This window comes from Pituophis catenifer, unplaced genomic scaffold, assembly GCF_029215685.1.
Source record: "Pituophis catenifer annectens isolate HBS135680 unplaced genomic scaffold, rPitCat1.0.hap2 SCAF_1, whole genome shotgun sequence".
Classification (NCBI taxonomy): domain Eukaryota; kingdom Metazoa; phylum Chordata; class Lepidosauria; order Squamata; family Colubridae; genus Pituophis; species Pituophis catenifer.
The window spans coordinates 163,549,162-163,693,340 of NW_027256881.1; the positions used below are offsets into that span (position 1 = coordinate 163,549,162).

Here is a 144,179-nt window from a genome sequence, read left to right on the forward strand (position 1 = left end):
TCGTATGGCTCTTCTCTGAACTGCCAGGGAATCTGACTCTCTTTGCATAGCCTACACATTTAAGCTTTGTGTAGGAAATGAGATAAATGCACCACTGTCACCATCCACAAACACAATATTTACCTAATGCATTAATTCTTCCAATACTTGAGGGGCTGCCACAGAGAGGAGGGGGTCAAGCTGTTTTCCAAAGCACCTGTAGGCCAGACAAGGAATAATGGATGGAAACTGACCAAGAAGAGATTTAACCTAGAAATGAGGAGGAACTTTCTGACAGTGAGAACAATCAAACTATGGAACAGCTTGCCTTCAGTAGTGTGGGAGCTTCATTACTAAAGATTGGACTGCCATTTGTCAGAAATGGTGTAGGGTCTCCTGCTTGAGTGGGCAGTTGGACTAGATGACCTATAAGGTCCCTTCTAATTCTGTTAAACTGTTAATTCTAGGAAAGGTGTCCCTATTATGTACAGAAGGAAGAGCAGGACTGTGCCCCCTCAATCTGTTGGCAATATCTAGCCATCTTTATACAATGAGTAGCAAGGAGAGTCTTCGTGTAATTCAAGAAGTCTTATCATGTTAAGTGCAGGATGGGTTTTTCTTGCTGCATTTTGCCAAATACTTCAGAGTTGGAGCCTGCACAATATTATGTAGAATTGGAATTCTCTGGTGCAATCCTATTGCCTCTTCTATGTATTAGCTTACAAGGCCAGAAAGTGTTTGTAAATAGTAAGAACAGTAGTCTATAATTTGGTAGTTCAAGATTCTTAATTATCTAGATGAGTACTTTATTTTCAGAAACTGCTTATGTGATTCCATAAATTGTTTTAAATCTAGAAAACTTGTTCTATCCAAAACTGCCCAAAAGCTAAATTAATTTCTTATCTAAAATCATATTTCATTTAAAAAATGTTTTTCTAAGGAAAAAATCATGAAGCAACACTGAGATCCATGCATTTTAAGAGGGTAAAGATAGATAAAACTGTCTAGAGAAGGAAACATGCCATTCATGAAAAGTGTGTCCATCACTTCTCAGCATGTAATGTTGGGATCTTGGTGGGATCTAAAGGAGCATATACAGAAGTGCTGTCAAGCATAGAATAAATGAGGAAAGGCAAAGAGTTTCATTTTTTCAGGGCAGTAATTGTCCAATTCATAGCATCCTGTGCAGCACAGTTAACACAGAAATACTTTTTAAGGTTTTCTTCTCCACTGGAGCCCCATTTGACACTTGCAGTGAGCTTTAATTGAAGAATATCAGAAGTTTGGTAGCATCTTTTCCAACAAATTTTATAAAAAGATACAAACTTAATTAATTTTAGAAATTAAACTTAAAGTTAGAAAAGGTGTTCATTGGATTTTTTTTGCCACCATACAGTAACACGGTTCTCTTCCTATAACAAGCGGAATGTTTTTGAACACAGAAATATTATAGAATAATCACCATGAATACACTGAACCCAGGTAATGGTTGTGACAGGAATAACAAGTTCTTCTTTCAAATACTTTAAACTTCAATTAGGATTCAAAATATCCACAGCAACCAGCAGAAAATATTGAAAGGTTCTCAGAAAATGCTTCTGATTCAGGAAGCTGTCTTAAAAATTATGTGGCTGTTGTTTCAGACGAAGCCTCTGTAATGATTGGCAAGCACAATGGAATTCTGAAACTTCTACAAAAGAATCAAAGTAGGACATTTGTTGGTGTTGGCTGTATTTGCCAGTTAGCACATCCAGCAATAAAATAGGTCCAAAAGCTGCATGAATCTCTGCTGGTTCCGAATGATCATTTTGAAAAACATCCCCAAAGAGATACTTTATTTAATAATAAAACAGTCAGAAAAAGTCCTCAGTCATACTGCAAGAATGTATCATATCCTTAAATATTTTGGATAGCCTTACACAGAAGTTATCACTCATTATAGTGATTATGAGCCTGTTCTACTGAAATTACACAGAATAGATTAGCAGATCCTGCACAGTTCATAAACTCTATTTCTTCATGCAATTATTCCTTGATTTAAAAATTTTAATAGGTTGCTTCAGCATGAAATATGTGCTAGTATATGGAAGCTACATGTGGGCTTGTTAAGATATTTTATTAAACCATAGATGTGTGAACAAATTTAGAGTACTATTTCTTAAAATCATCAAGAGGTTTCAGACAATAAATTCTTAATTAACTTTTGTTGTAAATCAAAAAGTTGGATCTTGATAGATCATCTGAAAATTGGCAAGTAAATAGATATGCTTATAAAATAGTTGTGTTCAATTTATGAAAAGAAAATCGGAGAATGTCCTAAGGTTTTATGGCAGAACACAAACATGATCATCGTGTGGCATTTGCTTTTAACATTTCACAATATTTCAATATTTTCTTTTTTTCTGTAAAACATGTTTTTAATATCCCACAAAAATATTTTCTGCAATGGTACCTTCAACTTGTTTAAAGAAAAACAAAAAAGGACACAGAAACTCTTTAAGGAAATTAGGGATATGGCATGTATTTCTGGAGTTTATGGACTGTTCAGGGAGATCTTTCTCCATGTGATAGTTGGAAAGAGTCATTAGAGCAGACTTCTTGGGCAAGAAACCAGGAGCCCTAGCAGTCTGAGCTGAAAGCAGTGTCTATTGGGATTTAAGGGAAACAGGAAGAAGTGCTGGGATTAGGGCTTTAAAGCAAGGGTCCCCAATCTTTTGGACCTCAGGGACCAAGTTCATAATTTTAAATCCCACGGACCACTAATACGAATTCAGCATGCCGCTTACTGAAGTGCCTAGACTCCCAGTGACGGGATGAAGTTCTTCAGGCACTCTCCCTCCTCTCTCTTTCTCTCTCTCTCTCTCTCTCTCCCCTCTCTTTCTCTCTCTCATTCTGATTATCTCATTCTGATTCTCTCTCTCTCTCTCTCTGATTCTCTCTTTGATTCTCTCCGTCTCTCTCTCTCTCTCTCATTCTCTCTCTTTCATTCTGTCTCTTTCTCTTTCTCTCCCTCTTTCTCGCTCTCCCACTCATTCTCTCTTATTCTGTCTCTAATCTCTTTCTCTCTCCCCCACTCTCTCTCTCTCATTCTGATTCTCTCTCTCTCTGATTCTCTCTTTGATTCTCTCCGTCTCTCTCTCTCATTCTCTCTCATTCTCTCTTTCTCTCTCTCTCCCACTCGTTCTCTTTCATTCTCTCTCTAATCTCTTTCTCTACCCACTTTCTCTCTCTCTCATTCTGATTCTCTCTCTCTCTCTGATTCTCTTTCATTTTTTCTCTCTCATTCTCTGATTCTGTCTCTCTGTCTTTCTCTCTCTCATTCTCTCTCATTCTGCCTCTTTCTCTCTTTCATTCTCTGCCTTTCTCTCTCTCTCTCTCTGTCTCATTCTGATTCTCTCTCTCTTTCTCTCTGTCTCTTTCTCTCATTCTTTCATTCTCTCTTATTCTCTCTCTGATTCTTTTTCTCTCTGTCCCATCTCTGACCCCTTTCTTCTCTCTCTCTCCCTGTCAGATCCCTAAAAGTGATACTGCCATTCAAGTGGAGGAAGGGGGGACTTGGATTCGATTTACTAGCATGGCCCGTGTCATCAGATATTTTACAACCTATATCCTGGCGCCAAGGAAGCCTGAGATTCCCTTTACCTGCAGGAATTTTTATGATAGCCATGTGGGTTGTCTCACTTTAAAGGGTAGTGGTGGGAATGCATGTGTGTTCGGGTTCTCAAAGGAAATAGTAAAGAAAATATCTTCACACTTGTGTATTGGCTGAAATCTGCATTCTGACTTAAAGGGAGGGGTTTAATTAAAGTGGTTAAAAACCACTTTAATCCTACTGCTTTGCCTAAGGGCATTCAGATTGTGCTTTAGCTGGATGGTTTTCACTTCTGCTTAATAAAAGAATCCTTTTGAACAACTACGTTTCAAGAGTTCATACTTTCTTAAGTTGGAAGGAGAGGCGATCCTTACAGAAAGCACAATCTGCAAAACGGTCAACCCAGAGAAGCAATCTTCGCTCTACTGAGGGGACCTTGCAAACCATGTCTGAACTAAGCAGAGAACTGGGAGAAACCGATTGCTGGGGAGAGACAGCAACCGCCACCCAGTCGGATGCCTGTCTCGTGTAACCCATCAGAGAGGATGAGGTAACCCTGGGGAATCCGGAAAAACCCCGCTGGTCGATTGGCATTGGGAAGAAAGATGGCTGGGATGAGAGAACCAAAGGAGTCACCCTCAACCGTGGCAACCGAAAACCGGGGTGGAAACTGGAACTAGAAACCCTTACTGACCAGGGGAGACTGACCAAAGCACCCCTGAGGGAGGACTATCTGAAGAGGCATATAACCCAATTGGTGATGGAGACTTTGGAAAATCTTAACATCCGAAGGGAGCCAGGACAACAACCAAAGAGCACTGAAAGGGCAGCAGTCGTTGATGATGCCAGGGGAGGCACCCCCCTCCTGGAGCCCGCCTATCGAGCAGATGGTGCAGCAGCAGCAGAAGACCCAGCAAACCCTCCCCCCAGGCAGCACGCACACCGGCGCCCATTCCCAACCAACCCCGGGCTCCTCAACTGGAAAGAGAAACTCCCCCCCTTGGGGTGAAGTTTGATGGGAATCCGCAACAATTAGGATTCTTTGTGGCACATGTGCTCACCTACATGTAAGAGTATGGGCGTGATTTCCAAACCCAAGGCTCCCGAGTGCAAGTTGTGACCTTAGCTCTAGAGGGTGCCACAGCCAGATGGATGGTGACCCTACATAATGCCAACGCACCAGAACTGCGGAATTTCGACCGTTTCATGATGGCCCTGCGACGTTGGTTCAAGGACCCACTGGCAGATTGCAAAGCACGCGACTGCATTAAGGTGGTGAGGCAGGGGCGACGACCAGTAGCAGAGTATACTGAAGAATTCCGGGACCTCGCGTGTTGTGTGCACTGGCCGGAAGATATTTTGGTGAGCTGTCAAGGACGGACTGAGTGATGATCTATACAATGCCTGCATGGCCCGAGGGGCACCGAATGACCTACATGAATGGTATGTCACCGCCGAAGAAGCTGAGATCGATATGGCCAGAAACCAGTATTGAGCGGGGCGAGCATGGAAGAAATCCCCACCTCAATGGAAACAGGAGCCCCATAAACCACAAACTGCATTCTCCCCGAGATCTTCAGCCTGTTTCAAGTGTGGAAAAGAAGGGCACTGAGCTGCAGAGTGTCGTTCGCAAACACCCGCCCGGAACCACCCACCGGGGGAGGGTTCTGAAAAACCGGGTCGGCGTGGGAAGGAGACTGCTCTGAGGAGCAGGGAGACCGTAGAAGTCCCATCCCCTCCCCTCTTTGGAGAAGAAACCCTGGCATCTGAACAGGAGGAATCACACTCGTTCGGAAGCGATTCAGATGATGAGCTACTGGTAAGCAAACCAATTAAACCGCTTACCCTCCCCTTAAGACTATTTATCCCAAACCAGGACAGGGAGATAAGTATCCCCACCCTAGTGGATTCAGGGTGCACCCGTTGTTTGATCAGCCCAACCTTAGTAGGGAAGTTAGGGATTAACGTCAGAAAGCTGAAAAGCCCCATTGCTTTCTGCCAACTAGATGGGCAATAGCAGGAGGGGAGCCAGCTTCTCTGGCCACAGTGCCTCTACATATAGGCATCAGAAGCCACGAGGAAAGGCTTACCTTTATAGTGGCACCTGGCATGGAATGGCCGTTGGTTCTGGGCCTTGCATGGCTAAAAAGATGGAACCCACAAATCAATTGGAAACAAGGCATCATAAAATTTCAGAGGAAGGTGACTTTTGCTGAGTATCCACATAAAGGACTTGAGGGGGCAGAGAATCGAGAAACAGCCATGCCTGGTCACGCCACACCAACTGAGGGCATACCCATAGAATACAAGGATTTAGCTGAGGTTTTTAGTGAAAAAGCCTCAGATGAGCTCCCCCCTCCCCCACCACGCCACTGACTGTGCAATAGAAATCTTACCTGGCGCGAAACTCCCTAAACCCAAGATGTACAGCATGTCACCGAGGGAGTTGGAAGAGCTGAGAACATTTATTGAGAAAAACCTAGCAAGGGGTTTCATCGAGCCAGCCGGACCAAAAATTGCAGCTCCAGAGAGAAAAAAGATGGCTCAAAACGCCTATGTGTTGACTTTCGAAACCTTAATACTATCAGTGTGCAGAACATGTATCCTCTCCCCCTTATGAAAGATAGGTTAGCACACCTCGCTAAAGGGAAAAATTTTTCAAAGCTGGACTTAAGGGAGGCTTACTACCATGTCAGAATTAAGGAAGGGGATGAGTGGAAAACGGCATATAACACCCCCCTTGGCTGCTACCAATTTAAGGTGCTCCCCTTTGTGTTGCAAGGAGCTCCTGCAGTGTTTATGCAGTTAATAAATGAAGTGCTGCATCAGCATTTATATAAGGGGGTTCTGGTCTATTTGGACGACATTTTAATCTATACCGAGACCAAAGCAGAACATGTAAAACTAGTCAGGGCAGTTTTAAACAAACTCTGTGCTGCCAAACTTTATGCCAAACTTTCCAAATGTGAATTCCATCAAGAGAAGATTGACTATTTGGGATACCACATTTCACACTAGGGGATTGAGATGGATCCTCTAAAAGTGCAGGCTGTACTTGTTTGGGACCCTCCACGCACACGTAAACAGTGCTTCCTGGGGTTTGCCAACTTTTACCGCCAGTTTATCCCTGTGTTCGCTCAGATTGCCCTCCCCATCACCAAGCTCTTAAAAACAAAGGGGGAGGATAACCCTAAACCAAAGCAACCATTGAACCGGACTATGGAATGCCAGGCAGCATTTGAAAAACTTAAACGGCTGTTCCCGGCAGTACCAATTCTACAACACCCGGACATGGAGAAACCATTTGTCATACAAGCAGATGCCAGCGATGTGGCAATAGGAGCGGCCCTGCTTCAGAAGAATGAGCAAGACCAACTACAACCCTGCGCTTACACATCCAAAAAGTTGAATGAGACTGAGCAAAGGTGGGCTATTTGGGAGAAAGAGGCGTATGCAGTTCGTTGGGCACTGTTAACCTGGCGGCACTTCCTAGAAGGCAGTAAGACCCCTTTTGAAGTCTGGACTGATCATAAAAATCTAGAAGCCCTAAAGACCCCATGTTGTGGCTCCGTTGCCTGAGCCTGGGTTATCGACAGATGCAGACTCTGAGAGTGAGGGAGAGGAGTTGGCAAGGCCTCCCTCTCCAGGACCCTCCTCTCTGGCAATGCCTCCAGAGGACACTGAAGGCCAAACGATAGGCTCAGAGCCAAGCACGTCCCCGCAGCCACAGGTGGACAGCGATGAAGAAGATAAGTGCTGGCTGGACCCGCGACAGAGGTGCAGGGAGAAGTGTGCACAGCAGAAGGGAAGGCATGCCAGAGATTAGCTGAGTCACTGGACCATACCCCACAGGGTATAAATGTGGGTGTGGTGGCCGGTTCAGTTTGTGACGAGCAAAAACTGGAAATACTCCATGATCTCTGTGTTACTGGACTTTGCCTGCTTTATCGGACTGCATTTGGATTAATCCTTGTATTGTTGACATTCTGCCTGTTTTATCGGAATGCTAGCAGTCTAATCTTTGTTTTGTGTGAGTAAAGTGTGAATTGGCAGCTAGCCACTGGGTTGCTGCCAGCTTTATCTTCAAAGAGTTTTGTTGAGTGGCTTATTAACTCCGGGCCGTCTGTGGGGGTGCGTATGGGGTACGGGGACAGAACACCCCAAGGAAACTCTCCCCAAAACAAGTACGATGGGCTCAGTACTTTAAACGGTTTGATTTTACTCTAAAATACCTCCAGGGGGGGAAAAACTTTCTGGCGGATGTGCTATCCAGAAAACCGCAATACATTAGTGCAAAGTCAGACGTAATCAAACCTATAGTACAAAACAATCAACTAGCCGCTAAAGTAGTCACCAGATTCCAGGAAAAACAAGAAACAGTGATGGACAATGACATCACCCAAAATTTTAAACAAGCATTGGCCACTGATGAATGGTTTTTGAACAACAAATCCAGCTGTCTGATGAAAGAAGACTTGGCTTGGGTGGGGGGGGGGAAGTTGTATGTCCCTGCAAGCCAAAGACTATGCTTAATAGTATGGTGCCATGACTCCAAATTAGCTGGACATTTTGGGTTTGTGAAAACTTTACACCTGATTAAAAGACAATTTTGGTGGCCATTACTAAAAAAAGACATAGAAAGCTATGTAGCTAGCTGCCCCATTTGTGCAGCAGAAAAAAGACATCAGGGGAAAACACCAGGTCTATTGCAGAAGGTAGCTGAACCTTCAGGGCCTTGGAGAGAGATCGCTATGGATTTCATTGTGGAATTGCCAAACAGTGAGGGAAATGCTGTTATTTGGGTTGTGACAGACCTATTTTCAAATCAGGCACATTTTATACCCTGCCAAAAGATCCCAACTGCTAAAAGTTTAGCCAAATTATTCCTAATACACATTTATCGACTTCATGGTGCTCCACAAAGAATCATCTCTGACAGAGGGGCTCAATTCACCTCCAACTTTTGGAGGGCGTTTTTGGGTTTACTTGGTACTGGCCAGGGGTTGAGCACATCTTTTCATCCTTGTACTAATGGTGATTCTGAAATTTTGAACTCGGTACTAGAACAATATTTAAGATGTTTCATTAATTTTCAACAGGATAACTGGACCGAACTTTTGCCTTTTGCTGAAGTTGCGTTTAATAATGCTGTACATTCAAGCACTGGTTTTACCCCTTTTAGAGTAGCAACAGGCCAGGATTTCAGCCCCATGCCTGAACTACCCACAGAAGAACCCACCATCCCCTCACTTAAGGAGTGGATGGATAATTTGCAAAAGACGTGGCCAGTGGTTAGATTAGCCTTACAGGAAGCTAGAGAAGCTTTTAAGATTCAAGCTGACAAGAAAAGGATGGAACCCAAACCCTTTCATATTGGAGACAGAGTATACTTATCTACAAAATTCTTGAAATCATTACAACCATCAAAGAAACTAGGGCCAAAGTTCATTGGACCTTTCCCCATCACTAGAATCATCAATCCAGTAGCAGTTGAACTACTTCTTCCCAAAACACTCAGGCAGATCCACCCAGTATTCCAAATCAGTTTACTCAAACGAGAAGTAATCTCATCCCTCAGACCACCTGCATCTACACCACCTGTTCCCATCATGATTGAAGGTGAACAACACTTTGAAATCAAGGAAATCCTTGATTCTAGGATCCACAGAGGGAAAGTCCAAACTTAGTTGCTTGGAAACATTTACCATCAGCACACAATGAATGGGTCGCTAAACACCACGTTAGGGCTCCAATCTTACTGAGAAAATTTCACTCCCAATACCCTAACAAACCTTGTTGATCTACTGTCATGAAATCTTGAAATCTTGTGTATATTTGTTTTTTTTTTTACAGGTGGACCCTTTTGTTTTCTAAGGAGGGTAGCATGTCAGATCCCTAAAAGTGATACTGCCATTCAAGTGGAGGAAGGGGGGACTTGGATTCGATTTACTAGCATGGCCTGTGTCATCAGATATTTTACAACCTATATCCTGGCCCAAGGAAGCCTGAGATTCCCTTTACCTGCAGGAATTTTTATGATAGCCATGTGGGTTGTCTCACTTTAAAGGGAAGTGGTGGGAATGCATGTGTGTTCGGGTTCTCAAAGGAAATAGTAAAGAAAACATCTTCACACTTGTGTATTGGCTGAAATCTGCATTCTGACTTAAAGGGAGGGGTCTCTACCACTTTAATCCTACTGCTTTGCCTAAGGGCATTCAGATGGTGCTTTAGCTGGATGGTTTTCACTTCTGCTTAATAATAGAATCCTTTTGAACAACTACGTTTCAAGAGTTTGTACTTTCTTAAGTTGGAAGGAGAGGCGATCCTTACACTCCCACTCTTTCTCATTCTCTCTCTTCCATTCTCTCTCTCATTCTCTCTCTCTTTCTTTCTCTCTCTTTCTCATCTCATGGGCCAGCCAGTGTCTTGGGGCTGAGAGGAAGTCAAGCATCTCCCTGAGAGACAGAAGTGCGTGGAGCACCAACAAGAGCTGGAAGAAGTGCAGGAGCGAAGCACTATTTGAACTTGCACAACATCAGCATTCCGCCTCGGAACATTTGTGCCAGCCGGTGGCGCAAAGCAGCCCTTGTCTCCTCCCGTTTGGGACTCGGAGCGGTAAACAGCATCTGGTCCAGGGAGCAGCCGGATTTTGCTCTCCATTGCGGATGCCAGATCGGCCTCCTGCAAGCTCTTGTCTCTCAAGGAGCCAGGCTGAAGTTTCCCGCGCCACTTCAGCAAGCGCTCCTCGAGAGATGAGAGCTTGCGGGGGGCCGATCTGGCATCCACAATGGAGAGCAAAATCCGGCTTCTTCTCTCTGCTGTAGTGCGGCATCAGGATTTGCGCGGCATCAGCATTCCGCCTCGGTATATTTGCGCCAGATGGTGACACAAAGCAGCCCTCGTCTCCTCCCGTTTGGGACTCGGAGTGGTAAACAGCATCTGGTCCAGGGAGCAGCCGGATTTTGCTCTCCATTGTGGACGCCAGATCGGGCCCCTGCAAGTTCTTGTCTCTTAAGGAGCGCTTGCTGAAGCAACGCAGGAAACTTTGGCCGGGCTCCTTGAGAGACGAGAGCTTGCAGGGGGCCTATCTGATGTCCGTAATGGAGAGCAAAATCTGGCTGCTCCCCGGACCAGTCGCTGTTTACCGCTCTGAGTCCCAAGCGGCAGGAGACATGGGCTGCTTTGCACCACTGGCTGGTGCAAATATACTGAGGCGGAATGATGATGCCACGCAAGTGCAAGTAGTGCTTCGCTCCTGCAGCTTCCAGCCATTCTAATCGCTGCTTTGGCCTGCTTGCACAGCCCCCTCCCCCGCCACAGCAAGAGCACCATTATTTCATTCCGGACCGAGAGGGCTGCGCGCCTTTTTGCATATTGCACCACCTGCAAAGTTGTGCATTGCACGTGCCACCCCAGGGCAGAGATTTCCAGCCCCACTATGGCCGGTCCCATATTCCAGAGCTGTAATAGTCACACTCACAGGATTGGCCCATTGGTCATCTGCATTACCACTGAATTTTCAACTGAAAACCGGAAGCAACTTCCTTAAATGGTTTAGGGACAATTATGACTATTTCTCAGGACTATTTGATTATCCAATACAAAAAAAATGTGGATGAAATGAATTACTGGGTGATGATGAGGCTTATCCATTTCCTTCATGGCAAACCTTCAGAAAAGAACTTTTTCCCAAATAGGTTCATTAGACTGCTCTGGTTTGAGCTAAACCTGTGTTTTAGTTTTTCATTAATTGCTTCAAAACATTTTAAAATTTGAGATTTGTGAAATTGTGATAGCTTAACGATGTTGGTCTAACATTTATTACAAAGATTGTCATTAGGAAGGAGGTAAAAACCAAGCTTTTGATATTGTTATGCTATTACAGAAATCTGTGTGGCCACTCTTGGAATAAAATATTGTTTTCTGTTCTGATATTTGTATCTTAGAAAAGATATTGCCAGGAAAGATTGCTGGGGGAAAAAAATCAACCCAATCTCTTTAACACAATAAGATTTTGTGGGCATATAGATTCTTTTGAGGGCATGTAATCCACTATTAAAATAAGAACATACTTCTTTTTAATTTGGGGGGGGGTATTTGAACAGTAATTTGTGGGCATATTTGGCCCTTGTTTAGGAATGTATCCTGCCAAATACAGGCAGTAGGCCTAAAGGAATTTTGCTAAGGAAATATTTACAAACTTGGGAACATTGAAACCAACTGTTAATATAATCTACTATTCCTGGCCTTTTTTAATTATCAAGTCATTGTTGACTCTCTGCATCACAAAGGTTTTCTCCATAACAACCTGGTCTTTCAAGTCTTCTAATGGTGCACTCATAGCCATTGTAACTGAGCCCATCCACCTTATTATTAATAGCTAATGGTTGTGAAAACCCTCAATACTGTAAAGATACAAATAGTCCTCGACTTACGACCACAATAGAGCCCAAAATTTCTGTTGCTAAGTGAAACATTTGTTAACTGATTTTTGCCCCATTTTACGAGCTTTTGTGCCACAGGTATTATGTGAATCACTGCAATTGTTAAGCTACTAACATGGCTGTTAAGTGAATCTAATTTCTCCATTGACTTTGCTTGCCAGGTTGCAAAAGGTGATCATATGACCGTGGGACACTGCAGCTGTTATAAATACATGCCAGTTGCCAAGTATCTGAATTTTGATCACATAACTATGGGGATGATCATGTCTGTAGTGATGGTGCTTCGAGAGACTGGTTCTTCAACACCTTACGTCATGCCTCCCACCAAATTTCGACCAATACCAGTTTGCCTACAGGGGGAATAGGTCAACAGGTGATGCCATAGCTACTGCCCTACATTCTGTAGTGAGTCATCTAGAAAAACCTGGGAACTAAGTCAGAATGCTTTTCTTAGATTTCACAGCTTGGCCTTTAACACCATTCTGCCAAGCATCCACATTGAAAGGCTGACTGACTTGAATTTTCCTTCTCTCACCTGTGACTGGATTAAAGACTTCCTTCCCCACAAACAGTGAGGGCTGGGTCTTTCATATCCTCCTCCCTGAAGCTCAGCACTGGCTCTCCTCAGGGCTGTGTGCTCAGTCCCTACCTGTACTCATTGTACACATACAATTGTGTATCTTCTGACCCATCTAATGTGATCATCAAGTTTGCAGATGATACAACCGTACTGGGTCTTATTACAGGAGGCGACAAACTAGCATACAGGGAAGAGATCCAGAAGTTATCCACATGGTGCTCAGGAAGCAACTTGCACCTAAACATCAACAAGATTAAGGAGATGGTGCTAAACCTCCGGGAGAGAGGAACCTGCCTCACTTTACATCAAGGGGGGCTATGTGGAGAGGGTCTCCTCTTTCAAATTCCTGGGAATCCATCTTAGTGAAGATCTCACCTGGAAAAATAATATGATACAGGTAGTCAGGAAGGCTCAACAGAGACTCCATTTCCATAGGATCTTGCAGAAAAACAAGGTGGGACAATGGCTGATGACCTCCTACTACCGGTCTATGATAGAAAGCATCCCCACATATTGTGTTACAGTATGGTATGCTGGCTTGACAGCCAGAGATAGAAAGACATTACCAAAAGTGATGAGCATAGCACAAAATATCATGGGCTGTCCCCTGACCTCACTAGATGAAATTGCTAGGACTTGATATCTTAGCAGGGTGAGGAAAATCCTTAGGGATGATTCACACCCTGGTCAGCACTTCTTTACTCTCCTACAATTGGGCAGGAGATATAGAAGCATAGCCAGTTGAATGAACAGGCTGAAAAATAGCTTCTATCTGTGGGCTGTCAGACTTCTGAATGCAACATAACACCATAACTATTTCATATGTGTTCTGACCTAGGCTTCCTGAGTCAGTAAAACACATGAGTAGTCCCAAAAACCTCTTTTATTGCAACAGCTGTGAATTCTGATGAGTCCCAAATAGTTGTAAAGAGTTCTTCGGGATAAGGCTGATAATCACCCACCTTTATCTCCCTTGACACGCTGCCAAAGACCTAATTGGCAAAGCCACACGGAGTCCAGAATCAAACAGAGCTTCAGACTTTAAACTGAACAGAATTAACAACGTTGCTTTCTGCAAAGCCCATGTGTCTTTTCTCCTCTTTTAAGTCTTATGGGAGGGGCCAATCATCTCCAAGCCCTACTCCCGAGTAGTCCCTTTTGTTTTAACTGTTCTTGCCTTCTGGCAGCTCTGCTCATGTGCGCACTGGGTCCCCCTGTTCCTCTGCCTCGCTGAGGTCCGACTCTGGAGGCCCGGAGGCAGCACGTACCTTCCAGATAGCCCTTTCTCTGCCCCCGACACAGAGCCCTCATCCGAGCCTTCCCCAGACTCCAGGACTGGCCCATGTTCCTCCCCAACCTCCTCACTGTCCGACTCTGCTGCCAGCTCTGTAGGCTGCTGGTGGACCACAACAGTATGATAGACTTTCAGGGCCAGCACAACGTGCAACATGTCTACATGGTGCAATATAATATAATATTTCTTGCCTCCCGCCTTGAAAGAGGCGGTGGTGAGGCCCCTCCTCAAGAAGACTTCTCTGGACCCGGCCGTTTTGGCAAACTATCGTCCGGTCTCCAACCTTCGCTTTGTTGCGAAGGTTGTGGAGAGTGTGGTTGCGCGACAGCTCCCACAGTTCCTGGATGAAACCGTCTATCTAGATCCGTGCCAGTCCAGCTTCAGGCCTGGGTACAGCACGGAGACGGCATTGGTCGCATTGGTGGATGATCTCTGGAGGGCTCGGGACAGGGGTTGTTCCTCTGTTCTGGTCCTGTTAGACCTCTCAGCGGCTTTTGATACCATCGACCATGGTATCATGCTGCGCCGGCTGGAGGGACTGGGGGTGGGAGGCACCGTGTTGCGGTGGTTCTCCTCCTATCTCGCTGACCGGTCGCAGTCTGTGTTGGCAGGGGGGCAGAGGTCGACCTCGAGGCGCCTTGCTTGCGGGGTGCCGCAAGGGTCGGTCCTCTCGCCGCTCCTGTTCAACATTTATGTGAAGCCGCTGGGTGAGATCATCCGTGGTTTTGGGGTGCGATGCCATCTGTACGCTGATGACACTCAGCTGTACATTTCCACCCCAGACCACCCCAATGATGCCCTCGAAGTGATGTCCCAGTGTCTGGAGGCCGTGCGGGTCTGGATGGGGAGGAACAGGCTTCGGCTTAACCCTTCCAAGACCGAGTGGCTGTGGATGCCGGCGTCCCGGTATAGCCAGCTGGTGCCATCTCTGGCTATTGGGGGCGAGTCACTGACCCCCACAGAGGGGGCTCGCAACTTGGGCGTCCTCCTGGACACACGGCTGTCTTTAGAAGAGCATATGACGGCCGTGGCCAGGGGGGCTTTTTATCAGGTTCGCCTGATACGCCAGTTGCGCCCCTTTCTGGATCGGGACTCCTTGTGCACAGTCACTCATGCCTTGGTTACGTCACGCCTGGACTACTGTAACGCTCTCTACATGGGGCTCCCCCTGAGGAGCACCCGGAGGCTCCAGCTGGTGCAGAATGCGGCCGCGCGGGTGATTATGGGAGCAACGTGGCGCTCCCACGTAACACCTCTCCTGCGCGAGCTGCATTGGCTCCCGGTGGTCTTCCGGGTGCGCTTTAAGGTGTTGGTTCTCATCTTTAAAGCGCTCCATGGCTTAGGGCCAGGGTATTTGCGAGACCACCTGCTGCTACCGATAACCTCCCACCGGCCAATACGCTCTCACAGAGAGGGCCTCCTCGGGGTGCCGTCGGTCAGGCAATGTCGGCTGGCGGCCCCCAGGGGGCGAGCCTTCTCTGTGGGGGCACCCGCCCTGTGGAATGAGCTGCCTCCTGGAATACGATTGATCCCGGACCTCCGGACCTTCCGTAAAGCCCTGAAGACGTTTTTATTTCATCAAGCCGGCCTAGCCTAAATGGTTTTTTAATTGGGATTTTAAATTTTATGGATTTGGGGTTTTAAATTTGGGTAGCCAATGATTTAATTCTTTTAATTATCTTAACTTTTGCATTTGTATGTTTTTTAATTTTGGCTGTTCACCGCCCTGAGTCCCTTCTGGGAGAAGGGCGGTATACAAATTAAATTAATAAATAATAAATAAATAAAAATAAATAATATAATGTTATGTTATGCATATATACGTATATAGGATTGTGTGTCTGTTAGTATGATTAATTGGGTTAGGGTTTTTTTTTTTTTCTTTCACTTATGAGTAATTGAGATGTATTTTGCACTAAGGGGGCTCATCCAATCTCATTGTACACATGTTGTGCATTGACAATAAAGGTTTGAATTGAATTTGAAACTGCAACAGTTTTAAGTGTGAAAAATGGTCATAAATCCCTTTCTGGTCTCTCTAAGCAGTTTATACCTAAACTAATGCTCTGTTATATGTTGAAATTCTAGAATTCTGTTACAGGTAGTCCTCGAATTACAAACGTAATGTAACTGTTGTAAGTCAAGGACTATGTGTACTGGGAAATCAGACAAGGATAAGTACGTTTAGAATTGTGCTTCTTGAATTTCTGGTTTTTTGTTCGTTTGCTTGCTTAAATAGTGCCTGAAACATTTGGAGGGGGGAGGGATGTCTTCATTAGATGACATTTACTATACACAAAGCCCCTGAATTCAGTGTAACTTGAACTCTACCATTATAAAAAATCACTCCAATGGCTATATCTTAAGTTCTCTCTTTCCCAATCAAAGTGTGAAATAAATTGAGAAGATAAATGATACACAAACCCCATCAACAAAAAAACACTGAAATCAACATTAGGACTTATTACTAGCAAAGCTGCACAGACTTTATTGGATTTAAACAATGGCAAACACAGCTGGCTCACAGAAACTGAAGCTTCCTAACCTAAATCCAAAAGTCTGTGGGTGGCTGTTTTGAGCAGTTCCTGCCACACCTTGAATTTAATTTAGTTTCATGCTCTCTGTTTTCCACATTTCAGGAAACTGTCCCCCTCCCCCCCCCCTTTGTTGATTCTTGTAGATTATGAGAAGGGCTTTTTCTAGCTATGCCATTGCAGAGCAGTAGGAACCACGAGGGAACCAATGAGATTTCCTGCTGATGCTCACTGGCTCTTGCCTGCTCTGTTTAATGGGAGAAACCATACCAGATTCAAAGGGTACTTTTAAGGATGAAGCAGGAACCCATAAGTTTTAGAAACCGAGAGAATAATGACATAACTGAATATCTATTTCAAAGCAACTCTTGCTCTAAATGAGGCTCAGTCTCAGAATTACTGCAGGTGCTGAAAAAAAACTGAGAGAATTAAGGTAACAATGTCCAGCTAAACTCTGGCTAAGAGAATGGCTTCTCTGAAGAATTAATCAAAGAAAACCCCAGCAAAATCTATTTAGATCAGTGTGCACTTTACATCTGAAACACAGACTGGCCTGGAGCATAAATTAAATTTTAAGAAGAAAACCAGGAGCACAAAATGGAAAGACACTTATCAACATGAGTGTGTGAGTGTGGACGTGCATGCACACATTCCTTTTTGAAGAAAAATATCCTAAGAGATAAAATAGGTATGTGAAGTAGTAAATATGCAGGCTGTACAAGCTGAATGAAGGATAATTAACTTGATGGAGTCAGGTGATGTAGAATTAAAGATGACAAGAGACAAATTAGAGTGCGCCCATTCCAGTGACCTCAGACGTCAGCCTAGAAGAAATAAAGATACATACAGATGAAAAACAGCAGTTTGTGAGGAAGAAATCAAAGGACTTGTGTATTATTCACCATGCTCCATCCTTCATATAGTGAGTTGTAGCTGTTAATAATGTCCATTCCTATTGTGTCCAAATGCTGGTTCCCTATCAAAAAATCTAGAAATGCTTCTAAGCACAATGGAAATGGGCAGAATCTCAATACTTTAATTACAAATAGCCACAGTACTTGGAACAGTGCATATACAGTAGTCCTCGACTTACAACAGTTCATTTAGTGACCATTTGAAGTTACAACATCCCTGAAAAAAGTGACATGACCATTTTTCACGATTACAATTGTTGTAGTATCCCCTTAGTCATGTGATTAAAATTTGGATGATTGGTAACTGGTTCATATTTATGATGGATGCAGTGTCCTGGGTTCATGTGACCCCCTTTTCACAAGCAAAGTCAATGGGAAAGACAGATTCACTCAACAACCGGGTTGTTAACAGCTGCAGTGATTCACTTAACAGCTGTGGCAAGAAAGGTCATAAAATGGAGCAAAACTCACTTAACAAATGTTTCACTTAGCCACAGAAATTTTGGGCTTTATTGTAGTCATAAATCGAGGACTACCTGTATTACATTACCATCTTCAACTATCCTAGAACCTTTGGAAAAATCCAATAGTCCAAAGTATCAAATCCAGTCAGAACTTTCTGAGAGAGAATGTTTAAAATGATAGTATTAGGCAATAATGATTATTTATATCCCATTTAAAAACTGTAACAAGACCTTTTTTTTGCTGTGGAATAATGCTGGTCAGCATTTTTATTAGTTGCACTAGTGTACGAATAAGTTTAGTTTTCAAAGTTACATTTATGGTACTAATTCCTCAGAAATGCTTATCCTATTCTCTTAATTGCTAAGACTAGAAGCAAAAAACATGTTTAACAGATTTTTCTCTTATCTACGGTATGTAGACTAGTTACTAATACATTTACTAGGAAAAAGAACAGCTGTTTTAACTTTGATGTTAATGAATTTTTTATTTGTGAAAAATTATTGTTAAAATGAAAAGAATTTGACATATCTGGCTAAGTAAAATGATGAATTAAGGAAAAATAATGGCTATAAACTGGAAAATAAGAAAAAGGAGAGAAGTATTTGATTTAATGCAATTAATCTGTTAATTTATTGAATTGTTACACAATATCAATCAAAATGGCGGTGTTACATTAGCCAGGAAACTACAATGCTAATACAGAGTAGTAGTTTGGCTGCCTAAGACTGTTAGCCCATTTGGTTCACACTTGCATCCTTTCCAAGGTGTACCACAGGGGGCAGCTAGCTCTGCATCGTATTCAACAGAAATTTACTTTCTGGAGATTCTGTGATGCAGTGGAAATGAACATGCTATGAGTATTATAGCCACTTTGTTTAACCAATTATGAACAAGTTGATAAAAATAAGAATGAGGGTCTAAGGAGGAAATCTCACCTGGCATTGATGAGGTATTGAGCAAGACTGATATTAGCTGGGGTTCCTGTGATGGTGATCTGACGTTCTGATGAGCCTTCTGTTGCATTGGCGATTTTGATCTGGGCTCCAGACATCTGCCTGATTTCATTAATTTTGGTCCCCTGGCGTCCAATTATGCAGCCTATTAACTAGGAAAAGAGATATTAGGACTTTCTTAAACTAACTCTTATGGTATTAAGAATTGTGAACAACAAATAGCACAAAACTGACCAGAAATCTCAGTATTAGTTTCCCTTTTGTTTTGTTACTAACAATATGCTATAACTATGCTCTTTCCTATAACATTACACAGGGCAATTTCCAAACTACTGTTTTTTAGCACTACCCATTATAACTGTGGAAACATCACTAATGGAAATTGGAGCTGCACTAGCTAGAGAAAACTATGAATTATTAAGGCAGAAATCTTCCTAGATGTTTCCTTATTTAAAATGATAATTCTAACTACGGTATGTACATGAGATTCACCTGGCCAAGTATGCTTTGTAGTGATGGAATATAGCACATGTAGAACATATAGCAAATATAGGCATTCCTATATACAACAGAAAAATTGTATATTATTATTTTTAATAATTATTCAGCCTTTTTATATGTAACTCAAAGCGACGAACACACTATACCTAATATTCCTGTCTCCTACGGCTGATTACGGATTGCATGGCACCACAATGGAGCACTGAATTTATTCCCAGAAGGGGTTAATCCTAGCATTTATAAACCACCACCACCAGAGATGAAATCCAGCAGGTTCTGACAGGTTCTGGAGAACCATTTTGAGCAGTTCGCAGAACCGGTAGCAGAAATTTTGTGTAGTTCAGAGAACTGGTAAATACCACCTCTGGCTGGCCCCAGAGTGGGGTGGGAATGGAGATTTTGCAATATTCTTCCCCCAGGAGTGGGGAGGGAATGGGGATTTTGCAGTATCCTTCCCCTGGAGCGGGGTGGGAATGGAGATTTTGCAGTATCCTTCCCCTGTCACGCCCACCAAGCCACACCACGCCCACCAGGCCACGCCCACAGAACCGGTAGTAAAAAAAATTGGATTTCACCACTGACCACCACCCAACTGCAATGAATCTCATGCTCCATTTTGCCTGTGTTATAACATACAGATGGTTAGGGGCAGCCTTAGGTGAGGCCTGAAGGATCTCCTGTTCTACAACACAATCACAAATAGTGTTTGTTTTGCAGGCCCAGGCTTTATCTAGTTCTCTCCTGGTTTCTGTCACCCACATAAACCAGACAACTCTTTTTTCTCCTCCCTATATGCTCAGAATGGTATGGGGGCTTCTGATCTAAGGAAGCAACTGAGACAGGAGGGCGTATCAATTGCTTAGCCAATGGACTGACTATTGGGCTTCTTTCTCTTCTTGAAGTGTTTGGCCTGGAGCAGAAGTGAGTCAATGGTCACAAGCAAAACTGAGAAGACGAATCATTCTACTATAAAACAGCAAATTGGAATATATATTTAGTAATATAAATAACAACAGTAAACATTCAACCATCCTACATATAATCATAAATATTTAGATGTAAAAACAAGCAGAGAAAGGATGGAAAGTGAAAGCCAAGCCAAAACCTTCTTAATGAACAAATTAAAAAAAAAACACCTGACCAAACAAAAGACTTTTCAAGTTAGGACTCAAATATAGCGACATCCATTAAAATTTCATAAGATATTAAATAGAAATTTTGCTCGTCAGAAATTGTTTTAAACATTTGCTTTCTCTTTAGCTAAAACTTAACTGGATTTATGGATTGTGAGAATTGCCAGTGACAAGGGATTGTGGGGTCTATAGTCCAAAACTATCTATTCACACATCAAAGCCCTGGAGAAGCAATCTTCAGGACCAATATAAACTTATTTATTTTGCAATTTGTAGCATAGATAGATACAAGTGCTCCTCAACTGCTTGCTTAATGACTGATCAATGTTATGATGGACTTGAAAAAAGTTACTTACAACCTGCATCATCCCATGGTTACTTGATTGTATTTTGGCTGCTTGGTAACTAGCTCACATTTATGATCCTGTGATTGTGTTTTGCAAAGGTTTTTTTTTTTTTTCTTTTCCATTTTCTGGCCAAGAGAAGGGCAAAAAATGCCTACCGGATAAAGCAAAAAATGCCTACTGAATAAGCTGGATTCAGATTTAGGACCATTTGATTTGTTAATGACTTGCTTAATGACCATCATAAAAACAGTAATAAAATCAAGTCCAGTCACATGGTCACTCGACTTATGATCGCAATGACTTATGACTGAAATTGTAAGTTGAAGACAACCTGTACATAGTTACAGGAGACAGAAAGATAAAGAGAGAGAGTGGGAGAGACAGACAACCCTGACAGAACAAGTGGATTTTAAGAAAGAGCAAATTACATCTAAATTGTAGATTTTCTTGAGCTGTGTAATATAAGACATACTGAAGAAAAGGCTATTGCTTAACGCATTGTAAGCCGCCCTGAGTCTCCGGAGAAGGGCGGCATATAAATCAAATTTAAAAAAAAATGCACATTTGTACTTCCGCAATTTCAGTGAACATTTAGAATTTCTAATTAGAGTAAATTAAGAACAGAAATAAGCTGTATTTCATGAACATGTTTGCTCATTAGTATCTTAGAATGTGGAAGTTTTGCCATGAAGGAGTTCAGTATCAATTAAATCTTCTGGCTTGACAGGTGCCTTGGAACCTTATGGTCCTACCGATAGCTAGGAAACCCAAACTGTTCTGAGAAAATTGTATTTATGGAACATCATATTTGGATTTAGTCATAACTAGATGGAGGTTCTTTGCTTTCCCAAAAAATTATGTTTGTATATTCTGCCTTTGTACTCTACTTTGGTTTAAATAACATTGATAATCGGGTATAGTGAATGAATCTGCTGACCTTCTTCTTTTGAATAGATGTCTTGATCTAGTACATTTGTGTATTTGAATTATAACTGCAACTTGAGAAACTCTAAGATAGGGAGACTGTTCTTACTACAATAATCTATTCATTCTGGACTTCATCTGAGTAGAATCACAGTGGCACTGTGGCTTGCCATCCTGCATTGAAATATATCATTTTATACGTTTGTAAGACACTTAGTTCAAGTCAAATTTTGTAATCTATGTGTTTTATTTTTTGGCTGTTCACCGCCCTGAGTCCCTCGGGAGTAGGGCAGTATACAAATCTAATAAAATCAAATCAAATCAAAATCAAAAATGACAACTAGAGAAACTGACAACTATTGAGTTTCAAAGTCACAGTCTAGAATACTTTAAATTAGGTCTATTCTGGAAGTTAATTATACTTATTCTGTGGAAATTTTTTCTAACACTTCATTATGATTATCATTAGGAGCTGTGGTGGCGCAATGGTTAGAATGCAGTATTGCAGACTGACTTTGCCCACAGCCTGGAGTTCGATCCTGACAGAGCTCAAGGTTGACTCAGCTTTCCATCCTTCTGAGATTGGTAAAATGAGGACCCAGATTGTTGAGGGCAATATGCTGATTCTGTAAATTGCTTAGAGAGTGCTGTAAAGCACTCTGAAGTGGTATATAAGTCTTAAGTGCTAAGTGATAGTGCTATCAGTGCTTTTACATTGTGAGGGATGGCTATTTCTTTAAATTGCTAATCTTTTCAAACATCCCGAACCTATTGCCTGTCCATATTGATAGCTACTGGCTTTATGCCTAAAGGCATAAGGCAATAAGGCAACTCATTTCATAGATTAATGCAGGATAAATTAAGCTACCGTATTTTTTGGAGTATAAGATGCACTTTTTTCCCTCCTAAAAGAGGCTGAAAATTTGGGTGCGTCTTATACTCCAAATGTAACCCCAGGCGGTGCCCAAATTGGCTACCCAGAACAGCTGCTGCCTTCTCTTACCCCTTCTGCACTTTGCCTGCTTTAGTCACTGGAGCTCCCTCTGAGGGTCAGCTGCTGCTTTTGAAGCTGTTTTGCAGCCCCAATGTGAGCAAAGCGATCTTCCGTGCTTTGCTTGCTTTTCTGATTGCTGCTCCCTCCGACAATCAGCTTTAGAAGCACAGCCCCAACCAGCCCCAACCTCAAAACCAGCAAGCAAACTAATGTGCTGAAGCTGATGGCCCAACCAGCCCCAACCTCAAAACCAGCGAGCGAACTAATGTGCTGGGACTAGCCAGATGAATACCTGGTAGGCAGAATCCCCCTCCCCCATTTTCCTCCCAAAAAACTAAGGTGTGCCTTATACTCCGAAAAATACGGTACTTAAACACTGCAAGAAAATAGCCATGCCATTTCATGTCTATTTCTTCTGATACATATCATTCTAGGCTAAACCTAGAATATATAATTCTATTGTACATGTGATAATATCCATCTTCATTTCTCTATATAGATGCCCTAATTTAGAACATAGAGATTATTTCATTTTGTACATTATTTTGGCTACTGTTAATCGAACAATGGTTTACAACAGTTAAAAGTTTTAACTTTTAAAACAACTTGAAATGCCTATTGGATTTATTATTAATTAATAGAATCTTTTTTACAATCATTTTACATAGAAATAGAAAAGAGCCATTCATTCTAAAACAATAAAAATTATACCTTAGAATGGAGACTTTTTATTTTCATTTCTATCATATAAAAACATTGGCCTGTCCCACCCAATCAGACAGGGAAGATATGTTGCAGACCCAGTCTGCTAAAGAAATCCAACTGGTGGGATCTAGGAAGAGAGCTTCTTTGGCCTTGCCCCCGCCCAATGGAATATTCTCCACACACACACACACACACACACACACACACACACACACACACACTTTCATGGCTTTCTGAAAAGAAGTTAAAATAGGCTCTGCAGCCTCGCATGAGAAGTCCAAAGGAGTGAGCAGCTATGGGGTTGGCTATGCCCTGAGAACCCCCCTTCTATCTTTGAATTAATTTTAACAAAGTTTTATCATCCTTCTCTCTTAAGTTTTTCAACTTAATATATTGTTTTTATATTTTAATACTTCGTTGTATACTGTCTAGACTCTCTACCTGAGAGAAAAGGGCAGTTCAGGAATAAAACAAACAAACAAACAAACAAACAAACAAACAAAATTGAGCTTTTAAACTTAATAAGAGTACAATTTCTTCACTAGTATTTCCAAAAGAAGTACAATATATTTGATTTCTTTTTTAAACAAATGGTTTGAGTTGCTTTGCATGTTGTGTCTGAAATGTGAGACTATGACACTTTTACATGAACACCATTCCAATGAAAAAGAACTATTCTAATATAGGAGTACTCAGACATACAACATATCCTTCCATCACAAAAGAAGGGCCATAATGAAACGGATCAGGATTGGGATGGGTGAGGAAAACAATTCCCTTCTCATATGATAGCATGGTAGGCTTTAGATATCCAGCTGAAAGGGGCAGATCTTTCAAACTGGAGTCCTTGATTCAAGCAAAAAATGCTGTTGTTTATCAGGAATGCTAACCAAGCAAATTTTCCAAGCACCAAGAAAGTTAGCAAAAGCAGACCTCTCAAAATCTTTGCTTTATTTATCAGTTTAATAGCTTTATGCACCCACTAATGAAATTGCATGCCTAAAGTCAATGAAGGGGCTTTTTGGACACCATGTCACAATGAGAAGTCATTGTTGGCTGCATACATTTATCAAATGATAAGCAGAACACGAGATGCAATACTCACATCATTGGGAATGGTGAGTTCATGAGTACTGGCCGGGGGATTGGCATCCAAACCTGAGCATATGTAAGAGAAAATTGTCATTGTTTGAGGAAAAAGTATTGCACTTTTGATGGCATTTCACCAAAATAGCAGATCTTGTGAATTTCCAGACTGCACTAGAGCCAAAGGATAAGGAAGATTGAAGGTTTCAATAAATAACAGATAAAAAATGGAGCTCAGAGAGCAGTTGCTGTAATATTTCACTAGAGGACAATTCAATAGATTCTAATGCAGTGATACTGTGTTCTTTGAATACTGATATCCTCAGCTCATTTTTTTTGCCTTTTGGAATAAACAAGCTGGCCAATACTCCATTTTCAGTTTTTAGTGCTCAAAATGTCACTATTGGTTGATGAAATAAAAGATACAGCTGCTTAGAAATATTAGGGAGTACTTGTGGCTATTTAGGAGGCAAACTATGATAGTTATTTTGAATCCCACCCCCCACCCCACCCCCCTCCCAAGAATGAATTAATATTCTCTGTGCTGCTCACTGTCGTATGGATGCCATTTCAAGGAAGAGGAATACTGTATTTTAAACCCAGTTCTGGTGAAATAATGTAGTTTTATAGCAAAATTACTTTAAATTATATAGCATGAAAATGACAGACATATTTTGCCAGTAGGGAAATGGAATTTCTTATGATCTTGAGAGTTAATAGCAAGGATTATTTATATATATATTTGCAAAGTACGAAAACAAATTATTATAGGCAGTAAATCCACAATAGAATGAATGTTTTTACATATTTAGATAACATATTCTTTGTACTGAAATTACAGAGATCCAAAGAGAAGTGTGGACTTCAGCCAATAAATTGTAGACATCATAATCTGTTTTCTAAAACTATGTTTTTAAAAATGTACAGTAATACTGGAACTGTACTGCTACAGTTAATTCTTTATAATTCCACATAATTCCCACAGGAACATGTTGCAATGTAAATGTTTCAGAATGGAAAGCAATGACCTAATCACTTGTTAATGTAGCCTAAATAGTTAAATGCCCAAAACCCAAGTAATATTTATTTGTAATATTTTTTTTCAAAATCCCACCTTTATTACTTTATAACTAATAGAGTCACCCAGACAAGTTTTCATGCCTACAGTGGGACTAAAATTCACTGTCTAATATCTAATAAAAAGTGGCCATCACGAAAACTAGGAATTCTGCTTTTTAATAAGAGCCACAGAACAACAGTAGTTTGTCCAAGTATAAGAGTGAACACTATTCTAAAAACTTTGTTATGACAATGCATAAAAATTTGTGCAGCCTGTTGGGCAACCTTTAATGGAACAGTATGCACAATATATGGCTTTCTGAAATCAATACAACTCCAAGACAAAGAATGAAAATACTTAAAATCTACATATGAATTAATCACAAGATTTCCAGGGTGTAGGTACATGCAGTAATTTTTTAAAAAATCTAAATGAACAGGCTCTTTGTTATGAATAACTCATAACATGCACAAATACAATATGTGAACAATCTTATAATGTGTACCTTATTAAAAAAACAGTGGATGTGTAAGATATATAGTCTATGAAATATTCTGTAGTTATGAAACTTTCCAGATCAGCTAATGAAGAGTTGCTAGGGAAGACTTGGTATAATTCCAACTTCATGATCTCCATTGATATTCATATTAAATATTTATAAGTGTTGACAATGATAGTTTGCAGACTGCGTCTCACAGAAAGCACAGAAATTTGGAAATATGTTCCATTAAGACTAATAAGATTTACTTCCATGGAACTGTGCTGGGATCAATCTGAATCTGTTTTTGTAATACTGCCCAGTAACGAAATCTGGTTTTGAGCCTCTTTCTGAATTGTTTGAAGGTAAGTTACTCCATGCTAGATGCTGAGAATTTTCAGCATAATACACAGTACTAACCAAAAACCAAAAAGAAAGGGATGGGAGAGAAACCATAGTCTGCTTTCCACTACCTGCGAAGAAATAAGCAGGAATATGAGAGAATAGAGTCAATAAGGATTCATCCAAACACTAGTTCAGTCTGCTCAAACTTAGAAATGAAGCTTAGTAATACTGAAGTCCGCACCCATCAACTTACAGATTTGATTTGTAAAGTTTTTAACAAAGCCAATAAAATATACAGCTGTATAGGATTGTAGCTGTAAGGACAAGGATTTTATGGAGTCTTGCGGCCTGATCTGAATTTATTTTAAATTTATTTATTGATGGCTGAATTTATTTTCAGAGATATTCCTAGTTCCAGTAAAAATTATGTGAATCATCAGATTGACAGAGATTGGGGCGTCACACACTATGCTGTGGTAAATGTGTTATTATAATAGCACAATAATATTAATGTCTTTCATTTGTCTGTCTTTTATATAATTTTATATAATAGTGATATTTTATAGAATGGTACATTAAAAATAAATATTTTTATACAGATGTTTTTAATATGGATATTATTTTTACTTCATTCATTCTTTTCTAATAGTATCTAGTAAATGTCTTTTATGCAGCTACAAAACATACAAAAATCATTTTATGAACCAAAGCCAGGATCTAAGGATGAGCACAATGGTTTTACTTGGATTTTTAATTTGTTATGGCTTCTGCTAAATCACAGTTCCCTTTAGAAAGAGTATGTGGGATGTGCAATGGAAAGTGAAAGAATGCTGTTTACTCCAAGCCAAAATTTGGGGATGAAAGAACAGTTTCAAAAACTGAAGAGAGACATAAAGATGAAAGAGCTAAGGTCTAAAGAGGAGCCATTTTAACAGTGACGTGTCATTCTGCTGGAGAGTTATTCTGAAAAAGGGCCAGGTTGTCTTAACTGCTGCCATTTTCTTATTGTAGTGTCATAACTATTATTGTGCTGTGACTTGCCTCCTGAACATCAGTAAAACTATCCCATCAATATAATCAGAACAACTGCTTTATTTATCACTTTGGCAATGACAAAAAGAATTCTAAGACTCTATTGCCTGTATTTATTTTACCTGAGGATTGGCCCATCAGATTTTGAGCTTCTTCGGAGGAATGTAAGGGCAGCTTTTCTCCTGAAGAGCAAAGAAGAAATACATGTAATTTTTTTTTTTTTTTTTTGCCTTCAAGGAGAGAAGCAATGTCACTTCATCTAGGAAGCTCAAAATATGATGAACAAAATGGCAGAAAAAGTACATTTTCATTCAAATAAAATGCAATGCTATTAAAACATATGTTTAGTAACATGTAAATAATATCTGCCATCCTAGTTTTCTACAGAAAATATTCCCTTTTCCTAACATTTCTGAGTTTTTCAGAAATGATTTTCAGAAATCTAGTTGAGCTAAAAGGCTGGCCTATTCTTAGTTTTCCATAAAAGCAGTGGTTCAAATGCTAAGCATTCAGTAGCCATCCAAATATCTTTGACTCCTAGTAGTATAACTATAGAAAATCACAAACAATCAGGGACAAGTATGAGAAATTAATCTTTGCCTCTCAATGCAGAATGCATCCTTACCCCGACTGAAGGATTGTTGACATAGGTGCTTAGAGCAGATAATAGCAACACATAACTTGCAAATATATGACCTGACCTTTTCTCAACTCTAGTATCTGCCTCTTGTCCTCTCTTAATATTTCCATTGCAATTATACATCCTATTTCTTTTAATCTAACAAACCAAGCTTAGAAAAAGAGAGAACTGCATAGGTAAAAAGAGAAGGAAATCTGTTAAGGGATTTTGGGTACGTACCAGGGAAAGCAGGGGTGGTCTGTCCAAGGGGAGTAAAGGGGGTTTGCTGCATAGCCAACTGGTGGAGCTTGGTCAACTGCTGAGGGGTAGGAGGGATATTAGAACTAAGAAGGTTATTGTTATAGAATACAAGTCACACTGAAAACCAAGAACAAAATTATAATAGTAATGTTTTTAAGAAAGAAATCAGGAAACCATGTGGAATCATGGCAACATACAGGTTTTATAGAAGGACTTGGCCTGGGAAATTATAATTGGTCAAATTTCTGGCAGATGTGCTCAATCAGGATCTGAAACACAGCAGCCTAGTTTTGGTGTTGTGTCTTTCCGGATGAAATTGTACATACGTATGTGTTCATCACAAAACCTGAACCAAGTAGAAGAATATATGGATATGAGATTACCATCTCCCAATGAGATTCTACTGCATAGAGACTATCAGTGCTTCTGGAGCTGTAACCTCCAATATTTGAATTCTTCAAAATATTGAAAGTTTCATAGCTAGGTAAAATAAAAAGTCCCAATAAAAAGTCCAGTATGTGATTTGGCCAAAATAGGTATGTATTTCAGATCCTGTTCATCCCTTATTGTGCTGTTAGCATTAGACTTCTAATAACTCATTCGCAAAGAGGAAGGCAATTCCGATATATTTTATGCCAAATTTATAGTGTTATTCAAACACCAAAATAACTTGAAACCAAATCTGTTTTTAAAGCCATGCTGTGTAACAGCCTGAGGTAGTAGGATGATAATTGAATTCTGATGTCATTACAGAAACTCCCTACAGCATAGTAATTAGTTGTGGGAAGTTCCCCTAAAACCATCCAGGCCAGCCAACTAAACTATGATCTTTTGACTTCAGAAGGGAAAAAATTAAAAAAATAAAATAAAACAAAACCCCAAACTCCCGCTCTTGCAGCATATCTGAGTGAAAGGGTGCAGGGTAGTCTGACATTGGTGTTATAACAGTCAGATGAAGCACTGGAGCCAGAATACCTGAGAGGCTGAAGAAGACAGGAAAGTTACAAGGAGTTTGAAAAGTAGAGCTTTTATTAGTCAACCAAGAAGACAAGCAAAACACAAGAAACAAATGGCATTGTACAACCTATGTTGTCTTGAAATAACTTTACAGATGGGGGCAGGGGAAGGGGCGGGTAGAATCTAAAACAATTAAGTTTCTGTATAAAGTACTCCAAAATAAAATGTTCTGTTCTTCAAAAGTGTGACATTCATTTCTCTCTATGCAACCTTTACTATCCCTAATCACAAATTGGATATTCTTTAGGTTAGTGTACTGTGAGCACCATGGAATTTTGGAACAACTAGTAAGGAAAAACAAACCAATATTTGGTTACTGCTTCTTAACCAGAAGATTGTCTGTAGAATCTTTCTGGCTTAATCAACATTAAGGTTGATTATGGTTTTAATTTATAGCAAAGTGATGGGATATAGAACTTCTTTGCTGGAAAATTAAACTTTACACTAAGTTCACCCATCATGCTAAGTCATAATACAGTTAGTTTACTTTAGTATGAAGTGTAAACAGAGACAGGAAGTAACACAGAGCTCCCTTATGATTTCAGTTATGATTGTGTACGTTGGAGGGAATACACAATTATGATCAAATCCACTGTGGGTAGGATGGGAAGATTTGGCTTTGCAAAAGCCACCATCCGATATATGTAGGAATTTTAAAAGAAAACAAATCCATGGATGGTTCAGTAATGCTTCTTTCTTGTGGGGTTTTTTTTTTTTTTTTTGCCAACAAAATATGTTCTTCATATCTTCTTTACAGAACTGTCTCAAATTTGACATCACCTAATGAATATGAATTTGATTCAGTCTTTTCCTCACCTACAAGAAGCTATATGTTCCACCAGGAAATTTGATATGACCGGATGCAGAGGAAGGTTTAAAGCTTGAAAATCATAGAAACATGGTCATGAAGTTGTTGGTGGTCTAGCTGAATTTTTATTCATTATATTTGAGAAATTGGAACTGGTAAAATACCAGATGACTGGAGAATAGCAGACATTGTCCATGTCTACTAAAATGGACAAAAGGAAAAATCCAGCAAACTATAGACCACTCAATCTGATACTAATACAAGTGAAAATCCCAGAGCAGATGCTAAAGAACTTGAAACATTTTGCCAGACTAATTTTACCTCATGTTTTGAACAAGAAGTTTCCTTAATAGATTGTGAACATGTTGCAGACACAATATATCTTGACTTCAACAAAGCATTGGTTAATTATTCAATGACATGCTAATTTAGTTAAGCATGGACTGAATGGCATGACATTTCATAGCTGGCTCAAACTCAACCATGGCTTAAATTTAACCATGCATGGAGTTAAATTGGTTAACTAGCTAAACTAGTTAAACTTAACCATAGCTTAAAATTGCCAACTTAGCTAAGCATGACAGTTCATAGGTGACTCAAACTTCTTCAAAGACTTTAATGAAAGGGTCCTCATCAAATTGGAGAGAGATATCAAATGGGGTTCATAAGGATTAATTCTCTGTCCTCTATTTTTTGCTAATGATTTCATTAATGGTTTGAGTGCAAAGCTATAAAAAAAAACCCTTATCTAATTTACAGATATAAAACTTGGCTGGGATAGCCAATATCCTAGAAGATTGAAATAAAATTCAAAAATCTTGATACATGGCAGAAATTATCTGAAAGTAACAAAGTGAAAATTAACAGACAAGTGCAAATCTCTTCATTTAGGAAACAAAATTACATACACAGATATACGATGTGGGATACCTACTTGCAAAAAAGATCTTGGATTAGTAATTGATTGCAAACTGAATTCATTGCCAAGAGTGTGATGTGGCTGCAAAGAAGGCAAATGCAATTTTAGGTTGCATCAACAGATACTTAGTTTCCAAATCACAGGAAATAACCCACTCTATTCTATTTGATTATCACCACTTCAAATACTAAGTTTACTTCTGGGCAACATATATTAAGGATTCAGAGAAATTGAACAGACTCCAAAAAGGTCAATGAAGAGGATCAGGGGACTAGACACTAAGGCCTACAAAGAGAAATTGAAGAAGCTGGACATTGCTTGGGGTGGGGGGTTGGACTAGATGACCTATAAGGTCCCTTCTAACTCTGTTAATCTGTATCTATCTTTAGAAAGGATAATTGAGGAGAGATCACCCACTGTTCTCTTGTGTTCCACAGAGCAATAGATTTCATAAGATGGCAGATCCTGATTGAGCTTTTAAAAAAAATTAACAAAGATATCAAAGTATTTGATAATGGAACCAATTATCCAGGAAGTTGATGGGCACCTCTTCATTGGACATTTTAAAGTGAAACCTAGGCAGTCTTCTGTATTGGATATATTAATTTGAATTCCTAAATTAAGTGGCAGTTGGACTCAATGGCTTAAGTGACCTATTTTTTCTTCTTCTGTTCAGTCATGTTCAATTCTCAGAGACTACCTGCTCAAGTCCCTGAGGTTTTCTTGGCAAGGTTTTTCAGAAGTGGTTTGCCTTTGCCTCCTTCCTAGGACTGAGAGAAAATAACCAGCTCAAAATCAGCCAGTTGACTTCATGTCTAAGGCAGGACTAGAACTTACAGTTTCTAGACTGATGCTTTAATCACTAAATCAAACTGGCTCTCAGGTGACCCTTAAAACCAGACAAACAGAAAAGCCTTCTTCATCAACCAAACTAACCTACTGTGACTTTAATGTCATCAGATGCAGTGGCTGTATTTCAGATGGATTTAACAGAAGGTAAAAAAAATCAGATGGAAGAGAGAGAAATAGAACATCTGTGTTTTATCCATTTTCAAAAGGTGAGATGTTGAATACAACATAGACCTGAGAAGTAGACGATCATGACCTCTGGTTACCTACAATTCAAATGCCTGTTTTGCAGTGTTCAACCCCTGTAAATTTGATATCACCAAGTAGAATTCTCTTCCACATATAGATTGCAATCAGAAATCTATTCTGACAATCGCTTCCAATTTACAACTCCTCCATTTTAAAATTCATGTCTATAGATTCTCATGCACTACATTACATACTGTTCAGTATTATAATGTAATCTAATTTTTCCATCAAGAATTTTAGGACTTGGGACCCAATGAAAAAAATTTTAAACCTTAAAACTGTTATTTATTCACCATATACTGTGTGCTGGACCTTCAGAAATTATAAGGGCAGGTTTATCATAGTAATTCCTGATGAGAAGGGCTTGTCCTTTTAAATGCCCAGAACTTCAAAGCTTTTCTACTTCTAAGATTTTATGGAGAAGTATCTGGGTTTCTAAATTCCACCCAATTCCACAAAACATAAATATGTTACAATAATTTAGTGATTTATCCATTATACATAAGAAGAAACAGAAGCTTTGGAAAAATAACACATGGTTCCTCTCTGGATCCAAAGTGAACTGCTCATCTCCTAAAATAAGTTTTAAGTATGCATATTTTTTCATTTAATTCATTTCTTTATTTGTATCCCACCGTTATTATTTTTACAAATAACTCAAGGCAGCAAAAATATCCAACCCACCTTCTCCTCCTATTTTCCCCACAGCACCAACTCTATGTGGTAGGTTGGGCTGAGAGAGAGTGGCTGTCACTCAGCTGGTTTTCATGACTAAGGCAGGACTTGAATTCATGATCTCCCACTTTGTAGCCTGGTGTCTTAACTACCAGACCAAACTGGCTCTAGTGAGTGTGTGTGTGTGTGTGTGTGTGTGTGTAGGTCTTTGGTTATTCGGGTTTTCTCCCGCGTAAAATTGGAGGTTTCTTGGCAATGTTTCGACGAAGTCTCATTCGTCATCTTCAGGCTGGTGTTCTCGGCTTCGTGCTTCTAGGAGCAATGTGTGTGATCGCAGCTGTTTCTTCCTTTTAACTGTCAGTGGAGTTATGTTCTGATTGGTTGGGGGTTTGGCTGTGCTCTGATTGGATGGGGGTTTGGCTGTGCTCTGATTGGATGGGTGTGTGTTCTGTTTAGGTGGGGGCTTGGTTGTGCTCGGGTTAGTCTGAGTAACAGGGGGATTTGAGCTGGTGAGCTGTGTTGCTGTTGTTTGGCTTCGTGTTCGTGGCCGTGCCAACTCTCCATGGTGGGTGTCAGTCTGCTTCATGTATGGATTGGAGGGGTTTAAAGTGGCTAATGATGCAGCTGTGGTCTGGCTTCTGGTCCGGGGTCATGTCTCATCATTAGTGTGGGTTTGAGTCTGCTTTCTGCGTGGATGTGTGGTGGTTGCATCCTGTATGGCTCTCGTGAGTGTGGGTCTGGTGTCATTCTTTGTGTTAGGGACTCGTTTGTCAATAAGGGCGGGTTTCCAAATGGCTGGTAGGTGGAAGGTATCAACTCGTTTATTCATGCTGTGTGGACATTTTTCTATCTCAATGGCTTCTCTGATTATTGTGTTGTTAAAGTGTTCAGTTTTGGCGATAGTTCTGGTCTTTTTAAAGTCAATATCATGTCCTGTGGCTTTGAGGTGTTGGACCAGGGAAGAAGTTGGTTCCTCTTTTCTGACTGAGTTCTTGTGTTCTTCAATGCGTGCACTTATTCTTCTGTTGGTTTGTCTGATGTATGTGGTGGGGCAGGCGGTGCATGGGATTTCATATACTCCTTGATTTTCTAACTTAATTTTGTCTTTGGGGTTTCTTAGGATGGTGGATATTTTTCGGTTTGTGCAGAATGCTGTCTTGATGTTGTGTTTGTGGAGGATCTTGCTGATTTTGTCTGTGGTGCCTTTTATGTATGGGAGGAGGGCTTTGCCGTTTTCTTGTTCTCTGTCTTGGATTTTAGTGGGGGTTTCTTTTTGGATTAGGTTGGTAATCTTATTTCTTTGGAATCCATTGGATGTTAGTACATTAGTGAGACTGTGTAGTTCGGTTTTTAGGTGTTGTTCATCAGCTAAGCGTTTTGTTCTGGAGATGAGTGTCTTGGCTACGGAGTTGATCTGTGCTGGGTGGTGGTGTGAGAGTGCGTGCAGATAGCGGTTTGTGTGTGTTTTCTTCTGGTAGATGGTGTGTCCTAAGGAGCCATTGGATTTTTTGTAGACTAAGACGTCCAGGAAGGGAAGTTGGTTGTTCGCTTCTGTTTCCATGGTGAACTGTATTTTGGGGTGTAGGCTATTGAGGTGTGTGAGGAAGTTGTCCAGTTTTTCTTTCCCATGTGGCCAGATTATGAAGGTGTCGTCTACGTATCTGAGCCAGAGTTTGGGTTTGTGATCAGATTTTTCTAGAGCTTGGGTTTCAAAGTGTTCCATGTAGAGGTTAGCAATGACAGGAGAGAGGGGTGATCCCATGGGTGCTCCTTCTATTTGTTTGTATTTTTGTCCTCAGAAAACAAATATATATATATATATATATATATATATATATATATATATATATATATATATATATATATATATATATATATATATATATCTGTGTGTGTGTGTATAGTTAATATTTCGGATTTCTTCCCGTGTAATTGTGGATATATCCCTAAAAGGGTAGAAGCGACGTTTCGACAGAATCCCATCTGCCATCATCAGGCTTATGTCAGCAGTCTTTTGCAGTAACTGCCGTTGCTATTTCAAATCTGGTGCTGGTATTCTGGGATGGCTCCACCTTTTCATTCTGATTGGTTGGGAGTCCCAGTATGTGTTTATTGGCTTGGCTTCGGGTGTATGGTCGGTTTTTCTCCACTAGGTGGCAGGGCTTCATCTTTGTGGCTGGTTTGAATATGATTTAGTTGGGATTTGTTTTTTGATTAATGTTTGGTCTATGTTTTATATTTGGTGTTAAGATTCGTCTATCTATGAGAGCAGGTTTCCAAATAGTAGGCAGACGTGAAGTGTCATCCCGTTTATTCATGCAATATGGTCTTTTTTCTATTTCAATTGCTTCTCTGATTATCCTGCCATTGAGATGTTCTATTTTTGCAACTGTTTTTGTTTTATTAAAATTAATATTGTGTCCTGTTGTATTTATGTGTTGAACTAATGATGATGTGTGTTCTTGCTTTTGTATTGAGTTTTTGTGTTCCTCGATGTGCACACTACTGTTGCATTGCCTTTATCTGCTGGTAATATCATTATGCTATTATCGTTTTTTAAAACTTGCAGTGCTTTTGGTTCTTCTTTTGATAAGTTGCTTTTAGGTGGTTTACTAGTACATAGAATGTTGGTGACATCATGTCTGACTTTATCAGCATCGTCAGCACTGAGTTTCTTTAGGCTGGTTTCAACTTCGCATATGATGGTTTCTATTGGAATTTTATTGGGTGCCACTGCAAAATTAAAGCCCTTTGCTAAGACATTTGTTTCTGCTGTTGTTAGTTTTCTATCAGAAGCATTGTATACTACTTGTTTTAAATGATGTTGTGTTGTGGTTGGAGGTTTTTTATGTTCTAATTTCTTAAGTTTCTTTAAATGTCTGTAAGTTTTATGAGTGGTTTCTATTTCAGATCTCCAGGTGGCAAGCTGTTTTATTTTGTCCCATAATATGGGGTGAATAATATTGCTTATCTTTAAGTATGAAGCTAATAGATCCTTGTTTGATTGATTGATTGATCCTATTGGATAAAGGCAGATAAAGGCAATGCAACAGTAGTAATGAACACAGTGGACTATGAAAAGAAACTGTCTGACTTACTTCAAGACGCCACATATAAACCCATAAACACAGACCCAACAACATATCTAGAAAAAAACCACGAAGATAAAGATAAAATCAAGTACTATAAGTAAAGAAATCCAACAAAAAATTATTCCCAGAGAAAAATCATCAAAATGCCCAAAACTGTATGGCCTCCCAAAAATACACAAAGATGGAATACCTCTCAGACCCATAGTAAGTTCCATAGGCTCACCTTTACAAAATCTAGCCAGATATTTAGCAAAACATCTTCAACCTTACGCAGAATCTGCTGCTTCATATGTACAGAACTCATACCATTTCATACAAATAATAAAAAAGCAACACATAAAAGAAAATGACCTTCTTGTAAGCTTCGATGTTGTATCACTATTCACACAAATACCTGTCAAAGAAGCCCTGTCATCAATTAAAAACAAATATCAACTACCAAAACATATCACAGACTTAACAGAACATTGTTTATCCAACACATATTTCATACAGAGGACAGAGATATAAACAAGTAGAAGGTGCACCAATGGGATCACCATTATCACCAGTCATCGCTAATCTTTTCATGGAAGAATTCGAATCCAATGCCTTAGAAAAAACTGTTAACAAACCAAAATTATGGCTCAGATACGTTGATGACACTTTTGTGATCTGGCCACATGGAAGAGATAAATTGGAAAACTTCTTAGTATATTTGAACAGCCTCCATCCCAAAATAAAGTTCACCATGGAGATAGAATCAGAAAACCAGTTACCTTTCCTCGATGTATTAATTTATAAAAAATCTGATGGCACCTTAGGACATACCATCTATCAAAAGAAGACACATACGAACTGCTATCTCAACGCCAAATCACACCACCATCCAGCACAAATAAACTCTGTTGCCAAAACATTAACCACAAGAACTAAACGTCTGGCTGATGAAGCACATTTACAAACAGAATTATATACATTAACTAATGTACTGACATCAAATGGGTTCTGTAGAAATAAAGTCATCAATATGATCAAACATACAACACCAAGACAGAATAAAAAACAAGAGGAACAAAACAATGGGAAAGCCATCTTGCCCTATATAAGGGGAACAACAGATAAAATTAGCAAAGTACTGCATAAACACAACATCAAAACCATATTTTGCACAGATAGAAAGATATTGTCCATTCTGAGAAACCCCAAAGGCAAAATAGAATTAGAAGATCAAGGCATATACGAAATCCCGTGTGCTTCCTGCCCATCAACATACATTGGACAGACCAACAGAAGAATGAGTGTGCGCATCGAGGAACACAAAAACTCAATACAAAAGCAAGAACACACATCATCATTAGTTCAACACATAAATACAACAGGACACAATATTAATTTTAATAAAACAAAAACAGTTGCAAAAATAGAACATCTCAATGGCAGGATAATCAGAGAAGCAATTGAAATAGAAAAAAGACCATATTGCATGAATAAACGGGATGACACTTCACGTCTGCCTACTATTTGGAAACCTGCTCTCATAGATAGACGAATCTTAACACCAAATATAAAACATAGACCAAACATTAATCAAAAAACAAATCCCAACCAAATCATATTCAAACCAGCCACAAAGATGAAGCCCTGCCACCTAGTGGAGAAAAACCGACCATACACCCGAAGCCAAGCCAATAAACACATACTGGGACTCCCAACCAATCAGAATGAAAAGGTGGAGCCATCCCAGAATACCAGCACCAGATTTGAAATAGCAACGGCAGTTACTGCAAAAGACTGCTGACATAAGCCTGATGATGGCAGATGGGATTCTGTCGAAACGTCACTTCTACCCTTTTAGGGATATATCCACAATTACACGGGAAGAAACCCGAAATATTAACTATACACACATACATACCCGTGAAAACTTACATATATATATATATATATATATATATATATATATATATATATATATATATATATATATATATATATATATATATATATGTATATATATATATATATATATATATATATATATATATATATATATATATATATATATATATATATATAAGCTGGATACCCGTGCTTTGCTACAAAACTATGTGATCAGGCTTTATAAATCGACACAGCTTAAAAATTAATGAGTAGCTACGATCGGCCTCTCCTGTACCCTTCTCTCCCTCAGCCTTGCCCCAAAGAACCCTATCCTATCCTATCCTATCCTATCCTATCCTATCCTATCCTATCCTATCCTATCCTATCCTATCCTATCCTATCCTATCCCCCTTCTCTCACTCAGCCTTGCCACACAGAAGTCTCCCCTATCCTAGCCCCTGGTTGCTGCTGTGAAAGTAAAACTGAAAGGAAACTCCTCTCCTCTGCTTGTGTTTTGCATTTGGAACAGATTTCTTTTCAGGTGGGGAGGTGGAATAGAACTCCTTAGTATCAGAGGGCTGTTTGGAAAATGAAACAGTATTTGCTGTGTAAGCAAGAAGGAGACAGGAAGGAGCCTGGCCATGGCTTAGCTCAAGTGTTCTGTATTAAAGCTGCTTTCTGCTGTGAAAGTAAAACTGAAAGTGAAACTCCTTTCCTCTGTTTGTGTTCTGCATTTGGAACAGATTTCTTTTCAGGTGGGGAGGGGGAGTAGAACTCCTTAGCATCAGAGCATGCTAATAATAATATAGGAAATACTAATACTCTGATAGTCATTTTGAAAAATCCTTTTTTAGTGAGCACCTAGAAGCCAAGAGAAACATACGTGGCAAATTTCAAGTTTGTCGGCTTTATGGTTCTGGAGATTTCATTATTATGGCATGAGTGGTTTTTGCTTTTATATATATAGATATATTGTTTGAACATCTCTTTGTATTTACACATGCTTCAGTTAGTCAGATGCACTGAACTCAATTTGGCCAATTCAGAAAGATTTCAGGGATGCCAAACTAAAATAGGCTTTACTGAATTGGAGTGAATTCAGAACTGAAATATACTGAGTTCAGAATACATTCAGAGGATCTATTATGGAAAACCAGTTTTATTTTACCTGAATAGACCACAATATAAAACTCAATGGGCTAATCAGAACACAATAGCTCCACTTCAAACCAATCAAACCAGTCAATGTGTCTTTTGTGAATGATACTTTTCTCAGTAAGTTTCTTATATAAGGAGAATGAGGAAATAAAGAAGATGGTATGATTTTTATTTTAGTACGGATGCAAAATAATTTTTCATTAAAAATAAATTGTTTTAGTTTTCTGGTTCTATTTCATTTATTCATCATATTTATATAGCTTCCTATCTCACAATCAAGTGACAGGGCAGCATCCAACAAAGTTAGAAAAGTTTTAGCTCCTTGGAAGACTTGTATCAGTGTAAACTTTTCTGTTTTGTGAAGTATGGGCTGCTAACTGTCCTGGACATTCAACCACCAAACGTTCCCAGAGTTTCAAAAGCCAGATTGCAAATGTTATATATTCCCTAGAAGCTATGTAATTTGTATAACCACTTATGTAATCATTTGGTTAGGCAAATTAATTACAGATACCTAATGTACAACAATAAAAACCCCACCATCTCTTTTCCTTCATTTACTTAACTCTTGACAGCACACTAGGGAAAACACATAAATATGCATATATTACAGATGTCTGAAAGACTGCAAATGAATATAAGTATCATTTTACAAAACCTTTTACATTAAATTTAAATGTTTAAAGGCCTGGAGACTAAAACATATGAAGAACAGTTGCAGGATTTGGGTTTGGCTAGTCTAGAGAAAACAAGGACATGATAGCAGTATTCTCAGTATTGAAAGGCTACCACAAAGAGGAGGGAGGTCAATTTATTTTCCAAAGCACCAGAGGGTAGGACAAGAAACAATGGATGGAAACTAATCAAGGAGAGAAGCAACCTAGAATTAAGAAAAAACTTCCTAACAGTGAGGACAATTAACCAGTGGAACAGTTTGCCTTCAGAAGTTGTGGGTGCTTCATCACTGGAGGTTTTTAAGAAGAGATTGGACAGTCACTTGTCTGAAATGGTATAGGACAGTGGTTCTCAACCTGGGGTTCGCGACCCCTTTGGGGGTCGAACGGCCATTTCACAGGGCTCGCCAAAGCCCTCTCCCGCCCCCCCATGCCTTCATTCACCCTCACTCTCTGCTCTGTTGGATTGCCGGCCGTTCGCTTACCCCGCCCACTCCCAATCTATTGCTGCCTCCTGAGTCCCAGCTGATGGCTAGAGGGAAAAAAACTGTTTAAATTCTTGCCGCGGGGCTTTGTTAAATTGCTGGCTCGCCCCACCCCTCCGCACCACTATTTATTGCCAATAAATAGTGGTGGGCGAGGGGCGGGCGAGCCAGCAATTTAACAAATGGTTCGGTGTTTTTTTGTAATTTTATTGGCCCGCGGAGCTTCAGCATAGGCTAATTAGCCCTTGATTAGATCGGCTCCCGACTCTCAGCTGATTTGATCTCAGCTGTTTTGCTCAGGGCTCTGCTGCTTGCTGGAGAGATTTTTTTCCCCCTAGCTATGCTGAAAAACGAAACTGAAAGTAAAGCAGGCTGTTGGCTTTGCTGTTGCTGCAACGTTAGAAAATTAGCCAGGCAGATTTCTTTTCTTTTCCTCACCAAAAAAGGTAGGTGCAAACAATGGGAAATTTAGGGCAAAAGAGGAGGTTCAAGATTTTAAAACACAAAAGAAAAAAAGCTCTATTTAACTAGGGAATTGTAATAATTGAGATACTATTAATTGTATATTGTGTTGAAAGTAGAAATGGTTAAGTTGTGATTTGGAGGAATATATGGGAGAAATTATTTGGTTTATTATTATTGGTAAATATAATTAATTGATTTGTAAGAAATTGGATTGCATGGAAATAATTGGAATATTCATGTTCATATTGATTAATATACAAAAAAGGTAGTTATATAACTAATTGATTTATATTAAAATATTGAATTTATATTAAACTGTAATATTACATAATTAACCAATGTGAAGATGGATATAAAAATAGATGACAATGGGAAGGGGTATAATATAGAATAGAAGGGAAAAATTGAATTTGATTAAGATTAGAGATGAGGATGAAGGGTAATATTGGTTTTTTTACAAAAATAGATGAGGAATAAATATGGCAAAAAGGAAATATAGAAATTATAAATTTAATTGAAATGACTAAACACTGTTTAAATTTGTGAACCGGCCAAATACTCTGTTCAAAGAAAATACATTGTATGTTTGTATGTGTGTTTCTAATTATTGTTATTTATTTATATTTGTTCTCTTTTATTCTTTAAAGTTTAACAATTCATTCTTTATCTTAATATCTTTATATTTGTTTGGGGTTGGCTTTCTTCCCTTTCATCTTTTTTATTGTACAGCAATCTTTCTCCTCAAACCTACCACCTCTCTTTTCTTTCCTTCTTACTTTCTCTTCCTCCCCCTCTTCTTCTCCTCCCTACTTCCTCTTCCTTTCTCCTTCTCCTCCTCTCTTCCTCCCTCTCTTACCCTCACTCCTACTCTAATTTCCCTTCCCTTCCTTCATCCCTCTCTATTATTGTATCCTTTTATGCATATGGACTACTCAGAGGGCTGAAAAAGTTATTTCTGACTGGTCCTCGCAATTTTGACCAGTCCTCGAACTTATGACTGTCCTCACATTTTACGTTTTTGCCCTATCTTGTCACCATGGTGAAGAGAAGCAGTTGTGAAATGAGTGACATGGTTGTTAAGAATGCTACAATGGGCATAAATGATGACCAGTCATAAGTGCGAAGATTGGTCAAAAATGCGAGGACCTGTCAGAAATCACTTTTTTCAGCCCTCTGGGTAGTCCTTTTGTGCATATGGACTACTCAGAGGGCTGAAAAAGTTATGTTTGACTGGTCCTCGTACTTTTGACCAGTCCTCGGATTTACGACTATCCAAACATTTTACGTTTTTTGCCCTATTTTATCACCATGGTGAAAAGAAGCAGTTGTGAAATGAGTGACATGGTTGTTAAGAATGCTGCATGGGCATAAATGTGAGGATGGTCATAAGTGTGAGGACCAGTCAAAAGTGTGAGGACCTGTCAGAAATGACTTTTTTCAGCCCTCTGAGTAGTCCCTATACACATAGCCATGCCCACCCAGTCACATGTCCTCCAAGCCACGCCCACAAAATAAGCCACGCCCACAGAACCGGTAATAAAAAAATTTAGAACCCACCCCTGGTTGGGGGTCACCACAACATGAGGAACAGTATTAAAGGGTCACGGCATTAGGAAGGTTGAGAACCACTGGTATAGGATCTCCTGCTTGAGCAGGGGGCTGGAGTAGAAGACCTCCAAGGTCCCTTCCAGCTCTATTCTAATGAAATCTCAGTTAACAATCTTGGAATTCTGTACATTTTTTTAAAGAACCAGAAGCTGAGTTGTACTGAAATACTGCAGGGATTAAGAAAACTCCAAAATTAGAGTTGGATAATTGTGTTTATAAAAAAGTCTGGCCTTCTTTCAAGCTGTCCAACACCAATGTTTTGGATTTATGCATAAACAGTTAAATCAGACAACAATGGTCAGAAATAAGAAAAAAGCTCCAAATCTTTTTCTTTCCTTTGTCCCTTTCCCCCTCTCAATTTTTTCTAATTCTCTTCAATTTCTTTTGTTATATTTCTATTCTCCTTCCTATTTGTATTCTTGCTTTTTTTCTTTTCTTTTTATTTTAACTATTATTAATACTGTTACTATTCTCTCTCTTTTTTCACTATTATTTTTATTTAAGTTGATTTTATGAATATACAACAATTTGATTTGGAAAAAATGAGTATAAATGATTGAAAATTATGATTTTTGGATGTTTTAATACTTTTTTAAACTTGGAATTTTTAAGCTCTATTTATAGACCTAATAATTTAGAAGAAAATGTTCTCTAAGGTGCTGGATATTAAGAAGAATTAATTACAGATTTAATAATTATAGAAAATTGATTTTAAAATGATTTAAAATATTGATATTCATTGGAAATAAATATGGCACGGGAGAAAGCCTAGGAGAGAATAAGAGCTAAGATATTTGTTGATATACTTTTTTATTTTTAATCAGTTAAAAACATGGAGGAGAATGGATTTAAAATGAATATGAGTAATATATTGTGAATTAATTTAAGATTAAATAATTGAATAAAAGATGTAGAAATGGAGGAAAACATAAAGCTGGACAATAATTAAAATAAAATGTTATGAATTAGTTAAAAAAATGAAGTTAGGAGTGGAGGGAAGCATGATTCTGGAGAACAGTGAAAGTAAAGCTGTGATCTAGTCTTACAAATAAGGTAGGAGTGGAGGAAAGCATCATACTGGAGAACAGTTAAGGCAAAACTGGGAACCAGTTAAAAATAAAAATAAGAGTTAGGAGTGGAGGAAAGCACGGACTGGAAAATAGCCAAAGTAAAGCTGTGAACCAGCCATTAGAGTTAGGAGTGGAGGGAAGCATACGCTAGGTAACAGTTAAAGCAAAACTGTGAACAAGCCAAAAAATAAAAAGTTAGGAGTGGAGGAAAATATACCTGGAGAGCAACTGAAATACAGTTGTGAACCAGTTAAAAATAGAGGGTGGAGCGGAGGAAAGCATTGCTGGGAAGCAACTATTTGAGTTGCGAACCAGTTTCATAATAGAGTTAGGAGGATTGAAGGAGATAACGTTGGGATGCAGTTAAATTATACTGTGAACCAGCTCAAATAAGTAAGGTTAGGAGTGGAGGAAAGCATCGCTGGAAAGCAACTGAACCAGCCAAAAATAAACTCAGGAGGAAGTGGAGGAGACAATACTGGAGAATAGTTAAGCCAAATTGTGAACCAGTTAAATAAATAGAGATAGAAGTGGCGGAAAACACTGTTGGGAAATAGCTATTTAAATTATGAATCAGTTAAATATTAGACTTTAAAATAAAGTATTTTGGGAGTGACAAATTTTAGATGGAAATGTTGATTGATTTAGAAACAATTAAGAGAGGAGGAAAATATTCTTTGTTAAGATTATGGATATTAGTTGTCATTTAAAAGAGGTACAAACTCGATGTAATGGGTCCTGGAAATGAGGAATATATATGAAATATTGATGGTTAAAATGACAAAGATTTGGAATGATGTCTATTTGGAAATAATTGTTTAGAATTTAGGGTGACATAGTAGAATGTTTAAAATCTAAATGTTTAGAATACATTTTTCTTTTCTTTTCTTTTCTTTTCTTTTCTTTTCTTTTCTTTTCTTTTCTTTTCTTTTCTTTTCTTTTCTTTTCTTTTCTTTTTTTTTAAAGAGGTAAATGGATAAAATTTGGAACAAAATTGATTGAGGGAATATGAGTAATTGTATTTACTTTATACCGGATCAAATCCTTGCTCTAAAAAGATGTATTTTATGTTTCATGTTTTTGTTTTTTTAAAAAAAGCTCCAAATCAGCACAAAGAGAATTGTGCTGTCTTCACTGATTACAATCTAAAGTGAAACATGTGATCAATAAAATCTTACTCTAGCAGCTGAAGTTTTTCTAAACTGACGAGATTTCTTTCATCTAGAAAGTGTTCTGTGTTGCTCTCTCTGTTTAAGGATGTGCTTTGTAAGATGTGATAACATTTCTTATTTGAGAAATAATGGCATTGATTTCCATGGGTTGATCTGCTCTTTAATATCCCACTCCAGTTCATTGCTCCCATTTGGTTTGGGAGTGAGTCAGCTTGAGAACAAATTATTAAAATGTAATTATTTTTTTCCTATAGCTATATTGCTTTTTCACCTACTGCTACAACCACGCTTGGACCACAGTATTTTCTCATTTATATAATATGCATGAACTTGTGGAATTTTATTAAACTAAAGGAGAGAGGGACTGGATTACCCGCCTCCTTTGTAAATAATGATCAGTAGGCTCTTTTTCTGAAGAAGAGGGACCTTGAGTCATAGCTGCATGACATATAGCAGGGGTGTCAAACTCGTGGCCCACGGGCCAGATGTGTCATGCACCAGCCACGCCCACCCCCAGTTTAGCAAAAGGGAGAAAAGTCATAATATGTCACATGACGGCAACATGACATCACGAGTTTGACACCCGTGACATGTAGTATATTGATTGCTTATGTGGTTAACTTTGAAGTTTTAATTTCATATCATTCAGTGTTCTGTATCACCCTGAAGCCCCTGTGCAAAGTTCTTCATTATGGACAACTATACTACTGTGTAACACCAGCAGAGAGATATAAGGATAACTAACACGTTAAAGGAGAATATTTGTAATTCATGGTTGAAATGAGGGGTCCTTGGTGCTCTCTGAAACCTGGTTGCTTTCTTGTGTTTCATTACCCAAACTAGGTAATATCATCAGTGCTAGTGCGTAATCAGTACTGGTGATGTTACCTAGTTTGGATAATGAAACATTTGCAAGAAAACAACCAAGCTCAGAGAGCACCAAGGACCCCTCAACTAGCACTTCCATTTCCATATAAATTTCCCATCCCTGCATGTTGAAAGTCCCTGCATGAGAAGTAGGCTTAAGTTTGTTTGATCATATTTCCATATTTTTATTTATTGTATATTTATCCTATTACATTCAGTGTTATATGCAGTTAATCAGATAGACATTTACTAAGCAATTGTTATTTATAACTAAGAGAAATGTAATAAATGTTATTTATTACATGTAAGACATGTATTTCTGATCAGAGAACAGTAATTAATTTTCTTCCATCCATTAATACATAAGCAAGCAAGCATAAAGCCTAGACATTGAAAACAGGTAAAAATGAAGCCCCCTGAGTCTTCGGAGAGGGATGGCATATAAATTGAATTAATTAAAATTGAATTAATTAAAGCCCCAATTTTTTTCTCCCTGTATAAAATTCAGTGTGAGCATCCGTTGGCAGCATAGAATGGGCTAAATAAAACTCATTCATAATCTTCATTTTGCAGCTGAAAGAGACAACAGTTGGTACTAATCTCATTTATGAGAAGCATTTTTGCAAATGTTGTTTCAGATGTTATTTATATGCTTTTTTTTTTTTTTAGAGAGGAAGGAACATAAAGTAAGAGCTGTGGTGGCACAGTGGTTAGAATGCAGTATTGCAGGCTAACTCTGCTCACATTGCCAGGAGCTCGATTCCTTCAATCCTGACCAGCTCAAGGTTGACTTGGCCTTCCATCCTTCTGAGGTCGGTAAAATGAGGACCCAGATTGTTGGGGACAATAGGCTGACTCTGTAAACCACTTAGAGAGTGTTGTAAAGCACTGCAAAGCAGTATATAAGTCTTATTGCTATTGCTATTAAGAAAAAATGTTTTTGCTAAAGATGTAAAACAAATAATGATACCCACTTCTGGTTTGGAATGACTACTGGAGAACAATAACCAACTGTTTCCCCCTCCCCCAAATTCTAAAAATAAAGGATTCAGCATCAGCAGAAATTTACTCTCCTCTTTCATTATAACTAAGGAAATGGAAAGTGTCTTGAGCTCTTGGCAAAAGGTGGAATATAAATTAAATAAATTAGCAAAGACTAAGGAAAATAGCAAGGATTCTGGGTATAACCACATCATAAAGTAAGAAGATGCATAAACTCAGGTTGTTTATGTCATTATCAGCATTATGGCAGAAAAAATAAAAGGAAGCTCTTTAATGGCTAATATCAGGAAACAAAAAAATTTAGCAAAGGGATAGCACAGAAATTTTTTTGATAATTTAACAACAGGCCAAGTCCTCAATAGAAATATAATTGGGTCCTAATTATTACCAATACTACACATGGCCAATTATTTTTAAAAAAGCATATTAATATTAAATATTAATATTAATATTACTCATTTGACAAAGCATGCAGGTGACATAAATACATGTACAAATAATAAAGAGAAACTCACATCTGGATGTGGAATTGCATATTGTCCTTGAATTGTATAGGCCTGGAAAAAAAAGCAGTGTAAGACACTGACACATGATCAGTTGCTATAGGCTTCACTTCATGCTAGACTTGTATCACTAATCTACATAGCAGCAATATGTTAGGATCCTCCATAGTCTGCAATATTTGAGTCTGTCTGTCACATCAGGGACATTGTAAAAACACCATACTATAAAGTGGGTATAGGCCTAAAGTATGTAATAAACTGGAATGTAACTGAATCCTTTAAAATGTATCTACCCTAAGGTGACCAGACGTCCCGCTTTTGGCGAGACAGTCCCGCTTTTGAGCAATTTGTCCCGCGTCCCGCAGCGTTTTAAAAAAGTCCCGATTTTTCATTCTGCCTCCTGAGTCCCGGCTGCCTCCTGAGTCCCCGCTGATGGCTAGAGGGAAAAAACCTGTTTAAACTCTTGCCGCAGGGCTTCAAAGGGCCGCCCTACGTTGATTAGCTCGGCTTCCCCCTCTCAGCTGATTTGCGCAGGGCTCTGCTCTTGCTAAATTGCTCAGCAGTTTTTTTTTTCTCTTTGTGCAAACCAAGCTCAAAACGAAACTGAAAGTAAAACAGGCTGTTGTTGGCTTTGCTGTTTGCTTGCAACGTTGGAAAATTAGGCAGCAGATTTATTTTCCTTTTCCTCACCAAAAAAGGTAGGTGCAAACAATGGGAAATTATTTAGGGCAAAAGAGGAGAGTTCAAGATTTTAAAACACAAAAGAAAAAAAAGCTCTTTTTAACTAGGGAATTGTAATAATTGAGATACTATTAATTGTATACTGTGTTGAAAGCAGAAATGGTTAAGTTGTGGTTTGGAGGAATATATGGGGGAAATTATTTGGTTTATTATTATTGGTAAATATAATTAATTGAATTGTAAGAAATTGGATTGCATGGAAAATTGGAATATTCATGTTCATATTGATTAATATACAAAAAAGATAGTTATATAACTAATTGATTTATATTAAAATGTTGAATTTGTATTAAACAACTCATATTACATAATTAACCAATGTGAGGATGGATATAAAAATAGATGACAATGGGAAGGGGTATAATATAGAATAGAAGGGAAAAATTGAATTTGATTAAGATTAGAGATGAGGATGAAGGGTAATATTGTTTTTTTAAAAAAATAGATGAGGAATAAATATGGCAAAAAGGAAATATAGAAATTGTAAATTAAATTGAAATGACTAAACACTGTTTAAATTTGTGAACCAGCCAAATATTCTGTTCAAAGAAAATACATTGTATGTTTGTATGTGTGTTTCTAATTATTGTTATTTATTCATATTTGTTCTCTTTTATTCTTTAAAGTTTAACAATTCATTCTTTATCTTAATATCTTTATATTTGTTTGGGGTTGGCTTTCTTCCCTTTCATCTTTTTTATTGTACAGCAATCTTTCTCCTCAAACCTACCACCTCTCTTTTCTTTCCTTCTTACTTTCTCTTCCCCCCACCCTCTTCTTCTCCTCCCTATTTCCTCTTCCTTTCTCCTTCTCCTCTTCTCTTCCTCCCTCTCTTACCGTCACTCCTACTCTAATTTCCCTTCCCTTCCTTCATCCCTCTCTATTATTGTATCCTTTTATGCATATGGACTACTCAGAGGGCTGAAAAAGTTATTTTTGACTGGTCCTCACACTTTTGACCAGTCCTCGAACTTACGACTGTCCTCACATTTTACGTTTTTGCCCTAACTTGTCACCATGGTGAAGAGAAGCAGTTGTGAAATGAGTGACATGGTTGTTAAGAATGCTACAATGGGCATAAATGATGACCAGTCATAAGTGCGAAGACTGGTCAAAAATGCGAGGACCTGTCAGAAATCACTTTTTTCAGCCCTCTGGGTAGTCCTTTTGTGCATATGGACTACTCAGAGGGCTGAAAAAGTTATTTTTGACTGGTCCTCGCACTTTTGACCAGTCCTCGAACTTACGACTGTCCTCACATTTTACGTTTTTGCCCTATCTTGTCACCATGGTGAAGAGAAGCAGTTGTGAAATGAGTGACATGGTTGTTAAGAATGCTGCACGGGCATAAATGTGAGGATGGTCATAAGTGTGAGGACCAGTCAAAAGTGTGAGGACCTGTCAGAAATGACTTTTCAGCCCTCTGAGTAGTCTCTATACACATAGCCATGGCCACCCGGTCACATGGCCTCCAAGCCACGCCCACACAATAAGCCACGCCCACAATGGTGTCCTTCTTACCAATGTTAAAATCTGTTCACCTTACCCTATACACATAGCCATGGCCACCCGGTCACATGACCAGCTAGCCACGCCCACCCAGTCACATGACCAGCTAGCCATGCCCACAAAATAAGCCATGCCCACAATGTCCCTCTTTACCAATGTTAAAATCTGGTCACCTTAATCTACCCAATGAAGCACTTTCTAATGCTGGTAGTAATTAACCATTTCTACACTTCCTAAGCTTTTGCCCCTGGCCCATTTGGGCACATAGGCAAGTGAAACTCAAGGAGAAACTCACCAACTAACAGTGAAGCCAGAAGCTAAGACTGGGACCAGATGGTGCTTCCAAATGCGTTACACAGCCACCCTTCCCTCTTTATTGGGTAGCCTGAGGTTCATCCCTCTCCTCCCTTTAATGCAGGCCTTTCAGCTAATTTTCCAGGGCCAGTGTTGGAGGGAGAAAATGTTTGAATAATTTCTCTAAATAGATTAAATAGTTTTCAACAATAGTGGTCCTTGTATGAGTGAAAAGGAGTAAGTAGTTACAACCTTACCACACCTCTCAGTTTCTCCCTGTGAAATGACCGCACCTAAGTACCTGGCAGCTGAATAGAGACCTGGTAGCTGGGAAATGACTCACCTTAACTCTTGCATAGCAAGAATGGCACAGTTGAAGGAGAACTGAGTTATCAGGCATTCCTTTTTCAAAAATATATTTGTCCCCATACAGGCCAAGTTGAAACTATTGCAAACCAACCCCACAAGAATATCTACTTTGTTTTCATGCAATTAAGTATTGGCCTTAATTTCCCTCTTAATTCAACTTTAACTTACGTTACAACTCCATTAGGGAGGAGGAAGAGGGTCTTTGGCACAGACTCTGCCATATTTATGCCATATTCAGTTGTAAACAAAAGTCCTTTTTGAAACAGCCATGTCCCCAATCCGACTCTCCACTCTAACTTCTACCCAGAATAAATATTTGTCTCAATTAAGGTTTGGACTGCAAATAGTTGTTGGGTGGCTAAGGGGTAGGAACAGATCAGTATTTCCTTCTGGATTTCGCAGCTAAAAAATAGCAATTTTGATCAACCTTGCAATAGGGACTTCAGGGAAAGACCATCAGAGCTAGTTAAGGGGGACTGCACCCTGATAGTGCACATTTCTAAGAGAGCTGCTTGACTGGATTCAATTGTGCAAGCCTTGGGCAGCCATAATTTCCTATATTGCAAAATTGCTGTGACTGGCAATAGGCACTCAGTTGTGAGTGTAAACAGTGATTGCTTTGTGATGCCCATCCATTGCAACATTGTTGTCGGTAGGCCAGGCAAACAGTAAGATCTGACATCTGACAAGATATATTGTGGATCAGAGTTCTCTCTTTATATTTAGATATGATGGTTGGCTATACATTTAGCCAGATATTTAGACTGAATTTAGCAAATCCTTCCCAATGATGTGGGATAAGCAGTTGTTTGATGGTATTAAAGATATTGTTACAGAATGTCAGGTGTTCTAAATAATGCGTTTTGCAATTGAATGATTTTGTCAATGCTAATAATGTCCAAGTGATTCTCAGGTTGGTTATTATATAACATTATATGTCTGACCACCAGACAGAATTTTACACCGGATTGGCAACCAAACTTATAATATTATATACTTTCACATAATTATATGATTTTATATATGTTATGTCAGATATATCAGTCATCATCTAGAAAGCTACATTTGATGGATCCTAGACAGCAAGCCTTTTCTGATGTGGCATCCCTTTTGTAGCATCTTCTCGCCCCAGATATAAGGCTGGCATCATTACTCTTAAGCTTCCGAAGATCACTCAAAGACCTGTATACTCTCTTCAGTTCTGCTCTTTAGCATCATCCCCTTCCCAATTTTAAGCAAAGAACAATACTGTGACATCAGTTAGATTGCAAATACTGGTACATATTTTAAGCTCCATTGTTGAATGGGGACATTGAAACAGAACAGAATAGAACAACAGAGTTGGAAGGGACCTTGTAGGTCTTCTAGTCTAATCCCCTGCTTGAACCTCCTGTTCAAGCAGGAGATCCTACACCATTCCAGAAAAGTGGCTGTTCAATCTCTTCTTAAAAGCTTCTAGTGATGGAGCATCTGCACTTCTGAAGGCAAGCTGTTCCACTGGTTAATTGTTCTCACTGTCAAGAAATTTCTCCTTAGTTCTAAGTTGCTTCTCTCCTTGATTAGTTTCCATCCATTGTATCTTGTCTTGCCTTCTGGTGCTTTGGAAAATAGGTTGACCCCCCTCTTCTTTGTGGTAACCTCTGAAATATTGGAACACTACTATCAGGTCATCCCTTGTCCCTCTTTTCACTGGACTAGACCTATTAAATTCCTACAGATGTTCTTCATGTTTAGTCTCCAGCCCGCTAATCATCTTTGTTGCTATTTTCTGCACTCTTTCCCCAGTTTCAACACCTTTTTTATAATATGGTGACCGAAACTGAAAGCAGTATTCTACGTGTGGTCTTACTAAGGCTTCATAAAATAGTATTAATATTTCATGAGATCTTGATTCTATCCTTCTGTTAATGCAACCTAGCATTGGCTTTTTTGGCTGCTGCCGCACACTGCTGGCTCATATTTAACAATAGCAATAGCACTTAAACTTATATACCACTTCATAGTGCTCTACAGCCCTCTCTAAGTGTTTTACATAGTCTGCATATTTCCCACAACAATCTGGGTCCTCATTTACTATCTACTGAAGGATGGAAGGCTGAGTCAACCTTGAGCCAGCAAGGATCAAACTGCTGGAAAACATCAGAGTTTGCTTGTAATACTGCATTTTCACCACTGTGCCACCACAGCCCTTTTAAGTGATTGTTCACTAGGACTCCAAAATCCCTCTTACAGTTACTGCTATTGAACTAAGTTTCACCTAATCTGTAACTGTACATTTGGTTTTTCTTGCCTGAGTGAAAACCTTACTTTTCTCTATATTGAATTTCCTTTTTTTAGATAGGGCCCAGTGCTCAAGATCCATCTGGATCTTGAGCCTATCTTTTGGGGTGTTGACTATTCCTGCTAGTTTAGTGTCATCTGCAAACTTGATGAGTCCCCCTTCTATTCCCTCATCTAAATCATTTATGAAGATATTAAAGAGTACTGGGCTTAAAACAGAACGTTGGGATACCCTACTGCTTACTTCCCTCCATGTAGATATCTTCCCAGGTATTGATATCAGGCTGTAGTTTTTCTTTTTTTGAAGATAGGAACCACATCGGCTCTTTTCCAATTTTCTGGTAGTTCCTGGTACTCCAAGAACTTTGAAATATATGGTTCAATGGTTCCGAAATCACATCTGTCAGTTTTTTCAAAACTCTGGGATGTAATCCATCAGGTCCCAGTGACCCAGTAGGCTTGAGACCCAGGATGCGGCTTCTTTATTATTTATATCCATCCATGTATTATTCTCCTTACCTGTTTTAGGTCTTCTTCTATAATTTCTAATTCTGTTTAATAATATTATATAATATTTTTAACTAATAATTATCTTATTTATTTACCGTTTTTACTGGTTTGTTTTACACCTTCCAGATGAATTTTGTGAGATGGGCAGCCACATAAATTTGACTAATAATATAAATAAATATATAATTATAAAATATAATTATATAATATATAATATAATAATCATCTGGAGCACCACTTAAACACAATCAGCATTGACAAAATTATTTCATTGTTATTATTTCATCAAGGAATAACACAATGCAGAGAACAAACAAACAAAAAATCACTTATTTTCTTGTTGTTCTTTGGAAATTTGAGTCCCATTAAGGATCCTATGCCTTTTCCAAGTAACTTCATAATGTTCCTGGTGAGGTAATTTGTTAATTCATATTTGATATAGCCAAATAATTTAGCTATTGTAAAAATGTGTTTAATCTGTTATTCTGCCTAATGTGCCAATAACTATAGGCTTGAAGTATCTTTTTCATGAAGTGTCTTTTTCAATAGTGAGATTATAATTTTCTCGTTATTATTACCTCTTCACAAAAAGGCTATAATGGTAATCAATGTATAGGTATGAATACTTCCATTGTAAAGAATGAGGAAATCTGACAGAAAAACATTTTATTTCCCAAGAGTTTATGGCTGAACTAAATAGAATTTCCAGTACCTAATTTTGCATTTTCCTTATTTAGGATTAACCAGTTCTAAAAAATCTATAGTCAAATATTCTATTTCTGAAACTTAAAGACAAGTATTTGATAAAGGGATGTAAACAACAACAAGTACAACAGTAATAATGACACTGTAATCTATGACCTCATAAAAAAGAACCTGCTGTGAGATTTCTTAGTGCAAGATGCTTAGATTGGCTTCATATACTTCCCTTGTGGTCCAATTTGTAGGGCTAGACTCTACTTAAGTCTAAGATCTTAAACATATTGCCCAGTAAATAACAATATACCTTCTATTGTTTGGCTGATAAAAATGTGGTACTAGCACGTTCCCCTTATGCTTGTTTTACATACTTCTGATCCTTTTTGTGAAAAAGAGAGAATCACTGATATACATAAGGTAATAGAATACAGTAAAAAAACAGTAAAAAACACAACCACAATCACAAAATCCCTAAGCTTCTAATTCTTATTAATTCTTTCCATTGAGGAGCAGACATTTTTCTCTTTTAGCTTCTTCTCTTTTGGGGATTTATAAATAAAAAGTTTGCAGGCTATAAAACAACTTTCTTTTTATTGAAAAATTGAAATAAAGAACACTTTATAAGCAACAGTAAACGTGCCAAAGGAAAGCATTTTTCATAAGTGATTTAAAGACAGTTCCATTTAAACAGGCTAGAAAGATGAACAATCACACATAAAGGGAGAGTAAGAACAGCAAAGGAAAATGAATGAAAAATTTAGTTGAATTTCAAAATCAAACCAACTGGGTTCCTTAATTTAAGGTTCAATACTATAAATACAGAGAAGTGATTAGTGCTTGGTATGAGATGGAGGGATTCTCTTTAAATGTATTTGTCAGTTTTTTCATTTCTCTTTTGTTTTAATACTTAAATTTTATCAGTTTCCCTGTTTGAAGACACTGACACCAATTAAACAGGAAAAAATTTCAGCCATATAATATAGAAAAGCGTGTTACCTTGCAATTAAGCAAAGTAATTCTCTATTTCCATCCCAACACATTCAACCTTTTGGGTTATATAAGATAGGGCTATTTTTTAAATAAATAAAATCTAGATAAAAGAAGCAAGAATCGTTCACACAGGTTATGACATATGGACAAAGATTTGCAGTCTTATTTTTGTGCTACTGTATTTTTTATTAGCAGAATGATTCATTTTTGGGATCTTTACATTCCAGTACCAAAGCATACTGTATGTACTGGCTAGTTGTAAAGTGGGTGGAGTCTCAATTTCTCTTCCAATGCAGACAGCCAAATGTTGTTGTTTTTTCAACCCTGAAGTAATTTGCTACCTGAAGGAAAACTACCTATCAGTTGGCTGACTCCTGTGTTTGAGCCTATAGTAATCAATTCTGATGACTGCTAGAATGGCTCTGTATGTCAGTTGTTGTGTGAAAATCTAGCTATGGCATTTCTCTATTAGATGGCTGAAACTAATTTCAAAGAGTGTTGGCCTAGATTAAAAAGTAACAATTGTCCTTCCTGCAAGATATATCTTGCTGGCTGCTGAATTGGATTTGGCTCATGCTGTGTTTTCTTTTTTGCAGCTTGTTGGATTCTGATTTTAAGATTAAGAGACAACAAATACCAATGTATGAAAATATCATATGAATCTCTTGTATTTAAATGGTAGCAGTAATGTTATTACTCCGTTGTATACCAAATATTTATTACTGCCTTGGTGCTGTTGCAAGAGAAAGGAAAGTTGATGTTTTTGCAATTCCTCCTTTACCTTAGCCAACTAAATGAGCCCATAACATAAAGTATTAAGTGATGGAGATCCCTAATTGTTTCCTTCTCTTGCGCCACTTCTACTCAAGGGACTTATACTTCATTTATTGTAACAGTTCCTTCTGTCTTACTTTCCCTTTTGAGAAGCAAAAGCTGGACTCAAAGCTCTTTCACCAGATTGAGAGTTAAGAGAACAAATATTGCCCTGAACAAATATTTCCAATTACAGTTGGTTGGGTCATTATAGCATTTTTGTTCTTCAAAATTGAACTTTAATTATTTCTTTTTAATATATAATTATAACAGAGGGACTGCAAAGGTATTAAATTTTTAGGTAAGCTAGGAATGGTCAATTACTGAGGAAAAGAACATGATTTAGATTGAGAACAAATGAATGGGGGATGTTGTCAAATAATTTACTATTTAACAATCTGATTCACCCAAGTCTCTGTCAGTTGCAAAGGAAAATATATACTCCCAACATGATGTGTTCCTTAGCTCAATGCAGCCAGAGGCTCTGTTGTATGTTAGCTGTGGATGTATTTCAGACTGTATGTCTGCTAGTGATTCAACCATATTATTCACTTTGTTTTAAAATATTATATTTCCTGTTTTCAAGCACTAATCTTATTTGGCCACTGGAACCATCAGAACATTTTATTTCATTAAATGAGAATGTACAATTACTTGATATATGGAAAACCGAGATTCATCCAGATAAATTTTATTGTTTAAATTAGCTAACTATCAAGACAGGGTGATGCAAGTATTTCAAATAGACCCTGTTGCACTTGGGATGTTTTTCTGAAGTTAATACAAAAGTTAAGCAGTCAAAAAAAAAAAATGTACTATTTACAGTGACAAATTTTAGAAGAAATGCTAATAATGGAAGATGTTAACTACCTTGACATATGTTGGAAAACCATTTCAGGCAAAACTGCAAAGTTTCCAAAATTCTTCTATGGTCTTTCTGACTGCTTCATTGTTGAGAAAGTTGAAGAAGAAACAAGAGAACTGATGATCCTAATAAACAGGGAAGAGTGTTGAAGTAGGGAATAGCTATTGAAGTTGCAAAACAAGGAAAACCTTGGAAAGAATGTTGATATTATCTTAGAGTTCAAGTGTTCCAGAAACAGATTGGCACATAATCATAAATATACACTACAAAGTTAATTTCGACAAGCTGAGAGAAATGCTAACCAAGTCTGATTGCATTGACAGAAATCCATAAGTCAAAGAAGTACAGGAGGACTGGCACTGGAAACACATCATTCCATTGAGGGGGAAAATGGGCATCTTAGAAAACTGTTGTGGGTGCATTGGATAATTTTGACTAAGCTAAAAGTTGAAGATAAAATATAGAAAAAACAGAAAGTGTGTTGTAATTTCCAAGAAGTATCAACAAGTAGTTAATATTTGGAGAAAGAAATCAAATTTAAATTGCAAAAGTTAACTTCTGCTCACAAAAGGAAGCTGAAAGCAGTAAAAAGAGCTTTTTTTCTTTTCTTTTTTTTTACTATTCTACCTTTTTCTCTGGGCAATGGATCATTTCGATCTGAAAAAAAAAGAGGTGTAATTCTGTTGTGTTAAAATAGATATATGGAGGACAGGCACATAGTTAATTTAATTAATTTAATTTAATTAATTCAATTTATATGCCGCCCCTCTCCGAAAACTCAGGGCGGCTAGAGAATCGGAGGAGGGTAAATGCTGATATTTTCAGAAAAGGAAAAAGGAGAACCTGAGGAATTACAGGTTAGTCATCCTGATATTGAAACTGGAAAAATTCTGGAATAGATTATTAAGCATTTTGTGAGCATTTAGGAAAGAATGAAGTGCTTGGAAAGCTAGCAGAGGCCTATCAAGAATTATGAGATTCAAAAACCTGATCTTCTTTTTACTGACCATTTAGTTGATCATGGGGATATATCTTGACTTTAGCAAACATTCAACAAAGTCTCCCATGAAATTCTAGTAGAGAAGATGGCAAAATGAGGGCTAGACTATGTTGCTATTAGTAGATTACAGAATTGGTTGAATAATTGTACTCAACAACTGTATATTTGTGTTTTCCCATCAATTTGAAAAGTAATGTCAATGTGGTGAACTGCAGGACTCAATTCTGTTCAATGTATTTGAGACCCAGTTTGGTCTAGTGGTGAAGGCACCACACTAGAAAACAGGGGAGCATGAGTTCAAGTCCCTCCTTATCCATGAAAGCCAGCTGGTTGACCTTGGGCCAGTCCCTATCTCTCTGCTCACCTCACCTCAAATGATAGTTGTGGGGAAAATAGGGAGAGGAAGATGTGTTGGATATATTCACCGCCTTGAGTTATTTGTAAAAAAAATATAAGGGGGATACAGATAAATTAATAAATATTTATAAATGACATGGATGACAAGTTACAAAATGATACAAATATAGAAGGGATACTTTAGGATTGGGGTCAAAGATCTTTGACAGGCAGGAAGAATGAGGAGAAACCAGTAAAATGAATTTCAACAAGGATAAATGCAAATTGAAGGCACAAGTATAGGATAAAGGAACTATATTAGATGGCAGTATGGCAAAAAGAAACTGATTGTGTTGGCACATGACATTAAACAATGTGATGCCAAAATTGTCAATACAGTCCTTGACTGCATCAGCAGAAGTAGCATCTAAATCAAGAGAAATCATTGTTCCTCTCTATTCTCTGATAATTACATAGCCTCTAGAATACTGTATCCAGTTCAGGACACTGCATTTCAGAAAAGAAATGGGCAAACCTGAGCATGTGTTGAGGAGAACAACAGAGGTGACTGAGGACCTGGAAGTAAGGAACAGTTGGAGGCACTGATACATTGAGCTTGCAGAAGAGAAAACTGCAGGAAGACATGATATTTAAAGGGTTGTCATTTTGTTGGGAAGAGAGTGCAGATTCAGAAATAATAGATTTAAATGGCAAGACTGGATAGCAGGAAGAATTTTCTAATGTTTAACAATGAAAGTGACTGATTTGTTAGATGATGGGCTTACTTCACTGGAGGTCTTTGAACAGAAGCTGCATAACCATCAGTTTAGTGGTGGATTCCTGAATTGGGGGTTTGGACTTCAGTAAATGATTTCCAAGATCTCTTCCAAATCTTATGTTCTCTGATTCCATGAAGACGTGCTTCATGAGCACTGAGAAGTAAATAAAGAATGTAATACTGAATGTAAAAATAAACATAAACTTAAGAAATTTTAGGACAAGATAAACAGAAATTACTTTCTTTCTATTTGCCAGCATCTCACTAAAATACTTTGTAAAGGCCATAGTGTAATAGATAAACATGTGGCATGATTTGGTGGGTATTTTGCCCCAATTCGTTTCTTAGAAAAAAGTTGACAGAACAACCATTTGCTATGTATTGCAACCTCTGAATTCTATCTAAATATTATTTTAGAAAGTATCCTTGGCTTTCTGTGAGGTCAGCCAACTCCCAATTATATTTTTGAGTGATGAATTTATGTCAAATCAGCTCACATATATCTATTGTTCTAGATCTTAGTTGATAACATTTATTGTCTTATGATTTAAGCAAAGACTGAGGCGAGTCTGTCTTGTGCGATCTAGATACCTATTTCCTTTTCTTGTACCAGATGGTATTCATACTGCTTATTCAGTTGCTACCCCTAATATTTTGCAAACTAAGAGCTTTGAGTCCACTTGTCCTGGTGTAATGTGAATGGGATGACACCATGCAAGTGAAAAGGCAACAAAACCTGAGTGCACTAACAGGCAGCGGCTGGTGCTGCAGTAAAAGGCTGAGGTTGGCAGTGGAGGCTGCAAGTGGGTCGGCTCTTACCTGACCACCTGCAAAAATGACAGGGGTGGAGGCAGGCTTTGGGCGATAGGGGATGGTGGCACCTTTCGGTGGGGACTAGGAAAAGGGACAAGGAAAGGGAGAGAGAACATTAGACCACATTTCCTAAAACAATAGCAAAAAGAGTGTTAGAGGGCAACCAAACATGTACAAATCAAACCATACTGAGTATGAACTGATAAAGTTAACTTTGCAAGGTTTTGTTACCAGACCAGAAACTAGAATCATTTAGTGGACCATTGATCGTGGCCAGGTATTCACTTGCCTTGGGACTGCTGGGCACAAGTTAAAGGCTCTCCTTTCCATCGATGATCTGCTTAAGACAGCAGCAGAGGGATTGTGAGGTTGCAAGGTTTCCAGCCCTCTGAAGACCACTTCCAAGACCTTTCTCTGAGCCTTTAGACCAAATTATGGCTTCTATTTTTTCTGCTGCCACGAAGCTGCCCCTTTTTATTTTAGTATTTTTGGGCAATCACAAGATACATTTTAAAAACTACTGCAAATAGTTTAGTAATATAGCTCACTCACCCACTTCATTTTTTCCAAAGAGCCACCAATCTGGTATGAACTGTTTAGCCAAAAGGCGAGAATGTGGCTTCCTGAGACTTTCAAAAATTATTACCCAATTCTAATTTTTAAATAGGGGAGAAGAAGAAAATTACTAAATGTGTGACTGGAAAGTAACTAAAGTAAGTGTATTTAATGACATTTAATAAAATCAAATTAAGTTTTAATGCTGGCTTTATTTGCTACTTTTGGGGGCACTGCTGTCCTTAGCTACTACTCAAAAGCCAAATAAGGCCCAGGAAAGAATTGCACATCCCTGTGCTAGTTACTTATTTTTGGATTAACATTTGCTCCTCCACATGGCAGTTGAATCTAACTGTGTGAACCTTATTTTTATTCTCATGTACTGCATATTAACATGAAGAATTTTTACTTTCTTTTAAAACTTGCATATGCAGTTGTTATAGTTTGATTTTTCAATTCTCCCCTAATATTTAGAATGAATATGATTTCTGATGCTGCATAAATGAAGCATCGCAAGTCACAATATTTGGATATTCTAAGAAGACATGTCTAGGGCTGTAGCAGAAACAGAAAATAATACCAAGTGTAGCGACCGTTAATTTCACCAGTGAAGTTCAAGACAGTGAAATTCATGAAGGAAAATGTAAAGCAGAATTCTGAAATAATGAACCCTGGCCTGGAGCCAATGGAGCATAATGAAGTTATACATAGAAAGGTTATTTAATTACATGCAAAAAATTAACATGCTGGAGATGATTCTAGGTACTGTCTTAGCTGAAATATTCATGAAATATTACCTTGAAAATCTGCAATAAAAAAAGATAAAGCACTTGCTTTTTTGGATACATTTGGAAAGCTCCTTTTTGATTTCAGTGAGGTTTAAGCACCCTGCTATTATTGTAGCTATAATTGCTCATTAACTTCAGCTACCTGGAATCTGCTCTTGCCCTGATTTCTTCAACATTTTTTCATAAACATGAATCCACCTCCAACCCCACCTAATCCAATATTATCAATGGCCATTCTTGTTTCTAGATTTTCATTCGCTAACATATACATTCTGATGGTAATTCCATAGCACATCACCTAATGGTGTTAATGTTTTATTTTATTTTTGGATAAAAGTGCTCTAAAATCAAGAAAGCTTTCATCTGAAAGCAGAGGATGGAGACAAACCATGTATTTGTCTTATGCTAGAAATATCCTTGACAACTGAAGAATGCAAATAATACCAGGAAATTAATGAATTAGAAAAATAGAAGTGATATGATTAGTGTACTCCTCTTTTCATTCCTGTTTCCTTGGATTTCTGAAGAATATAATTGTTTCATATTAAATATGCAAAAATGTATCTCACTGCATCTTTTATAAGTAAAGTATATTTAATGACAATATAAACCAAATGGGCTAGTAGGTATTGTAAGCCTGCACACTCTGTCTCTCTGAACTACTATTTTAACCTAAATCTTCATAGAATTACTTTCTCATGTAGCCACCCAGAGCTGTTTTGAACCCCAGATTGATTGAATGCTTGAATAGGCAAGGACTAATAACAATCCATTTTCAGTTATTTACTTATGTTCCTTTATACTTTACCCCTATTGTTACAGACTGTACCTCCAGCATCACCACACAGATCTGTTTGACACACTGGATAATTGCATCGGGGGTCCCTGAGATGGTCACTGCCCTTTCTGTAGAGTTGGGCAGCATATCCCCTGCCACCTGAACCTGAGCACCTGTGGACTAAAGAAAGGAAACAGCTTATTGTTTTCTGCACAGGCACTTAAATATCCTGATATAATCACTCTTTGCTCTCTTTTCATATATATAAGTGTGTGTGTGTGTGTGTGTGTGTGTGTGTGTGAAGCCATACGAACCAACTTTCTCTGGGAAATGAAAAAAAAACTAAAATAAACTGTAACTAAATAATGGATGAAGAGCAATGTTACAAATAGATCAGAATAGGAACAGTGCATGACTAAAATAAAAAATAAAACTCAGTGAAAAATTTGGCATTAAAAAGATATGAATGTAGGCATCAAGTGAGCCTCTCTCAGGATGGCATTCAACAAGCCCACCATCCCTTTTTGTTTCAGTAACCTAGGCATGGAGGCAGCTCAATGAAAGCCTTGGGTAATGAATTTTTTTTTTTTTTTAATTTGATTTATATGCCGCCCTTCTCCGGAGACTCAGGGCGGCTTACAATGCGTTAAGCAATAGCCTTCATACTTTTGTATATTTATACAAAGTCAGCTTATTGCCCCCACAAACTGGGTCCTCATTTTACCTACCTTAGAAAGGATGGAAGGCTGAGTCAACCTTGAGCCTGGTGAGATTTGAACTTGCAGTAATTGCAGACAGCTGGTGTTAATCACAATGCTTTTAATCTGCTGAGCCACCAGGCCCAGAATTGAGCGGGTAGGATACTATCCTACTTCAGGATCCTTTTCCAATGCCCTTTGGATGGCTTTAGAGATTAAACCACCCAGGCCTTTGAATTCAGCCTATAAATGGACTGACACCCAGAGCAGATTTTAATGGATTAGTAATAGCATGATCAGATTAGCCACTCTGAGATTACTCTCAACTGCTCATTTTGGATCAATTTTATTTTCTAAACAATTTTTAACATAAAATCCAAACAGAAGATTATAAATCATAGAATAACCATTGCAATATATTTTTGTCCAGGTTTTAATCGTATATTATCTGAAGTAATTACAAATCACACTGCTAACGTGGGCTAGCCATACCATTAGGCAGAGTGAGGCAACTGCCTCATGAAGCCATTGTAGACAATTGGCCATCACTGTTCCTGCCCTCTGGAATAGCATTACTCCCTCTCCCCCAAGAGACAAATGGCACCCCCTCGCTCTTGTGGTTATGGAAGGCCTTAAAGTCTGGCTGTCTTCTCAGGTCTGGGATTAATATGTTTGTGGGGTTCCCATTATGTTTTCTTGTTATTATTATGGCTGTTTTTAACCCAGACCTTCCATTTTGTTTTACATTTTTCATTGTTTCAACTATCAGTTTAAATTCACCCAAATTTTACTAGAATAGATGACCATAACAAATTTAGATAAATAAATAAAAATAAATTACTAGTATTTTTGCTGCTTCCACAACAGTGTTATATAAAACAGAATGGAGCAGCTGGAGGGCAGTTATGCCCAGAGAATGTCCAGCTAATTTATTTACTTCTTTTAACATATAAGTAATATATTTATAATTGGACTTTTGTCATTAATATTAACACCATTTCAACATAGCAGAGATGAACTTAAAGAGATTGTGGCCAAATAAAATTTTCTATAAGTGGAAATTCTTGTCCTCAGAAGACATGAAGGTTCTCAATATGATTCCTGCTTCATTTTATTGACTTCATGAAGATTTATGAATTAGAGAGGTTTGAAGACCGGCCTTTCTTTTATTTCTTATAGAAAATAACTTTCTCTGCACATAGGGAAATCAGAGACTTACCTCCCTGATTTCTTTAATCTTGGAGCCTCCTTTGCCTATTAATGATCCACACTGGCTTGCTGGTACAACCAACCTTAGTGTAACTGGTGGCTTACTTGTAGCTGTGCTGTTACTCATTGAGTTGATTATATCCTATAGGAAGGAAGGGAGGGAGGAAGTTTGAATGTGGTACTTTATTAGAATGAGCCAAGCATTTTTATCACACTGTGGAACTGTGGATGAGCAAATGGGAAAATAGAATTTGTTTTCTTCTGCCTAAGTTGTAAAAACCAGCAGATGTTTCACATTTAGGAAATTTGTATCTTACCTTTTACAATAGTTCTTCATCTTTACCATTATTACACATTTAGGACAATGTCAAAGGAACAGAATATGAACAAACATTTTTTTTATTAATGTTCATTAAAGAGTGCAATGGCTCAGCGGTTAAAGACACTGACCTTGTCAACTGGAAAGCTGACAGCATGGGTTCAAGACCCAAGGACTGCATGACTTGCCCCAGCTCCTGCCCACCTAGCCATTTGAAAGCATGCAAATGCAAGTAGATAAATAGGTACCACTTTGGTGAGAAGGTAACAGCATTCCGTGTCCTCCAGCCTATAGTCATGCTGACCACATGACCACAGAAATGTCTTTGGACAACACTAGCTCTCTCGGCTAAGAAATGGAAATGAGCATTGTCCCTTAGAGCTGGACACAACTGGATAGGATCGTGATGGTGAACCTATGGCACACGTGCCACAGGTGGCACATGTAGCCATATCAGTGGGCACACCAACTCAGCTCTGGCACACATGCACACGTTGGCCAGTTGATTTTCGGACCTTCTGGGCCCACCAGAAGTAGGGAAACAGGCTGTTTCCTGCTTCCAGAGGGCGTGGGGGTGGGGGTGGGGAAGACCCGATTTTCTTTCTTACCTGGCTCCAGATCCTCTCTATGCATCTGTGGAGGGTGAAAACAACCTTTCCCACTCCCTCAGAGCCCTCCAAAGGCCTGAAAGGGCCCATTTCCAAACTCCCAGTGGGACAGGAAGTGACATTTTTTGCTGTCCCCAGGCTCCAGAGACTCCTAGAGAGGCGAAAAAGGGCCTACCAGGAAGGGAGGGAGGGGGTTTGCACGTGCATGCACAGGGGGAGCACATAGAATTATGGGTGTGGGCACGCGCATGCGCGAACCTCTCCCACCCACCCCTCTCCTGGCACACGATGGCAAAAAGGTTAGCCATCACTGGGGGAAACCTTTACCTTTATTTTAAAGTTATTTTGCATTGCTAATCTCCTGAAATAATGGCTGCATAGTTCAGTGAACAAATGTTTTTCAGTCTGATATACCCATATTACAAAATTTTCTCTGATAGGGGTATTTATTAGAATCCATGCTTGATTCTAGACAAATCCCAAACTAAACCATAATGAAGTGATAGGCCTGGTGCATATATACCAATTGTCATTATTCCTATAATATCTTTAAAAAAAGCATTTTGAGGAGTTTTTACCAAGAAAGGGTCAGTAGAAAACAAACATTTCCTTTGATGTTTATTACCTCTTCAAATTTATAAGCAATCATTGCAAATGCTTTGAAGATGGCATCAGTAGGGCCTGTAATGGTCACAATCCTTTCTGGACAGTTTCCTTCTGAGATATTGATTCGTGCTCCACTCTACAATTGAGAAACCACATCTTGTCATACATATGGGGAATGTTAAAAATATAGTATACTCAGACTTCAGTAAGATATTTGATAAAAGTAGACCATAGATACATTGGAAAAAAATGTGGGCTAGATGGTCCCATTATCAAATGGATTCATAGTTAAATGAACAACCATAGCCAAAGGTAGTCTTTAATGGGTCTATGTCCAGATGGAGGGTGGTATGCAGTGGGGCACCTCAGGTTCTGTCCTGGGCAGATGAAGGAATAGAAGGGATGCTCATAAAATCTGCAGATTACACAAAGATGGAAGATAGCTAATACCTCTGAAGACAGACTCAAGATTCAAAAGGATCTTGATAAACAGGAACATTCTGCCATATCCATCAAAATGTTTGTTTGATGTTGAGAAATGTAAGGATCTGCATTTAGACTAAGATTCATGCACAAGTACAAGACAAGTGATACTTGGTCTAACAATAATATTTGCCAGAAAGATCTGAGGGTCTTGGTAGACCACAGAGAAAGGGTGAGCCAGCAATGTGCTGCAGATACCAAAAATGCCAATGCAGTTTTGAAGCTACATTAGTAGGTCTAAGATGTAAAGATGGTAGAAAGTGATAATATTGCTCTATGCTGCACTGCATCACACATGTAATACTGTGTCCAATTCTGGTGGCCACAATACAAAAAGTATGTTGAGGAACTGGAAACAGTGCAGAGAAGAACAACAAAGATGGTGAGGGGTTTGGATACTAAATCCCATGAAGAATGATTAAAGTGATCCTGTAAAGGGGGGTCTATTTTTTTAAAAAAATTTCCCATTTCAATTAATAAATATTTTATTGATTTTCAACAATTAAAATACAAAAAGAAGAAAGTTTGTGCATAACTGTGACCATTTACATGACATATTACTATATTTCACTTATACTCTATACATTCTAACTAAATTCAATCCTACTTTATCTAATTTTTTTCTATTCTCAATCCATTTATACCAGTTCTCCCATATTATATAATATTCCAAATCCATCAATCCTTTCAGCTCAAGTGTCATCTTGTCCAAGACTTTTTTAATTATTAAGTCTTCCGAGGATATATTTGTGTTTCTCCAGCACTGTGCAAAGGCTAGTCTTGCTGCCGTTATTATATGTAGAATAATGTACGTTGTTTTGGGTTTTTTTGTATTTCTTTTTCGTTATCCCCAGAAGAAACAGTTCCAGAGTGTATTCTATTTAAATGCCGGTTAATTCCTGTAACTAGTTTTGCATTTTTTTCCAATATTTTTTCAATTCTGGGCATAACCACCATGCATGAAAGAAGATATCCTGCTTTTGTCCACATTTCCAACAATTTGGGGTTAAATTTGGATATATCTTTGCCAATCTTGAAGGTGCCAAATACCAGCGATAAAACATTTTGTATTGATTTTCTTTATATTTTTCTGATTTTGTTATTTCATAATTTCTGTTCCAAATCGTTTCCCAATCCTCTAATTTGATGTTATATCCTACATTTTTTGCCCAAGCTATCATCGCTCCCTTCACTATGTCCTCGGCTCTGTCAAATTCTAATAATTATAAAATGTAGTTATAATAACAAATAGAATGGTCTATATTTAGTTTAAAGAAGAGAAAACTAAAGGGAAACATGATAGCAGTATTCTGATACATAAAAGGATGTCACAGGGAAGAGGGAATAGATTTATTCTCCCTGGCACCTGAGAATAAGGTAAAAATCAGTAGGTGGAAATGTTACAGTGAGAGATCCAAAGCTGAACTAAGACAAAATTTCCTGACTATGAATCCAATAAGAAATGGAACAGCCTATCTCCTGAAGTTGTAGATGCTCTATCACTGGAGATTTTTAACAAAAAAACTGGACAGCCATTTGTCCAAAATGGAATGAGGAATCATAAAATCATAGGGCTGGAAGAGACCTTGAAGGTCTTCTAATCCAACTCCCTTCCCAAGGTAGGACAAATGGTTGTCCAATCTTTTCTTGAAAACCTCCAGCGATGGAGCCCCACAACTCCAGGAAGCAAGCTGTTTCTTTGATTGATCATTCTCACTGTCAGGAAGTTCCTCCTTATTTCAAGGTTGAATCATCCTCTGACAAGCTTCCACCCATTGCTTCTTGTCCTGTCCTAGCAGCTGGGGAGGATTAATGCCTTCTTCCCTGTGATAGCCCTTCAAGTATTGGGAGACTGCTATCATGTCTCCCCTGTCTTCATTAGGCTAAACCAGTGGTGGCAAACCTTTTACTCACCGAGTGCCGAACAGGTACGTGCTTTGCGCGCTTCGCACACACATTTGCCATCTGCGCTAACATGCGGCTCCTCCCCCATGTGCTGCGTGTACAACTGTGCCATCTGCGCATGTGCACAGCTTTTGTGCACACACCTCACTGTATGCTGCACACACAATCGCACCATCTGCGCATGTGCGCAAGTTTTGTGAGGCTCCCCTGTGTACTGCACATGCAATTGCACCATCTGCGCACGTGCATGGTTTTCACGTGTGCAATGCATGCGTGTGAACGCTGTCTGTGCATGTGCACACTGCGCACCAGTACTCTCGCACACATGCACAAATGCACATGCATGCGCAGGAGAGCTCCGAAGACCAGCTGGGTCCCCTGAATTGCGCCCATGCACACTGGAGGCCTGAACACCAGCTGGGGCGCATGTGCATGTGCAGCTGCAGGTGAGTTGGGCTACAGCTTGTGTGTCTGGAAAAATGGCTCTGCGTGCCACTTGCGGCACGCATGTCATAGGTTCGCCATCACAAACCTATGGGTTAAACATTCCTAGTTCCTTTAGTTGTTCGTTGTATAATTTAGCCTCCAGACCTCTTATCTTATATTATTATTGTTGCTCTTCTCTGCACTCTTTCTAGGGGTTCAGCATCTTTTTTGTATTGTGGTGAACAGAACTGAATGCTGTATTCAAACTGTGACCTTACCTGTGCAGTTTAGAGTGGTACTATCACTTCTCATGATCACTATCCCTCTGTTGATGTAGCCTAGAAATGTGTTGGCTTTTTGGCAGCTGCAGCACACTGCTGGTTCATACTTAAGTGGTGAACAACGAGGGCACTTAGATTCCTCTCACAATTACTACTGTTGACCCAAATACGTCCTATTCTATACCTGTACATTTGGTTTTTAGGATCTGGTTTTAAGATTTTAAGATATTCTATACCTATGCATTTGGTTTTAAAATTCCTGTACTGGGTAGGTGGTTGGACTAGAAGACTTTTTATATACACCACATTCTTAGAAAATGTATAGATTTCATATTTTGTATTGGTTATGGATTATCAATTATTTTTATATCGAAATGTTTAGAACAGCGTTTAGAACAAACCAGACACTCAAAATATTTAACTATAATCTAACATAAACCACACAGGTTCTAACTCAAGTTGAAGCCAAACAACTATGTATAAATTAGCCTTAGATTACAACTTCTTTTGACCTATGAAAAGAACTCTGTTCAGACATTTAGAAATTCAGAATAGTTTGGGCAGGCTTGACCAGCTTAATATCTATGTAGGAAAAATTACAGAGTAGGATCCAGGTTTTCTCTAGTAATTCAAAACTGTACTTTTGTCATAGGGAAGCTAATTTTCTTTCAATGCTAAAGAATACGACTGCGTGAAGAAAAAAAAATCAACTGGTCAACAAATTTCAAGCCTTCCCCTCTCTATGTAATGTGAATTGCTGCTTCTGGAACCTGTTACATTTATTCCCATATTATTTTATACAATGGTAATGATGCTCACCTCCTCACGCATCTTTTTTACTGTCTCTCCTTTCTGCAACAACAACAAGAAAAGAAACAGTAGTAAGAACAAACTGACTAAAATGTCATTATTCTTCATGTTACACATAATACACAGATTTTGCCTGGTATCTATGTAATACTGATAAGCACTGCCCAATCAATAAAGTTGTATAATAGAAGCAAGGTAGAGAGTTGAGAAATTAGAGTGAATTTGAAAATCTTGGAACTCATAATACTGAACATGCACAATTAATTATCAATTATGAAATATGATTCAGAATCTGAACAATTCAAGTTCTGTATGATTAAAGGAATGTAAAACTTGTATACAATTATAGAAATGGAATAGTGGGAATTTCAGTGAAAATGAATATTTTCACCCTGAACTTTATCTTTAGAGAGAATTAATTTAAAGTATTTTAATCATTGATTTTATGACTGCAGTCATGATTGCTAAAATGAGTATCTTTTTTTCAAATCTTTAATGTCATAATCCTGTTTCAATCTGAAATATTTTTTTGGACTTCACCAAACCACATTTTCCTTAAAAATACATAGAATTGATATTATACATGGTAATGGTTGCATTATATGCTTTTTATTGGAAAATAAATCTCCAACTCCTTTATGGAAGAATGGTTAATTAAACTGTGGGAATATTCTTTGATATTTTGAATAACTTCATATCTAAAAAGTAAACCTTATGTACATTCCAATCTTATTTGGAAACTATTTCTGGAATACAGTTCTGCAAATAGAATTATGCCACATCCTGCACAAGAGTTTAGATTTTATTATTCCAATCCTACGTACAGTTTACAGATTATTTACAGTATTCTTTCAATGTATTTCATTTCTCTTATTGACTTAACTTGTGTTAAACAAATTTTTTTACAATTCAAAAGAGACATATTTTGATTAGAAATTGAGTATGAAATACCTTAGAGTACCCTAAGTTGTTAATTATGTATTGCAGTATATTAGCCAAATAATATTTTAGATCTGGTTATGCAAGAGTTTTTGATTATCTGCCATCCATATTTTATTGCTTATATTGTGTTTTTTTCATTTTCATTACTATATGTTCTATAGCCGTGATGGCGAACCTATGGCATGCATGCCACAGGTGGCACGCATAGCCATATCAGTGGGCACTCCAGCTCAGCTCTGACGCACATGCGCACACCGGCTAGCTGATTTTTGGGCCTTCTGCACCCACCAGAAGTAGGGAATCAGGCTGTTTCCTGCCTCCAGAGGGCCTGGGGGTGTGTGGGGGAGGCCCATTTTTCTTTCTTACCTGGCTTCAGATCCTCTCTATGCATCTGCGGAGGGTGGAAACAGCCTTTCCCACTTCCTTGGAGGCCCTCCGGAGGCCTGAAAGGCTCTAGAGGCTGGGGACAACAAAAAACGTCACTTCCTGTCCCACTGGGAGGTGGGAAATGGGTCCTTTCAGGCCTTTGGAGGGCCTCCGAGGAAGTGGGAAAGGCTGTTTTCGCCCTCCGCAGATGCATAGAAAGGATCTGGAGCTAGGTAAGAAAGAAAAATAGGCCAATCAGGCCATAGCGTGCCAGGAGCGGTGGGGGTTGTGTGCACATGCGCAGGGGGCACGCATAGAATTATGGGTGTGGGCATGAGCATGCGCGAACCTCCCCCACCCCCCCTCTTCAGGCACGCAATGGTAAAAAAGTTAGCCATCACTGTTCTATAGTTTTTGTTTTTGCATATTATTCAGTTAGTCATGATTGGAGCCATACAAAGTAGGTTTTAGTTCAGAGAAAAATAGGCATTGATTTTATCTGTTTTATTGTGGACCCAGATGCTTTTGCTTTAATGTGGAGATATGTATAAAATTTCTCAACTCTCTTTATCATTATCTCTCTCTTTTTCTCTTTCTCCAACTATATGGTCTCCTTTGGTGTATTAGTAATAAATCAGTATATGAATATTTGAAGATCATTTCATTGTTAAGATAAATTCTTATTTGCATGATACTCTGAAGCTGTAGCTTTATAATGAATATATTATATAATATATAATATATCATTATATATAGATAGATAGATACCATATTTTCCCGAAAATAAGACCCTGTCTTATATTTTTTGGAACCCCGAAATAAGGGCTTGGCCTTATTACCGGGGGGCGGGGGTGTCTTATTATTTTGGGGCTGCAGGAGACAGCGAGCATGGCCACCTCATGGCTTCTGCTGTGTTGTGCTGCTGTGGCAGCGCAACACAGCCGCTCGTCAGCTGTTCGCTGGGCACTTGCCCGCTTCCCCTCCATCCATCCATCCCCCTTGCCTGCAAACTCCCGCCCTACTCTCACCTCTCTGCCGGGCAATCCCCGGCAGCCCCAGACACCCAAAGCCTGCACCCACCTGGCTCCCTTTTCCACAGCACCCGGCTCTTTATTGAGAGGGGTGGCATGTGAGGCTGGGAGAAGCAAGACGCGTCTTGCCGTCTCTTCTTTCCCCCCCTTGCCAGGGGCTGGGGAGACGCAAGACACGCGTGTTACCTGCCTTGCAGCTCTGTTGCGTGTCTCGCTGTTGTCTGCAGGCAAACACGTAGGGTAAAACGAAACTTCTCGCAAGTTTGAGGAGTTTGATTAAACTCACTAGATTTTTTTTACCCTACGTGTTTCCCTGCAGACAACGGCGAGACACGCAATGGAGCTGCAAGGCAGGTAAGACAGCTCCACACACCCCAATGGTAACAGCAGCCTGGCTTCTGCCCTTCCCCGCCACCTCTTTGTCGAGGGGGATGGCAGGTAGGGCGGGGGAGAAGCGAGAGGCATGGAGTGAGACAGGGCTCGCTCTTCTTGCTATCTTTTTTCCCCCTCTCGCCAGGCATGGCAGGGCTTCCTACCCCTGCCCAAATTGGATGCAATTTGGGGATGGCAGGTGGGGAGGGGTGGGGCCGGGGAGACACGAGACACGTGTCTTACTTGCCTTGTAGTTCTGTTGCATGTCTCACTGTTGTCTGCAGGCAAACACGTTGTAGGGTAAAACTAAACTTCTCGTGAGTTTGAGAAGTCTGATTGAATTTGTGATGTTTCTTTTACCCTACAATGTGTTTGCCTGCAGACAATGGCAAGACATGCGACGGAGCTACAAGGCAGGTAAGACACATTTCACGTCTCCCCAGCCACACCCCTCCACACTTGCCATCCCCAAATTGCATACAATTTGGGCAGAGACAGGAAGCTCTGCCATGCCCGGCGAGAGGGGGAGAAGAGATGGCAAGAAGAGTGAGCCCTGTCTCGCTCCATGCCTCTCACTTCTCCCGCACCCCCCCTCAATAAAGAGCCAGGCACTGTGGAAAAGGGAGCCAGACGGGCACGGACTTTGGGTGTCTGGGGCTGCTGAGCGTTGCCCAGCGGAGAGGCAGGGAGTTTGCAAGGGATCGCTTCCCCTTTGCCTTCTCTCCCAAAAGCGCTCCTCAGGCGCAGCCACTTCTGCAGCAGGAGACTTGTGCCTCGCGCCGGCCTTCCAAAGGGTACCATAGCAGCAGCTATCCACAATTTGTTAACCCTTATTTCATCCTGACACACGTGGCCCAATATGGTCGGGACGAAATAAGGGTAAAAAAATTGTGGATAGCTGCTGCTACAGAACCCTTTGGAAGGCCGCCACAAGGCACATGGGGTGCATCGCTTGGCCTCCTGCTGCAGAAGTGGCTGCAATCCATGGCAAAAACGGCCGTGCTTGCTGGAGGGCTTATTTTCAGGGGAGGGCGTATGTTTACACCCACCCCAAAAATCAGGCTTGGCCTTATTTTCGGGACATGTCCTATTTTCGGGGAAACATGGTAGATAGTTTGACGGTAACAGGATATTAGCTTTATTAGATTAGCTGCATCTCAGAATTCCATTACATTTGATGTGAAATAGAATAATTGTTATTTTCAATGAAAATAAATATTTTGTTCTGGGATCCTTCTAACTGGTAGAGAGATCAGGAACAATAACAGATTGATAGATACAAAATCTGATTTATATCAAGGGAAATTGACCAACAGAAGTATTTTCATATTTTGGTTAATTGGTATGAATATTTAACTGGTGTAAATACTATATTCAATTGAGCCAGATTTCTGGGGACCTCATGGATATAGCTTTTTAGTTTACTTGGAGAGTGAGTTGCTTGATATTAGGAAATGTATTTCCTCAAAATATTTTCAAATTAGTTTCCTATATGCAATTATTTGTATTCTTCCAGGCTTTTCTACAATTATTGACCCTTTGTTTAGTATGTTCTCAGCATTTCATCAGCTCCAATTTGAATATCTACATTTTCCTCCACATTCCATCTAAGTGAATGCAGATGTTGCTTGATCAGTCTCTGCTGCCTTCTGCTTTTAATAAGAAACCAGATTGGCAAATAGCTCAGTGGAGAAAGCAGTTTACATTTAGGGAAAAGGGAGATGGCTGAATGCATAGCTTCTATTTTACCAATTATAGCTCTCATGCTCTAATTATATACAGCTCTTATTCTCTCAAGAATCAGCTAGCAAGGAAGAGGGAGAGAAGACAAAATCTCGAGCCCCTTGCTGGTCCCCTCCCACATGCATAGCTCTGCCCACAAAGAACATGTATGAGCATTCAAACGTAGAGTACATCACATTACCTTTCCAATGATGCTTCCAACTTCCTGTTCGAAAGAAAATGGCAACAAAGTAAGCATGTAAAACCTTTAATTATCAGTAAATCTTATTTATTTGGCTCATGGTTTATTAATTTCCTATCACAATTGCATGGGTACTCAGTGCAAAATAACAATTTCTTTATTAGCAAGAAGGTAAAACAATGAAGAAAAGAGCCACATTGATGGAGTTCCAAAGATTTTAGGATAGTCAGTGTTCCCCTGCCCTGATAGCCTACCTCGGACAGCTAGTTCTTGCTGTTGTGACTGTATAGCCATATTTGGAATTAAATGAAAAGTTATTACTGTATATTAATTTTGGCTAGGTAAAACCTAAAATGAAAAATGCATTGTATATTAAAAGAGAACCTCTGCCAGCCTTTGATATCAATTAACAAAGACATGTTTGTTACTTATATCAGTAGAGGTTTTTTTTTTCTTTTATGAGACATTCCCTCTCCACCTCTACTACAACAAGGTTTACATATTTGTACTTTGCTAGTAGATAAGAAAAAGAAGAATTTTACCATATAGCTTTCTCCCTCACCCATTCAAGCCAAACACTTAAAAAAATTGAATAGCCATGCCCAAATAACTACCCTAACCCTAACAACAACCCTGTTTATTTATAAAGCTGGGTTCACACCTTTGCCCATATTTACAGTAAAATATAATGCATGAACAGGTTTGCAGTAAACAGGAATGTTAGTGAACCCACTATATCACAATTTGGCAATCTGAGGTTCATGGACACTTGCTTTAGTTCTCCTAACATATGGCACTAGCTTCTAGTATTATTTTAATTTACCCCGGGATTCCTATTTAATACAAAGGCTTATCCATATTGATGAATGATGATCAGAGCAGTATTGATACAGAAGAACTCAGATGTGTTGGCTGTCTGTCCAAAACATATTTTGATACTTTATCTCTTGCTTGATATTACTGTGTTCAGAAATGTTGCTTGCCTAGAGTGGGGGAAACAAAAGAACTTCCAGGAACAAAAGGCTTTTACTCCTTTTGTCTGATATCTTCATGCACAACTGAAGAGAGGTGGCTGGATATCTCCATCTCCTGTACTTGGAGAAATTCCTGCAAGAAGTATCAAAATCATACTTGCTTTTTAAAATAATTGCTTATTTATTTATTTAACTCATTTCATGGCAGTGATTCTGGGTAGCGTACAATGCCTAACACAAACAATCCAGAACAACAATTTCTTTGCCAACCAGAGTCACTTATTTGAGATTGGCAGCCATAGAAATTGAATAAATTAATAAACAAATCCAATTAAAAATATTTGAGGTTGCACAAATCATGGTATTTACAGGGAAAAAAACAATTTAAACAATTGGCTGGCAGAATTTGCTCAACCTCCCAGCCCAAATGAAGTGGAGAAGAGCGAGATCTTTAACGCCTTACAAAAGACTAAATGAAATCACCCTTGCAAATAAATACAAAATGGTGAACTAGCCAATCTAACCCTCAAAATAACCTAATCATAAAACCTATTTTTTCATGTTAAGTTCATATTCTCAATGGTTCTCTTTTGTTCCAAGTTAATTGTTCACATAATCAAGTCCTTGTGATCCTATTTAATATAATCTCCTTTTTAATCTGTTGCTTTTAAACTCCCATTTTCAGAATCAAAATGTTTGTTTTTTTCTTGATTCAACTGCGGGTCAACAAAAGACCCAAAACAATGGCTTAACCCAATTCAGATCAATGGTTTGAATAGATATATAAAAATTTCTATAATTTTTGAGATAATGCTACAGTACATAAAATCTCATGCTCGTTGTAACTATTTGTTGTCTAACCAATATTTTAGGACCTCCAGAACTTTCAATAAAAGAATAAATCTGAATAAGGGATTTAAGTACTGGAGTACTTTCATGAACCCCCCCTCCCCAGAAGACATCAACTCTAACTCTCTATAACAGCAACCCTAGTTCTGCATTTCTCTGTTTCAGACTACTCTTGATGTATTGCATACAGTATGTTTGACTTTCTCTGTCAATTTTTCTGCCAGACTTATATGGGATATACTTCTGGAAACTGCCTGTAATCCATCTCAGTGAGGATCTTTGTTTTACAGAGGTACCATAAATTCCTCTGCTTTGTTGCTATGCCTTAACTTGATGACTTAATGTGTCCCTTCTTAAAAGGGATATCTCAAGATGGGGCATATTCATTTTGATTAGTCACTTCAAGTGTGAGAATGGGGGCTTGGTATTTTAAGACTTCAAAGACAGGGGCATCAGTTTATACTCAGGGAAATAGTCTCCGTATATGAAGACATGCCTAACTTTTGAGAACAAGAGGTTTTGAAAAAACGAGAGAGAACATAAACATTCATAATCAATTTGTTGCATTTATATGTTGAACATTTTTGTTAGCAATTAACGCTAAGTATTTTTACATGATTTATTACTTATTTCATCTTATTTCACTACTTTATTACTAATTTTAGTACAAACAGTATTCAAACACTATAATACTTCTCCTCACTTTCTGTGTCCTATACTGGATGTGATCACTGGTGAAGACTACTAATAATTTGTCCCAAATGACAGTCATTACAAACCTATGCACATTTTAAAGAATACCAGTATGAGTAGATAGTTATGTGGGTCAAACAGTACAGTATAAAAATTAAGAATTTCACTGCAGAAATCCAAATCAGTCAAGAATAAAGGAAAATGTTACCTGAAACATCAAATTGGGATCAATCCAATTTATAGTCTGTGCATCTCCCATGGTTCTAGGACCATATCTGTAATATTTGCTTCCCAATGAAAGAATATTTCACATTTAGGAGTCATGCATTACATGTGTTTTTCAGGGAATAAAAGTATGGCACACACGCACAGTTTTTGGATTCACATCAGAGGTGGTATTCAGCAGGTTCTGGCCAGTTCTGGAGAACTGGTAGCAGAAATTTTGAGTAGTTCGGAGAACTGATAAATACCACTTCTGACTAGCCCTGCCCCCATTTATTCTCTGCCTCTTGAGTCCCAGCTGATTGGGAGGAAATGGGGATTTTGCAGTGACCTTCCCCTGGAGTGGGGAGGGAATGGAGATTTTACAGTATCCATCCCCTGCCACACCCACCAAGTCACGCCCACAGAACCGGTAGTAAAAATTTTTGGAACCCACCACTGATTTATATTTAAACAAAGTTAGCCTTCATTACTATGCTTGCATTAGAAGTGATGACATGAAAACACTTCAGTACTGCTCACCTTTCCATGCATCAATAATCTGATGGTGAGAGTGACATTCAGACCACCTTCAGAGACTTTAGATTCCATATTTTGTCTTGGAATATTGGATGATGTAGAAAGTTTGGAGACTCAAAGAAATAAAGATGTATCTCCACAGGAGATCACCTGCTAGTGAAAAAACAAATGCTCCTTTTGTAGGAAAAACAAACGAACAAATAAATAAAATAAATATTTGTTGTCACTCAGCACATTAACTGCAGCTTCAAGTCTAAAAGTGAGGATAAACTTCTATTCAGCAATCTCAACAAACCCTCCTCACCACAGAGGCCACTTGGGCCTCTATTTTTTATATATACATACTATATATATATATATATATGCATATTCTTTCTAGCCAGGTTTTACCTATGTAAACTTAGTTGTTCTTCAGCCCTAGGTTCTGTGAAATCTCATTCACAAGTTCTTGGGCCCTTTTTCTGCTGACAAACTGCAACTCTGTGTTGCTTCCTGGGAGATACAATATATATATATATTGTATATAGTATAGATCTCCCGTCATCATTATTCAATTTCTCACATGTGAAAGCATTTTGTATTATACAAGAGTTGCGATTCTAACTATTCTTTGCCTCAAATCTTTTTATTGCACTTTTTAAAAAGATTTTTTTTTAAATCCCACCTTAATTATTTTTATCAATAACTCAAGTTGATGAACATATTTAATATTCCTTCCTCCTGTTTTCCCTCCAACAATAACCCTGTGAGGTGGATTGGGCTGAGAGAGAAAGAAAGACTAACCCAAGGTCACTCACTTGCCTTTCAAGGCAGGACTAGAATGCTGTCTCCTGTTTTCTAGTCTGTTGCCTTAACCACTAGGATTATCAGTCTTTGGTAATGGAATTTATTTTGAAGAAAGACACCCCAATTCTGGGAAATGTCCACATGGACTATGGTAGTCCCTTTTTCTGTCTGGAAAATATAAAGCATGAAAATCAAGCTGTTATGTAAATATTTCCAATTGATTGAAAAAGTGGGTCATGTGTTAGCCAAATGCTCCCGGCTTTATCATTGCTATTAAATTATACATGCTTCATGCTTCAGCATTCAGGAGAGCTACATTAGCCTTTTTTCATTGTACTGGTGAAAGATAAGCATTTTTGTCAGAACCTTAATGGACATATGAGCTACATTGATACATATATACATACAGATACAGAAAAAAGGTTGAAAGCCATTTTAGAAATTGGTTAGTTACTTACATTTTCTAGCTTAGACTAGAGACTTTATTCTTTGTATATTTCATTATTGTGTACTTATTTTTAAAGAAATCATGAAATGGATTATTAGACTTTTATTAGAAAAGCCTATTTTCCCTCCCTCTTTAAATTATAGTCTTCTTAATTTCTTTTTTTATTATTATTAAATAGTTTTATTTACATTTTACACAAAATTAAACCCTAGCATCCCCCCATTACCTCTCCCTCCTTCCTCCCCTCCCCACTTCCCAGAGCAGAGTACAGGGTATTTCATCTAACAATCTTAGACAAACGTATGCTGTCTATAAACACTTTTTCCACTCTTTCACACTTTAACTCCCTTTTTGCATAACTAAATGATAACACATCTTCTTAAATACTTGTATTCATTTGTATGCTATTTGAAACTTTTTAGTCCCATATTTATTTTGTATATAGTCAATCCAGCTTCTCCATTCCAAAATATAACTTTCTTGTGATTGATCTTTCAAATACGCAGAAATTTTTGCCATTTCCACTAAATTGGATACTTTTAATGTCCATTCTTCTATGGTAGGTAGGTTTTCCTTCTTCCAATATTGCGCCACCAAAAGTCTTGCTGCCATTATTAAATTTAACATCAATTTAGTTTCTCTAACAGTACAGTCTCTAATAATACCTTTAATTTCTGTTTGTTTATTTCAGTTAATTAGACCACTACAGAAAGCTCAAAACAAGAGCAAGGAATATTCTAAATTCACACTTCTTGACGACATGTTTTGTATATAATTTGTATACAAATATATTGACATCTATATTATACCTTTAAAATCCTACTAATACAGATAGACTAGGTTTACCACCAGTCACCTAGCAAAGTTAAGATGAATCTACTCAGAGCTACTTACGACTCAGTTTCAAAGTTCTACCCACTCCCCCCCCCAGGGGGACATGTCATCTCATTTTGCGTGCTTGGCAACTGGCCTATATTTATAGCAGTTTTCAGTGTCAGTCAGTCATGTGACCTAAATATATGATTTTTTTTGCAAGAAACCGGCGTTTACTTCTGATTTCTGGCAAAAACACCCATTGGCTGCAATGGGTGTACTTAACAACTGCAGCGTTTGCTTAACAACTGTGTAAAAAAGGTCATAAAATTGGACAGTCATATGGTGACCCGCTTAATGACTGCCATAGCTTACAACTCTAATTCTTAGTTCAATTACAGTTTGAAGTCAAAGACATGTATTGAAAAATTTTAACACGTACTAAATCAGTTAGCTGTTTTTAATGCATGCAACAGAACAAAAGTTGGACATTCTACTTCAAAGGATGTTCTAATAAAAGATAAAAGACATACTTCAGTCTTGTCTAACGTTTATTATATGGGGATAAAGTGCATTTTTAATTAAGATGGCATCATAGTTGGATAAGTATCAGTCTTTTCCATCACCCCCTGTGATATTTTTATATTTTTATAACTGTTTAATGGCAATTAAGGGAACTGATGACTATTTTATATTTTGATTTTTTCAGAAAGGGTCTGTAATTATAAATTAAATTAAACTGAATATGGCTATGAATAGGGCATCTCAGCTGGAGCATCATGAGAAGTCAGTTATTTTGTCTATAATTTTTACCTGTTTAACTTTTACCTGTTTTACTTGGAAAGATTATTCTGGAAAAAAATAAGGTCCCTGGAATTTTATTCTTCTGTAAATAATTTATGTGTAGTTGGAATTATGGCAGTAGAGGCAAAAGACCAACAGGGATTTTTGAGGATACTTTATCATAGAAACAATTGTCTTTGCCTGAAGATTATCAGTAGATTTAAGATCTCTCATGAAATTCTAGATTCTCATTTTCATATTGGTAAGTTGTTTTAGGCATTCACTGAGAATTTCCTTGGACTTTGAGAAATGACATTTTACTTTCAGTAAAAAAGTCTATTTGTGCTTTATTGCAGTAGAAAAATAAAAATACTCAAAAGAGTCATTCCTTAGTATACCAAGGAAGTTCAAAAATGTAGAAAGAGGTTTAAAATATCATTGCTTGAGAAAACAATCTTTCAGTAGCTCATCAAGGTTCCATCTATTTTTGTTCTACATTAGGGGTGTTTCATTGAGGGCTGCATCAGGGTTATGTTTGACTCAGGAGGCCGTGGTGGCCGTGGCCAGGGTCAGCTGTTGGGGACACCTGTGGTGGCCCAAGCACTCTGCCAGCGAAAACAGGCTCCTGAGCTCTGTTTTCAGCTGCCACAGCCTTCTGCAACCCTCTGCCAGTGAAAACGGAGCTCGGGAGGGCTGCACAGTAACTCCGTTTTCACTGGCAGAGGGTTGCAGGAGGCCGTGGCAGCTAAAAACAGAGCTCAGGCAGAAGCACTGTGGGCCGGTCCTTCACTGTTTCCAGGGTGGCCCTGCGGGCCAGATCTAAGTACCCCGCTGGCTGGATCCGGCCCCCAGGCCTTGAGTTTGACACCCCTATTCTACATCTATCTAAAAAAAAATTCATAATCAGGTGGAAAATGAATAATAACTTATCTCTTTCAGAGTCTTTCGAAGTTATTTTATAGGAAAGTAAGATTTTTTTAAAAAAATCATGTTATTGTGACTTATTCTGCCACATTTGTATTTAGACTGCTGAACATTTTTATATCTAGTTCCTAAATAAACAATTGCTTGTGGCAGCTGAATGTTTTTAGCTGCATAAAAAGATTACAATTTCTTTTGCAGTCACACTTTATTTTCTTTCTCCCCATTTCTTCCCTATCCCGTTGCTCTTTACAGTTAGTCCTCAACATATGACCATAATTGAAAGGAACTTATGTTGCTAAGTGAGGCAGTTGTTAAGTGAGCTGTTCCCAATTTCATGTCCATTTTGCTGCAGTTGTTAAGCAGATCATATGGTCATTAGATGAATCATGCAGTCATTAAGCGAATCTGGCTTCTTCCACTGACTTTCTCTGGTTGAGAAAGTTGTGAATAGCAGCCACATGAATCCAAGACTATGCAATCATTGTAAAGACATACCAGTTACCAAGTGCCCAAATTTTGATCACATGACCACGGGATGTTGCAACAATAATTTATATGAGAACTTTTGTAAGTCACTTTTTCAGCACCATCATAACTTTGAATGGTTGCTAAATGAATGCTCATAAATGAAGGACTTTTTGTATTGCTTTTGTTCTAAGTTATATACTTTAATGAGTTATATACTTTAATAAATCAATCAGAATTTTTCTTCTTCCTATTTATTCATGTAATACGTACATTAATAATTACCCAAATATTATGCATAGGGAGCATTAAATATGTACTGCAGAATCTTTGACTACTGCTCATCAGAATTCTTAGATTTTATTTTTAATTATATTTAAGTTTTCTTATCCCATTGTTCTCACTTGTTGGGGAAGCGGGGACTGATATTTTGCCAAAGCATGAATGGATTTATTTTTCTGTCTTCTTGCTCATTGTTTTAAAATTGATAATATTCAATTACAATCTCCTTTGTAACCTTGAGGTTTCAAACTATATGTAGACAAGTACTGACAAAAATATGAATATCAATCAGAAATGAAATTGTACTTTTTGCAAGAGACTCATAGTCTCCTTAACCTTTATCAAAAACTCACGTGAGAATTGTGTATGAAAATGGCAACTATAAACATGCAAGAGCAGTTTCAACTTTCATCAGAAGAAACTCTACATTGATTGTTAAAAAGAAATATCAGATGCAGGAGGTAATTTTTTTTAATTGTCAGAATGGATTATCAATATCTACCTCTCCTGAATTTAAATTGCCTCAATAAAATTGTAATTGTTTTTCATATCTTCATATTGACAATATATATTGATGAGGTGATTTGAATCAGACATTAAATTCCTTTTCATACAGCAACATGCCATGACCTGTATTCTAATTTCAAATTCATAATACAGATTATGTGTCTAGATTTAATGTAATGGATATTTAATATTCTATTAATTTGTATGTTTCATTTTTTTGATGGTGAGCAATTCTTCCTCAATACTGAGCGTTTGCAAGACTTTCCTTATTTCAATAAAAGTTATGAAGTATCATCTGTATGTCAATTTTCAGGGAACAGGTTCTTAGGCAAATTGGGCAGCAGGGAGGATATTTGATAAGACTTTGATGTATAAATTAATATAACAATTAAATAACAAGGAGGCAAAATAGAGTTTGCATTTCAATAATTGCTCATAATGATCTACTGGCCTTATACCCTAGGGAAGAATTATCATATCCATTTTGGAAAAGCAGACATTCAAATTTCTTCCAATAGTTCAGACCTTCACAAGTTTTATCACTCAGATAAGGGAAACTTTTGATTCATGCTTTTTAAAATGTTCCACATATGTTCACCACCAAGTGAAACTCATGACAGTATGTTAGGTGTAATCTCTCTACCCAGAAACAGGCTATACATAAACTGTGCTTTCTTTCTTTGTTTTATTTTCATTCTATATTAGTCCACATGGAAGTGAGTTGGATCTAGGTATTGGTATCTATCTCTGTGCTCCTCTAGGGCTGCAAATTTCATCTAATCTGACAAAAAGCAAAAGAAGGATTGTAAAACACTTGGGAATTTCATATGACAGTCAATAGGAGAGATTTAGATTTCTAAATCTTCTAATTTAGCATTGAGTGGAACCCAGGTTCTAGATCATTCCAAGTTGCTTTCAGTTGTCTGAAGGAGCTCAATTTATCTGTATCACTGTAAATATTCAAAAGAGTTGGAAAATGTTGGAATTTTTTTTTTTATCTGCTCTAGGTATATTCTGAATATGTCATTTCAAGATTTGGGTCTTATTCTGATGCATTTTAATTAAGAGATGATCTATAAGAATGGTCTCAAATGAACATTCAGGCTCTCAAGCCCCCAGAAAGGATTTCTTTATAGGGCTAAAAAAAAAAAGCAAGTAGAATGCAAAAAGCAAGTTACTCCATCAAATCTAGTTTGATTCTGTATTTTATATTTAAAAAGGGCAGCCTTCTTTCAAACTTCTTATCTCATTCCAATGCAAGAAAATAAAATGGGTGGGAGTTTCTTCAGCAGAAACTCAGTAGATGACTATTATAATCCCCCCCCAATTGAAAAATAATATTGTATTATTCATTTTTTAAATTGAAAATAAAAATTGCTATTGTTGTAATGGAGAAAATGTTGTTTTAAAAATGTTGCTCTTTGTGCAAAATTTCAGCATCAAAGTGCAAAATATTCTATTAGAATATATATATCTGTCTGAGCAGTACTGCTTCCTACTGAGCCAATTGTCAGCAGAGTGTCTGTCCTGTGAGATTTTGTTTTTTTTTTCCCATTCTAAGGGGTACCTTAGAAAGGAGATGAGGTGTCAGGCCAGGAACCAGGCATTCTGAACCCATTTATCAGCTTACAATTAAAGATTTATTCTGATTAATTTTTTTAACTAGTGGTACATGTCTTAATTAAGAGAGAAGCTAAGAAATATCCTAAAACTGAAGGATGCCTTCTATGTAAGATTAGGGATTAGTTAGAAATTTGCCTTTTTGTATCAGAAGTTTTTGTGCTAACTCCATTTATGTATATTGGTACCCTCTCAAGCTATTTGAGTCTCATATCCTTCCCAACACATTCTGTGCCTGATCACCCATTACACATTCTGAGAGATTGAGTTGCGTTATGTTTTTATGAACACCAAATGCCTTATTCCATCCTGTTAATCAATGTTTGTGTATTTGACTAAGGTAAAAAGTAAATTCCTTTTACTTATTGATTTTCAAGAAAAAGAAATACTTTTGTTTCAACTCCTCAAAAGGAGAAAAAGTTGGTGTGGCCTCAAGGGTACTGTCACTAATAAGCAATGTCACACTATTTAATGTTCCTTGTTGTTTTAAAATTATTATTACTATTATTGCTGTTGTTGTGCCCTATAAGGGCTTGTCTCTCTCACAAGCCAATGTTAAGGAGAAGGGGCCAAATCAAGGCAATTCCTCCCTCCAAGAAGAGGGGTATTTATAGTACTATGCAAGTCATTACCAAAAAGTTGGACAAGGCAAAAGGAAGATAGAATCCCACTAAAGCAAACATCTAAAAGCTGTCCACTAGCATGACAAGCATCTATCGATCTGTTTCCACACAGCCCTGATTTCTAGAAAAGGACAATTTTCCAAAAAATGGAAAAAAGCACACGTCCTTCTATTTGCTTTGATTTATTATTATTGCTGCCTTTGCAAGACAGCATAAAGCAGCAAAATTAGAAAAACAGAGTTATAATAATAGTAATGCAAGAGCTGTAATCATCTTAATATTGTACTTATTCTTAGTAAAATAATGCTAAAGATTTAACCACAGATTTTAGGATTTTCAAGCAGATACCACAGCAGACAAGTGAAGACATCTTTCACTCTGTATCTTATCCAGAGTCATAACACTACTCTCAATTATATCTATTCATGAAGTTGTGTTATGAATTCAGAGGTTCACCCAAACTAATTCTATAATCTATTTTGGATCCAAGAGTTTTTGAAGTCTTATAATGGAATCTTGTCTAATCTGTATACAGTACTTTCAGCCAGAATTGGGGAACTTGATTTTGAATACACAGTGATTTGTTTTGAAAGGAATACACCTGGGTCAAATCTCTCTAGGTATTTTATGTTTTTACAGTACTTAGAAATGCTGCTTAAATACCAGCATGTGAAGACTGTATTTTTTTAAGTAGAAAGAAAACCTCATAATTCCTCATAAACCCTACTATAAGTCAATTATTACATATAATACTACTGTAGTGATGAGTCCTAACTGTGAAGTCATAATTTGGAATTGAGATCTGGTGAACCCTAATTTCAATGCCAGATAGCTACAACCATGACAACGTTCCTGGACCAAGCTAATTATGACTCACTATGGAACTGTGTAAAAACTATTAAAGAAAGGGTTCAAGAAATACCTGGACAACGTATTGACCTTAATGAAAGGGTGATAACAGACCAGGCAGTCAGTTCATGTGACTCAAGTTCACTCAACTGAGAGTGAGCTATGATATGGCACTTCTGTGGGACATTTTGAGCAGGGGAGCCAAGAACAGAGAAGGGGAAGGGGAATGTCCCACTCCCTGATCAAACTATAAGGCCATAGGCATCTGAAATACCTTTAGAAACTGTTTTCCTGTTCTTCAATTATAGTATGTTCTAATAGTTATAGCAATGGATTCAGGCTAAGGATTCAGGATTCCATTGATTCCACATGACTACATATGGATTCTAGCAAATACATCTAAAAATAAATTATGTTTGTATGTAACAGTATATTTTATTTTCATGACCTCCTCAGTGCCTAGGACAGCAAGAGCCTTGGGCTGCAATTCCCTCCCTCCAGCTGCGAATCTATTATTGTGAGGTCCAACAGAATGGAAATTTCTCTTGAACACTATCATGCCATACATTTCAGATTCCCAATATTGCAGCAATTTGTACTTTTGCCAGGCCTCTCCCCCAGATTGTGTTTGCCTTCAGTGAAGATAATGCAGTTGTAATTTTTCCTTGTATATAATCTGCCATAGATCATGCTTGAAATCACTGTTCTGGATTTTTTAAAAATATCCATATTTTCTCTGCAATTTGTACATGCAAAATGGAGTGTCATTTTTCCTATGCACCCCAGCAAGCTGTCCATTTGCTAGGACAGCTGAACAAGTTGTATTTCATATGTAACGCAATCCCTATTACCTTTATATTATCAGAACATAATTGTGCAGTCAATCAGTGGCTATCACATCTGAGAGTCTCTCTTATTTATTCTGAAATCATTCATGGCTGTTGCTTTAATCCTAGGCAGAGCATCGCTAGAATAATCAACCCCACCTTCAATCTGTTGATCTAGTCCTGTTCCTCAAATCCTCTCAGTCCAAGAGCAAAGCAATCTCAATGGCCTCATTTCATTTGCAGATTTGCTTTGTATTTAATCTTTTGAAACGTAATGTTGCATTTGAATGCATGTGCTCTGTGAAAGTAATCAAGATATAGCTCTCTATTTAATAATCCATGCCATTTATGACCACAACATAAATTTGTGTCAATAGGTTACATTTTAAAACATCTAGAGATTATTATCATTGTAACCTGACCTGGATGATTTGAAAATATGTCATGTGCTATTACAATGAATGTTTTGATATGCAATTTTTAATGTTTTAAGTTTATTTCCTTAATAATTATATTTTATTTCTAACACATCTCCTTTTCCAAATAATTTCCTTAACACAATGCACTATTTTATATTGCTTTCATTCATATATGTATTTTATACAATTTTTGCCTCTAACATATTTTAAACATTTTAATAGGTAAATTAGTGTACATCAAAAATGCCAGAGAAATTTGATTTTTGAATGATCGCTAAGTTTTTGCTCATGTATTGGCTCAAATTATCTTCTTCAAATGCAAACTAAACAAATTTCTTCTTCATTTTGAAATAGCTTCCAGAATTACAATAGGAAGCAAGGCCAGTGGGATTAGCACACATATTCTGTCTCCTTCCTCTTGCTACAAATTAAAGTTGTCAATAAGCCAGAGTGGTGTTAGAAAAAGATTGGGCAGACCCAGGTGCTAGTCTACTCTCAGCCATATTATAATTTCTTGTTAATTCAGCCTACCTCATAGATTCTTTTTATTTAATATCTTCATTATTTTTTTACAAATAACTCAAAGTGGCGAACATATTCAACACACTTTCCTCCTCCTGTTTTCCTGACAACAACAATGCTGTGAGAGGTAGATTGAGCTGAGGACAGAATGACTGGCCCAAAATCACCCAGCTGGTTTTCATTGCTAAGAAGGGACTTGAACTCATGGCCTCCTATTTTCTTGCCTGGTGCCTTAACCACTTGACCAAACTGGCTCATCACATTATGGGGATAAAATGAAGATACCCAAGTAAGTTGCTTTAAACTTTGGAGAAAAGGTACCTATAAAACTAACAAAAAGTATTTGATATCAGAGAATGGCACAAGGCAGATCTTTGACTGATTTGAAGTAGCAAAACAAGACCTAATATTTTTTCTAAATTATATTGCTGAAGTGAATTTGGGGCATATGTATGTATTTATGTCACCTAAATCATATTGATATTTAGATAAATAGTCCACCTTCCAGATTTTAACAGACATCAGTAATCAGTATGTACCCTTCAAATATTTGACTTCCATATAGCCATCTCTAAAAGTGTCACCTAACACTTCACCTAAGTCTCAAGCTGAATTAAAATCCTAGTGAGTCTTTGAGTTTTAAAATAACCTGCTTTTTAGTAGTTATCCAAAGCACAATTAATTCTGCTTAGCTACCATTCATTTCAGAGAGCTTCTTTTGGTATAGGATTGTATATACGTTTCAATAAGACACAGAAATGTACGTAAAATAAGCAAAGCATGTATCAACTGGCTGAAGAAAACCACTGTGCCATTGATTCACTGAATTAAGTATGTATAGAGTAAAAAAACAATGAAGATTCAGTCAACTGATAATGTAATTTCCTTTGATGATATAATTGTATGTGTATTTGTTACTATTAAAATTTGCTTTGTGTCTAAATGAAATTTGCTGTGAGCATCTGGACAAACTTCATTGTCATTCACCCTGCACAAACCATTTGAACTTGTGTGTGTCTTAGAGCACGGAGCAAGCTGTAAGCCCTGTCTAGATAACATATTTTTTGATAATGGTGCTGGTCATGGCTAAAAGACTCACTTGATCTGCTAGAATTGGGTTTAATTTTTTGCTGGAACCCATGTTTGCCATGAATCCATCTTTCATTATCAAAAGATCCCTTTGCTTTAAGATGTCTGCTCAATTCAGACCTGTGCCTGAGGTCTGTATATTGATCTGCATGCTGGAGCACTGGAAGAAAAACCAACAAATCAATGGATATGAAATGCTTGGAGTGCTCCAGCAGTGCTACATCAGCAAGAAGGGGGCAGGAATGATAATTTCTGAGAGAGGGGATAAACAACTTACTCTACTAGATTTTCCAGGAGGAAATTTATTTATTTATTTATTTGTTGGGACTTGTATGCCGCCCTATCTCCACAGGACTCAGGGCGGCTCACAACAATTAAAACAGAACAGACAAATCATTAAAACAGAAGTCCAAGTTAAAATTAAGAAATTCAATAAAACCCAGATTAAAACCCCCATCAGTCCAAGGCGGCCAGGTGAAATAGCCAAGTTTTCAGCCCATGGCAGAAAGAGCGAAGGTTGGGGGCCACCCGGAGCTCCAGAGGGAGTTGATTCCAAAGAGCGGGTATGCCCACAGAGAAAGCTCTCTCCCTCGGGGTCGCCAGCTGACACTGTCTGGCCGACGGCACCCTGATTATGCCCTCCCTGTGGGAGTGCACCGGGTGATGGGAAGCTGTTGCTGGCTGCAGATGGTCCGCCAAATATCCCGGACCTAGGCCATGTAGGGCTTTATAGGTAATCACCAGCACCTTGAATCTCACCCGGAGGGCAACTGGCAGCCAATGCAAGTCGTGCAGGAGAGGTGTAACATGGGAGTGTCAGGACACTCCCATCACTACCCATGTGGCCACATTCTGCACCAGCTGAAGCCTCTGAGTGGTCTTCAGGGGCAGCCCCATGTAGAGAGCATTGCAGTAGTCAATACGAGAGGTGACAAGCGCATGAGTGACCGTGTGTAAGGCATCTTGGTCCAAGTAGGGGCGCAACTGGCGCACCAGGCGAACCTGGGCAAATGCCCCCCTGGTCACGGTCGTTACATGATCTTTCAAATTTAACCGTGAATCCAGGAGGATGCCCAGGTTGCGCACCCTATCGACAGGGGGAAACACCTCACCCCCTATAACCAAAGGTGGAATATCTTGTTCGAACCAAGATGCCAGTACCCACAGCCACTCGGTCTTGGCAGGGTTGAGCCAAAGCCTGTTTCTCCCCATCCAGGTCCGCACCGCTTCCAGGCACCAGGACATCACGTCGAGGGCATCACTGGGCTGGTTCGGGATGGATATAAAAAGCTGGGTATCATCAGCATACTGATGATACCTCACCCCAAAACCACAGATGATCTCCCCCAGCGGCCTCATATAGATGTTGAACAGAAGGGGAGAGAGGACTGACCCCTGGGGCACCCCACAAGTGAAGGGCCTCGGGGCCGATCTCTGCCCCCCCGCCAACACCGCCTGCGAATGCCCCGAGAGGTAGGAGGAGAACCACTGTAAAACAATGCCCCCCACTCCCAACCCCTCAAGGCGTCGCAGCAAGATACCATGGTCGATGGTATCGAAGGCCACCGAGAGATCCAATAGGACCAAGACAGGGCCCTCCAGAGATCATCCACCAGCGCGACCAATGCTGTCTCTGTGCTGTATCCAGGCCTGAAACCCGACTGGTACGGATCTAGGTAATCTGCTTCCTCCAGGACCAACAGGAGCTGCCGTGCCACCACACTCTCAACAACCTTTGCAATAAAGCGAAGATTGGAGACAGGATGAAAGTTGTCCAAAATAGCTGAATCCAGGACAGGTTTCTTGAGGAGGGGCCTCACCACCACCTCCTTCAAGGCGGCAGGGAAGCTACCCTCACCCAGGAATGCAGTAATCACTGCCCGGATCCAGTCACGTGTAACCTCCCAAGCTGCGTAAACAAGCCAGGAGAGACACGGGTCCAACAAACGTGTGGTAGCACTCAGCTTCCCCATGATCCTGTCCACTTCCTCAGGGGTAACAGGATCGAACTCCTCCCAGATGACAAGATCCATCGTCTCTCCCTCATCTGACCCTGCCCAGTCAGAGTCCAGACCGTCCTGAATCTGAGCGATCTTGTCCAGCAGATGCTGACTATACTCCTCAGCCTGCCCCCGTAGAGGGTCATCCCCCGCTTCCCGATTCAAAAGGGAGCGTGACACCCTAAACAAGGCGGCCGGGCGATTATCTGCAGATGTGATGAGGGCGGAGAAGTAAGAATGCTTCGCCGCCTCCATCTCCACTAGATAAGATTTCATTGTTGTTGTTTTTTAAAGAAATCAAAAACTAAGAAACTGAAGCTCAGGAAAGTGGATGGCAGGAACTATTCTCAGGAACATTTGCCTAATTCCCTTCCTGGCTGAAAGAATCCTCCAGGGACCCAGGCAAGGCAATCAGTCCCAGCCATCCTCAGCATAGCCAACTTAAAACAACCAGCTCCAGGGCTACTCTCACAATACCCACCAACATCACTCCATATGAACATATAAGGACTCTTATTATTAACAGTTTGTAGGTTCTGTGACCTAGAAGTGAAAATTCCTCTTTATCTAAAGACAAATATGTGCATATGTGGGTGTGGTGCATGTGTGCATATGTATTCAGAGAAGGGGGGAGAATATGATTGTTATATCACTGTTTTAATTTAAGATATACAATGAAAATTATTATAACAAATTATCCTATTATTATTATTTAAATATTTCAAAAGATGTGTGTAAATGCTATCTACACCAGGGATTGCCTTTAGATATTTCTAAGATACCCTACCCTTCATGCAACTAGCCTCCAAAATCTGAAATGAAAAGTCTGCACCCCACCTGTCAGATTAATCTCCAGAGTTCTCCCTCAATGCTGCCATATTCTTAGCGCACCAGTGTTTATTTATAGAGATGTTTTATAAGTATATGATTTCCATATTTTCTATGTCTCTATATGCTATTCAAAAATTGTATTTAGAGTTTGAAAAACTTGAATAGTAAATGTTTGAGACTATTTATTATACTTATCTGCCATATTCTGATATTGATTCTTCTGCAAAATAATTAAAATGCCATTAACTTAATTACACTCAGGAATGAAAACGTTTCATATTTTCCTTTGCAATTATAATGTGAATTAGTCTGTAGGTGTTCCAGCAGATTTGACAATAGGAAATATTTCTGTTTCCATCTCTGTTCCATCTCTATTTTATTCTATTAAAAAATTGATATTAAATGAATAAGATATGGATGCCGTTTTCTATTTGAACTTCAAGAAACTTCTCATTTTATTTTTGCACTAGCACTGATACAAATAAACCCCAGCTTTGTTTCTAATATTTCACCCAGATGTTTAACATATTCTTTAAACTGATACTTTAACCATACTGACAAGGAATTAATCTTAAACTCAATCAATCTGAATCCAGATTAAGGCAAAGGAATTTAATACATGTTTCTCTGATTTTATAGAATCTCAAGAGTATAGTTTGCTCCAAGAAACAAATAACGTTCAAACAGTTTAGATATACAATTGATTTGGGGGAAAATGGAATCTTTGTATTTATAATTAATTTAATGCTAAAGTCCTAATTCCAGTTATTAAGTAATAAGAACTAATAAGATTAATTAGTATTGTATTTTGTGTATCTTATAATTCTGATGCTTCACTGAAACAGGGGAATGAGCATATGCAGCTCGAGCATTTCTTTATAATGTTTGGTTCAGATTAATTTGTTGTATGATATTTTAATATCAACTGTCTTAACTATATTAAGGCTTTAACTGATAGAACAGATTATGATTTTGATAGTATAAATATCTATATCTATTATTGAAGTATGATTTTGATAATAAATAGAATATCTATCTTTCTATCTATCTATCTATCTATCTATCTATCTATCTATCTATCTATCATCTATCTAAAATACTTATCTCCCCATATTACAATTTCTATAAATTTAACATTTAAGTAAAAATTAAGTTAAACTTATCACCAATTTTAATCTTTGTTTAACATTATTCTGATAATATAACTGCTACGTATCTAAATTTTATAGGATACATAACATTAAATTTATTTAAGATAACTGTGTAACAATAAAAATGAGTAAAAATTAATGAAGTAAAGGAAATGTCAGAGAAAATACATAACTGAAATTTGATATATTAATTTCCAGCACACTTCACAAAACAATTACTCTAAAATTATTTGCGTATTCATTGAAATCAACATTACCCTCATTTCAGATTTTTCAGGTAGCTCTTGTGAGATATTAAAACAAATACCTATTATCAAACTGATATCATGACTGTAGTTTTTGAAATGTAATTTGACTTGATCAGGCAATTTTTAAAAAACAATCCCGCCTCCTTTAGTACTAACTGGCATGTTTTCTCTCATAAAGGAGATTTAGAGAACAAATAAAATGCTATTAGTCTCCACATGTATATATAGCAATATATTGTAGCTTTCTGTTATAATTTTGTTTAGATTTTGTTTCATAACTTCTTATTTTTATCAGTTTTGATAAATGATATATAATTTACAATAATATGCTTTCTATGTTTAGGTTAACTATACTTAATCATATATGAAAACATGTTGAGAAAGTATTGTATCCCCATTAATTTAAACTTAATATACCATATTATTAAATCCGTGAAGGAACTGAATACAAAGGTGGGTATGCATGGACATGCAAACTATTATACCAAAATGCAAGTAGAAAGAATGACATTTATTTACTTAAAGTATTTCAATTAAATATTTTCTGTTTTCTTTTAAATATACCTTGTTTTAGATTTCCTGCCATTAAAATTTTGAAAAAAATATTTAGAATACCTTTTAGAATTTAGGATTCATCTTTTCATACTCCCTAATAAGACACATATTTCACTCTTTTTAAGAGAAGCATCAACAACCACCATATTCTATCAAAACAGTATATGCAATCTTCTTACCTCCAAAAGGAAAAGCTGCTTTAGAAATTATTTAGATTGATGTGGGTTTCAAACAGATGGTCACTCTTTTCATATTGAGAAAAGATGAAAATGTGAATGGATAAAATTATCTTGTTCAAATGTATAGAGGTCTAAAAACCTCATTGGCCTCTCAATAGGAAGCATGTGACGTGAGATGAAGTGCATGTGACCTATTTTCTCCCAAATCCTTTAGGTTCTTTGAAATGAATTGTAACCAACAGTGATGTTTTTGTCATTTTGCTGACATCTTTTAAAAGCCACTGAGCAAATAACTTGCCCTTAGGCCAAGAGGCTTCAGCATATAGGAGTTTCCTATGATTGGGCAGTAGGATCCAGCAGTTAGCCAAGAATGATTTCTTCCTCATTTTCAATGTTCAAATGATCAGAGGATGCACGGGGGGGCCTACCCCCGGCGCCCCCTTTTGGGCCTGGAAAGCTTCCTGCACCAACCTGGAAGCCAAAATGGAGTGTGGGGGGCTGCGCGAAGCCCCCCGCACCCCATTTTGGGCCTGGAAAGCATTCTGCACCAACCTGCACCTCTCACACATGTGCGTGCATGCCCCCCATGCATCCTACTCCCACACATGTGCGGCAGAGACCCAAAGACTAGCTGGCTGGTGGGAGGCATGCACGCATGCACGGTGGAGCTGGGCTGGGGTGACGGCTGGCGTGCCTGCAGAGACAGCTCTGCACAGGTTCGCCATCACGGTGCTATGAGAATAAATTCTCATATGCTCAAAAGCAAACAGCCTGGTACCAGAATGGATTGGCAAAATAAGGAATAGACAGGAACCGTCTATCCCACACAAAAGACAGTCACTTCTTTTATATCATATTGGTAGGAGACACAAGAATATGAACATTAATTCCAGAAAATATAAAACAAAACATGGCAGTTCCTAGAATTCTTTAACAGATCAATCAGTCCGAATGGAGCTGGAAAGGACCTTGGAGGTCTTCCTAGTCCAACACCCTGCTCAAGCAGGAAACCCTATGCCACTGCAGACAAGTGGCTGCCCAGTCTCTTCTTAAAAACCTCCAGTGGTGAAGCATCCACAACTTCTGAAGGTAAGCTGTTCCACTGGTTAATTGTTGTCACTTAGGTTTCTCCTTAATTCCATGTTGCTTCTCTCCTTGATTAGTTTCCATCCATTGTTTCTTGTCTTGCCTTCTGGTGCTTTGCAAAATAAGTTGACCATCTATTCTTTGTGGCAGCCCCTCAAATACTGGAATATAGCTATGATGTCACTTTTAGTCCTTCTTTTCTCTAGACCAGCCATACCCAATTCCTGCAACCCTTCTTCATTTGTTTTTCTTCATTTGTCTCTGCAGTTTTTCCAAAGTCTTAACATCTTTTTTGTAATGTGGTAACCAAATGTGGTGTTACTAACTTTTTATAAAGATTCTCTGCCTTTGTTTATACAACCAAGGATTGTATTAGCTTTTTTGGCTGCTGCCGCACACTGCTGGCTCATATTTAAGTAATCATCCACTAAGACTCGAAAGTCCGTCTCACAGTTACTGTTTCGCCTAATCTGTACTTGTATCTTTGGTTTTTCCTGCCTAAGTGTAAAACTTTGCTTTTCTCCACATTAAATTTCATTTTGTTGGATAGGGCCCATTGTTCAAGTCTGTCATGGATCATGAGCTTGTCCTCTGGGGTGTTGGCTGTTCCTGCCAGCTTAGTGTCATCTGCAAATTTGATCAGTTCCCCTTCTGTTCCCTCATCTAAGTCATTTATGAAGATATTGATGAGTACCGGGCCTAAGACGGAACCTTGTGGTATCCCACTACTTACTTCCCTTCATGTAGATGCAGTATCATTAAGGACTACTCATTGAGTACGGTTTGTCAGCCAGTTACAAATCCTATCACGATTCTTAAATTTCTTTACAACATGGTGCGCTTTAGCCTGACCAGCAAGGCAAACCTTGTATCTTTGTGAAATATGGCATGTTGATTGTTAAGGCATTTTTTTCTAGAAAGATAATGTTTCTTTGTGATCCCACAAAAGTACTGATAAAGGTCTTTTAAAAAAATGAAATAACAAAAGACCAGTAAGATCAGTCTACCACTTTACAATACCATTTTAACCATTTCTTAAACATTTTTTCTTCATGCATTTCCTAGTCTTAACACTCAGGATCTTTCAAAAGAAAAGAAAAGTGAATACTTTTCTCTTCTCCAAATATTTTCTTGCCCTGTGTGTTAAGAGGCTATAGAACAGGTTGCTGATGCTACTTGTGCTATTCTTATTATGGTTCATTGTTGTGGCCCGCCAGCGGCCTGCGCAGATTGTGGCTGATCCTGACGACGAGGAGGCTGGTGTGGGGTCGTGCCAGCAGCCTGCGCACCCGGCGCTTGCGTCGGACAGCGAGGAGATTGAAGAGGATGTGGTGCCAGAGGCAGAGACTCAGCCAGGGCCTTCAGAACCTCCAGAGGCTCCTTCAAGTGGAGAGAGCGAAGTGGAGGAGCCTCTCCTCAATACTCGAGCACGCAGGGCTGCCAAAAGGCAGGAGTGGCTACTCAGGAGGAGGAGGTCTCCTTGAGAGTAAGGTTTGAGGATAATTGGCCACTCCCTTAGCCTATTTAAGTCGCACACAGTTAGTAATTTCTTGCTGGAAACAACGTGTAATTATTACAGAGCATTTTGGAGAGTGAGTGTCTTATCATATCTTGTTTTCTGGGCTGGTTGCCAACCTTTGCCAGACTTTATTTATTCTTGGTACATTATAACTTTGATAAGGACCGTTGTTGTGTGTCACAATCCTTGGGATTCCGGAGCTGGGGCAGAACAGTTCATTACACAGTCAGTCAGTTGTTTAGACTGGATTGGCATTTTGGTTCACCTAGTGCCATGATGGTGAACCTATGGTACACGTGCCACAGATGGCACGCAGAGCCCTCTCTGCAGGCACAACAGCTGTTGCCCCAGCCCAGCTCTACCGCGCATGCGCGCGTGCCTCCTGCTGGCCAGCTGGTCTTTGGATCTCTGCTACACATGCATGGGAGGTGGGGCGCATGGGGGACACATGCACACATGCGCAGGGCTTGGGGCACATGCATGGGGGGTGCAGGAGGCTTTCCAGGCCCAAAATAGGGTGCAGGGGGGCTCACGCACCCCCCCGTCCCCCATTTTGGCTTTCAGGTTGGTGCAGGATCTTTCCTTCACCAAAAAGGTTAACCATCACTGACCTAGTGAGTCTTTCCCAAGGTCCTGGGATAGGCAAACGTGGTTTGATGGTGTTTATTATTATGATCACAATTATCACCAATGCTTTTTCATTGATGTTATATTGGTTGTCTCTCTTTTGACTAAAACACAATCCATGCATGTTGTTTAATCAATTATAATATGCTTGGTTTTGGAACAATCTTTGAAAATCTAATAAGGAAAATTGGTAATGAGATATAGGTACCTGCCAAGAACTTGGGTGAACATCATAAGCTTGCAATAGGACTGTGTCCTCTTTGCACCATCGTGTGTGTGTGTGTGTGTGTGTGTGTGTGTGTGTGTGTGTGTGTGTAGTCATTCCTCTTTGCCCCTAGCAAGGTTGGTCCTGCTTATGTTGCATGAGGGACACTGCATTGTGACTAATTACTTCAGAAGGGCGTGAAGAGGAAGCAGGAAACAATGCAGAGGAAGAAATGTTCAGGAACTCTGCCTTCCCTTAGGGCATAATATAACAGAAACAAATTTACTTTCTAAATCAATACAACTAAATATTGGCTCACCTTCAAATTTATATTAAACAGAAGGGTCAAACCAAGTTATTAATTAGATGCCAGTGGAATATTTACTTTTTTCAGGGAATTACAATTAAAGAACCCACAAAGCCTTCAATTAGTCTTCAATGGAACTGCTACTCTCAGTGGGGATTATTTTACCTTATTTCAACACACCTACCTTTTTTAAACATCTTCATCTAGATCGGGGTGGGCAATTAATTTTCCTAAGGGGCCACTTGAGAAACTGTGACTGTTGTGGAGGCCTGAATCAATAGGTTGAACTTAATTCTGCTCAATGTTAATTGTATTGCTTTATAAAAAGCAGTTAAATTATATGGCTGTGATTAGCTGCTAAGAGTAGCTTGGGAGAATATATGTTACATCTTATTTACGTTTGATTTCTAAATTCTGATTGACCTCACACAGACTGGACAGGGATAATCAAAGGGCTGAATCTGGCCTGAGAGCTGTAAAATGGCTACAAATCTGATCTAGATATAGAACTGGTCCATCTTAATTTTATGGATAGGAGCTTAATTTTCAATAGGAGCTGTAGTGGTATCAGCAAAGTTGTTTGAATCATTTTTTTCTGATTAAAAACCAAAATAATTTCTCTGTAAGTACAGTACAACAAACATGACAAACCGTTAACCTGGTTATTTTATGGGGTGAGTTTTAATTTTAATGGGCAGTTTGGGTAATCTCTGGATTTCGTTGGAGCAATAGAGCAATAGAGACACACCAGAGTTTGCTTCTTAACTGCCCTTCTAAATGGTCCTATCACTGAATAAAGAGATACAAACTGAATAGAAAAATATAAAATCAAGTTTCTCAGATTAGCAGAAGTAATTTTAGAAGTTGGTATTTTACTATCTATAGTTAGATTGATATGCATTTCTTAGATAAGACAGATTTTAATAAACAAATACATGAAAGATGTTGGCAGTAGTAAGATAGAAGTTTATGTCTCAAGGTAGGCATTATGTATCTGAATAAGAGGGCTTTCAACTAAATCTTGAAAATACAAAATACAGAATATCAGAGATGGAAGGGACCTTGTAGATCTTCCAGTCCAACCCTGAATGGGTGGCAAAATGCTAGACTTCCAAGTAAAAACGTGCACACTGTAGAAGAAATTGATGTTATTTCAATGAAGTCTATTAAACCACTCTGGACTTTGAGGAAGGAAGTTGGGAAGAGTACTGACACTTGAGAATGCTATGGATATCCAAGAATGGATCATCAAACAAATCAAGCCACAGTTCTTAAAATAATAGGGCTGAAAGGGACTTTGGAGGTCTTCAGGTGTAACCCACTGCCCAAGACAGGAGACCTTATACAATCCTGGACAAATGGCTGTCCAATCTTCTCCTGAATACCTCCAGGAATAGAACACCCACAACTGTGGGAGGCAAGCTGTTCCATTGATTGAAAGTAGTCACTGTCAAGAACTAAGGAAATTTCTCCTTAGTTCTAGATTGGATCTCTCTTTAATGAGCTTCCACTCATTGCTTCTTGTCTTAACCTCTGGTGCTTTGGAGAATTAGTCAATCCTTTCTTCTCTGACTGCCCCTCATGTACTGGAAGACAGCTATCATGTCACCCCTAAACTTTCTCTTCATTAAGTTCCCTTTCTTTGTACAACTTGGTCTCCCAATCCTTTATCATCTTTGTTGCTCCTCTCTGCACTTTCTAGGACTGCAGCATCTTTTTTTCATTGTGGTGACCAGAAATGGATGCAGTATTCCAAGTGTGCCTTACTAATACAAAGCAGTACTATTACCTCTTGTGATCTTGATGCTATCCTTCTATAGATGAAACCTAGGATTGCATTGGTCTTTGTAGCAGCTGCAGCACACTGCAGGCTCATACTTAACTGGTAGTTCACTAGGACACTGAGATCCCCCTCACAGTTACTGCTGTTGAGCCATGTACTGCCTATTCCCGTGATTGCAAACCTGTGGCATGTGTGCCACAAGTGGCACGTGGAGCCATATCTGTGGGCACGTGAACATTGCCCTAGCTCAACCCCAGCGTGCATGCACGCGCCGGGCAACTGGTTTTCGGGCCTTCTGAGCCCACCTGAAGTCAGGAAACGGGCTGTTTCTGGCCTCCGGAGGGCCTCCATAGGGGTGGGGAAGGCAGTTTTCACCCTCCCCAGGCTCCAAGAAAGCCTCTGGAGCCTGGGGAGGGCGAAAAAACGGGCCTACTGGGCCATTGCATGCCAAAAGTGGGGGGAGCGCCGGGGTGTGTGTGTCACATGCGCAGGGGTGGGGCATTATTGATTGATTGATTGATTGATTGATTGATTGATGGTTCGATTTATATGCCGCTCTTTTCTGGAGACTCAGGGCGGCTTACAATGTGTTAAGCAATAGCCTTCATACTTTTGTATATACCTGCTTAGTAGGGCTTTCGGCCCCCCCTAAGTGGTGTTCTTTTTTCTACAAAGTCAGCTTATTGCCCCCACAATCCGGGTCCTCATTTTACCTACCTTGAAAGGATGGAAGGCTGAGTCAACCTTGAGCCTGGTGAGATTTGAACTTGCAGTAATTGCAGGCAGCTGGTGCTACTTAACAGCACTTTAGTCTGCTGCGCCACCAAAGCTCTTATTGAATTACAGGTATGGGCACGCGCACGCACAACCCCCCCATGCTCTCCATGCTTTTGGCATGTGATGGCAAAAAGGTTAGCCATCACTGGCCTATTCTATACCGGTAAATTTGGTTTCCCCTGAGTAAGAGCAGGACCTTATTTTTCACACCTCTGAACTGCTTATTGATGGATAGGGCCAGTGCTCAAATCTGTCAAGATCCTTCTGAATTTTGAATCTATGTTCCAATATGTTAGCAATTTTCCCCAGCTTAGTGTTGTCTGCAAATTTGATGAGCTCCCCTTCTATCCTCTCATCTAAATCATTTATGAAGATATTGAAGATCACTGGGCCCAATACACAATCTTGAGGCATCCCACTGTCTGCTTCCCTCCCTGTAGGTGGAGTTCCATTGAGTACTACATGCTGAGTGCAGTTGATCAGCCAACTGTGAATCCATCTGGTGGTGGTACTTTCTATTCCACATTGTTCTATTTTACCAAGAAGTAGGATGTGGTCTACTTTGTCAAATACTTTACTGAAATCCAAGCACAGGTAGTTTTTGACTTATGACCATAATTGAGCCCAAAATTTCTGTTGTTAAGTGAGATATATATTAAGTGAGTTTTGCCTCATTGTACAACTGTCAACTCGTGAAGCATTCCTGACCTGCACTTGAGTTGCCATAGGCAGGGGGATGGAGAATCAAACATCACAGCTGTATTGAAGAACTTGCACTTCAGTCAAAACAAAGCACATTCCAGCCAGCCACATCAAGGTCATATCCACGCAGACCCATGGTGGCCGGAGAGAGGGACCTCTACAACTCGTGAAATTGCTTCATTGGACACACCTTGGGGGGGGGGGTCAGAGCCAGGACGTGAATTAAGTGAGGTCAGAGTTGGCTTCACTTGGTCCGTGCTGACATGAAGCTCCTAATAAATAACTGGATTTCTTTTGAAGCTTGGCTTGAGACTCATGATTTAATTGGGGCATCGGTTAGAACCCTGACAGCAAGCCAACTCTCTCAAAACTAATCAAAATAACCAGGACTCCTGAGCCCCAGGCTCTCCAGTCACTCCACAACACCTGGGGTGCATGGAGAGAGGCTACCATGGAAGAGGGTGGACTATCCGAAGAGAGCCTGCTCCAGGCGATGATCCAGGTTCATCAAAAGAGGCAGAACTTGCCTCCACCCAGGGACTTCCAGGACCCAGCAGCCCAATCAGAACCAGAGTGCAGCCCTCCCTGACCATCAAAGCCGAGACAGCCGAGATGCCCATCCCAGCGACTGAAACAATAAGGGATGAGTATTGGTGGAAAAAAGTCCCTAAAGCAGCTGAGGCTTAGTTCCCCCACCCTAGCACCGAGGGCTGGGGAAAACCCCTGAGTGAGCTAGGAATAGTGAAATGGATGTGGGACTGAGAACAGGTCAGACTCCCAAAAACTCTGGTGGAACCCTTGGGGAGATCCATAGAGCAGCTGAGGGAGGAATTTGACCAAGCCACCCTTCGTGATGAGGGGCCGTTGTGCCTCCCAAAAGAGACAGGGTTACAACTGAGGTCTTTGAAGTGAGGAGAAGCAGATGGGAACATCGCCCCCCTTCTCCACCCACCAAAAAGAGAATGAGCCCAAGGCTGCAGCCGGTGCCCCCCCCACAGAACAGGCAAGCTACCCAAGGCAGACAGCCCCTTCCTTCTCTACAAACTAGAGCCAACAGAGGCCACCAAACACACCAAGCACAGGCATATGGGGGCCAACATGATGAGGGTAGAGCAATGCTGAACGAACTGCCCCAATTCAGAGGGAAATTCGATGGGGACTCAGATCAACTGGCTCTATTCCTTGACTCTGCTAGAGTCCACCTAGAGGGCTACGGACATGTTTACCCATCACACAGAGCCATGGTGAATACCTTCGCTAGGGGGCTAGAGGGAGAAGCAAAGGAATGGCTAGCAGCCCTCCACAAGAGGAGAGCCCTCCATCTGCAAGATGTCAATGACTTCCTATAAGAATTCAAAGCCAGACTTGAAGAGGTGGAGGAGGATCAGTATGCGGAGGATGAGCTCTGAAACCTAAAGCAGAGAGGGCGACTCATTAAGGAACACATCTGTGAGTTAGAAGAGTCGTGGGAAGGCTACCCCCTTTGCCGGAACGGCTATTAGTTCACTTTTTCAGAACAAGCCTGGATAAGCAAATTGCCCAAGTAAACGCCTATCGGGACATCCCAAACCAACTCTCTGAGTGGTTCTGAGTAGCTATAAAAAATTGATGGCGGATTGCGCATCAATGACATGAGAAAGCAACCGGACCGGAAACCATCCGGCTGACAGGAGGCCGCAGCACCACAACCGGCCCCAAGACCAACTTTCCAATGAAGCCAGCTGAAATGCTACAGATGCGGAGGGATAGGTCACATTGCATCGGCATGTGCAACCCCAGCTATGAAACCGAAGGCAGAGCCACCACCCAGGGCAAGACCAGGAACGAGGCCCCTGGCATGCTGCCAACACATCCCGAAAAGCCCTCCAGGCTGTAGAGGTCCCTCCCCACCCAGCCAAAGGGGTGGGAACTCTAGGAAACGATGAACAATTGCCGAACCCCTATGACAGTGAGGACAAAGGCGAAAATGACCCAATGGTGAGTGAACCAATCCACCCCTTCATCTTCTCAATACACACCACAGCCCCAAAAACAGGAACCCAGGATACTTTTCAAGCCCTAATAGACTCAGGCTGCATTAGATGCTTAACCTAACCATGGTCCTGAAACTGGGAATTAGAGCAAAAAGACAGGCCCACCCGACCAAGTTCGAACAGGTCAATGGGTCCCTATTGGGGGGAGCCTACACCACCCACCTGACTGAACCAGTGAAGCTAGAGCTAGTGAACCACCGGGAAGCAATATGATTTGTAATAGCCCCCCAAATGACAGGTGCGGTCATATTGGGGCTTTCCTGGCTAGACAAGTGGGGCGCGACCATCTGGTGGCAAGGGGGCAACCAGAGGCTGAAGATAGCAAGTGGGCCCCAACCCCTTCTGCACCAGCAAGCAGGAACATTGCCCACACAGGAAAGCCCTCCCAAAGGCCCCATCAGAACAATTGGCAGCCACCTCTGACAAAACCCCAAAGGCCAAACAGATCCCTGGAGAATATCAGGACCTTGCAAAAGTGTTCAGTGAGGCCGAGTGCAACGCCTTACCCCCCACTGCGAGATAGACTGTACCATCAAAATCATCACCGGGGCAAAACTATCCAAACCCAAACTGTACGCCATGACGCCCCGGGAAATGCAAGAAATGCGCAAATACATAGACAAAAACCTAGCAAGGGGGTTCATCGAGCCACCCAAGCCATGGGTCGCAACCCCAGTCCTATTCAAAGAAAAAAAAAGATGGAACCATGAGATTATGCATGGATTTTATAGGAATAAACTGCATATGTGTACACAACCTATACCCCCTCCCTCTCATGAAGGACATGCTGCCTCACCTAGCCAAGGGAAAAGTCTTTACTAAATTAGACCTCAGAGAAGCATACTACTGAGTCCACATCAGGGAGGGAGATGAATAGAAAACAGCATTCAACTGCCCCCTAGAGAGCTTCCAATTCAAAGTAACGCCTTTCGGACTGCAGGGGGCCTTGGTGGTGTTTATGCAGTTATTAAATGAGGTGCTGCCTGAACACCTCTATAAAGGGGTCCTTGTCTACCTGAATGACATCCTCATCTACGCTGAGACCATGGAAGACCACATACCCCTAGTCCGCCAGGCACTGGAAAAACTTCTGGCAGCAAATCAAAAATGCGAATTTCACTGCACATGGCTAGACTGCCTGGGATACTGAGTGTCAAATGAGGGCATAGAAATGGACCCAACCAAAGTACAAGCCATCCTAAGCTGGCAGCCCCCTCATACCCACAGATAGCTACAAAGCTTCCTAAGATTCACAAACTTTTACAGGCAATTCATCCCCTCCTTCGTGAAGCTTGCCAAACCCATGACAGACCTCCTGAAGATAGGGGGGCCAGGAATGAAGCCCTGCCCCCTACAATGGGACCTAATCTGCCAAAAGGCATTTGAAATACTAAAAGAACTTTTTGCAAAGGAACTGGTACTGAAGTATCCTACCCCCAAACAACCCTTCATTATCCAAGCAGACGCCAGCAACATGGCTGTGGGAGAAGTGCTACTCCAAAGAAATAGCTAAGGAAAACTATACCCCTACTCCTACACCTCCCGCAAATTCACGGACATAGAGAGGCGTTGGGCCACATGGGAAAAAGAGGCTTTTGCGATAAGATGGGCACTGCTAACCTGGCACCACCTGCTGGAAGTGGAGGAGAAACCGTTTGAAGTCTTGACTGACCATAGAGATCTGGAGGCCCTTAGGACCCCACTGAAACTATCTGTCAGGGTTCCAAGTAACACTCCCAATGAAAGAAAACTCCAAGGCTTAGATTTCCTCAAAGTTACTTTTTATTAGACATGTCATATTGGCACACCTGGGAAAACCCGAAACTGAAAGCTTCCAGGTTTTCCCCACCCAAGTGAAAGTTCAAGTCCCTGCCCAGCACCCTTATGTCCATCACATGGTCCAATCATCCCCCATCCAAACTGAGGACACCTCCCAGTCATCCAACTTCAGGTGCCAGGGCACCGCATCCTTGATTCTCTGAGAAAGGAATATTATTTTGAATACATATCATCTGCACTCTGTGCAATCCCCCCTCCCATTTTCCCACAGAAGAAGAGGTGGCAGGCCTGAAGGCCCAAATATAAAAGATGGCTTCCAGGTCTAATACTATCACCCAAACAGGTCCTTTGGGCTCAATAATTCAACCAATTAAATTTCATGTTAAACACATCCCGGGGGGAGGAATTTCCTAGCTGATACCCTCTCCCACATGCTCCAGTACAAATGTGAACTGGAGGAGGTAGTAGATGCCATCATCCCCCCTACTCAAATAGCCGCCCAAATGACCACCAGACAACAATGCTGCAACCAGCAAGACTGACCTGCAAGCGATCTAACCATGAAACTCAAAACCAAACTGCTAGAAGACCCCTGGTTCTGTGACAACCAACACATCTTGACAAAAAGGGAGGACATAGCGTGGAAGGGGACGAAACTCTATGTCCCAGAGTCCCTACGCACCTTAATCCTCCAGAAGAGCCATGACGTCAAATCGGTGGGCCACTTCAGCTTCCTAAAGACTTTTCACTTAGCACAGAGGCAATTCTGGTGGCCCAACATAAAGAAAGATTTGGACAGTTATGTGAAAAGTTGCACCATCTGTGCCACGATGAAAAAGCAACCAGGAAATCCCTCTGGATCGCTGCAACCGGTGGCAGAGCCAACAAGGCCATGGGAGGAAATCGCAATGGACTTTATAGTGGAGTTGCCAAAGAGTGGGGGGAACACGGTGATCTGGACTGTGATAGATTTATTCTCCAAGCAGGCACACTTCATAACCTGCAGCAGACTATCCTCAGCTCACCAGGTAGCCAAACTGTTCCTGAAGCACATCTACACCAATGGGGGGTGGGTGGGTAGAGAGACTGAATGCCATGGTAGAACAGTACCTGAGGTTTTACGTGAACTAACAGCAGTCCAATTGGGTGGACCTCCTGCCTTTCACTGAGGTTGCTTACAATAATGCTGTTCACAGTAGCACGGGACTAACTCCATTCAAAGTAATGAGTAGCATGGACTTTGTCCCAATGCCAGAATATCCAAGGAATCCCCACTCCTCAGTCAGCTTGACAGACTGGCTGTCAACACTGAAAGCAGCATGGGAAAATGTCAAGAAAGCGCTAGCTAAAGCGGCGCAGATCTATAAGAAACAGGCAGACAAACAATGAGCCCTGCAATGGCCATTCCAGCTGGGGGGAAAGGTCTATCTCTCCACAAAATACTTGAGGTTAAAACTCCCCAGCAAGAAGCTGGGACCCAAGTTCATGGGGCCATTCCCCATAGTGAAGATTATCAACATGGTCAAGGTGCAATTAAAATTGCCCCGACTGCTAGGGAAGACACACCTGGTATTCCATGGCAGCCTTTTAAAACCCATGGTTGGGTCGACCCTGAGGCCACTACCATGTGAGCCCCTGGGCGCCGTGGTTATAGGGGCCCAAACCCATTATGAGGTACAACCGGGATGAAATGCTCCCGGTTCGAACCGGATCTGGTTCGAATGTAGCGATGACGGCAGGTGGTTCAGAGAACTGGTAGCAAAAATCCCTGCCCACCCCCTCATGCCCAGCTGAGTCGCGCGATCATCAGAGGCTTTTTTTTCTTTTTAAAAGCATTTTTTATACAACCTCTTCAGCCGAAAAAATGCTTTTAAAAGTAAAAAAAAAGCCTCTAATGATCGTGCAGCTCAGCTGGGATCGTCAGAGGCTTTTAAAAGCATTTTTTTACAACCACTTTGGCCGAAGAGGTTGTAGAAAAAATGTTTTTAAAAGAAAAAAAAGCCTCTGATGATCAGGCAACTCAGCTGGGATCGTCAGAGGCTTTTAAAAGCATTTTTAAAATGCTTTTAAAAATGCTTTTAAAAGGCTCTGATGATCCCAGCTGAGTTGCCTGATTGTCAGAGGTTTTTAAAAGCATTTTTTTACAACCTCTTCGGCCGAAGAGGTTGTAGAAAAAGTGGTTTTAAAAGATTTTTTAAAAAAGTTGGCCACACCCACTCAGTCACATTACCCCCCACCCCCCACCAAGTCATGCCCACAGAATCAGTAGTAATAAATTTTACATTTCACCACTGGGTGCAATGCATCCTCAACTCGAAGTGGCACAGGAGACAGCTCCAATACCTAATCAAGTGGAAGGGCTACCACTTATTAGATGCATCTTGGGTAAAGAGCAGAAACATCCAAGCTGACCGCCTCATAGCTAAATTCCATGAAGACAACCCAACAAACCCTGGTTGCGGGGGGGTCACAGCCCTAAAATCTATACCTGTACTCAAACTGTTTTTGTCTTGCACAGGTCACCTTCAGGAAATGAGGGAAGCTGAATGTCAACTCGTGAAGCATTCCTGACCTGTTCTTGAGTTGCCATAGGCAGGGGGATGGGGAATCGTACATCGCAGCTGCACTGAGGAACTTGCACTTCAGTTAAAACAAAGCACATTCCAGCTGGCCACATAAAGGCCATATCCACAGGCCCACAGTGGCCGGAGAGAGGGACCTCTACAACCCGTGAAATTGCTTCATTGGAGAATGTGACTGATGACACACCTTGGGGGGAGGGGGAAACAGGGTCAGAGCCAGGACGCGAATTAAGTGAGGTCAGAGTTGGCTTTGTTAAGGATATTGTTATTGTGTTACCAACCAGCAGAGTATAGAGCACAGAGAAACGTTGCTGAGAGCAATGAATAAGAGATGTGCAAACTGGTTTATCAAAAGTTTACTTTATAGTGAAAAAACAATCTCATAGTCTTTTAAATCAATCCAAGTCTTTGCCAGTTAAATCAGTCCAGTGATACAAAAATCTTCTTACCACACAAACAGTAGTTGGTTAGAATAATAAACTCACTCTGGTTCACAAACCACGATGGTAGCAGATCCATCCAACCAATGATAGCACAATGGTTGCAACTCCTCACACAATGGTAGCTTATCATCAACTGAATATGTTATAGTACCTTTCTTAAATACGTTCACAACTAATTACAGCATGACTCAGCATTACAATGAATCAGCAGGAAAACTTTAAAGTCACACAATACATATTCATATTAAAATCACAGAATACATATATTGCTTGGACAACTTGTTAGGCTCAAACCATATCCTAACAGGCTTCACTTGGTCTGTGCTGACATGAAACTCCTAATAAATAACTGGATTTCTTTTGAAGCTTGGCTTGAGGCTCAGGATTTAATTGGGGCATCAGTTGGAACTCTGATTATTATAGTTGTTAAATGAACCACCACAGTTGTTAAGTTAGTAACATGGTTGTTAAGTGAATCTGGCTTCCCCATTGACTTTGCTTATCAGAAGGTCGCAAAGGATGATCACATGATCCCAGGACACTGCAACCATCATAAATATGAACCAATTACCAAACATCTAAATTTCAATCACGTGACCATGAGGATGCTGCAACAATTTTAAGTGTGAAAAGCAGTCCTAAGTCACTTTTTTCAGTGTTATAACTTTGAACATTCATTAAACAAAATGTTGTAAGTCAAGGACTACCTGATCCAAAAAGTTAGTCACTTTGTCCCAAAGAAGGGAATAAGATTTGTCTGGTGTGACTTGTTTTTGATAAACCCATGTTGCCTTCCAGTAATAGCTTTGCTTGTCTCTAGGTACTTGCAAATCTGCTGCTTATCTTTTACAAGATTTTTTTTTTAAATTTGATTTATATGCCGCCCTTCTCCGGAGACTCAGGGCGGCTTACAATGCGTTAAGCAATAGCCTTCATACTTTTGTATATTTATACAAAGTCAGCTTATTGCCCCCACAATCCGGGTCCTCATTTTACCTACCTTAGAAAGGATGGAAGGCTGAGTCAACCTTGAGCCTGGTGAGATTTGAACTTGCAGTAATTGCAGGCAGCTGATGTTAATAACAATGCTTTAGTCTGCTGCGCCACCAGGGCTCTTTTCCTGGGTACTGATGTCAAGCTGATTGGTGTGGACTTTCCTGGATCCACCTGTTTCCCCTTTTTGAAAATTGGAACCACCTCAGGTCTTTTCTAGTTCTCTGGCAGTTCCCATCTGCTCCAGAAGCTCTGAAAGATTCTGTTCAGCGGTTCTGAAATCACATCTGCCAGCTCCTTCAGAACCCTGGGATTTAAATTCTGGTCCTGGAGATTTAAACTCATCTAGAGTGGATAGGTGTTCTTACCAAATTCTAGCCTATTTTGACCTGCATTCCAGCTTTCTCCCAAGGTGCTGCTTTTGATAGGTTGGACTATTTTTTCCTTTTGTGTGAGGATAGATGCAAAGAAGGAATTAAGCAGTTCTACTTTTTTCCTGCTTTCTGTCACCTTCTTGCCATCTTCTCTCATTAGTGGAATGATCATTTATTTGATTTTCTTCTTGTTCCTTATATATTGAAATATACTTTCCCCCCCATTATTTTTGGCATTTGTTGCAAGTTGTAGTTCATCCTGAGCCTTAGCTTTCCTCATTCGATTCTTGCAGATTTGGACTATTTACTGGTATTCTGTGCTACTTATGTGCCCCTTTCCTTTTTTATACTTGTCCTTTTTGTCCCTCAGTTTGTCAGAGAGTTCTTTATGCAACTATGCTGGTTTCATCTGGGGCATCTTGAGGTATAAATTTAATCTAGTTTTATCTTGAGGCATAAATGATCACCCTAAAATTATCATGCTTTGGCTATATTATACAGAGCAGAGGTGGGATTCACTTACCTTCCCTACTGGTTCGCAAATGTGAGTATACATGTGCCACCTCTGCGCATGCGCACGTCCTTCCGTGCATGTGCAGTAGTCCAGCAATATGTCTGGGTGAGCCTCCCACAGTCGGCGCTATCGGTTCGCGCGATCTGGAGAGAACCGGCTGAATACCACCACTGATACAGAGACCTAGTTCTCTGGAGAAGTCTGTAATACTGGGAAAGGTGGAAGGAAAGTGAAAAAGAGAAAAGTGGATGGGTGCACTGTTAGAAAAGCTGAAGGTCCAGGGTTAGGAAGAGATCCTTCAGGAGAAAGTTTATCTGGTTGCTAAGAATTGATGTCACACAATCAATCAATGAATCAATTAAATAAATCACATAGTGAAAAGTCAGGAAAAATAATAAAATTCATGATTTTCCATGCCTAAACACCAATGCTCAGAATATGGGAAATATGTCTTTCTACAGAAATGCAATAAGATGTAATACATGTAAAGAAACATAAAGGGATAACTGCCATGATTAGAAAATAGCAACAAAGATGTAATGTATTAAAAAAAACAGAAGCAATAGAAACTGGTAAGTTTGCACTGTGCTTGCACTGTATATTAAAAAGTATCACTCTTGATCACAAATCCAAATGAATGAAATTGACAATCCTTTAGAAGGCATCTAAGTGGAAAAACAAAATTAGTAAGTGGAAGAGTGAGCAAAATACGATGCTGTACCAAAGTAACAATCAAATCCTATTAAATATTATACCTTATCAACTAACCTCCTCATGACAACATGAATATGAAATGTAGCAAAACTATTTTTTATTTCCTGATAATATTTTTCTTTTAAAATAGGAATCATAATCACAGTTTAAGGCTGTCCTTTGATATTTGCACTGTTCTTTCTGTTTGGAAACTAGGACAAACTGTGTACAGCTATCAGTAAAATCAATTTTGAAGTCAGCTACTTTCACTGTCAAACAAGAGAGGAGCAATGAATGCCATGCAGAAGAATTCTACATTTTTCCATACTAATTCTTATTCAGTCTGATGAAAGATTGTTTAGTTTTTATTTAAGGAACTTCTCCCTCAAATAAATCATTGGTCCTGAACACTTTTATTAGCCTCCTCCATCTTGGTGGAAGACTTCTTAAAAATTGCTAATGTAAATTTCTAGCACATTCATTTTTTCTTTCATAGTAGAAATTATATTTCTGATTTGTTGCGTAGGGTTGCCAGGTGTCCACTATTTGAGCGGACAGTCCACTTTTTTCACATTATGTTCACTATTTTTTTTCACAAAATAGTGGACATTTTTTTTTTATTCAAAAGCTTTATGATGAAATGATACGTAGGTTTTGCGAGTCAGAATTCCATGAAGTTTTGCGCCATGTTCCAACACGTTGGTTAAGTTTGTTTAAAGCGGTCGAAAGACTTCTTTTAAATTGGATACCTCTAAAATCGTATTTTATTTCTCTTGGATCTGATGAGTGCCATAAGGTTATCTGGAACCTTATTTCGGATCAGGAAAATGAACTCGCAAAGGACGATGAACCAACAATTTCAGAATTGTATTTATATTTCACGCACTTCTTCATGTCAATAATGCAAGACACCCTACTGAAGCTGGAAAGCAAGAAAATTCTTGCATGTGATCTTCACATTATCATGTGTAAGCTGCGTGATTCTTTGCAAAAAAAATACGATGAGCAGTTTTTTTGGAATGAAAGTTTTATTTGCCTTACGTAAAAAACATTTGCCTGAGAATGCCATGCAAAAGTTCAAGAAAGAAGCCATCAACGTGTATCAAAGAGCCATTGCGTACCTAGAAAAGTGGTATAATTTCACCGATTCAGTAAATGAGACGCTAAGTTGTTTCAATCTAATTGATCACAATAATCCTCCAACTTTAGAAGAAATGACGAACATCTGGTTATTATCACCATGGCGAGAAGAACTTCCACCCAACACTCTCTTCGATGAAATTTCTGCCTTAGAAGAAGTTTATGTTCATCTGCAGGGCGATTCATCCCTTGATAAGTGGACGTACTTTTTCAAGAAAGAGCCAGCTCCGAGTTTACTGAAACTGTTCCAGTATTGTGCATCAATTCCGGTATCAAATGCAAACGTTGAACGAATTTTCAGCATCATGGGAAATTTGTGGACTGATGAATGTAACCGACTGCTTGTACCATCAGTTTGAAGTGAACTTTGTATATTTTTTAATATTTCTCAATGTTGTACTGAAATTAAAGAATTATTCCTTAAACACAAAGAATTGATCAAAGCTGCGCAGTCAAATAAAAAATACACACGACAGCAAAGTAAAATGTAATTTAATATTTTACGTATTATTATAATATATTTGATGTTTTGAATTTTAAGTAAAGTTTTGAAGTGATTATTTCAATACGTATTAAAATGTTTGTAAGAAAATATATAATTTAATTGTAAATTTTTAAAATATTTTTTTACTACTTAACCCCCCCCCCCCGCTTGTCCGCTATTTTTTTGAAGCAGACCTGGCAACCCTATTTGTTGGTGAGTATATATTTAGTACACATACATTAATTGCTGAAGAATTTGTTCAATGACTTATAAAGAGAGTCAAATGGCATAATCCATTAAATGTAAGTAATCCTTTAAATGTTAGTAAGTAAGTACATCAGCAAAGTTTCCTGGGATAGCCACAAGGGATAGCAAGATACCAATGCTGGTCATGAGTGTAACTGCCTCATGCTCCCACTCTTTTCTGGACAATTGGTATCAAGAACCTCCTTCAACAGAACCTCTGGTGGCCTGCCTTCTTATTCTTTAAATGCAGGTTTATTCAGAAGTATTTCCTGTATGCTATATGCCTTATGAAAGCCCAAACAAACCACCCATCTGTATACTTGGTATACATTCACAGTTTAGCAAAACAGGGCCATCCTCTGCAGAAGCCATGCTGATGCTTAACATTCAATAATCATTTACTAGACTTGAAGTCATTTTTAAAATATTTCATATTTTCCAAGGGGCTTTTTTTTTGGAACAAAAGGCTGATCTTAAGAAGTTATCTATTTTTGTTGGAAGACATATATTTCTAACAAGTTTCTTTACAACACTTTGATGGATACCATTTAGGCCCGGTGATATTTTGGTTTTGTCTGTTAAATTCATAGCTTAATCTCTTCTTAGACTTCTTGTGATGCTGCAACTGTAACTCCCACCCTGAAAATGTGAGTTTAGCCAATTGCCCCTGCCCTAAATTGGCTGCAGTTAAGAGGGATATGAATCACTTGTTCCACTTCCTTATTTTCCTTTTAATTCCATTTAATTTCAGTATTTCAGATCAGTATTTTATCTGATAGTTACATTTCTATTATTGGTCCTTATATTTGTACCCTGTTTTCCCCAAAATAAGACAACCCCTGATAATAAGCCCAATCGGGCTTTTGAGCGCATGGCAATAAGGCCAAGCATTTATTTCAGGGTTTAAAAAAAAATATAAAACAGGGTCTTATTTTTGAGGAAACACGGTAGTCCAGAATACAGAATAACAGACTGGTTCTCTGGAAAAGTGGGACTGGGAGTAGAGGGACTGAAGATTAATCAATTTCAGTTGTAAAGCTGTAACTAGAAGGTTGTGGCCAACAGTTTTCCACTGTCTGAAAATCATGGTCAGATGATCTTTTTGTGTAATCCCTTTACCCTCCTTTTTTCTCTATTCTGCACTTGATGCTGAAAATAAACTGAAAGGCTAAGGGTTCTTGTTTTGTATTTTGTATCCTAAGGCGAAAAAAATAAATTTATACCAACTGAATTCTGAATATGTATTGGGGGGGGGTGTTTGTGTGTGTTTAAATGCATTAACTATATTCTCCCCCACTACCTGAGCAGAAGAAGAATGAAAGTAACATGGACAGAATAACAGAGTTGGAAGGGAATAGAGTGTGTAATCCTTCAATGACCTGTGCTCCCATCCCGTCTCCTACTGTGTATTTCTACAGAGAGAGGCAATGATTATAAGGTTCTGGTGAACAAGCTATCAGAACAGATCAGCTTTGAAGCGCAGACTTCAATTATGTCACATTCCCTCTAAGGCACAGCCAGGCAGGAAAACCAATTCAGCTGCTGCATGCACACATCCGTGATTCATATATTTTCATATATTCATATATTTTCTTTTCCCTTTCTACAAAGCATTGGATTAAATCTCTGTGTGAGGCAAACAATAATATAAAATTAGTCACACACACACACACACACACACACACACACACACACACACACACACACACACCTTTATGTAAACATACCTCCAGGAAGACACTAAGGAAGGATACAAAGCAAATAGACGATCACAAAGAATGAAAGGGCTGAAATCAACACAATCTCTAGATGATGAGCGGAGAAAGGCTGTGTATTTACATGAGCCAAGCTGACATCTCTTCCTGACCGGGAACTTAATCAGTGGAGACATTGTCCACTCTATAATTAAAAATTATAAGAAAATTTCTTCTTCTTCTTCTTCTTCTTCTTCTTCTTCTTCTTCTTCTTCTTCTTCTTCTTCTTCTTCTTCTTCTTCTTCTTCTTCTTCTTCTTCTTCTTCTTCTTCTTCTTCTTCTTCTCCTCCTCCTCCTCCTCCTCCTCCTCCTCCTCCTCCTCCTCCTCCTCCTCCTCCTCCCTCCTCCTCCCTTCTCCCTTCTTCCTACACCCCAACATAGAAAGTAGGACACCATTAGAATATAAGCAAAGATCATGCTCAGAGTCAAAACTGCATCTAAGAGAGGGAAGCTAGGATCAACCTCTCATACTATTATTTAAACAAGGACAATGGTTATTGTTAGATCGTGGGCATAAGAAGGACAGGACGCGTTATAAGGATAACCCGTTTATTAACTCCGAATACGCAATGACGCCTGCAGCCGCAACAGCTCCCTTTATATGGGAGCTGTCCCCGGCTTCAGCCACTGACGTCTCTTCAAAGTTCCCGCTCTTCGGATTGCTTCCTGATAGGTCTATTCAAACTGTTACTCAATACTTAACACCCTTCCCCTCTAGTTCAGTGTCCGCCAATCCAGTGTCCGCTAGGCAACGTAGTCCTGCAAGTAGGCAGGACGCCTTGGGGTTCGACTGGACCTGCGCAGATCAGTCGATTCTGTTTTCTCAGAGTGAGAGGTTGAGTTCCGCTGATCTCCTGGTGCTGTCTCTGGAACTCTCTCGAACTCTGGAGCTCGGTTGGATCTATTCTGTTCAATTTCTTTCTCTGCTCCCCTCGGCTGGCCTTGGTGTTCTTCTCCCGGATCCGGCTCTTCCTCTTGGGCTTCAGATAAGTTTCCCGTGCCGCGTTCCAGATTTGAGTTTTCTATTCGCGATTGTGGTAGGGCCGCTCCCACCGTTGTATTTCTTTCTTTCCATCTCTCTTGGCGGTCATTTTGTGGCTCGCTCTCGTCTCTCGATACTCTTCCTCTGAGTTGGTCTATGTGCCTCTTCCAGTGCTGTCCGTCTTCCGTCTGAACTCTGTATAAAAGCGGGCCCGTTACTTGTGTGATCTCTGCCGGTACCCAGAGGGGGCTTCCATTCAGGTTCTTGGCGTAGACCTTCTCCCCTTCCCGGAACTTCCAGACTTGGCTCGTAGAGTCAGTTGGTTTTTCTGAGCTGTACTGGGGGTGTAGTCTATCCAGTGGAGATCTCAACTTCCTCCCCATCAGTAGTTCCGCTGGGCTCCGGTGGGTTGTAGCGCTTGGTGTGATGTGTTGTATTGCTAGTAATTTATCTAGTTTTGCTTGTATGTCCCCTGGTCCCAATCTCGTTAATGTCTCTTTTGTGGATCTGACCATCCGTTCAGCCAATCCGTTCGTCGATGGTTTTCCCGGTGCTGACAACGCGTGTTGTATCCCTTGTTCGGCTAAAAACATCTCAAAAGAGTTCGCCGTGAATTGGGGCCCGTTATCGGAGACTATGAGGTCTGGTAGGCCGTGAGTGGCGAATAGTCTTCTTAGTACTTATATGAGGGCTTCTGATGTTGTAGATTTCATGAGAACCACCTCCAGCCATTTTGAGAATGCGTCTATGATAATTAGGAATGTATTCCCTTCGCACGGTCTGGCGAAGTCGATATGCAATCGAGACCAAGGTGCCCCCGGGTTTTCCCAATCGTGGATGGGTGCTGGCTTTGGAGCTGCTTGGGATTCCTGGCAAGGCTCGCAGGTTGATACACATGCTTCAATTTCTTTGTCCATTCCGGGCCACCATACGTAGCTCCTAGCCAAAGCCTTCATTTTTACGATCCCTGGGTGTCCTTCATGTAGCAGCTTCAGTATTCCTCATCTTAGTGTGTTTGGTATGACGACCCTGTCCCCCCATAATACACAACCCCTCAGTCCCGAGAGCTCATTCTGTCTCATTTTGAATGGCTGGAATTCCGAGTCCATGCCTTTCTCTGGCCACCCTTTCCAGATCCAATTCAAAACTCGCGCCAACGTTCTGTCCCTAGTGGTGGCTCTTGCGATGTCTGCGGCCGATATCTGGTTTCCTTCCATGGTCTCGATGAGAAGTGTACTTGTTGTCGGAGCAGGATCTTCTCTCGTTTCTAGAAGTGGGCATCTGCTGAGGGCGTCAGCATGGTCAATCGTTTTCCCTGGTTTGTGTTGGAGCGTGTAGTTGTAGGCGGCCAAGAATTCTATCCACCTCAGCATTCGGGGCGACAGAATGGGGGGGTGTCTGTCCCCTGCTATGATACCTAGTAGTGGTTTGTGGTCGGTTATGAGCTCAAATCTCCGCCCATAGAGGTATTCATGGAATCTTTTAATCCCGGCTACCGCAGCAAATGCCTCCTTTTCCAATTGGCTGTAGTTCCGTTCTGGTTTTGACAGAGTTCGGGAGAAAAATGCGATGGGGGCTTCTCTTCCGTTGGGCAAAGTGTGACTTAATACAGCTCCAATGCCAAAAGGGGACGCATCACATGTCAGTCTTATTGGCAATGTCCCACTGTATTGTATTAGTACTCTGTCCGAGGTTAACAGACTTTTGATGTCCTCGAATGATTTCTTCTCTTTGGCCCCCCCATCTCCATTCTGCCGCTCTGTCTAGTAGTCGGTGGAGTGGTTCAGCAGTAGTGGCTTTCTGCGGTAAGAATATATTATAAAAATTGAGTAACCCCAAGAATGCCTGCAGCTCCGTCTTATTCTTTGGGGTGGGGGACTCTTTTATGGCTTTTAGCTTTCCAGCTGTGGGCCTGATTCCCGACCCTTCAATTAGGTACCCCAGGAATTCGATTTGCATCTCTGCTAGGTGGCACTTGTCCCTCTTCACCTTAAGCCCCTTCTCCTGAAATCTCGCCAGTACCTGCCATAACCTCTGTTTCAATTGGGTTAGGTCTTTTGCTGATATAAGGACATCGTCGAAGTAAGGGACAACTCCTTCGATTCCTTGCAGCACCCGTTCCATTAGGCTCTGGAACAGGCCGGGTGCTACGCTCACCCCAAATTGTAATCTTTTACATTTAAATGCCCCCCTGTGTGTGATGATCGTTTGGGCTTCTGTGGTGGCTTTGTCTACGGGGAGTTGTTGGTACTCTTGTGCCAAGTCTAGTTTCGCAAAACCTTTCCCCGGCCCAACGAATGTAGCAGATGTTGCACTGCTGGCACGGGGTATGAGTTTTGCTGGAGCGCCTTGTTAATGGTACTTTTATAGTCCCCGCACAAACAGACTGATCCGTCTGGCTTGATGGATGTCACTATAGGAGTTTCCCATTTTGTGTGATCAGTAGGTTCTAAGACTCCCTGAGCAACTAGCTTGTCTAATTGCTCATCTATCTTAGGCCTTAGAGCAAATGGGACCCTTCGGGGCTTTATCCGAACAGGCGCTACTTGGGGATCTAGGCTGAACGTGATTGGGGATCCCTTGTACTTGCCTAGCTCGCCGTTAAAGATTTCCGCGAACTCCTTCATCAGGTCTTCCTCCCAGCTGTCATCTTGGATGTGGTCGATGCCGGTGATCGCGAGTCCTAGCGGTTCGAACCACTCCATACCCAATAAGCTGGGTCTGTCTCTGTCCACTATTGTGAGAGGCAACTTGGCTTTGAAGTTTTTATACACAATGTTGAACATCCCCATGCCCACTATGGGAATTTGGTGCCCTTGATAATCGATGAGCGTTAAACATTGTCATTTGAGGTCACGGCTGGTGATGTGCGGTATCAGTTTTCTTATTGTTGTCCACGAGACTATTGATAGGCTAGACCCCAAGTCGACCTCCATCTTGCATGGCCTCCCTTCAATGAGGATGGTTGCCACCATCTTGTTTGCTTTTCCCGCACTGGCATGGCCCACCACGATGGTCTGGTGGGTCTCTCCTTGGTCTGCCCTGTAATTCTTGGTCCTCTGGCTTCGTCCCAATTGCTGTTTCCTCCCTCTGGGTTGGAATTTCTTGTTCCCTGTTGGTGAACGGGGTGGTCGGTTCCTTCTGGCCGCTGGTTGGGTTGCCCTGAAAACCCTTGCAATATGCCTCTTCCACTCACATCTCTGGCATATCGCATCACGGAATCTACATTCGGATCGCGGGTGGTTGCCCTCGCATCCTGAGCACCAGGTCTCTCTCTTCTCTTTTCCTCATCCCTTCTCCCTACGCTTGGATTGTAGGTAGTGGACCTCATCTTCCTCCTCTTCTTCATCTGAGTCTGTCCCCGCTTCTTTGTAATGTACGGAGGCTTCATCCTTACTGGGTGGTCAGTTTTTCATCTTTTTCATCGCCGCCGCTGATTTCTGAGACGCTTCGGTTGCCGACGCCTCTTCCAATGCCTCCTTAAATGTAATCTGGGGTCTGGCTAACAGTCTACTTTGGAGTGTGAGGTCTCGCAGCCCCAATACTAACCGGTCCCTCATGGCTTCTTCCAGGCTCACAAAGTCGCATGCGGCAGCTATTTCTCTTAGTGTTGCCACAAATTCACTTATTGTCTCACCCTCCTTCTGGTCCCTCTGATAGAACTCATGTCTTCTCCCCAGTGAGAATGCTTGCAGCGCGTAATGTACTTTTAGGATGACTTGCAATGCTGGCCAGGTCATAGTTCTCAGGTTGGCCAGGGCGATGAGTGCTTTAGCCATCTTGAACACTGCTGGTCCGCAATGTGTGAGAAAAAGCACTCTTTTCCTCTGCTCAGATAAGCTCAGCAGATCGTTCGCTTCCATGAACATGTAGAACCGCTCCATGTATGCTTCCCAGTCTTCTCTGGCTGGGTTGAATGGCGCGGGCGGGCTGATGGCAGACATGTTGTAGCCGATGATCTACCGATACGGTGTTGTTGATCGATGGCTGTTGATTGCTTGGAGTTCCTTGTTCTTCTTCGTCCTTCAGTATCCCACCTTCGTCGCCAGTGTTAGATCATTGGCATAAGAAGGACAGGACACATTATAAGGATAACCCGTTTATTAACTCCGAATACGCAATGACGCCTGCAGCCGCAGCAGCTCCCTTTATACGGGAGCTGTCCCCGGCTTCAGCCACTGACGTCTCTTCAAAGTTCCTGCTCTTCAGATTGCTTCCTGATAGGTCTATTCAAACTGTTACTCAATACTTAATAGTTATGGAGAGCCATTAATGTCCTCCAACTACTAAATGATAACACTCAGCATCACCTAAAATTAATTTTCAGTTTTGCTGGGAATGTGCAATACATAAATGTCAGATAAATAAATAAACCATACTTTTCTCTCACATATAAAACCAACATTACCTAGGTTTTATTTTTAAAATATAAAGGAAAAACGTTATTAATTCTTTGTTTAGACTCAAATATGTGCAAGCAGGCTTCTAATCTAATTAGAGATGGTCCTCATTTAATGAATACTTGTGATGACATTGAACGAGTCATATTTACAACCAGTCCTTGGCGTTCTGGCCATCACATGTGGTCACATGATTATCTGCAACCTCTGTTGTTGGCTTTCAATAAGCAATGTCAACTAGGAAGCCAACAGAAGTTTGTAAATGGCAACTACATGACATCTTCATTTAACAATGTATGAGGATTTGCTTAATGGCAATCAGGAGTGCTGGAATAACTGTTTGCTAAAATAAAGTGACATCACACTTTATGACCTCTTTATTAGCAGCAGCAATTCAATTCCCAATTGCCACCATTAACCAAGGGCTACCTAGTTGGAAAGTACTAGTCAAATCATCCAGTGTTACAGGATCTGCAGAAGGTGGCCATCCAATTTCTGCTGAAACATTTCCAGCAAAATTCATCACTTTCTTAGGCAGCCTAATTCATTATTCAACTTTATCATTACATTTACCATTAAAAGTTTTTCCTGGTGTCTAACCAAAATATAGTTTATTGTATTTAAACTCATTGCTTATTATCCTGATTTCTGAAATGATTCTAAACAATTCTGTCCTGTCTTTTATCTGTCAACCCTACAGACACTAGAAGAGTGCTATTATGTCTCTCCTCTTGGCCAGGCTAAACATACCCAATGACTTATTCTTCATAAGTATTTTTCTTGGTCTCGGTTGCTCTCTTCTAATCTATCAATCTTTCCTAAACTGTGGTGCCCCAAACTGGAGATAGTACTTGTGGGTCTGGTCTGACCAATACAAAATAGACAGAAATGTTAACCTCTTTTGATCTTGACATTATACTTCTGTTAATGCAGCCGACAACTGCACTACCAGTAACTCTCTTTCTCTTTTTTTTTTTTTGCAGTTGCATCACACTTGTTCAATATGTCATTCTCTAAGAACATTTTACTCTAAGTTTTGCAATTCCTGCTATGATTGTGTGGTTTACAAATTTGATAATCCTATTTTCTAACCTTTCATCCAGGATTTTCTGAAGAACGATCCTGGGCATATAGAAGAAAGGCCTGTGGTATGGCATTTTCATCCTGACACAAATTTATGTCCACTCATTTGGTATAACTGTTTAATCAGCTCTGTATCTCCCTACTGGGAACAATAATCTAGCCCTCATTTTGCCATCTCCTCTACAAGGATTTGCAGTGAGATTTTTTCCATATGGTTTTCTAAAATCAAGATACACTATCAAAGAAAGAGATCAACTAGGTTTGGCATCACTTACTCTTTATTTTTTCAGGTTGGCTCCAACAAAATAGTACAAACCAACTCCTTAAAAATCTGTTCCAGAGTTTTGTCCATCTATAGTAAGCTGACTGATTTGTAATAACTTGGGTCCTTTCAATTATTTTTATTTTAAAAACTCATATTCTATCCTTCAAAACGAATATTTTCTCTATGATTTACAAAACGTTTTACATCATACTCTAAACACATAAATTAAATTAAATTCAAAGGTGTGCATTTTATATATCTTCCACTCTACTACCAAATTATTCTAGAGAGATTGACAGAATTGGAAGGGACTTTGTAGATCATCTAGTCCAACCCCCCCCCCAAAGCAGGAGACCTTACATCCATGATGGCAAACCTATGGCACACATGTCACAGGTGGCACACAGAGCCCTCTCTGAGGGCATGCCAGACATCGCCCCAGCCCAGCTCCACCGCACATGCAAGCATGCCTCCTGCCAGCCAGCTGGTCTTTGGGTCTCTGCCATGCATGCGCAGGGGGTGGGCACATGCGGAGGATGCATGCAAACATGCATGGGGATGTGCACGCATGCACGGGGGGCCGGTTGATACAGAAGGCTTTCCAGACCCGAAACGGGGCATGTGGGGACCTGCCCCATTTTGGGCCTGGAAAGCCTCCTGCACCAACCTGGAAGCCAAAATGGGGTGCTGGGGGCCCCACACAAGGCTCCCCGTGCCCCGTTTTGGGCCTGGAAAGCCTCCTGCACCAACCTGGAAGCCAAAACGGGATGCGGGGGAGAGGAGTGCATGCATGGGGGCCATGGCACATGTGTGGGGGCTAAGGCGAATGCACAGGGAGAGCTTGCATTGCATTTTGGGGGTTCGGGCACGCGTGTCTATTTTTGCATGCATGAGTGCGCTTTGGGCCCTCGGCACCAAAAAGATTAACCATCACTGCTCTACACCATTTCTGACAGATGGCAGTCCAGTCTCTTCTTGAAAGCCTCCAGTGATGAAGCTCCCATAACTTCTGAAAGCAAGCTGTTCCATTGGATGATTGTTCTCTCTGTCAGAAAATTTTTGGTATACCATATTTTTTGGAATATAAGACGCACCGGAGTATAAGACGCACCTACCTTTTTTGGTGAGGAAAAGAAGAAAAAGAAATCTCCCTCTGCCTCTGAGCAATTTTGCCTTGTTGCAGCAAACAGCAAACAGCCTGCTTTACTTTCACTTTCGTTTTCAGCATAGCTTGATTAGCACAAGGAAAAAAAATCTGCTGCAGCAATTTACCTCTTTGCAGCAAGCAGCAGAGCCCTGCGCAAAACATCTGAGAGCTCACAAGCTGAGAGTCGGGAGGCCAATCCAATCAACTTGTGCTAATTAGGCTATGCTGAAGCTGAAAGGAGCGGTTTCTTCTTGCTGTTTGCTTGCAAGGAGGTAACTGCTGCAGGCAGAGGCCAAAGGGTGGGGGCCAGTGGGTGGGGCTACATTAGGTGTATAAGACGCATCTAAATTTTCACCCCCTTTTAGGGGGGAAAAGGTGCGTCTTATACTCCGAAAAATACTGTAGCTGCAAAATTATTCACAACTTTAAAAGGAAGTAGCACATGCAAATACATAATATAGCAACAACAATAGCACTTAGACTTATATACTGCTTCATAGTATTTTACAGCGCTCAGTGCTGTTTAAAATATCATAATATTCCCTCAACAATCTGGGTCCTCATTTTACTAACCTTGGAAGTATGAAAGGCTGAGTCAACCTTGAGCCGACCAGGACTGAACTCCTGGCTATAGGCAGACTTTGCCTGCAAATACTGCATTCTAACCATTGTGCCTGTCATGGCTGCATCTCATCTATCCAAGTTTTCCATTGTAGTCTTTTGAAACCTGTCATTGACTCATCCTTATGTCCTGCCATGAAGCCACCACCCCCCTCCCATCCTAATAGAAGGAGAACAACATTTCGAGGTTAAATAAATTCTTGATTGTTGCTATAAGGGAAATTGTTGCAATTTTATGGAAGGACTTTCCCCACTCTGACATTGAGTGGATTGAGGCATCCCATGTATGTTTCCCTCGCCTCACCAACTAACTCCATGATATGTACCCTAACAAACCCAAATGACCCATCCACTTATGATGTGCTATTATATTGTATTTTATTTTGTAGGACTAGACTTGTTTCTGGAGGAGCAGCATGTCATGGCTGCATCTCACTATCCAAGCTTCATGAGCTGGCAGCCAGACATTAACATGGGGGGCCGGGGGGGAGGAGAAGAAACTATTGGAATATGAAGAAGGGGGGAGGGGATGAAGCCCAGCTGAGCCGTGTTAGAAGCTCCAGCCAGCTAAGGTCATTACTGATATGCACAGCTAACCCGGTACCTGTTTCCTGAAAAATATACAAGCACCTGATTGGACAATTGCAGATAGCCACGTGATGCCTGAGGTGGGGAGGGAATTTTCCTTTGTGTTGTTTACACAGGGAAACCTCACATTCAGCTTACGCTACTTCTGTAACCATTTAAGTTTTAGTAACTATACTCTTGGCGAAACAAATGACCAAGAGTCTTTCTTTGCTAGAAGACTGAGTGGGACAGATGACAGTATATAGAAACAATAATAAATTCAAAAAAGAAAAGAATCGCAAAATATTTCATTCTCAGGGGGAGGGGGGCTTCCCACGTTCCAGTGGTGGATTGCCCCCGGTTTTCACCGGTTCTATAGAACTGGTAGTAAAACCGGCGGGAGGCTCGGCCCACCAACCATGACATCATCAAAACATTTCTGCACATCTGCAGAAACTTCTACGGATGTGCAGAAGAGCATGCGTGCATGCACAGCCCCACTGCAAACCGGTAGTAAAGATAAGTAGAACCCACCCCTGCCACACTCCATTATGGTTGGGGACATAGAAAGCAATAGATCATAGGGCTGGCTCCTGGCTCCTCTTACCCACACTTCACTTTGTAGGTGAACAAGCTACACATGAGATTTTAATAATTTCTGTGATTTTACAGTAATACAAAGCTTGGGATCACTGAACATTAACATGCAATGCCCATAAACAACAGATAGTCAAAGAGATGCACACAACATTCTAAGACCGTGATGGCGAACCTATGGCACGCATGCCACAGGTGGCACGCGGAGCCATATTAGTGGGCATGCCAGCTCAGCTCTGGGGCACATGCGCACACCGGCCAGCTGATTTTCGGGCCTTCTGGGCCCACCAGAAGTAGGGAAACAGGCTGTTTCCTGCCTCTGGAGGGCCTGGGGGTGGGTGGGGAAGGCCCGTTCTTCTTTCTTACCTGGCTCCAGATCCTCTCTATTTATCTGGGAAGGGCAAAAACAGCCTTTCCCACTCCCTTGGAGGCCCTACGGAGGCTGAAAGGGCCCATTTTCCGACTCCCGGTGGGACAGGAAGTGACGTTTTTTGCTCTCTCCAGCCTCCAGAGACTCCTAGAGAGGCTCCTAGAGACTCCTAGAGAGGCTCTGGAGGCTGGGGACAGCAAAAAATGTCACTTCCTGTCCTACCAGGAGTTGGGAAATGGGCCGTTACAGGCCTTTGGAGGACCTCCGAGAGTGAGAAAGGCTGTTTTCGCCCTTCCCAGATAGATAGAGAGGATCTGGAACCAGGTAAGAAAGAAAAACAGCCATCATGTGCCAGGAGCGGGGGGGGGGTGTTGCACGTGCGCGCACGTCCCTCCCCCATCCTCCCTCTCCTGGCATGTGATGGCAAAAAGGTTAGCCATCACTGTTCTAAGATAATGGCTAGGTTCTTACAATATGCTTAACCACATTACTGTACTTTGTTTTAATTTCACCTAACATATTGTGCAAGCTCAGGCTGTGTTCAGTGCATTTATGAAAGAGAAAATCATAGGATACCCTTATTCTACAGTCCAGTGGGCAGAAGGGTACCTTGATCGTTCTATGCAATATAAGAGTTTCTCCTAATGGGGAAAATGGGAGTATTCTGGAAAAGGGCAGGTGGAATTCAGAGCCTGTTTGGGAGAGCAAAAACCCACCTCCAATATTAAAGCAGAAAAAATATATATTACATTGCCCTAGTTTTTTCCATTAAATTTTTTTAATGCTGGTAGAGGTTACCTAATATTCAAAATATCATGTTTCTTTCCACGCTGAACACACAATATGGGGAAAGGATTTGCCTACATAATTTCAGCCTTGTCTTTAGTTTAAAATTCAGAGGCACTTTGAAGGAGGAGCTCACAATCAGTCATGCTGCATAAGAATCGGATGGTTTAATAAAAATTATATAAATAAGAAATGGTTGGACGTCATGGAGAAGCTTTAAAGAGGCTAATTGTGAAGAAGCATTTTTAGCCCCGACGATCACTGGGTCATATCTGGCTAAGCCTGCTTGGAGAGTTCTGTAACTTCTGGTATTTTGGAAAGATGCTACCTGGTGCAGACGTCTTCGCTCAAAACAAAACAGAGTTGAGACCATTCTCTTTTTGGCTTCCACTCCCTCTCTCCCAAGCGCACTCCCATTCCTAGCGAATACAGCTGGAGGGCTTCCAGACGATCCATATATTGCTGGCGTCTCGGCGCCACTAGAGAGGTAGCTTTAGAGCCTATCCCGTGCCGATTGGAGAGTCTTAGCAGGAAAAATTTGTGCTTGAAGATCGAGGTTTAAAAGCCCCCCGGCCTTAGCGGACACCTCCCTGCCAGCCCTGCCACTACGCCTTTCAATACTCCATTTTAAATATCTTAGTGCGTTCTGTGCAGTCACTTACTTACATCGGCATTCCTTTTGTTGGCTTCAGAACAGGGCACATTGCTTTGCGCATGAGCAAAGGCCAGGCAGCTAAAGATGGACTGACACCCCGACCCCCGTCCCATCTCAGGAATTGCACCAATGTTCCTGCAAATCCTGACACAAATAAGGATGTATCACTGGTCCATCTGAAAAGATAATGCTGGGACATCACAGCTCCTGTAATTAGACATTGCTTTATTATGTTCTTTGTCAAATGAGACCTTTTAGAAGAGAGAGAGGAAAGCATTTTCCAGAGGTTCTACTTTTATTTGAAAGCCTGTATTGAGACTTTAATTGGTCCCGAAAAATGAAAGAAATTCAGAGCATCAAATGTAGGTCAGGCCTTGGGGGGCGGGGAGAGAAGAAGTGAGGGCAGTTGTGGCATAACTGGGAAACAACAGCCGCTTTACTCAGACATGCCAGGCAATCTTGTAACATAGCTCACTGTCATTTCTGCAACCTCCTGGGATTTCATATTTGGACCTCTCAAGTCTATTCCACAAACAGTTCAGCCTTCTTTCACTGTGCACTCAGCACTGAGGTTGCAACTACTAGTAGAAGTATGTATCACAACTGCAAAACAAAATAAGACAAAAGAACCATCCCAGAAAACCTCTTCCTTGCCAATAACCTTCAGTTTCTTTTCCATAGAAGGATGCACTCATCAGCTAGAGCAGAAATACTCAACATAAGAAAAGCAAAATAAAAATGAAGATGCATTGGGAAAAAGCATGACTGAAGGATGGGTCAGACAGAGGATGGAATAGGAAATGGTGTTTTTTTTTCCTGTACAGTTCCAAAGCATTTAGTCAGTCTTTCTCCCTTTTTAAGAAGCTGTGTTCATCTGCATTATAAAACAGCTGATTGGGATGGTTCCGCTTTTGCATGTACAAGAAGCAATATACACACAAATACGTTTGTTTTTGCTCATGCCGTATGTAGTGTCTTCATATGTTCTCCATTGTGTATGAGCTATGTTTTTAAGAAAATCCATTGACATGTTTATGAAAATTCCTGTTTTACTTGAAAGGAAATAAGGATGATCAAAATAGATATAAGAATTTTTATTCATCACAAAGGAGATACAAGAAAAAGATGAAACAGAATACTACTTAGTCTGGGAGAAATGGTATAAATGGTTGGAGGAGAAAGGGGAAAAAAAGGGACAAAAGAAAACTAGGTGGTTAAATTAGGTGGAGGAATATGGAAACAATGGGAAGATATAAATTGTGGAAAGGAAATTAGGTACCTGTTTATGTTAAATATAAATAAAATATTTAGATTAAGAGAATATATTATAACGGTATATATATATATGATATACTGTTGCCGTAATTCGAGGATCAGACTCAATAATGAATTCAGACTTTTTATATTTAAATAGAAGATTGTTTATTTACAGAAGGCATTCTATATTCACAGAGTGATTGCAGATAGAAGCAAGGAGAATGAGTGTGCATCATCTTTTACACCAGGGAGGCGGGATTAGAAGTGGGGAGTGGTTAGTGAGGAATACATTAGGAAGGGGAGAATAAGTTAACTCTTGACACTCCATGGATATATATTTCTTTCATTCAAGAATGAGGCATTTACACATGACAAATCCCCCTCTAAATGCCGATTTGACACACAACAATAATTACATTCAGAATTAGAATAATATTGAACATACAATTTTGAGGTTAAATATTTATGTTGTTTGGATTGTAAAGGTTTAGTCAATATATCAGCTATTTGCTCTGTAGTGTCACAATGAATAGCTTTGATGAATCCATTTTGAGATAATTGTCTTACATGTTTGTATTTGATATCTATATGCCTAGATCTTTGGCCAATAGCGTCTGCTCTTGATTTTCTATTGCAGCTTTGTTATCTTCATATATAGTGAAGGGCTGTGATGAACTCTTCCAAACATTAGTCAATAAATCATTGAACCAGATGAGATTGTTAGATGCTTTTGACAGACAAATATACTCTGCTTCAGTGGTTGAACTAGCTACTAAATCCTGTTTCCCAGTATACCAGTAGACTGGGCAGTTGTTAAGGAAGAATACATAACCGGAAGTGCTCTTCCTACTCTTAGTGTCGCCTGCCCAGTCAGCGTCAGCGTAACAAGTGAGGATAGGCTCTTTAACATTGTTTGGTTCTAACAATAGACAGAAATCTAAGCTGTGTTTCAAATATCTCAACACTCTCTTAATTGCTTCCCAATGGTAAATTAGGGGTTTACTGACATATCTGGACAACAAATTAAGGGGTAGAGCAATATCAGGTCTGGTCCAATTAGCAATATACAAAAGAGAACCAATAACTGACCTATAAAGCGTATTGTCATTAAACTCAGGAGATGATTCATTCATATTTTTTATGAAATCAGTCTGCATTGGGGTGTCACAAGGCTTTGCATTATTCATATTACATTTGTTCAAGAGCTCAATTATTTTATCCTTTTGAGATAATCTAAATCCTTTCTCGGTCTTACTAATGTGTACTCCAAGATATTTGTTTACTTTCCCCAATGACTTTAATGAGAAATGTTATCCTAGTTTTGTTACAAAAATATCTCTCTTGTCTTTATGTTTGCCAATATACAAAATGTCATCCACATAAATTAATACAAATTCTAAAGATTCACCTTCTCTTCTAACAAAAAAACAATTGCCTGCCGTTGTGGCATTGAAGTTCATGGTCTTGAGTATGTTGACCAAGCATTCATACCAATGTTTGCCGGATTGCTTTAATCCATACAAACTTTTGTTCAGTAACCATGTTTCATTTCTATTTGTGTTTTTGCTATGTGGAGCTCTTACATATATTTCTTTATCAAGTTTCGCATGTAGATATGCAGTTTGTATATCATATTGAAAAACTTCAAGATTAAGAGCTGAGGCTATCACTAAAGCTGTCTTAACACTTTCAGTTCTCACTGTGGGAGAATATGTGTCGGTATAATCCTCAGGGTATCTTTGAGCAAAACCCTGTGCTACCAATCTTGCTTTATATAATGTGTTACCCCCTTCTAGATTTTTAATCTTAAATATCCACCTAATTCTTTTATCCTTTGGGACTGGTGCTGGAGTGAATACATTAAGTTCTCGTAAACTGTCCATTTCTTTGGCCATGGCTAGTTCCCATTTGTTTTTTTCTTCCAAAGGGAGTTTTAATACATCTTCATATGTGTTTGATGTTGGTGTTTCATTATGTATGTGCATTATGTAATCTTTAAATCGTTCAGGTACTTGATTTCTGTTACATCTAATTGTTCTTTCTGGTCTATCATTGTTATCATGTAAATATCTTGCCTCCTTTTGTGTTAATGAATCTATTTTGATTTTGGGACAATTTCCTATCTACGTTTTGGTGTTGTCTTTTTGTGTGTTACAGGTTTGCCCTTCTTGTTTTGTTCTACCTTGTGTTTTAATATTAGGCCTTGACATTGGGAGTATTTCATTGAGATGTATTTTAGACCAATTGGCCTGTTCGTGAAATACAGCGGTCCTAGAGATTATGAATTTGTTGTTATTGTCAATAAATCTATATCCTTTTGTACCTGTTTCATAACCCATGAATCTAAGCCTTCTGGACACATTATCCCCCTTTCGTCTTAATTGTTTCGGTATATGTACATCTGCTGTAACTCCAAACACATGCATGTGGGCTATCTTAGGTTTTTTACTATACATCAGTTCGTATGGTGTTTTGTTTATGATGCTAGACCAAAGTCGGTTGAGTGTATAATTGGAATATAATAGGGCTTCTGACCAGAAATGCTTACCTAACCCAGCATCCTCTAATGTACACCTAATCATAGTTTGTAGTGTCGAGTTTCGTCATTCTACTACTCCATTTTGAAAAGCAGAGAAAGAACTAGAGGTGAAATGCAACATTCCTTTTGATTTTAGCCATTGAGAGAATTCTCTTGACATGAATTCAGACCCTCTGTCTGTCATGATTTGTTTGATTTGTGTGTGATGCTGTGTTTCCACACGTTTATAAAATTCTTTAAATTTTTGAAATGTTTCATCTCTATGTCTTAAGGTGTAGACAAAGCCATAACGACTGAAGTCGTCTACAATAGTGAGGAAATATCGTTTTTTGTATATAATTGATGGAGTTAATGGGCCAACTAGATCCATATGCACTAGATTAAAAATATGATTTGATGATCTTGTTGCCTTTTTGGGTCTGGGCTTGGTTCTCAGTTTTGAAGACTTACATACTGAACATTCCAGGTAATTTTTACAGTCTTTTATTTTAACACCTTCAGCATGTTCAATCATTTTTTGTATTACAGGAAAACTGGCATGTCCTAATTTTCTATGTAATATGTGTGCACATTCATCATGAATTGACTTTCCAATTATGGGTTTTTTGTTAGTGTATGTATTGTTATCAGATGTAGTTTCATCATTATGTTCTGATTCATGTTCTTCATTGTCACTATCTATATCATTTTCTGTTTCTGTGCTGGTGTTAGTTTCTACGTTTGAATTAATGTTGTGTAACCATTTTTCTTCTGTAATTAAATATGGTAAGTCTCCTTTGGTAATTATATTACCTATGTTTATTTTGTTTTTCTCTAGTTACTTTTCCCTTTGAGAATATTATATTTATGTTAGAGTCCCTGCTTAGCTTTATTGCACTGAGAATGTTGTGAGGTATTTTGGGTATTAATAGTACCCCCTCTATTTTCCCTAGACCGGGTAATTCTACATTTCCTCTTCCAATAACTTGGACTTCCTCTTGGTTTGTTACTTTAATTACAAATTTATCTTCGACGAAGGAAGATAATATTTTCTTATCGTGTGTTGTGTGATTTGTTGCTCCGGAATCAATGAACCAAGCATTGTCCTTTGAGTCTTGATTTTTGATTATTGTGTGTTTATCTAATCCGTACAATGATCCGGACTTCCTGTCCCTTGAGTTGTCTCTGCCCCCTCTATGTTCTCTAAAGTTTGGTGAATTTCTGTGTCTATATCTGTCAATGGATGATAATTCTCAAATTATCTTCAGCAATTAATCTATTTGATAAACTTTCTATAGATAGATAGCCTAAGTTAATTGTATCTAAATGTGATATGAAGTTGTCCCATGATGGGTCTAATGAATTAATAATAACACTTTTCATTGTCTGGTCAGATATTATTTCTCCCCTTAAATGAAGTTCTGCTCTAGTTGCGTTCAGTAATAGTAAATGTTCACTTATAGTAGTCCCAGGTTTTATCCTGGCTGAGAAAAAGTTTTTAGACATTCTAGTTGTGGTTGCCACACTTTCACTATGAAACAGTTTAAACATACAATGAATTATTTCTGAGACAGTTAGGTTATGCTTAATACTATGATAAATAGCAGGTGATATACTAGAGATTAGTAAATAAAATGCTCTGTGATGTAGACAGTCCAATTTTAGTGTCCATGGTTTTTTAGGAGGGTTAGTTATGAAAAACAATAAATTTTCTTTTAAGAAAACAACCTGGAGTTGCTGACTCCATTCCTGTAAGTTAACACCGTCTATTCTCAAATTTGGAAAATCATTAGGCAAATTTCCAATGTTATTTGTTGCATTACTTACAGCTGGAGGCTGTCCATGGTCCTGTATATGCTGATAATTGCAGAATGGTGTAGGGATACTCGCGACTAGTCTGAATGGTTCCCTCTGTTCTTTATTATCTCTATGTTCGTCTGGGCGTATTTGCGCATGCGCGTAGATCATTTCGTTCCTGAAGCTGCCGGGGGAGGCTCTCGCTGCTGCAGCTCCCCGGCAGTGCTCCTCCTCCGATGACTCGCTCTCTGGCTCAAATTTAGGTGTCCAGGTGTGGATCGGGGCTTGCTTCTTCTCATCGTAGTCATCTCGGTTGAGGTTTCTGGCTCCCGGAAGCGTCTGCGGTGTGGGCGAGTACTTGCAAGGCTCTCTGGGTTCGGGCGTTAGCGCTCTCGTCGGTCGAGTCGGAGTGGATAGATGCTGAGACGCTTGCTCGTTTGCTTCTGTATCTTTGCCTTTGGATTGTGCAGTTTGTCTTTTCTTTGTTATTTGGTCGACTGTCTTTGGTACTTTCGTTGATTTCTTTGAGATTTTTAGATTCGGGCTGAAGGCTGTGAAGAGTGTTTTCATAGCTGTTTCAATTTGTAGTTCGGTTGATGTTTCTTCGGTGTCTGTATCAGATTCTTCTGATGAGTAGAATTTTTCTTTTTTATTTCTTATGCTGTGTAGAGCTTTTCGCGCCAGCCATTTTGAACTCTGCTTTCTGATTGGTTCTGGGTCAGCCATTTTGGCGGGCTGACAAAACCAAGATGGCTGCCATTCAAAATTTTGTGCGGGACTGTTAGTCTTTCTTTTAGTTATATTTTCATCTATGGGTAATTCGCTTACTATTTTGTGGTCTTTTGGTTCTGGTGTGTTGATGTGGTTTTCTCTCGCTGCTCCGCTATCTTTTATGATGTCTTGGAGGTTCGCGATGAGATTTTTGTTGTCTTTTTGGCTTTTCAGCAGTCTTAGTATTTCTAATCTGAGCGTGTTGTTTTCTGTCTCGCTCGCTTTTTGGTCGCTGGGTTCATCGATTACCTCTTCGTCGTCTGTAGTGAAGTTTTCAGATTCTTTTGTCATTTTTATTGTAGATTCATTGATCATTTCTTGATCTGTTTCCATTTCTTTGTTGTGTGCCCTGGTGTTGGGTCTTTCTCTTTTGTTTCTGGAGTTTTCTTTCTTTGGCATGTCTGTTTCTTATTGAGTCAGCCAACCATCCTCTGCTACCAGATTGTTGCCGTAATTCGAGGATCAGACTCAATAATGAATTCAGACTTTTTATATTTAAATAGAAGATTGTTTATTTACAGAAGGCATTCTATATTCACAGAGTGATTGCAGATAGAAGCAAGGAGAATGAGTGTGCATCATCTTTTATACCAGGGAGGCGGGATTAGAAGTGGGGAGTGGTTAGTGAGGAATACATTAGGAAGTGGAGAATAAGTTAACTCTTGACACTCCATGGATATATATTTCTTTCATTCAAGAATGAGGCATTTACACATGACATATACTAGAAATATATGTATAAAAGATATTAAGATAAGAAAGAGAAAATGTATAAATATGGATTACTGATGAGAAGATGTTGAAAAGAAGATGTAAATATCTGTTTTTGTTTGTTTTTTGTTTGTTTGTTTTTAAAAAAACTTTAATAAAAATTATATATATATAAAAAAGAATTTTTATTCATCATTTATATAGCCACCCACTTCACAAAACCGACTCTGTATGTTGTAACAAGGGTTCTCCCCCCCTCCATTCATGCAACAGGAGGCTAATGCTAGATGAATAGAAAAGTCAGTAATTGGGTGTTATAACCTTATTATGATTGCAAGTATTCAAGCTGTGTTTTACAATTAAACTACACAGATTCCAACCCTTTGAGATAAGCCAAAGTGTAATAACAATTTCAAAAGACTGCCAGAATTTCTCTCTGACCCTCTTATATCAGAGAACTAGCTGGACACCCGTGCTTCGCTACAAAACTATGTGATGGGGCTTGAAAATTGACACTTAGAGTTTGAAAATTAATGAGTAGTTGTGATTGGCCTCTCCTCTCCCCTTCTCTCCCTCAGGCTGGCCCAGTGGTGAAATCCAAATTTTTTACTATCAGTTCTGTGGGCGTGGCTTGGTGGGTGTGGGGTGGTATGGCTTGGTGGGCGTGGCAGGGGAAGGTACTGCAAAACCTCCATTCCCATCCCACTCCTGAGGGAAGGATATTGCAAAATTTCCATTCCCACCCCACTTTGGGGCCAGCCAGAGGTGGTATTTGCCAGTTCTCCAAACTACTCAAAATTTCCACTATAGGTTCTACAGAACCTGCTGGATTTAACCCCTGGGCTGGCCCCACAAAAGCCTCTCTTCTCCCTCAGGCTGGCTCCACAGAAGCCTCTCTTACCCTACCCTTCTCTCCCTCAGGCTGGCCCCATAGACCCTCTCCTCTCCCCTTCTCTCCCTCAGGCTGGCCCCATAGAAGCCTCTCCCCTTCTCTCCCTCAGTCTTGCCCCACAGAAATGTCTCCTAGCCTATCCCCTTCTCTCCATCAGGCTTTTTAACCCCTTCTCTCCATGAGGCTTACTCCACAGTAGCCTGTCTTATGCTATCCCATTCTCTCCAGAGTTATTTTCAAGTTGGGAGGGGGAGTAGAATGTCTAACTAATTAGCATCAGAGCGTATTATAATAATATAGGAAATACTAATGCTCTGATGGTCAAATCCTTTCTTAGTGAGCACCTAGAAGCCAAGAAGAACATACGTGGCAATTTTCAAGTTTGTAGGCTTTACACTTCTGGAGATTTCATGATTAATGTGTGAGCAGTTTTCACATTTATTGATTGATTGATTGATTGATTGAGATTTATATGCTGCCCTATCTCCAGCCAGACTCAGGGCGGCTCACAACAGTAAAAAACATCTAATGAAAAAGTTAAAAAGAAATTAAATCCAAATCTCAGAATTTAACAGTTAAAAGTGCAATTAACACTAACAAGTTAAAAATTAAACTTATATTAACTTTTATATATACTGCTCAAAAAAATAAAGGGAACACAAGCAGAAGACATCTGAGATCTGAATGAATGAAATAGCCTTATTAAATACTTTGTTCTTTACATACAGTAGTTTATACATGCTCAAACAACTAAAGGGAACACAAAACTACTATATGTAACATGATTTTTTTGAGCAGTGTATATAGATCAAGGCAAGGTCACATTGAGTTTCTTTCTCATGCTTCGTTCAACTTCACAGGTTTCACTCACTTGTTCAAGCCCCTCCTTTACAGCTCTTTCATGCCTTCCCCAAGATCAGCTTTAAATTCTTTTACACCAAGCCCTAGATCGCTGAACGCACATCAGAGAAGCATAATCCCAAGCAGCAGCACACTCACACAGGCAAGCATATGCATCTTGCAACTCGGTCCAAAGTGGCTAGAAAATATAGTCCCTTGGCACCCCCGAAGACACTTGGCAGGCAAGGTACGGGACAAACCCCTCCCCCCCAATCACCAAGTCAGCATCCACTGAATCCTTGCAAAACTGGGCAAAGGTGGAGAGAGGGGAGCAGACAGAGCCAAATCGAGCTGAATCTGTCTCTGTGTGTCTCTTGCTGCCCGACTGCAGCAGGAAACAGGGAGTGGCTACTTCCGGCCTTCATTGGTGCTGGACGCATGACCTGCTCTCCGCCCCGAGAGAGAGAGAGTTGCCAGTGACAAGTGGGGAAGGGTTGCATTGTGGCTCTGCGTCGTAATGGGCTCCAGGAGGAGGAGGGGACCCAGTCTCCCCCATTGTGAAGCACATATTCACTGTGCTGCTCAAGGCACTGCTAGAGCAGCTGGCAGGCCATGGAAGGGGTATTAGGTCTTCCCCATGCCCCACACCAAAAGGAAAGCCAGCTGGGCTTCTTCCCCTAGAAGCCCCCTTACCCTTCCCCCTGCTCCCTTCCACCTAACCCCTGCTCAATCCCACTTTGGGACAGAGGAGCGTGCACCAGAAACGCATGTTGGGGCAATGTCAGAGCGTGCCTTCTGACCCTCCAGCGCTTGGACCGCTCCTCCAGGCCCAGCTTGCTGAGGAGTGGGGGGAGCAGCCCTGACATCTCCCCTGCCCCATGGCCCCAGTCATTGCTGCCTGGCTTTCTCAAAGGCACAGTGCATTTCAAAGGCAGCAGCTCGCATCTGGAGGTGCCGAACAGTGTCCCGCTGTGAGAGCCAGGCCAGGCCTTTCCACCGTCCAACTCAGCAATGGGGGCGCTTCTGCTGGATTAGCTATCCCCCCTCCCGCTGGGCTTTTGTGCTCAGGGCTCAGCCAGGGGAGGGGAGCGCATCCCCACGCCAGCCCCTTCTTTCTCTTGGCCCCGCCGATGAGGGAGGAGGAAGGCCAGGCTTGGGGGATGGCCCCCACCCCTCAAGATCCATCCCTGCCATTCTTTCCCAGCCCTCTTTGCTGGTGGCAACAGCAAATTACCATGACGAATAGGGAATCCTGTTGCCGTGCAAAGGCAAGTACAGGGGCTCTTCGCTCCCACACTAAGGCTCCGCCCATCATCACCACCACAACAGGGCGACAGCTCTTTCATCCCTCTGCTGCGACAGGGCAACAGGGAGCCATGGCAGAGAGGTGAAAGAGCCGCATGCAGCTCCAGAGCCACGGGTTGCTAACACCCAGTGCAAACCATCTGTCAGGTTCCAGATATTTCTAGAGGGACGCTGGCATTTTGGTGGGATGAAGGAGGGGAGGAATGGAGTGGTCTGTATATAAAGTTTCTGTTTCTGTTTCCTGCATTACTGTGCTAATCTCTACATGAAGTTTCTGTTTTTTGCATTACGTGTTAATCTCTATATGAAGTCTCTGTTTCTGTTTCCTTGCAATGATGTAGTGTGGGAGGGGATTGGTTGTCATTGCTTTAAATAGCTGGTTTTAAATGGGAAACTTCAGTTCTTGCCTAGATCTCTTGTTGTCACAAACTTTCCAATAAAAGCTCCTTTTGGAATCACTGCAGTTTCAAGAGTCCTGCTTTCTTGGGAAGAGATGCAAGACCTTACACCTTCACAAAGAAATTAAAAGGCAACAGGTGCAAAATACAATTAAGACATGTAGACCAGGGGTTGGTTCTAAATTTTTTTACTACTGGTTCTGTGGCGTGGTTTGATGGTCATGTGACAATTCTTTAGGATTTAGCAGAGGTACTGGTCTACCAGGCTTTTAACTGCTTGCAGAGCTGTACCGGTCTACCCATTTGTTTTTGGAGCGTTTCAGTCTACCTGAAGTGGTTCGGGAATAACGAGAGGCACAACCAAGCAAGTGACAACAGCTCTTTAATTTACAGTGAGACTTCAGCAAAAGCTCCGAGGCTGCAGCCCTCCTTATATACAATCCTGGAGGGACTGTCAGCCAATCAGAAACATAGGCAGGTTTGAAACTCCCGCTTAAAAGTATCAATACATAACACCCCTCCCTTCCCAGAAGGCACTAACATTCAAAAATTTACATAAGTACACACAAAATCTCGCAGGTGCCCAGGCCGAGTTCTCGTCCTAGTTGACCTGCGCAGTTCAGTGTTTGGTGGGGCGTCGAGCTGGTTGGAGGGACTTTCTGTCTCTCCCGGCTCCGCCAATGGAACCTCCTGGATTTTGTCCGGGGCGTGGTTATCCCCGGTTGGGAGTGGCGACTCGCTGGGGCAGCACTGGAACCAGGGCTTGTCAGCTAAGTATTCTCGCGAACCCGGGCTTGAGTTAGCTGTTTTGGGAAAGTTGTTATAGTTAGGCTCGGAGATGTCTAAATTGATGTTTGCTTCGCCGACTACCCTTTTTCTCAGTTGGTCTATGTGGCGCTTCCAGAGTCTGTCTACCCCTACGTCTACCGTATAAGATTTCGGGCCTGTTATGCCCACTATGGTTCCTGCAATCCATAGCGGTCCGCTGGCATAGTTGCGAGCGAACACCGGGGACCCAACCTGAAACTGTCTTAGTCCAGAGGTCTCTCCCTTGAAATTTTCGTGCGAGTAGTTAGGGTGAAGCCTATCTAACACGCACCGAAGCTTCCTGCCCATGAGGAGCTCTGCTGGGCTTCTCCCTGTGGCTGTGCATGGTGTAGCATGCTGGACAGCTAAGAATTGGTCTATCCTGGCCTGCCAGTCCCCGTTATCTAGTCTGGATAGGGCCTCTTTGGCCGTTCTTACAAAACGTTCAGCCAATCCGTTAGAAGCCGGGTGGAACGGGGCCGATAGGGCATGGCGGATGCCCAGTCCGGCCAAGTAACCCTCGAACAGGGTTGCTGTGAATTGAGGGCCGTTGTCAGATACTAGAGTATCCGGTAGGCCATGTGTGGCAAATAGCTTGTGAAGGGCTTTAATAACTGCCTCGGCTGTGGTAGAGGGCATTAGAATTATTTCGAGCCATTTCGAAAAGGCATCTACTACAATTAAAAATGTTTGCCCATGGAAGGGGCCAGCGAAATCAATATGGATCCTCCCCCATGGCCCTTTTGGTTTCTCCCACTCTCGGATGGGCGCTACCGGGGGATCGGGGCGAGACTCCTGGCAGGGTCTGCACTTCCCCACCCACTCGGAGATAACTTGGTCCATGTTGGGCCACCATACATAACTGCGGGCTAGACTTTTCATTCTGACAATGCCCGGATGCCCTTCGTGCAGCAATTCTAAGACCCTTGTTCGTAGTTTTGTTGGCACTACCACCCTGTCACCCCACAACAAACAACCACCTTGCGTAAACAGTTCGTTTCATTTGTTTACAAAACCTTGGTAGTCCCCCCCGTCCACCTTGACCGGCCACCCTTTCAGCACCCACCCCATCACAGTGCAAATGATCGGGTCCCTGGCTGAGGCTTTTGCCACTTCAGCAGAAGAAATAGGTCCCAAAGTTAATGTGTCCAGTAGAAGGACGGAGGCCTCTGGTGTTGGATTGGTCAGTAAGTCAGGTAGGGGGCAGCGGCTGAGGGCATCCGCGTGACCCAGGGTCCGTCCGGGTCGATGTACAAGCTGATATGAATAGGCCGAAAGAAAAATAGCCCATCTAGTCAAACGTGGGGAAAGAGCAGCGGGGGTGGGCCTGTCGCCTGCCAAAAGTCCTAGCAAGGGCCGGTGATCAGTCACAAGTTCGAATTGCCGGCCATAGAGGTATTCGTGGAACTTTTTAACCCCCGCAATTGCAGCCAGAGCCTCTCTGTCCAATTGACTATAGTTCTGCTCTGCGCTTGACAGAGTGGGAGAGTAAAACGCAATGGGCGCCTCTAGGCCGTTCGGCAGTCTATGGCCTAGGACAGCACCAACTCCTACGGGGGAGGCATCACAAACCAATACAAGCGGTAGCGCCGCGTTGTATTGGATTAGGAAACTGTCTTCCGATAGAAGTCTCTTTACTGCCTCAAAAGCGGCTGCTTGTGGTTTCCCCCAGACCCAGGGTACATTCTTCCCCAATAGCTTGTATAGGGGATCTGCGACGGTAGCCTTGTCTTTCAGGAACATTGAGTAAAAATTGAGCAGTCCAAGGAAGGCTTGGAGCTCTGCTTTGGTCTTGGGGGCAGGTGCGCTCTTAATAGCTCTCACCTTGCTTTCGGTAGGGTGGATGCCTGTGCCGTCCACCCTGTACCCCAAAAATTCAACGGAGGGGACTGCTATCATACACTTGTTTTTTTTTAATTTGAGTCCCGCTTCCCTGAATCTGAACAGGACGTTTCTAACTCTGTCCCCTAGTTGTTGTTCGTCCTGAGCGCTGACTAGGACGTCATCGAAATATGGCACCACCCCGGGAAGCCCTTGCAACAGGCACTCCATGGTGCTTTGAAATAGGCCGGGTGCTACGCTCACCCCGAACTGGAGCCTGGTGCATTTAAATGCACCCCTATGGGTTACTATTGTCTGTGCCTCAGCCGTGGCATCGTCGACAGGAAGTTGTTGATAGGCCTGGGCCAGGTCTAGTTTGGCGAAAATTTTTCCGGGCCCCAGGGAGTGTAATAGATGATGCACGATCGGCACCGGATAGGCGCTCGGCTGCAAAGCCTTGTTGATCGTGCACTTGTAGTCGGCGCAAATTCTAATTGAGCCGTCCGACTTAACTGGGGTCACTATGGGGGTTTCCCATTTTGCGTGGTCAACGGGAACCAAGATCCCTTGTTTAATTAATTTGTCCAGTTCTGCATCGATCTTTGGTTTCAATGCAAAGGGCACCCGTCTCGCCTTGAGTCTTATTTGGGCTACGTTGGGGTCTAGATTAAGAGAGATAGGGGTCCCCACATACTTGCCCGACGTGTCCCTGAAAACGTCCTGGAACTCTGCCAGGAGACTGTCTTTTAACGATGACTTGAGCATCTGGTGGACGCCAGTGAAGCCCATGCCGAGGGCTCGGAACCACCCCATGCCGAGAAGGCTGGGAAGCTGCTTCGTGATGATGGTCAGTGGCAGGTCTCTTTCGTAGTCTCCGTAGGTGACTCGGAACGTGCCCACGCCCTCGAGGGGGACTCGGTTCCCCTGGTAGTCTAGGATGCGCAGTCTCTGTTTGGAGAGCTGTTCCTTCCGGAACGATGGCAGGAGGGTCTTTAGGGTCGCCCATGACATTATGGAGAGAGCTGATCCGGTGTCGATCTCCATCGAGCATGGCTTGCCGTTGATTTCGACCACCGTGCTGACTTTGTCCTCGATTTCCGCGCTGGCCTGGTCTATGTGAATGCTGCGGCCATCTCGAGGTTCAAATTCGCGCCGTTTTTTCGCGCCGCCTTCTCTCGTTGGCTGTTTCTGGCGCGTTGATTCTGGTTGGCTGCGGCGCTCACGTGGTTGGTGTTTTCTGGGCAGAATGGCTCTACAGACTCGCGCCAAGTGCCCTTTTTTCTCGCAACGCCTGCAGATAGCCTCCCTGTATTTGCAGGACAGCCTATCATGGTGCCCTCCACAGCTGGGGCAGCTTCACCGTGGGCTGCCTGTGTCTTTTCTCTGGTGCTCCGTTCGGAAAACGTCCTCATCCGACTCGGACTCCGAGCTGGATCCGGCGTCTTCCCTGTGCACCGGGGCAGACTTGGGGTTGTCTTTGCTGGTCAGCGGACGGTGCAGTGTTTCTGCGGCTTTTGTGGAGGCTTCATGAGCCCTGGCCTCGTCTAGGGCTCCAGCAAGTGTCAAGTCAGGCTTGGCAAGCAGGCGCCGTTGCAGCCTAATGTCCCGAACACCACAGATAAGTTGCTCAAGCAACGCATCGTCCAAGTCTCTATAGTCGCAATGGGTTGCGGCTTTTTTCTGGCTGGCCATGTATGCGCTGACCGGTTCTCCCTCTCGCTGAACGCGCTGTCTGAGTTGGTATCGCTGCACGAACTTGGAGGGCACGGGAGCATAGTGAGCCCGGAGCGTGGCCATCAGGGTGTCCCAGGAGACGGTCTGGACCGGTGTTGGCTCACACAGTGACTCTGCCATCTCGAACACGTCCGGTCCGCAGTGGCTTAGGAAGAGGGCCCTCTTCCGATTAGCGGAGAGCCCTTGCATGTCGCTGGCTTCGAGCGAGCATTCGAACCTTGTTAGGTACGAGACCCATTTTTCGCGGGTCGGATCAAAAGGCTTGGGCGGAACGTAGGCAGACATATTTGGTATGCCTCCTGTAGTTCGCCTCGTCGCCTAGCTGAAGCTCGTGGTCTCACTGGTTCGCTTCTTGTGACCTCTATCCCACCTTCGTCGCCAATGAAGTGGTTCGGGAATAACGAGAGGCACAACCAAGCAAGTGACAACAGCTCTTTAATTTACAGTGAGACTTCAGCAAAGGCTCCGAGGCTGCAGCCCTCCTTATATACAATCCTGGAGGGACTGTCAGCCAATCAGAAACATAGGCAGGTTTGAAACTCCCGCTTAAAAGTATCAATACATAACACTACCTATTTGTTCTTGGAGCACACCCGTCTACTCATTTGTTTTTAGATCGCACCGGTCTACCACCACACTGCCTTTTACCACTGATCAGCTGTAAGGTGGCCCTTTGAAGCGCCGCGGCAAGAGTTTGAACAGTTTTTTTCCTTCTAGCCGATCAGCTGGGACTAGGGAGGCAGCGAATAGATTGGGGGCGGGGCCAGGCAGAGGTGGTATTCACCGGTTCTCCAAAGTACTCAAAATTTCCACTACCGGTTCGCAAGAACTGGGGAGAACCGGTAGCAACCCACCACTGATGTAGATTTGCTATTTTCAGAACAAGAAAAACCCCTGCCTTTTCTATCCTGTGGGATACTCAAAGGGGATACTTTTACATACTGCATATGGATAAGAAATAAATTAACTGTGTGTTGTCTGTTTCTTGCATTTTGTCAGGTGCTCAATCTTTGCTCATTCTTTTCACCTGATTATCACTAATCTCAGCCATTTGAATGCTTTGGGGAAGGCCACATATACATTATTAAGATCCCTCAACTACTGATAATCACCTCTGCCCCTTAAAATACAGCTCATGTTTTTATGAGAAAATCGGCAGGATTCACTTCTGACAAAACATCAGTAGAATTGGGCTGTCTGACACTAAACTACAGTTTTGAAAATTTCTGGCTGAAACCCTGCCCCGAAACCTCACAGTGTGGCTTTAGGTAGCAGCTATTTCTTAGCTTCCTGTTTACAATCTTATTGCAGTTATTGCAATTAACATGTATTTGAAATATACTCTGGTAAACAGTGATTATTAGGATTTGTAACTTTTGGAAAAATCAGGAGTCAATTATATCAAAGTTTAGTTTTCTCTTTTCTGTGTTTGTCTAGAGATGGACACAACTGTCTCCTTTAAGCCATGAAGTGTATATAGTGAGTGGTAAAGAGCTGTTTTCTCTGGGATAGGCCCACATCAGGATTTTAATAATTTTTTTCCTCTCCAGTCATGCAATCTTCTAGTCATAAGACCTGTTGAAGATCACAAGATACACACACACGGAGAATAACAGAGTTGGAAGGGACCTTGAAGATCTTCTAATCCAACCCCATGCTCAAGCAGGAGACCCTGTACCATTCCAGACAAGTGACTGTCCAGTCTCTTCTTAAAAACCTCCAGTGATGGAGCACACATACTTTCTGGAGGCAAGCTGTTCCACTAGTTAATTGTTTTCACTGTTAGGAAATTTCTGCTTAGCTCTGGGTTGCTTCTCTCCTTGATTAGTTTCCATACATTGTTTCTTATCTTGGAAAATATATTGTGCTTTGGAAAATAGATTGATCCCCTATTCTTTGTGGCAATTATTGAAACACCCCTATGTCATGTCACCCCTAGTCCTTTTTTTCACTAGACTAGACATACCCAATACCTGCAACTATTATTCATATGTTTTAGCCTCCAGCCTTCTAATCAACTTTGTTGCTCTTCTCTGTACTCTTTCCAGAGTCTTAACATCTTTTTATAATATGGTGACCAGAAATGGATGCAGTATTCTAAGTGTGGTCTTACTAAGGCTTTATAAAGTGGTACTAATACACTACATGATCTTGATTCTATCCCTTTGTTAATACAGCCTAGAATTGCATTGGTTTTTTTGGTTGTTGCCATACATTGCTGGCACTTATTTACCTATGTGATTGTTCACTAGGACTCCATGATCCCTCTCACAGTTACTGCTATTGAGCCATATTTCACCTACTTGTACTTGTACATTTGGTTTTTCTTGTTCAGAATGTAAAACCTTACTTTTTTCTACATTGAATTTCATTTTGTTAGATAGGGCCTTATACATTTATGGACACATACACATATATACATATAAATACAATTAAACACTTATACATACATATGACACTGTCTTATAGGATCAACTATCAATAGTAAAGGAACCACCAGTCAAGAAATACATCACAAACTAGCACTTGGTAGAGTAGCCATGAAGGCCTGGAAAAGCCATTCAAATCCCTTACTGTGTTTATACTTACAAAGATCAGAACTGAGGAGAACTGGAAGTGTCGCAGCAAGACTGACTGGAAAATAGTGGGCTCTAACGAGCCTTGTGAAAATCCAGCCAGACAAACCGTTGTTGGGGGGGGTCTTTGGACCGGAACTGTCTTGTAGGGACGATGAAGAAGGAGAGGCGCCTCTGACGACCAAGAGGAACAGGCAAGTTCCTCGAAGGGTCAGAGGCAAGCTCTTCGGACCAGTGGCGGCGGGGGGTGGGGGTGGGGTGGCCGTTACAACCGCTCTGAAGCTAGGGCAACCGGACTAAGATTTGTGCAGAAGCGGTGTTTGAATGGAGTATTAGTACCGAGTGAGTGATTGGCCAACTCACAGGTAAAAAGGAATTTTTAAAAAATCTTCAAAGTGGTCCCAGGGTGGAAATAAGTGGCTAATTGGCACTTGGGGATTTTAATAGAGGGAGAAGAACAAAGAGGAAGTTTAAAGTACTAAAGCCTAAAAAGAAAAACTTCTATTTGGATTTAAAATTGGACTTGGAGAAATTAAAAATAATACAAGAAAAAGAAACCCGAGGGAAAGCATTTGTTAATGAAGAGTTAAACTATTTTTGAAGTTGTGACATTGGAAGGAAGAACAAAGAAAAAGTTAAATATATAAGTATAAGAAAATTTTTATAATTGAATTTAAAATTGAACTTGGAGAAAATTAAAACAGTATAAAGAAAAGAAACCAAAGAGAAAGTACTTTTTATGTGGATTTAAAATATTTTTTTTTGACAAATGTGATACTTTTTTGTTGCTTTGGGAATTGTGGATTGGAGAGAGACATCTGCTGGTGGAAAAAAAAGTACTACAATGATTGTTTTGAAAATTGAAACTTTAATGACCTTGACAACCCTGAGAGAATTTAAGGAATATTTGTTTCTTTTGGAACTGTTGGATCTCAACTTTGAAAGGAAGTGAAAAGCAACAAAACTTTAAATTGGAGTGGACTAGAAAAATATTTGAACTGAATATTATTTGTAATTATTATTATTTTTTTTTGAAAAGACAACATGGAGCATAGAGAGTATGAGGAACTAATAGAGATGCTTAAAAATATGCATGGAGCATTTAGGGGTAATAAAAAAAGCAGAAGCCTGGTTAGAAGAAAATAAAAAAAGGATAAAGATAATAAAAATGAGAAGCAAGAATGCAAGGTTGAAGAGAAAATTATTGAAGATGAAAAGTTAAATGATTACATTGGGATTTACGGTGGGGAAAAAAGAAGGGACAGGAAGAAATATTTTCTGAAAAAGAAGTGAGCAAAGGGGAGAAAAGGAAAAGGGAAGAGACTACCCTGTTTTCCCCAAAATAAGACATCCCCTGATAATAAGCCCAATCAGGCTTTTGAATGCATGGCAATAAGGCCAAGCGCTTATTTCAGGGTTCAAAAAAAATATAAGACAGGGACTTATTTTCGGGGAAACATGGTAGGTAATAAAAAGTTAGATGATTACACTGAGATTAACAATGAAAAAGAAAGAATGGAGAGGGGGAAATGTTTTCTAAAAGAGAATGGGACAAAGGAATTCTGGAGGGACCAAGAGAAAATGGATAAAAGAGGAAGAATAGAGGAAAGGAGGAAGAGAAATAACGTATATATTTATAGATTTAAGAGAATTGTATTAACATTAGTAATTGTGAATGTAATAAATAAAAATGATGCTATATATTGTGTATGAAAATAACTGAAATTAAGAGATAAACTTGAAAAGTAAAAAAGTGTGATTTCAAAGTAAAAATAGAATAAGATGAAGTACATTATTTATAGTAAAAAATGTGATGTAAAAAATCAGAATGACAAGGTATATTGTTTAGTAAAAAACAAACAGTAGATGAAATATGAAATGATAATTTGGTCCATATATAAAAACAATTGAAATTAAAGGAAGTGTTGTAAGTGATGAAATAAGATAATTAATGTTATAATAAGAAATCAGGAATTAAGGATGGGAAGTGATATTGTTTTAAGTTAAAGGGTTTCAATATAAAAATTGAATAGGATGAAATATGTTGTTTATATAAATGGAGAAATAAGATAATTAATTGAAATAATGTTAAGAATTAGGGTGTGAAGGGTGGATGGTAATATTGTTTATACCCTAGGTATTAAGAAGAAATTAAGAAAAAAGAAAAAAGTAAAGAAAAAAGAATATTATGGCAGAAATTGAAATATGTAAATTGTATTTGGAAAAACCAAAAAAGAAGATTGGAATAGATTATAAAATATATATAATATGTTATAAGTTGTATAAGATGAGACCGAGTCAATACTGTGTTCAAAAAATATGTATGTAAAGGGAAATTTTTTAATAAAACTTGTTTAAAAAACAAAAACAAAACAAAGATCAGAACTGTGCAAGCCATGGCATTCCCTGTGACACGCTATGGAAGCAAAAGTTGGACTTTGGAAAAGCAAACTAGAGTGAATATTGATAATTTCAAATTTTGGCGTTGGAGAAAATTCCTAAGAATGGATAGACAGCCAAAAAAACAAACAAAGGGATCACTAAAGAAAATCAGTGCAGAGATGTCATTCAAGACACAAATGATCAGGTTCAAATTATCTACTTCAGACATCTTATACGAAGATAATTCTCTGGAGAAGGATCTATGCTGGGAAAGGGAAGGAAAGAGAAGAGAAGAGAAAGACCAGCAGCAAAGCAATTGCATTCAGTTACATTATTGATGGGTACACCACTGGAAGATTGGAAAGACCAGATTTGGGATAGATTGCCATGGAGAAAATATATCAGTGGGGTTGCTAAGAGTTGACACAACTTGGCACACAATCAATATAGGACATTTGGTTAGGGAAGGTTGACCTCTGTACTATAAAATGTCAGCCCCAAGCAGAGATTGGTGCAAGAATGAACAAATATAGTTTAAAAATTATTCCAGCACTCATAACTTAGCTATCTGTATTTTACCTGGATGTTTCCATAACAACCATGTGCAAGTCCAGCTCACAAGATGAAACAGTCTCTATTGTTAAAATTGTGGAAGCAAAGTGACACCAAGTGATATAACCAACACAGTACACAGTGAACCAGTGCATGGCATATCTCCATGTCCCTTCCCTACACCTGCTGTCAGTGGGAAGATTAGAGGAGGTAACTGGATGAGGCCTTCTTATCTCCTATGTAAAGAGATGGCCTTAACAACAAAGTGCTTAGAATAATGAAAATAAAAACAGTTCAAAGTGTCAGTAAAGT

At 40.2% G+C, this 144,179-nt stretch overlaps 1 protein-coding gene across 8 annotated transcripts; it reads right to left on the bottom strand.

Moving 5' to 3' along the window:
* Positions 1-17,210: 17,210 nt before the first annotated feature.
* PCBP3 (poly(rC) binding protein 3) lies at positions 17,211-76,143 on the bottom strand. 8 transcript variants are annotated; one of them, XM_070956761.1, is made up of 13 exons: positions 76,075-76,143; positions 72,815-72,838; positions 68,189-68,221; positions 64,294-64,410; positions 62,752-62,883; positions 60,886-61,014; positions 58,720-58,794; positions 46,729-46,770; positions 28,220-28,295; positions 27,483-27,542; positions 24,465-24,517; positions 18,738-18,907; positions 17,211-17,247 (listed from the first exon to the last, which is right to left on the bottom strand). In XM_070956761.1, exons 1-13 carry the CDS (start codon positions 76,141-76,143, stop codon positions 17,211-17,213), a joined length of 1,017 nt encoding a protein of 338 aa, XP_070812862.1. The 8 variants fall into 8 exon arrangements, with proteins under 8 accessions (XP_070812862.1, XP_070812861.1, XP_070812859.1 ...); XM_070956760.1 differs by having other exon boundaries at positions 28,220-28,298; XM_070956758.1 differs by having other exon boundaries at positions 58,651-58,794.
* Positions 76,144-144,179: the final 68,036 nt, after the last annotated feature.

Coding starts and splice junctions, on each gene's coding strand:
- PCBP3 (XM_070956757.1), bottom strand. CDS start 76,143: ATGGAATCTAAAGTCTCTGAAGGTGGTCTGAATGTCACTCTCACCATC. Junction 62,884..64,293: donor TTGCTTATAAATTTGAAGAG/GTAATAAACATC, acceptor TCCTTCCTATAG/GATATAATCAACTCAATGAG. Junction 17,248..18,737: donor CAATACCTCATCAATGCCAG/GTGAGATTTCCT, acceptor TATTTCTTCTAG/GCTGACGTCTGAGGTCACTG.